The sequence below is a fragment of the Sciurus vulgaris genome, assembly GCF_902686455.1.
Source record: "Sciurus vulgaris genome assembly, chromosome: 1".
Taxonomy (NCBI): domain Eukaryota; kingdom Metazoa; phylum Chordata; class Mammalia; order Rodentia; family Sciuridae; genus Sciurus; species Sciurus vulgaris.
The window spans coordinates 121,655,445-121,799,623 of record NC_136461.1 but is presented as its reverse complement, the minus strand read 5'-3'; the positions used below and the strand labels follow the sequence as shown (position 1 = coordinate 121,799,623).

Genomic DNA, 144,179 nt, shown 5'->3' with positions numbered 1-144,179 from the left:
AACAGCAAAGTGATATAAAGCCTGCAGAGAGATGAGCAATCCTCGAGACACAGGCAGAAAAAAGTCCCAGCAAGACAGGAAGCTGGCTGGTTCCTGATGCGTAAACTAGACGGCACAAGCAGCACTGCTGGTCTCGGAGCCTGTTTCTGCCCTGGCATCTGCGAGCAACTGCCGGGCTCAGGGCCAAACCTCCTTCCTTCATCCCCCTAGCTGATGGATACCAAGGGGCTCCTCTCCTTGAGCCTCCTGCTAGTTCTGTCCCTGGCTGTTGAGCTGAGTTATGCAACAGGTAAGTGTTGGTCTGTTTGAGAGTTTGGGTTCTGTGGTTGGCTGCCAGGGATAAGCATAACTTCATGGATGGAGAGAAGACACAGGGGCTGAGGACTGTGGTTTAGCTACCTTTTCCTTAGGGACTGGCTCTGAGTTTCAACTGCCTCTTTCGAAGAGGAAGGAACAATATGAGTTCCTGGGCTCTTGAGTTCCAAGGCTCAATGCCACCAATCCTAGTTTCCTCTGAAGCTCTAAGCCCAAGGCACCTGTTGGATTCTTAACCACCCTCTGGGAGTGAGAGGCTCAGGTTGAAGTTCTGGTTGAATGTTTGATTTTTGTATGGGTATCTTTCTGGCAAAGACCCAGGCTAGTAGGACTGAGCTGGAGAGCTGAAGTTCTGGGAGAATATCTGTCCTACATCCCTGTACTGGAAGGGGACCCTCACATGTACAACAGACAAATCAATATATGGTCTGGTGAAAACAAGGTCTGTAGTGGGAAGAGAGAGTAGAAGTGAAAAATCCCAGGCCTTTGGCTGAGAACAGATAGTGACTGCAGTGTGGTCATACTGGTGGCTACTTCTTGGAAGAGAAAGCCCCAAGGTGACAAGAGAGGGGGAGAAGTCAGGATTTCTGGAGTCTAGGACTGGTTACAGAATGTGGGAAATACAAATCAGGAACCTCAGAGTTAAAGTCAAAGCAGTTTCTGCAGTAGGGTAGGGGTGGGCAGCAGAATTTTCGGAGCTGGGCTCTTTTCCCATCTTTCTGGTTCTCTTACTGCCAAGGCAAGCTATTGTTTTCTGTTTAGTAGAACCAGGGTTATGAGACAAGATATTTGAGAAAGTAAAAGGCAAGAAGTGGATATTGATCTGACTGTGTGAGCCGGTTGAGAGGCTCCCTCTGGTTACATGCCTTGGGACTTTGGTTAGATTGTGGGAGGCAGCCTGGAGTGGAGGTGGCATTCGGGAAGCGGGAAAGTCCTGAGGCCCAGGGTGTTTCAGGCTTGGGGTTTTCAAGACCGCAAATCCATTATGGACTTTTCCAGGAAAAGCCCCAATACATGTCAGGGATGTGGGGGTGCCATGCATGGGATCTATCTCGTCAGGCTCTCAGATGAAGAAGCCCTTGCTCAGTTCTGTTTTCATACCTTCCCTGAGAATCAGCAGGCCCATGTCTCTTCTTTCCTGACGACTAGGAGGGGATGAACTGGGCCACTTTGAGTGGTAAGCAGGAGAGGCAAGTCTTCCTTGTTACACCCTGTTTGGAATCCCATAATTTTGGGCATAATTTTTGGTGACCATGAGGAGCAATGGGGCTAAATTATGGGATAAATTTTTATATCACTATTTTTGCTTGATTCCTGATCAGTCTTGCCCATGATAGCTGCTCCACTTAAGGCTTTGGAGGTCACTGGAAGTCATTTCCCAGATGGTGGCTACTCCTTCCTTGCATTCCATTTTCTGAAATATGTTCAAAAAATTTTTTGGTGTTTTTATTTTTAAATACACACCCTTTTGTGAAACCCCAATAGAACCCAGATGGAAATGGTGTGCAAATGGGACAGGTCAGTCATGACAGATTTGCTTGACCAAGAAACTGGTTTGTTCTAAAATCAGTACCCACTCCCTTTCCCATTTCTATTCAGCTCAATTTCCAGTTTCCAGTCAGAATTATAAAAATTGAAAAAGTCCACATGTTCCCTTCCCCCCAACGAAGTGAATTTTCCATTTTCTCCATAGATTCTTTTAAAAATAGACCTTTTAAAGAGCAGTTTTAGGTTCATAGCAAAATTGAGTGGAAGTTATAGGGTTCCCATGTCCCCCTGCCCCCATGTATGCATAGCATCCCATGACCAACATCACCCACTACAATAGTACATGTGTCATGATTGATGAATCTACCCAATGAGATTTTTTATTTCTCCATGTTGGTCCTCCCCACTCCTTTCACATACATGAGGTGAGAGGTGAGGTACAAGAACCTGTGAGGAACAAGTCTAGAACTTACCCCACTTGTATGTTCACTGGCCCATTCTATCTCAAGATGTTGATAGAGGCACTGGTAGTTCTCAAAAGCTTCAGTACTGCATGATTTTCTCCCCTTCGCTATTTCCAGAATTGGGATAGAAATCAGAACATCAGGGCTCTTTTGTTTTATCTGTAAATTGACTTTGGATGATTCCATTCAGCAACAATCTATCAAGGACATGTGATATGGTAGGCACTGTGCAAGGTGTAGGGAGGCCAAAGGAACAACCAGAGTCTTTTCTCAGCCCCTGACAGCGTCTGGTATGTAAGACCTGTTCATAGATGTGTGTCGAATGAATTATAGTATTATTGCATATTTGCTAAATACTGGGCACCTTCTGAGTGCTTTGAGTATATCAGTCATTTTTTAATTCTCACATCAACCTATGAGATTTCTATTATTATTGTTATCATTACAACTTCATAAGTGAGGAAAGAGAGGCACAGGGTAGTTGAGAAATTTCTCTGTGCTTACATAGGCTAACTCGAGGTCTTGATAAATGAAATTGAATAATAAGCCTTAGTTTGGGGAGTGGGAGGAAAGCTAAAATTTGTATTCAGATCCCATGATAAAAATTAGATGGCATGGAGAAAATATTTGATCTGAAATTTGGACAGTGGATAGAAGTTTTTTTTCATTCTGCAGGTTTTCATTTAACTTTTCTGTGCACTAATTTGTGCATCTGTAAAATTTCAACAATACAAAAGGGCATAGAATGGACTAACCTCCTTTCCATACCCCTTGCTAGAGACAACTGCTATTATCAGTTTCTTGTGTGTTTTTCAAATATATAGATTTGGTAGGTTGGATTTTTATGGAACTTGAAAAAAAGAATTCCAGATGGAGGTGCAAATGTAAAACTAAAGGGTTTGGTTGTTTGGGGAAATGGCAAGCTGCCTGCTATACCTAGGGTTCACAGCTAAGGTACCTCCATCTCCTCAACTGGCAAGTGGGGACAAGGGTCTCCATCATTTCCTCCATACACTACCTATTAAGGATGTTACAGAGATAAAGCATGCTGATTATGAAGAAAGGAGAACTTAGAGTCTGTGTTGTCATTTGTTCATTCATTCACTCTATTCCATTTTATTCTTTTGCCTGGGCAATAAGGATTCTCTGAGCTTCTGTTATGTCCTGGGGGTGGGGGGTGGGGGAGGGGTTAAACAGACACAGCCCCTACTCTTTGAGGTTTGTAATTGGTAAGAATGACAGACGTTAAAACAGGTGAAAACCTGAAGAGTTGTCTGAAGAAGAGATGCTAAGTGCATCTGAAGCATGTGACAGGAAAATATAACCTAACTAGGAGTCAGGAAGTCTTGCCTGAGGAAGACAGATTGAGTGGAGACCTGAAGCACAGAAGGAGGTAGGCAGCTAACAAAGTGGGTGATGGGCTTTCAGGCCACGGAATGGTAAAGGCTACAAGTCTGAGACAGACCCAGCACTGCCAGGCACCATGGGTCAGGCCTGTAAACCCAACTCAGGAGCCTGAGCCAGAAGGATTCTAAATTCAAGGCCAGCCTGGGCAATTTAGTGAGCACCTGTCTCAAAATAAAAAAATAAAAAGGTCTGGGAATATAGCTCACTGGTAAAGTATCCCTGGAATCAATCCTCTGTATCAAAAACAAACAAATAAAACCTCTTGCATCAAGGATTAGGAATAGGCTCCTACTGATAATTGTTTGAAAAGTAATCTTAGATAATTTATCTTTTCTTTCTGGGTCAAAACTTACCATAAGAACTGTGAGGTCATGAGTCCTGTCTCTTCTCCACCCCTCCCCCGCAACGCCTCTATCACCAAATGCTGTAGGAAGATGTTAAAAGCACATGTGAGCTATCTGGGCCAGCCCTCCCTTCCCCCACAGAGTTATCATTAGGTAGAATCCCATCTTGTGAAATGGTTACTAAATCCTACAGATTTAGGCTGGCATTCATGGGTCCATGTGAATCACTGTACTTTTGAAGTAGAATTACCCATGAAGGAAAGTGAGTTGGTGTTAACAACCGTAAATGTTTCCTCCCAGACCCTTGTAGCAAACAGGGACTGACTGAATCACAGACCCACTGGAAAACACTCATCAGGCAAGAGGGTGTTCCAGGAGCAGGGATTCCACTTGAAGGGCTTTATGAACCACTTTAAAGCCCCACTTATTTTTCCACTTGTACTTGGGTGGGGATGATCTCAAGCACCCCCACCGGACCTGGCCACTCACAGGTGCAGAGTTGTGTCATTGTTCTTTATGTGGGTTGTGAGGTGATAGGGTCTCTTCTTGGTGAAGTTCTGGTTCCATTTCCCACGTGTGTAAGCCACTCAGCCCGTCCTTGTCATCTGTATCTTCCTTTGCCTTTTCCTCCTCCCCTTCTTTGTTTTCCCTTTCATTCTTTTACTTCTCTTTCCTTTTGTTTCCTTCGCTTTTTTTTTTTCCCCCTTTCCTTTTCTTGCCCTTCCTCTTTTCTGTTTTGGTTATTTCCTACTTCATCTTACACCTCTTCCTTTTCTTTCTCCCCACCAATTCTACATTCTGAAAGCAACCATAGTTCAATGAGTCCACAGAGTTGGGTGGGGGGAAGGGGTGCATAGGAGACATTTGGGAGTGTGAAGGGTGATGGTTTTAGACTGACAATAATTCTTATTCCTTTTTTGTCCGTATCAAAATTGGTCTAAAAAAATCAATGTATGAAATCGACCAAAGCATATTGTGTATGTACAAATATGTGACAATGAATTCTACTATACATTATACATTAGAATTGTACATTATTCTACTATGTATAATTATAATTCACTAAGAAGTTCTTAAAAATCAACAGTATGATAGCAATTCTTAATTTAAAAAAATCTCAGATTCCTTTGAGAGATAGTATATATAAAAGTACTCCTAGAAAGATGTATATATACTTATCTATACAACTTTTTGTACACAAATTCAGGGGATCCATACTTGTAGGAATTACTCTCAACTATCAGAAAAGAGAGCACTTTCTCAGGTACTATTCTACAGTTGAGATGTGTGACTACCAGAGAAGACTGTTCAGAAAATGTGTGACCACATTCCTAAGTGTGGCCACATGCTTCATAAAGTATCCATAGAAACAACAACCTAACAATAACTTTCTTCATCTAATCCAGCAAAGGGGTAAGCCCTGTTTCACAGATGAGTATATTAGCAATATGTAAAAGAACAAATTCCAAATCGCCTTTCTAGAACAATTATGCATCTAAACCGTGCTAATTCTGATTTCAGCCCAGGTGGCCCACCATTTCTTTTTTCACAATCACTGATGTCTAGTGATATTAGCTGGGCCCTTTGCCAGACAGTATGGCAATTTCCGGGCATGGTACCAAGAATATTTTGACCAGTTTGCCCAATTTTCTCACAGCTCATCTTAACCACAGTCGATTGTGGAGGGGTCTCTTCTAGGTAGGCACATTACTGAAGAAGACAGTTTAATTTTATCAACTACAGAATCTATGCTCTCTCTGAGTCATGGGCTTCTTTTATGAACACTAGCCTATAGCTAAACTCAGTTATATACATGTTAGGTGAAGCTAATTAAGAGATTAGTCAGGCAATGCGGTTTTAAGCATTCATAAATTGAACAGACATTTATTAAAAGTCTACTATGTGCCAGTCACTGTTGTAGGTCATAGGGCCAAAATAGTGACAGAATGAATGAAGTTCTTGCTCTGAACAGAGTTGCATTTAAGAGGAGGAGACAAAAAAATGAAACAAACATATATATATATATATATATATATATATGATAACATCGAGTAGTAATAAGAGCAATGAGAGGGCTGTTTTTGATACATGGTCAGAGAAGATCATTTATTCAGTAGAAACCTAAGAGAGCCAGGCATGGTAATGAACTCTATAATCCCATTAATTCAGGAGGCTGAGGCAGGAAGATCACAAGTTTGAGGCTAGCCTGAGTAACTTAGCGAGATCCTATCTCAAAACAAAAAATGAAAAGGGTCCTGGATGTAGCTCAGTGGTAAAATCTACAGTACCAAAACACACATCTTAAAAAAAAAGTGAGGGAATGAACTATCCAGCACATAGGGAAGAGATGTCCAGAGAGAAACAGCATTAAGAATGTTCTTGGCAAGTTTAAGAAACAGCCAGTAGCCAGTATCGTCATAGTGCAATGAGTATAAGACCGAGGTAAGGAAATGGAAACAGGGAGTACCAGGGGACCAGGTATGCAGTCTTTGAAACTGTTTCAATCAAGGACTGTGAACTTTATTCTATGAGTGTCAGAAAGCTCTGGAAGTTTGAAAGAAAGAAATGAAATGGGCATGCTGTCAACTGTAGAGATGAGTTGGAAGATAATGGCAATTCATAGTCTGTGATGATGGTGGTAAGAATGGAGGAGGTATGAAGCACTCAGATGTCGGACTTATTTTGAAGTTAGAGTAAATAGGATTTTTTTTTTTGGGGGGGGGGGTTGGGGATCGAACCCAGGGCCTTATGCTTACAAGGCAAGCACTCTATCAACTGAGCTATCTCCCCAGCCTCTAGGATTTTTTGTTAAACAGAATGTGGAGTGTGAGAGAAAAAAAGGAATCAAGGATCATTCCAATGTTTTATCTGAGAAATTGGGTGAATTACAGTGTTTGCAGAAGAAGCTATGGAATAGGGAGGACATGTGCTATGTTTTAGTTGCCTTCAGACTGATCTGTGTAGGTAGTGAAGAGCATAGTGAAGGTTTTGGCTGGGAGAGGTAACTCTGCAAGCCTTGCAGAAATATGCCAAACCAGGCAGCTGAATGAGAAATTGGATGAGTGTAGATATGGAAGTCTGAGATCTGAGCCCTGGGATACTCCAAAATTTAGAAATCTAGATGAGCAGAAGATTCCCACCAAGGAAATTGAGAAGGATAAACCAATGAAATAGAAGAGAAGTCATAGAAAGTGGTGGTCAAGGGACCAAATGAGATACTGTTTTCAAGAAAGGAGCTATGAACTCTTTCAAGTACTCCTGAGAAGCAAGAAAGATAACAATGGAAAATTGATTTGGTTTTGTGCAGTTGACAGTGACCTTGACAAAGGTGGTTCCAGTGAGTAGTAGGGAAGAACACCTTTTTGGAGCAGATAGAGGGGGAAATGGGTTAGGAAATGGGAAGGGAAAGTATAAACATGCAATAAAGGACTTCTGTAAAGGAAAAGAGAGGAATGAGGAAATGGTTGGGCCCGGACAGGCGATTAGAGGAGTGAGTTTTAAGATGAGGGAAATTACATGTTTGCATGTTGTCCATTGGTGGAAATAACTCAGGAGATAAAGGATAATGCAAGGTGTGGGGGCAATTGCAGAGAAAAAGCCTTCACATAAGCGAGAGCTCTGTAGGGAAGGCCTTCATCAGGAAAGCAGGTCATCCATCCAGGTGGGAAGGTTGATTTGGGGTGCTAATAAATGGAAGTACTTTTTTGTTGTTGTTGTTCTATTCTTTTTCCTCAGTGAAGTGGAAAACAAGGTCATCAGCTGAGAAAGGAGGGAGAAAGACAGTTTGTGGGTTTGAGCAGAGAGGAGGTGTTAAATAATCAGCAGTAGGATCCCTCACAGTGGTTTCAAAGGTTTTTGGGTTTTGGCATGTGTGTGCATGTGTGTGTGTGTGTGTGTGTGTGTGTGTGTGTGTGTGTGTGTGTGTTTCCTTTTGTTGTTGGCTCAGCTTTTTTGAAAAAGAGAATAAAATAATATCTCTCTCCTCAGCTTTATTAATTATCTCAGGGATTTTTGGAGAGTTAAGATTTCAGTGTGAACTATGAACTCACCATCTCCCTAGTTCTGAGTCTCTCAGATTTTTCTTTCTTCCTTGTCAATTGACCTGATGCTTCTATACCCTGGTTCTGTGGGTTCATGAGCTCAGACCCACTTTCAATTGCTGCCATCTTTCATCCTACCTACACAATGCACTAGGAACCCTGGTAGAGAAATTAACAGACCTGGATTCTAGTCCCGACTCTGTCACTTGCTCATGTGACTTCAGGGAAGTCATTTACCTTATTTCTGCTTTAAGTACCTTGACTGTAGTCTGAATTGATAGCTGTTAGTCAATACAATGCTATTATAAGTCATTTTAAGACTTCCATTGAGCCAGGCGCAATGGTGCATACATGTAATCCTAGCAACTGGGGAGGCTGTGGCAGGAGGATCACAAATCTGAGGCCATTCTCAGCAATTTAGTGAGACCTTCTCTCAAAATGAAAATGGAAAGGGATGGAGATGTAGCTCAGTGGTAGTGTGCCCCTGGGTTCAATTCTCATTACCAAAACAAAAAACAAAAAAATTCCACAGAATTTTTGAAATATTAAGAGAGTACAGTGGGGTTCCTCATGACAGTCCTTGTAGACCAGTAAAGACCTTGCAACCCCAGGGATACCTCAAGAGAAGTGGAGAGAACCTCAGCCTGTCATTCCTGATCCACAACATGATGTAATTCTCAACAACCCTCATCTAAGGGAATCTCTTCTCCCTTCCACAGGTGGGGGCATGATGAACTGCCCAAAGATTCTCTGGCGGTTGGGAAGTGATGTGCTGCTGCCCCTGTCAAGTGAACGAATAAATAAAAGCATGAACAAAAGCATTCACATTCTTGTCACCACAGCCAAATCACGGGAAAGCAGCGTCAAGAGGAAAATAGTATCTTTCGATCCATCTGAAAAGGGCTCTCCAAGGTTCCTGGAGGATGGCTATCAGTTTCATCTGGAAAACCTGAGCCTCGGGATCTTGGGAAGCAAGAACGACAGTGAGGGATGGTACTTTATGAGCCTGGAGGAAAATGTTTCAGTCCAGCACTTTTGTGTGCAGCTGAAGCTTTATGGTAATGATGGGAACTTCCCCATTCCACGCTGGAGGGCAAGAATTTGGGGAAGGGTATTCAGAATTTTGAGCAACTTGAAAGATCATCTAGTCCAAGGGATATTTAAACTGTGCTTCATGAAAGTGCTTTTAGAGGTTGACAACTCTTTTTTCCTCCAAATTGTTCATTGGTGGTTGCTGATTGGATTAGCCACCTTCCACTGCCTGTGGACCGGAGAGGCTGGAGCCTTAAGACTCTTGGTTTGCAAATAAGATTTTATTTAAAGAAAGAATTTTTACTGATTTTTAAAAAGTTTGAATATCACTGATCAAACCCGAAGTCTCTTTCATCAGTGAGGATACTGAAATCCAGAGAAGTGGTTTGCACATGCTTACACACTTTTGTGTAGGTGACTCACTGCAGCATGGGTTCTTGATAAAGAGAGCTGAAATTCCACCCACATTGTGCTCTCTAAGGCTTGTGCCCTGGACTAGGATCACAACTACATGGTGGAAGAAGCACTTGGTTTTTTGTTGTTTTTTTTTTTTTTTTTAAATTAAAGTTCTGGTTTTAATGTCACTTAGTTGCACAATTTGAACTAGAACTTAGGTCCACCTGAATCCAAGGCAAGGGGATTTTTGAGCCTCTTTAACTACCAACCCCTCTTGAATGTACCCAAAGTTTGTGTCTCTTAGAACCAGAGGCTCACCTGAATTCCCAAGAATTTCAACAGCCATCTGGGGCTTTCCTGCTTCTTTAAAGTGATTTCCTTATCTCTGAGGATGGGTCAGGGTGCTCCACCTACCCAGCATTTCTTTGAAATCCTCAGGTATTTAGAGAAAGGACAGCAGTACCCTCTCCAACACTGCCTCCCACCCCAGACTCCAGTCTTCCCTTAAAAACAGGGCATGCAGAATTCCCAGAGCCCTCTACCAGGTACCAAGGAGTCCTGGTCATTCCAAGAGTGACTCTGCAGCAAGGTTCCTGTGAGCATGGAAGCCACACAAAATGCATTTTTCTAAAAACAGTGTATATATCATGTATTCTGTCTTTTTGTTTCTATGTCTCCTACCTTTGGCCCATCTTGTGACTGAATTCTCACTTTGGAAATGTGGTCTGTGTGCCCATGGCTTTCTCCTCAAGTCAAAGAAAGAGTGTGGATTTTGGAGACAAGACCAGGTTCCCTCTTAGCTTACCTTGGCCTCCTAGAAGCTGTGCAATATTATATAAGACATCTCATTTCTCTGGGACTTAGTTTTCTCATCTATAAAATTGAAACAATTGTAACTCAAGTTATATATGTGTACATATGTATATATATACATGTGTGTGTGTATATATATATATTTTTTTCCTTCTTCACAGAACCTCAGGTTGTTCCACGGAGCAACATCCCCAGTCTTTTTTATTTTTTAAATTGAGACAGTCTTGTTAGGTTGCTGAGGCTGATCTCAAACTTTCAATCCTCCTGCCTCAGCCTCCCAAGTCACTGGAATTAAGGGTATGTGCCACCACACCTGGCACTTGAGTTTCAATTGTTGAAAAGATTAAAGAGCATCATGGGTGTGAAACTACAGAACTGTTTTTGTCTTATAGTAGTTATAAATAAATAATACTTTTCCTTTTGCCTTGGCTATTTCATGGCATTAGCGTGGGGTAGACTGATGGGCCTAGAACTGTGATTGAGAACCTATCCCTACCTTAGACATACAAAAACACTTGCCCCACCGCCCCACCACCCACTGCCTTAGGAAATGAAATCCTACCACTAAAACTTGTGCTTTTATATCTAGGAGGTCATCCTTATATTAAAACCCATGAGTGATTAGTTGATGGCAAACTCCTATAGACTACAGGAGACTATCTCAGACCAAGAATATCAGGAAGAGCCAGACATGGTGGTACGCTCCTGTGATCCCAGTGATTCAGGAGGCTGAGGCAGGAGGATGCACGTTCAAGGCCAGTATCAGCAACTTAGCAAGACTCTGTCTCAAAAAATAAATTAATTAAAAAGGCTGGGAATGTAGTTCAATGGTAAAGCACTTCTGGGTTCAATCCCCAGTAAAAGAAAGAAAGAGACAGAGAGACAAAAAAATTTAACACCAGAAAGGGCAAGTGAAGTCCTAACAGTATTGGCTCAGGAGAACTAAAACACAAATTCTTTTCCATTCTATCTCAAGAGAGATAGTGTGAAACAATTGTTGCCCACTAGAGATAAATCACATTGAAGTCCCATGAGGGAGGGGAAAAATGTCATTAGGCTATTTTGTCTTAACAAAAATGACACAAGAGAATTCCAAGGGTTTCACTTTAGTGATGGCTCCCTTTTCCCTCCTCCTCCTGACAGAGCAGGTCTCCACTCCAGAAATTAAAGTGCTAAACACAACCCAGGAGAATGACAATGGGACCTGCAGCTTGACAGTCGCCTGCACAGTGGAGAAGGGGGACCATGTGACATACACCTGGAATGAGAAAGCAGGCACCCACCTTCTGAGCCCAGCCAACAGCTCCCACCTCCTGTACCTCACCCTTGGTCCCCAGCATGCTGACGATATCTACATCTGCACTGCAAGCAACCCTGTCAGCAACCGTTCCCAGGCCTTCAGTCCAGGGCACAGGTGTGGTTTTAAGTCCTCAGGTGAGTATGTTGGTGGCAGCTAGGGTGCCACATTAATGAGTATGGGCTCAGTCCCTAACTGGGCCAATTGCTCTGCTTCCACAGCCAAGGTCTTCCCCTTGGCAACAATGTTTTATATTTTCTTTATAACTTGCAAAATTCTCCTATGTGCATTCAGTGAACAAGCTATCGTGTTAACCAGGGTGATGCTATTACCACAGTTGAGGAAACGAATGAGATAAGATGGAGCCAGATTGAGAACACAGGTCTCTGACATGTGATCCTTTCTCTCTGCCTCCTGCCCTGGGTTCAACCTACAAGGATGGTTTAGGGAGTGCAGGTGGCAGGTCCAATTCCCAAGTCCATGTCCTCCTACACCATCGATAAGTGTTTATTGATCACCTATGCTATAGGAAAGTGGGAATAGATATATGATCTCTGCTCTTTAGCAATGCATTGTAAAGATCAGAAATGAAACATTTACTCAAATAATGAAACACGGGTATATTAAAAGTCCTCCTTTTATGGAAAGAATGATGAATCTCACAGCAGGTCAGAAGACCACGGGAATCAGAAAGAAATGGGACTAACTAGGATCTGGACTGTGAAATTTGGGGACTAATGATAAATTGTATAGCAATGTATTATTGGCTAAACACTTTCATCTGTTTAAACTCTTCAGACCCTTACAATAATCTTGTCAGATAGGTGTTAGTTGAAGATCATAGCATTTAAGTACCCACCTCAAGTTTCTTCAACCTGGAGATAGTGGAGTTAGCACCTAAACATAGATCTTTTGAGGGATCTTTTTGTAGAAAAAAAAATTATCTTAGTTCTGTTGGAAGAGAGAACTGATTAAGTACATCTAACCCCTTAGGAGCAGGATACACTGTCACTTCCCATCAAAGATTCTGCATCCCTGCCTCAGAGAGTTTCAGGGACTGAAGGACCAAAGTACTGGGTCAGTGAGACATTGCTTATCCCCTGACATTCTCTTCTCTGCATTCACTGGGGAGAAACAAGAGCCCTTTCAAAGAGACATCTGCCCACAGTAGACTTGCTCGATATAGAGGTTTTTCCCAGATGACCAGTGATAGGGAAAACAATCTAGTTAGGGATGCCCTCAGCATAGCACTTCCTGAAACAGAGACTCCCCTGGAGTAGTCTCAGATGAATTACTGGAAAAAGACTTGATGCTGTTCGATATGCACCTGAGAGTTCTTTGGCAAACCCAGTAAACTGGATGTTGCCTCTCCCAGCCATTTCATGACTGGTGTCAACCATCTGTCCACCTGTTAGATGTATCTGGATGCTTGCATACAAACCATATTCAGAGGCTATTCTCCCAGTCCACATCTCTCTCCCTTATCACAGCTATTTAGAAGACACTTGCAGGACCAAGCACAGCATTGCAAAATAGGAACTTTATAGAGCATGTTCCCAGAGGGCCTTGATGCTGTCCTTCCTACTTACAAGGGTAAATTATTCAACCTCTCTGAGACTTAGATTCTTCATCTATAAATACTAACAACTAACGGGTCTTAATTGTTTACTATCTTCACAGCAATCTGATAATATATGTAGTATACATATGCTCACTTCACAAAACTTAAAAAGGTGAAGTGAGATCACACACAGAAGTGAAGGACCTGGGCTGTCTGATCCTGGAGTCCTCACAGGTAATAGTGGAAGAGAGGAAGAGAGCATGCACTTAAAATGCCATATATGCCCTATGTTCATAGGGACATAATTAAAAGATAGTTTTTCCTTGGTTGTGAGGAAGAAGTAGCCATTACCCCAGCACAGGCCTGTTATAACAGTCTAATAAAAGGGAAAGTACCCTGCCCTACCCACCCCCAAAATGCTTCTCAATGTGTTTTAGCAGTAATTTAACGAAATGGACCAGGCATGGTAGTGCCACCTGTAATCCTAGCTACTGGGGGTGGGGGAGAGCAGCACCAAGGCAAGAGGATCACATGTTAAAGACCAGCCCTGGCAACTTAGCAAGACCCTGTCTCAGAATAAAAAAAATATAAAACGTTGAGGATGTAGCTCAGAGGTGGATGTCCTCTGGGTTCAATCCCTAATACTGAAAAAAACAAAAAACAAAAAAAATTATGAACTGGTAAGGTACCATTCAGAGGTGATAGTCTGTGATTCAGTTTGTATGTATGTCCACAAGAACTATTAATAAAGGGTTGCAAAGGTGTCTTGTTTTGCTGGGGCTTCCATAGCAAAGGGTCACATATTGGATTAGATGGTTTAAAATATTGAAATTTATTGTCTCATAGTTCTGGAGGCTATAAGTTCAAGATCATGGTGTTGGTAGGTGTGGTTTCTTCTGAGGCCTCTGTCCTCAGCTTGCAGAAGTCCACCTTCTCACCCTGTGCATGCAAGGTCTTTCCTTTGGGCATATGCATCCTGTTGTCTCTTTGTGTATTCAGATTCCTTTTATAGGGACACTCATCAAATTAGACTAGAGCCCACACTAATAGCCTCATTGAAACTTAATCTCCTCTGTAAAACCTTATTCCCAAATACAATCACATTCTGAATTACTGAGCTTAAAGCTTCCACATGTGAGATGAGTGGGGCGAGAAGCACAATTAAACCCACACCACTGCTCTAATGGACATGTCTTTTTAACTTGATTGTCTCTGTAAAACCCTGTCTCCAAACAAAGTTACATTCTAAGAACTTCAACATATGAATTTGAGGGTAATACAGTTCAACCTATAACCCAAGTAGATTTCCTCCTCACCCCACCTCCAGAGATGGGGCAGCACACCACATCCAAACCAGGTCACACAGCTGGTTTGCCACATGCTTTTCCCACCACACCAGGTTGCCTACATTACTGAAAACAGTTTTCTTAGTACACCAATTTGTGTTTGCAAATGAATAGTACTAATTTTTTGAAAACACTGTGCTTAGTTTAACAAAGCTTTCCTTGAGGTTTCTATGTTCCAACATTGTGCAAGGTGCTGAGCACACAAAGATTAAAAAAAGAAAAAATGATCCTTAGCTTTAAGGAAGGAGATAGTTCAGTAAATAAATGATTATCCTAGATTACATTGTGTGATAGGTACAAAACAGAAGCATGTACAAGGCAACAAAGAGGAAGGAATGGATAACACCATCTCAAGGGATCAGAGAGCACAGCACAGAAGACATGAGACAAAATGGGTTTTGAAAAATAAATTACCAAGCAGTCAAAAGACAATCCAGGCAGAGGGAAAAGCAGAAACATCAGGGTCTTGTTGTATATTTTGCTGTAGGTGATGGAATTTAATAGCGTTTTATATAGAGGAATAGCCATCAATTTTGGATTTCAAAGAGAAAATTCAGTAGAATAGACTGGGGAAAAGAATACCATGCTAAGGGAAATAAGCCAAACCCAAGAGACCAAAGGCCAAATGTTTTCTCTGATATGCAGATGCTAATTCACAATAAGGGGGGAGATAGGGAAGAAAAGAGTTACTTTATATTAGGTAGGGGGGAGGAAAGAGAGGGGAAGGAGTATGGGGGAAGGAAGGATAATAGAGTGAAAGAAATATTATTTCTTCATGTACACATATGACTACATGACCCATATGATCCTACAATATGTATAATCAGAAAAACGAGAGATTATACTCCATTTATGTAATATCTATCAAAATGTATAAATGCATTCTACTGTCATGTACAACTAATTAGAACAAATTTTTTAAATTTTTTTAAAAAAGAAGAGGCAGAGGAAAGAGGGACTAGTTATGGGGGAAGGGAGACATTATGGCAGTAATCCTTCACAAGATAATCAGGCCAGGACCAGAACAGTGACTGTCGACTTAACAAAGTCTTTTTCAAAGTGTGAAATTCTATCCTAGGGATTAAATGGTGGGGTCTATGGGTTTATTAGAGGTTGTCTTCCAATAAATCAAGATCCTGACCCTAAGACATTTTCCACTTTCATTAATGAAAAATTCGAAGTTTTTAATGATGCCATGAGACCAAATGTGACTTGATGTCAGCACCATCTTTAGACAGGACTCAGTTAAACTAAACCATGCAAGAACATGTTTGTACCCTGAAGAAAATATTAAAATGACATTTATCCATGATCTTAGTCATACATCCAAACATCCTTATTCCAATTTGCTACTTTAGTGATTTATACTAAGAAACACTTTAATGTCTATCATAATGAGTCTTCTTTATTACAAAGTCTAAATCCTTGGGTGCTACAAGATCCTTTGTCAAGGTCATGTGAAGCATGTTGAGGTGACTCCATAGTGGACAGCGTGTGACTTACTGCTGTCTTTAATTGCCATGTTTTGAAATAGTTCTATCTGTGCTAGGATGCTTGATATAAAACCTTAAACAATCCAACTAAAATGGAATGTCCCTAGATATTCATCTTGAAAGGGAGAACTTTTTCAGGAGATTAGCAAAAAAGCTGACTCAGCAATTCTGATTAACTCAGTAGAAGAAAGGACAGACACTTGCCAGTGAGTTTTAGAGGGTCCCCCTTTAAGCCAATTTTTTTTTCCTCATACTGGGGATTGAACCCAGGGGAGCTTAACCACTGAGCCACATTCCCAGCCCCCCCCCCTTTTTTTAAAAATATTTTAATAGAGACAGGGTCTTGCTAAGTTGCTAAGTGCCTCACTAAATTGCTGAGACTGGCTTTGAACTCAGGATTCTCCTGCCTCAGCCTCCTGAGCCATTGGGATTACAGGCCTGCACCACCTCACCCAGTGGGAGCTCCCATTTTCACAGAGTGAAGGAGATGTTCCACGCCCAGGTGCAAATCCCTCTCCATGGTCATCCTAATCCAGCAAGCCTGACAACAATGATGGAAGAATGGAACCTGGCATTCTCATGGGCTAGAGCCTTGTCACATGGTCACGCGTGCTACAAGGAATGCTGGAAAGTAGAGTCCATGGCTGGTCAGTCATGTGCCTGGATGACACTTGTATTGCCGTGAAAGAATGGGAGAAATACCCCTGCAGGCACAACTACTCTGTTTATACAATCTGCGTGGGATAGGCAGGTGTAAGGGATTTTTCCAAAAGGTGTGGATTCTGCAAAAATGCTTACTTGGATGATCCAGACCTTAAATTCATATATAGTTCATGAGCATCCTTTCCCCACCCTGATTCTGAGAGGAAACCGCCACCAATAAGAAGGTAGCTCTTGAAGGTAGTTGACTTCTTCAAGGAGATGGGTTCCACGTTGGCGGCCTTGCTGACAGAACCACATGAAAGGCAGGAAAGAGATCCGGTACTCTCAGACCGTTACGTGAGCATCTCGGCATCTCTGAGGTGAACTAGATTTGTTTCTCAGATTCTTTTTTGTTATCTTCCTTTAAAAATATGGTTTGGAGACTTGAGGAGAAAGAAAAGCTTTTGTGTTTCTGTGCCAACAGACTTTTAGAGATTTAAAAAAAAAGGCGGGGGGGTGGGAGCCTCTGACACTTTCCTTGGCTATATACCAACTCATCTCATTTAAACCACAGCTAATGGAGAGAGGATCACGGGGTGGAGACCCATGCAAAGTACACTTCATAAATGGCATAGGAGTTCTTGGTCAACCTGCTCAGCTACTTCTAAAAGGTTCCAGGGGAAAAGTTCCAAACCTCTGGTTCAAGAACATTCATGTGGTCAGATGAGGTGGTGCACACCTGGAATTCCAGCTACCTGGAAACTGAAGCAAGAGGATTGCAAGTTCAAGGTCAGTCTGGGCGACTCAGCAAGCAACTTAGCTTAGAGTCTCAAAACAAAATATCAAAAGGGTCAGGAGTGTAGCTCAGTAGAAGAGCACCCTTGTGTTCAACCCCCAGTATGAAAAAAATAAGAAATTCATGTAGTATTTCTTTGTGGATGATGATAGGCTTGTGGACTCAAAGACAACTTTTATCTGATTTCTGAGAATCGCCATCCTGAGAGTCCTCATTATATTACTGAGCACAAAGAGGGAAAGCTGGGGCTTTGGGGAGCACAAGTAGCATGTTCAGAATACAGATCTACACTTTCCTTCTAGCTCCATTTTTTTAAATTATAAAACATATGCCTCAGTAGGCCATGCTCCTTCCCTTCAACTCTAACCTTGGGTCATTCAGAAGGTAACCCTGCGTTCCCTCGAAGACTTTCTTATTTATTTATTTATTTATTTATTTATTTATTTATTTATTTATTTATTTATTTATTTAAACTAGGGATTGAACCCAGGGGCACTTTATCACCGAGCTACATCCCTAGCCCCGCCACCCTTTCTAATTTTGAGACAAGATTGCCCTAAGTTGCTAGTGTTGGCCTTGAACTTGGAATCATTTTGCTTCAGCCACGTTAGTCACCGGAATTACAGGTGTGTACAGTAGCACACACCTGTAAAATATTTAGCATTCTGATAATGCTTTTTTTATTTATTTTTTATTTTTTACAGACTGCATTTTGATTCATTGTACACAAATGGGGTACATCATTTTGTTTCTATAGTTGTGCATGATGTAGATTCATACCATTCATGTAATCATACATGTACATAGAGTAATGAGGTCTGTCTCATTCCACCATTTTTCATATCCTCCCTCTCATTTCCTTCTACATAAAGTTCCTCCATTCTTTTCTCACTCCCCACCCAACTACCCCCATTATACATCATCATCCACTTATCAGGGAAAACATTCATCCTTTGGGTTTTTGGAATTGGCTTATTTCCCTTAGCATAATATTCTACAATTCCATCCACTTATTTGCAAATGCCATAACATTATTCACTCTGATAATTCTTAACAAAAGGTTACATTAATCTTTTTCTAGATTCATTCATATGACCTTTAACATAAATTAAGTACATATAGTACACATAGAGTATTCCCTGTCCTATGTTGTATCAGAATCAGGAATGCAAATAAAGAACAAGATACAGGGGCGACTTTTATGAAATTTCAGTCTCAGTGGAGATTTCTATACTTCACTTGATTGTTTTTTTTGGTTTGGTTTTTTTTTTTTTTTTTTTTTTTTTTTTGGTACTGGGGATTGAACCCAGGGGTTCTTTACCACTGAGCTATATCCCCAGTCCTACGTTTTTTAAATATTTGAGACAGCATCTCACTAATTTGCTTAGGGCCTCATTAATTACTGAGGCTGGGCTCTATCTTTTGATCCTCCTGCCTCTGTCTCCTGAATTGCCAGGATTAGAGGAGTGTGCCACTGCTCAGGCCCACACTGAAAAATTGTATTGTATTAAAGAAACCCTATTAGAATTCCTCTTTGGAAGGTAACACTATTTATTTAGGATAGTACTGTAATAAGTGCGAGGAGGTAAAAAGTGAGAACGCCAATAAATCCAGGTGAAGGTTGGAGTCTGTATAGGAAAAAAGGGGAGGATATCACTCATTCAGAAATAGTAACAAGGTAAAGGTGTGGTTCATATTAGAATCTCCTCCTTGTGAGCCTTAAATCTTTAGTAGAGAATTTAAACCCACAAAACTTCTGAGGTAAGATTTTTCGTTTTTGTTTGTTGTGGAAACTGATGTAGGGACTGAACCTTGCACCCAAAACTGCACAGAGCAGAACAAGTGGAACTATAGGAGCAAAGGCTTATAGGACCATGAAGAAATGGTTCTCAGAAATTATGGACAGCCTGATCTCAACAAGCTAGAAAAGCAATATTTTGCCACACTTGTGATTTTTGCTAAGAGCATAGAGTCCCTAAGGTTTAGCTTCCATATAAATATCATAATTAGAGAATAGCACCTAATGGTGGGCACCAAGTGCAGAAATACTTTGACCTGTTATACAGTTAGAGAAAACAAGTCACAAGCAAAGGATGAGATGGAACTGAGGTATTTGTGGACATCAGTGAGGAGACTCCTTTGGATTTGAGATCAAACCCATCTTTCCATCCTACCAATCAACCAACAAGAATTTACTTAGGACTTGTTAGTGTGTGTGTGTGTGTGTGTGTGTGTGTGCGCGCGCGCGCACTTTGTTGGCAGAACCCAGGGACACTCTATCACTGAGCTACATCTGCAGCCCTTTTTGTTTTGAGACAGGATCTCATGAAATTGCCTAAGCCTGTCTCATCCTCCTGAATCTCTCTCTCTTTCTCTCTTTTTCGTTACTGGGGATTGAACCCAGGGGCACTTAGCCACTGGGTCACAAACCAAACCCTTTTTGTATTTTATTTTGTGATACAGTGTCACTAAGTTTCTGAGGCTGACTTTGAAATTGCAATCCTCCTGCCTCAGCCTCCTGAGCGGCTGGTATTACAGACATGTACCACTGTGCCCAGCCGGAGTCTCTTGATTACAGGTACATACCACCATGCCTGGTTTTGAGGACCTATTATGTACCAAGTACTGAGAAAATTGCAGAATAAGTACTGCATAAGAACCTAATGGCTAGTCAGGGAATTGGAGATTGCAGAAGTAGTTGATATTTAGTAAAAAGGTGACAAAATCCAGGTATCACTTGGCATATTCCAGACCACTGTCGTGGTTCATCAGAACAATTCTGCAAACCCAATATCATTATTATCATTTTACAGATGAGGACACTGAGGCCCCAGAGGCTAGAACAGCCTATATGAGGCACAGAACTATGAAGTGGTACACAAAGAATTTGAATCCATCTGTCTGGCTCCAAACGCCATCACTGAAAATGGTCTCTATGGAAAAGATAATGTTGCCAAAACACAGGTTCTATGATGTATGACATAAACCACAGATGCTGAAGGAGCCCAATGCAAAGGGAAGAATGAAGGGAGGTGGGTGGGTGGCCAGGAAAGGAGATACAGAGGATGTAAGACTGGTCAGAGCATCAAGGCTGGGCAGGCATGGTAGCCAGCTGAAGGTGTGTCAGGAAGGAGAATATGGAGTGCCTTATGGGATCAGGAATAGGAACCTGTTACATGGAGGATGGTGAAGGGGCAGATTGACTGGAGACTCAAGAGGTTTCCCAGGCATCAGAGTCTGCCTCCGCTTTTCTAGTGGGGATCCCATCTCCAGAAGCTAACTCAAAAACTACAAAATCTGCAGTTCTCATCTCACCCCATTCTGCCACCAGTTTTTTCTGGGGCTCTAAGTACACTTGTCTGAGCCTGTTTCCCCAACATAAAATTGATGACATAAACACTGTATGTACTTCTTTCAGTTTTGTTTTTAAAGCCTTTGATTCTGTAAATTAAATCCCCAAATATATTCATATTTATATCCAAAGTCAGGAGAAAAATTAGTTTATGAACTGTCTTTCAAGACCATGGTCAGATCGTCTTTCAGATCTGGTTTGAATGCCAGAGGCTGGTCATTTTTTGCAATAGAACAAAAGTAGCAGATTGATTTTGTCCTCGTGAGATCCTGGAAAAGACAGAGAGAGCTAGTATTTGAGCCTGGGTAATTTGTCTATTGCTGTTGGTTTATGTGAGTAGGAGGGTGGCAGAACTGACAGCAGGAGGCACCAGGGGAGAGGAGAAAGGCCGACTTGACTGATGCCTGTTGCAATTTGTCATCTGTTATTTTCCAGTTTTAGAAGCATCACCCTGTTGGTTGTTCTTGTTTTTTAATCTCAAATGAAATTTAGGAGAAATATTAATATTTAAAATAATATAAGTGGTTCAGGTGTTGGTTCTCAAATTAACTGCTGTTTTAGAAGTTCCCAAAATACATAAAACAGAAAAAGAAAGAGGAAATAGTCTCGAAATATCAAGTACTACTATAACAATTTGCTGGCTCAGTTCCATGGGCCGATGAAAGAAGCTTGGAACACTGGCTCTGCTTCTTATCTTAGTATGGGGAAGGTTTCTCTGTGGATCTCTGGTGTTGACAGCATAAGCCCGGAACCAAGGATACCCTCTCTCTGACACATACACACCTCCCAGCACTGAGGATTCTCAGTCACCATAAACCAGTCAGCGTGGCCTTTCAGAGTAGAACAGCTCACTGGACACCTTTGGCATCAGCAGTGATTTCAAATTTCTTGCTTTACACAAAATCAGAAGTCTTTTTATAACTTCTGCTTACTCCTTAACTTTTTGATCAAATCATATGCCTATTGAAGTTGGTATTTGGAAGGGTTCAAATATGTTTAATTTGGGGAAGGGAATCTGTAACCAAGGTTTTCACAAAGTCAGTTCAATGAGATACTTGATAAATGAAAAGCCTAGGAAGAAAAAAATCTTTTCAAACCCAGAAGGAAAGTTCTGGGTAACTATTGGCTGAAGCCCCTATTGGAACTTGGTGGGATGCCTCTTATCAATTCAATGAGATCTCAGTTTATTTTTTTTTTCCTAAGTTGTTCTTTTTTTTTTTTTTTTTATTGTAAACAAATGGGATACATGTTGTTTCTCTGTTTGTACATGGAGTAAAGGCATACCATTTGTGTAATCATAAATTTACATAGGGTAATGTTGTTTGATTCATTCTGTTATTTTTTTCCCTTCCCCTCCACCCCTCCCACCCCTCTTTTCCCTCTATACAGTCCTTCCTTCCTCCATTCTTGCCCCCCTCCCAGCCCCATTGTGTCATCATCCGCTTTTCTATCAACATCTGAATTGTGTGTGTAATGACTTAGTTCCTTTGAAACCCACCTATTCATTTCTTTCTGTTTCTTCCCAACAGATCCCTCACAGGTTCAATGAAAAGCAGACTTGTTGCACAATCATCCTTAAAAGTCACCCTTATCCATTCACAGTGACACCTCATGTTATGCTATTCAGAAGTTTAATGCTATTACTTGGAAGCATATTGCTTTAGATCAACCCCCACTGTTCATTACCCTGGTGTAACTCCCTCAGGGAGTCCCTCTGACTCCCCAAGAAGTCTGTCTTTAGCATGAAGCCATATTTCTACTCTAGAACAATCTCTAGTTCTTGAGGTTCTCCATGCCTGCATCCTTATCCATAAAATGGGAATAATGAGAGTACCTACCTTGTAGGATTATTGTGAGAATTAAATACATCAGTACACAAGGCACACTAGCCCAACATCTGACCTGTTGTAAGCACTTAATAATTGCCTATTATTATTTTATTGAGCTATATGTCTTGTCTACCGGGGCAAGAGGTCTCATTCATTTTTTTCCAAAGTGTTGCTCCTGTTTCAAAAGGAGTAGGTCAAGTGGCTAATGGAAAGAAAGTTATAAAAACTGACTCTGATTTTGGGCCTGGCTGAGCCTTGCTAATTTTAAACATGACAGTAACTGAGAGGAAAAACTACCTGCTTTTCTTTCAGTTCAGGTCTGGTGAGTTCAACATAGTTATTTGCATTAAAAGACAATAATAGTACTATTATGTTTATTTTTAAAAAAGAAGAGCAGATTTTTTTTCTCCCAGTGTCTCATGAGAATAATGTGTGTGTATGTGTGTGTGGGGGGGGGATGGGATTAGCATGCTGAACCACCATCTTCTCTTTTACCCAAAATGGATATGAGACACATTAAAAATTTAAAAATAAAAATGGGGCAGAGATACTGAGAGATAAAGATAAGTTTAATTTTAGATATAGGATAGTTGAACTGGAAATGAAGTCTTTTAATAGAAGAATATCTATGGAAATTAGGAATATGAAAGTCAAGTATAGTGAATGAAATTAAGGTAAGAAAACAGGGAAATCTTCAGTGGCCTAAAGCTGATCTCCAAAACCAAGTAAACAAAGCGGGGTATGGTGGCAACCCCTGTAATCCCAGGGAGGCAGGAGGATCACAAGTTTGAGGCCAGTCTTACTAACTTAGCAAGGCCAAAAGCAACTTAGTGAGACCTTGTCTCAAAATAATAAATAGTAGTTCAGTGATAAAATGCCCATGGGTTCAATCCCAGTACAAACAAACAAACAAACAAACAAACAAAAAAAAAAAAACACGAAAATGAATAAATACCTCCTCAGGGAAAGGAGGTGGAAAGAGAACAGGAGGCCCAGTTTTCCCACAGGGTCATAGGATGTTTTAAACTTGCAATGCTTTTTTTTTTTTTTTTTTTTTTAATTTATTTTTATTGTAAACAAATGGGATACATGTTTCTCTGTGGTATGCCTTGCAATGCTTTTGAGATTGCCCTTTTGACTTTTTCTTCAGGATCAAGACAATGGGGACTGTATGCTGGACTGTTGCTAGGGGGCATTGTGGGTGTCATCATGGTTCTCGAAGTGGTAATACTACTGTTGAGAAGAAGAGGTAGGTGTCTGGACAATACAGAGATTCTTGCTAGACTCTCAGGTGAGCAGAGGCCCTCTCCCCACAAGCAGGGACTTGCTCTCACCACTGCAGCCTTCTGTGTGGAGTCACTTTTGAAAATTACTAAATAAACATATCCTGGAAACTTGCTCAGTTCAATCTAATTCAACATGTCTTGATCCTCTATACCAACCTATGGGAATAATAGAGAAAAGAGCCACAGGTGTCTAACGTGAAATATTATGCAGACAATTTCAATTCAGCACTACAGTGGAGGTATGTTCCTGGACATATGCTGAAGGGGGTCCAGAAGAGAGACTTAACAGTATTCTTTAGGGAGGAGAATTCAGAGAATTCTTGGATCACCTACAAAATTTCTCCTAGTATAAACCAGGCACAGTGGCTCACACCTATAATTCCAGTGACTCAGAGACTGAAACAGGAAGATCCCAAGTTCAAAGTCAATCTGGGCCCTGTCTCAAAATTAAAAAAAAAAAAAAAAAAAAGTGAATGGCTGGGGATATAGCTCTGTGGTAGAGTGCCCCTGGGTTCAATCCCCAGTACCAAAAAAAAAAAAAAAGAAAAAAGAAAAAAAGGAAAAGGAAAAAAAGGTTCCCAGGATAGACTGAAACCAGTAAAGCTCAATTATTTTTCTATAGTTTAAGTGTTAACAGGTATTATCTCCTGGCCACTCCTCCAAATTATCTTATGACTCAATATCTCAGAGCAATGTGCTTCCCTAGGCCACACTATCACCAACCCTCACTAGAACCAGAATGTTCTGCCCTGAGACCAGGACAGATGCCCTGACTGGCCTTCCCATACTCATGTCACCAGTGCAGCCAGTGATTAATCTCATTCTTAAGCAGATCAATGCTATCTACATAACAACCTTCTTAGAAAAGCCCTTACCTCAGCAACTTGATATTGGTTTTGCTTATATAAGAAAATCTAGATCACAGCACATCTGCCTACTTTTGTCTTATTTCCTCCATCTAAGACTTGGGAGGTGGTGGGGGAGGGTTGGGTGATTCAGATAGAAATTCTGTTGAGAACCTAAGGGTATGGGGGTGGGGCAACCACATGTGGCTTCCATTATAAGGAAACAGTGAGATACTGGTGATGAGAAAACCCAGAAGAACTCACCCACATTAACCTAGCTAGCAAAGATGCTGGGATTCAGACTCATACTTTCCTCAACTACATTCTGTTCCTTACATGCTTGAGCTCTGAAGGAAATAATACTTTTCAGCCTACCACAATTCCTTACCATTTCTGTCAACATACACACCCATCCTCAACTCCAGTCACCATTTATTCCTTGTAAACACGAAACTCAACTTCAAACTAGTGTCCAAACTAGTGCTTTACCCTCCACAAAACATTGCAGCTTCTAATAGTATCATCTAATGGTATTGTCTCCAGAATGCAGTCTAATTCTGAAGAGTGTCAAATTGCCTCTGATAATTTCATCTCCAGGAAAACACAATGGCTACCAACATAGACTTTGGCTTTAGACAAACTTATATTCAAATGTGGACTTTGCTACTGATGAGCAGTATAACCCACAAATGACTCATCACTCATCTGCAAAGTGGGGTTAATATTATGTACTTCATGGTATTGTGGCTATTGGTAAGTCAATATACAGGAAATATTGAACACAGTGGCTTCTGTGAGTGATAGATACATATGTAGACACATATATACATATGTACATTCACACATAGATAAATCTCTTGATGTAGGTGAGTTAAAACATTAGTGTTTAAGTCCATTGACAGCTAAGGGTTGCACTGGAAACATCTAAAAGTAGTTCTTCGAGAGCTGGGGATGTAGCTCAGTGGTGGAGCACTTACTTAGCATCTATGAGGCCCTGGGTTCAATCCCCAGCAACACACACACACACACACACACACACACACACACACACAAATAGTACTTAGAGCAAGATTAAAGTACTTGAAGTCATGGTAACATAAGATACCTTACTGCTTCAGGTAAGAGCTGAAAAGGACATTTTATGGTGGTGGTAAGGGAAGAGACTCATTGAGATGACTCTGGTTTGTCCAATGTCACATAGCTAATGACTAGCATGAGATGCCTTAATTCTAAGACTAAGACCTCTTTTATGAGAATCAAGACCTCGCTGTTTGAACCAAAGTTGAGCTGGCTCCTGAAAACCAGTCTTGTATTGGGGGAAAAATATCAGAGACTAAATTATATTGAGCCAGTGGTCTTTTTGAGTCAGTTGCAATTTTTCCACCTGTTTAACTATTTAGGATGATACTGTACAGTTCAAAATTTCATCCTGCACTGACCTGGAAGATTGAAAGTCTTTGAGAACTGGAATCTTTTCTCTACTTGTATCCCCTAGGATATAGCACTTGGGACAGTGTTAGGCAGCCATATCTAATAATGCAAACACTCATGTATTTGAACCAAAAGGATATATTTCACAGATCTGCCTTGCATCCCTCTGCTACCTCCAACTGCTTCTGGTCACCCCTGAGCTCTACTCTCTATTTTATTCTCTCATTCTCTGACCATAACAGCCTGTGGCTGCCCATCATTTCCTTCCCCAAAATCATACCATCATGCAGCACATTCCACCATGTTCACTACATATATAATGGGACTTTCCCCTCCCAAATAAAAGTATACCTCTCCTCTGAGCCAATCTCTCAGACATGCTTGCTAAGAGGATAAAGTCAGTATGGTTAAAAATAAGTTTACCTGAAAGAGTATGATTTCCTCTGGGCCAAGTCCCTTTATTACCTCTACCTGAACTTTGTAATAAAACCCTAAGAGTCATCTGTGCTTCAGGTACTTTCCCACCATTCTCAATGCTGCCTGATGTATGCAAAAGATAAGCAATGTGCCAGTGAATAAGACAGGCACAGTGGCACCTGCCTGCAATTCCAGCAACTCAGAAGGCTAATGCAGGAGGATCACAAGTTCAAGGCCAGTCTGGGAAACTTAGCAAGACTCAGTCTCAAAAGAGAAAAATTACAAGGGCTGAGGATATAACTCAGTGGTACGGTACTCCTGGATTCAGTCCTTAGTACTGCAAAACAAAAAAACAAACAAAAACCCAAATAGATCTACTTTCTTAGCATGAAAAAAATTTTATACTTTTAAGTAAAAACGTTAAGTTACAGAGAAAATATGTATAAGATGATACCCTTTGTGTAAAAAAAAACAAACAAAAATCTGTATAAATATAGCAAATGTCCAGAACTGCACTGTTCAATAGTCACATGTAGTTAGTAATACTTATGTATTTATTTATCTTGTACTTTTTGAGACAGGGGCTCACTATGTTGCCTAGACTGACCTGGACCTCACTCCTGGGCTCAAGCAATCCTCTGCCTCAGTCTCCTGAGTGCTGAGACTACAGGAGCATGCCATCTCACCCAGTTAATTTAATTCGAATTAAATAAGATGTAAAATGCAGTTTCCCCATTGCATTAGTCATAGTTCAAGTGCTCAATGGTCACTTGTGGCTGCTGCCTGTATTAGACTGTGCAATTATGGAGTGTTTCCATCATCCCAGAAAGTATTGTATTGCATAGAGCTCGTCTAGAAGGACATACATCAAACCTTTAAAAGTGGTTACTTCTGGGACTGAAACTGGGTTGATTAGGGAGAGGAAGTTATACTTTTTACTTTATGCAATTCCTATGAATTACTCATAATTTTAAAAGAAAACTTCCTAAATTGGCTAAAAAATAAAATATTTTGCAACTGCTTAATTTACAGAGACCCTAGGTCCTGAGCAAACTTTCCAGATGGAAAGAATAGAATGACACTGCAATTTTATTTTCCAAATAGTCCCAGGTGGACCATCCTCCTATACTACCACATACATACATACACCAAGAGATCAGCAAGCTGTCAGTGAAGCAGCATCTACCAGATAGAGAAAACGAAAGAGGAATAAATAAACCTGCCCTGACATCAAAGAACTTAGAATCCTATTAGAAGACCAGATATGCACATAAATGATAGAGATTAAAATAATTGAATGGCACATCAATGAGGTCTATACTGAACACGTATTGGGCCTTTACTATGTGCCGGGTCCTGTTCTTAGCATTTTACAAGATTATATCATAATTACCACAATAGCCCCATGAGGCAGGTATTTCAAATTTCATTTCACAGGTAGGAAACAGGCCTAGAGAGATCAAAAAACTAACCCAACATCATATGACAAATGTTTGGAGGCTTGGGACTTGGTACCTTGTTCTCATGGTAGCCTTGGGAAAGGTGAGTTTGGGAAGTAAAGACCAGACAGGTCTGAGCAGGGCTGGGGACCAGAGGGAAATAACCACTCTGGTTTCTTTTCCCCCAGGTAAAACAAACCATTACCAGCCAGCAACGGAAGAAAAAAGCCTTACTATCTATGCCCAAGTCCAGAAAGCAGGTGTAAGTTCTCTACTTTCCTTGGGATGGACCTGCCATGTTCCCCACAGGATTCCTGGCCAGTCCACATTGCATGTTGACATTCATGGTGCTGCATGGGTTCTAGAGCAGATGAAATTAGGGAAAGAGAAGTCAAAAATAGGAGCTGTCCTAGAGATCACTAAACCAGTGTCACATGGGACTGTTCATTATTTGAAATAATGGGAAACAGTTGGTAATCTTCTGGTCATCTATTTCTTCCTAAGAAAAAAATGAGCAAGTTGTGAACATGTGACGCATGACTCCTTCCAGTTCTGGCCTTCTGGGAGTGTATAGTTCTAATACCGAACTCTCCTTTACTGGGGAAAAAGGTGCAGGTTTGAGAGGAGGAGAGAGGATGGTTTGGAAAAGCTATTGTGTGACATGTTGGTCTGACCCAAGTTTAGGAAGAGTGCAAAAGGGACAAGGAAGGGAGGATCTTGAGGATTCTGGCTAGAGTGTGTTTGAGGTGGAAGATGATACAAAGACTGGAGATGGAAGAAAGAAAAACCAATAGTGTGATCACTGGATGAAGAAGAGAGTGATGGAAAAGTTGAGACATGATGGAATTTGAGAAGCAGATATTACTGGAAATAAGAGAGAGGGAGGTTGAAAGGACTGTGGAGCTATTGAGCTATTGTAGCTTTTCAGACATGAAATCAATTCTGGGTGATTTATAGGCTGAAAGCAAGACATTTGGGGTAGGAGTGAGGCAAATTCTGGAGTAAAGTATATGAAGATAGACAACTTTGACTAGTACTTTGGAAAATTGCATCAAATGACAATAAATTCATTTCTGAAGACCAGAAGATAGATTCTTGGACAGACCTCTTATTTCTGCTATCTCCTGGTGATCTGGAGGCTTTATCACATAACTCATAGTCCCCTGCTGAAAAACAAACCTCCATTTAAATATACATAAGTCCCAAGAGTAACCACCTTATCTCTTGCTTTTACACATGTCCATCTTCACAGGTCCATCTTCACCATGTGTTTTCCCTAACTACTAGCAATCCTTTTTTTTTTTTTTTTTTTTTTTTTTTTTTAACTTTTTTAAGTGGTAGACGGACACAATACCTTTATTCTATTTATTTATTTTTATGTGGTGCTGAGGATGGAACCCAGGCCCTCACACATGCTAGGCAAGTGCTCCCCCACGGAGTATAGTCCCAGCCCCTAGCTTTCTTTTTACTGTGAAACATGGCATACATACAAAAAAAAAGTGTACAATACATAAATGTCAGCTTAGCAAATGCCCTTAAATGTCCCCTTGACAGCTGGAAAAATAGTCTCCTCATCTTGTCTTTCTTCATGAGGTTTTGGCTATTCTTTTCCCATTATGCTTTCATGTGTATTTTAGAATCAGTTTATTTATTTGATACTGGGAATTGAACCCAGGGGTGCTTAACCATTGAGCCACATCCCCAGATCTTTTTTATTTTTTATTTTGAGACAGGGTTTTACTAAGTCGCTTAGGGCCTCACTAAGTTGCTGGGGCTGACTTTGATCTTGTGATTCTCTTGCCCCAGCCTCCCAAATTGCTGGGATTACAGGTGTGTGTCACTGCACCTGGTCCATCAGCTTCTTAAGTACTACCAAAAAAAAAAAAAAAAAAAAACCTACTAGAATTGCATGGAATCCACCTTCCTATTTGGAAATGGCATCTTTCTGTATTGATCTGTCTAATATCATAAAACCAAGACTCAGATACCCAGATCAAGAAATAGGAAGAACATTACCAGTACCTCTAGAAGACCTCCCTCTCTCCTGTCCCAAGATAACCACCAGCCTGACTTCTAGAAATATGGTTTAATTTTTTTTCTTTTTTAGCTTTATAGATAATCCTCAATTATTTTTCCTCTCTTACATCTGGTTTCTTTTGCTCAATATTCCCTTTAAACTAAGATATAATGCATTCATTTTCATAGCTTTATAGACTCTCAAGGTTTAAATGTACTAAAGTTTTTTATCCAATTAATTATAGATAAATAGCATTTGGGTTATGTAGAGTTGGAAGGCATGAAAATCACAGCTATGGACATTCATACACTTGTGTTCTGGTTGATATGTGCTCATATTTTTGTCAGGCATATATCTAAAAGTAGAATTGCTAAATGATGGAGTGTACATATTCTCAAATTGATTGGATAAGGCCAAATTGATCTTCAGAGTGGGTGTGCCAATTTATTTATCTATACATGAATTTCAGTTGCTACCCATGCTAAGAAAAACTCCTTATAACCAGTCTTAAATTTTAGACATACTGTTGGATGTGTCTTTTATGGTTTTATTTTCCATTTCTTTGATTATTAAGGAAGTTAAACAACTTTTTATGTTTATTGACCATATTTAAAACCTTCTTTCTTAAAGTGACTATCGAATCTCTTTCCTTTACCTTTGCTTGTTTTAGGCTTTTAAAATCAATTAATATAGCTTTAATTTAATATTTTGGATATGAGCCCTTTGGCAGCTATACCAGTAGCATCTGTGGCTTGCTTTTAAAATTTCTCAGATATATCTATTGGTAAAGAGAAGTTCTTAATTTCAGTGTAGAACAATTTAGTAATATCTTCCCTTATAATTAACACTTTCTGTGTCCAGAGAAATCTTTCTTGATTCCCAAGTAATGAAAAGATGGCTTCTTTTTCACATTTATATTTTCTATATACCTCAAAATGACTTTTGGAGTTTAGTGTAAAAGGGATCAAGTTTTATTCTTTTCCATGTGAATATCCCATTAATTGTTTACTGAAAAGATTGTACTTGCCCCTCTGCTGTGCTGTCTTTATCATAACTCAGGGGTCCATATATGGGTGATTCTATTTTAATGTGCTACAGACTACCCTGTGGATGTATTTGTTTATACTTGCACCTACCATCTTGATTTTAGATGTACTATAAATTTTGACATCTGGTAAAATGAATCTTCCCACTTGTTCTTTTCCTTCAAGAGTTCTTGACCATTTTTATACTTATTTCAAAATCAGTTGTTAAACCCTCCCTCCCCAGGTCCTGCTAGAATTTTAATTAGGATTGCACAGACCCGTTTGAGGATGAACTACATCTTTATTGTAGTGAGTCTTTTAATTCACAAAAATTAATCATTTCCTCCTTTCCTTAAATCTTTGATTTCTCTAAATGATATTTTATAGTTTTCTGAGTAAGAGAACTTTACATCCTTAATAATTTATTACTTGGCATTTGATATTTTGGAATACTTTCATCCACATATCTTTTTCAAAAAAGGCTTAGTTTCTAGTTATTTATCATCAGCATATAAAAATACAATTGAGCTTTGTATATTTACCCTATATCTCACATTGCTAAATTCATTTGTAAGTTCTATAGATGTTTCAGTTTTCTCTGTACAAAACTGCATCACTTATAAAGTTATTTTATTTACAAATCACAGAACTTCTTGTCCTTTCTATTGTCCTATTTTACTTGCTGAGATGTGCCACATGATGGTGAATGGAAGTGGTAAGAGTGACATCCTTGTGTGATTCCAAATTCAAAAGGAAAGTTTTGCTGGGCACAGTGGTGCACACCTATAATCCTAGCAGCTTGGGAGGCTCAGGCAAGAGGACTGCAAGTTCAAAGCCAGCCTCAGCAACTTAGCTTAGTCCCTAAGCAATTTAGCAAGACCCTATCTCAAAATAAAAAAGACTGGGTTGTGGCTCAGTGGTTAAGTACCCCTGAGTTCAATCCCTGATATGGGGGGAAAAAAAAAAAAAAAAACTTTCAATAGCTCACAATTAAGTATGATTTTTGGTGAAGGTTTTCAGCAGTGGTTCTTTTACCATATTAAGAATAGTGTCAGTTAAGGATAAAACTCCAGTGCTACAGAGCACCTGTCTAGCAAGTGGAAGACCCTGGGCTCAACCCCAGCACTGGAAAAAAACAAAAAAAGACTACTCTATTTCTGTTTCACTAAGACACCTTATCACAAATTGATGTTGAATTTTATAAAAACTCTCTGCTTCTGTTGAGATAATCATATGGTTATTATTGTTGTTTTCATTTATTTGATGTTATAGTGTGCTAATTTGCAAAAGTCAAACCCGCTTTGCATTCCTGGAATGGAAGCAATTTAGTTTGGTTCTTTTAAAATATTGCTGGATATTATAGGTTAATATTTTGTTAACTCTTTTTTCCCACTATATTTCTGAGTGAAATTGGCCTATAAGTCTCCTTTCTTTTTTTGGTGGGGGGTGGGGTGTGGCCAGGGATTGAACTCAGTGGCACTTAACCACTGAGCCACATCCCCAGTCCTTTTTTATATTTTATTTAGAGATAGGGTCTCACTGAGTCGCTTAGGGCCTCGACAAATTGCTGAGGCTGACCTTGAACTTGCGATTCTTCTGCCTCAGCCTCCCAAGCTGCTGGGATTACAGGCGTGAGCCACCACGTCTGGCAAGTCTCCTTTCTTGTAATGCTGTTATGAAGTTTTTGATGTCAGGATAATGCTAACCACACAAAATGAGTTGGAGTGTGTGTGTTTCCTAGGGGTGCCATAATAAATCACCACAAACTTGGTGCTTAAAACAACAGAATATTCTCTAACAGTTCTGCAAGCCAGAAGTCTAAAATCAAGGTGACATGTTGGCAGGACCCACTCTGAATACTCTCAGGGAGAAACCTCTTTACCTCTTTTGGCATCTGGTGGCCCCAGGCAATGTCTGGGATCTGCTGGATAGTAGCTTCATTGCTACAATTTCCCCATCTTCACACAAATTTCCCCTCTCTGTGCCTCTGTGTTTTCTCCTTTTCCATCTTCGAAGGACACTCATCAGTAGATATAGGACACACCCTAATCCAGTGTGACCTCACTTTGAAGTTCTTCCCTTAATTACATTTGCAAAGACCTTTATTCCAAACAGTCACATTCCAAGACTTTGGGTGAACATATTTTTTGAGGGTCACAATTCAATTCACTACAGGGTATATTTTATTTTAGTGAGTCTCTGGAAATGTTTAGGTAGGATTGATCTTCTTTCTCTCCTTAAATATTTAGTAGAATTTACTCGTGAAGGTCTCTAAACCTGGAGTTTCTTTGGTGGAGGATTTTTAAAATTTTTACATTTATTATTCCATTTTCTCCTTTATTAACTTTAGCAATTACATAACACTTTTTCTGTACTCTTAGTGGCTATCCTAGAAATTATAAATGCATCCCTGACTTACTGAAGTCTAATACTTACTCCCTTTATATTTGATAGTCCTTTTTAATAGTTCGATCCCATTATAAGTTTGCCTCTTGATTTATGTTTTTTGCCAGTATTTTAATTTTATTTTAATTTATTTTAATTTTATTTTAATTTTAATGCATATTTTAAACATACAAGACATAATTTTTGAGACTTATCAATGTATACATGATATGTCCGTAGACTTACCCACATCCTTACGTTTCCTTTGTTTATATTTGTAATGTTTATATTTTATCATTATAAAGGACATAACATAGACAATTACTCAAAATAACATTTCTTTTTATTTGTAATTGCTTTTCAATAACCTTACAAAAACATAATTGCCTGGAAAATTATTTAAGCAATGTTTACTGTCTTTTGGGAACTCTCCTAGGATTTATCAGGGCTACTTCCCTAAGTAATTAATTCCAGGGGACACCTAGGAGGATTTGAAAATAATGCTCCTGAGGTTACTTGATATGATGCTCCCTGGAGATGTGCAAATCAGTGACCCTACCATAAGACACTGAGTTACAAAAATGTTCTAGTATGTTTCAAATAATTCCCTGTGCCTAGATAAAAATCCTAAAGGGAAATCTAACAACATGGATAGTTCCAATAGGGCTGTGGGTGATTTTTCAAATACGTCTTCCTTCTTTCTAAAACCTTCCTAGTTAAATGTTAAACACATAAGTTATTTACCTCCCCTCTGCCCTTAATCATTACTGAAGTTCTTGAAGACAGAAAGACAGGCAGGGCTTACATCTATGGATGAAGGCCACTAAATACATTGTTTTCATTTTCTCCTCATCCATCTCAAAGCTTTCAGAAATTCTTCCTTAAATTCAAAATTTCTCTTAAATGTACTAAGAATTATATGAAAATTGAAAGTCATCTATTTGAACAAATCTAATCGTTGCTTGAATCATATTCTATAGTACTTCCAATGTGTTGGCCAACTCCTTTTATATTGAAAGATAGTCTATGAATAAGCAGCTTCAGCATCTCCTGGAAACTTATTAGACATGCAGAGTCTCAGGCCCCACCCCAGATCCTCTGAAATAGAACCAACCTTCTAAGATTCCAAGGTAATTCCCATGCACAATGCAAGTGTGGGAAACCCTGGTCTAGCCCACGCCAAAGCACTTCCAACAAAGAAGAATGCACTGCCTCCCAAGGCTCATCGTCCCACATTTCAGCATCTTTTACTGTTAGAAAAATCTTCCTTATATTGAACTAAAATATTTCCTCTAAACCCAAGGGACTCTACTAACAAATCTAATTCCTCCTCTACATGGCAATCCATCAAGTATGTGTAGAGAAAGATAATGTCCCATGTGAGTCTTCTTTCCTCCCGTAAACTTTTCTAGTTCCTTCACTCTTCCCTTAGATGTCAAGATTTCAAGTTCTCTCCCATTAAAAACATGTGCTATGGTTTCAAGTCTTGCTGTATATTCAGAGAAAGTAGGGGCAGCATTGGACCATCACCGGTGTCCCCAAAGTGTGCTTAGTAATGACTTCCCTACCATAAGTTATGCCATTCCCATCTCACAGGGATAGAATCTCAATTTATTCCTACACTGACTTGTCCTGGTATTGTGGATTTTACTTTATTTATTTATTGGTGTATTATAATTATACATAATAGTGGGATTCATTGTCACATATTTGTATGTGCACATAATTTGGTCAATTTCATTCCACTGAGGTATTGTGGATTTTAATTCATTCAGCATTATATCAATGCAGTACCGTGATGCATGCTTGTAATCCTAGCAACGGGTGGCTGAGGGAAGAGGATTGCAAGTTTGAGGCCAGCCTCAGAATTTTAGCAAGACCTGTCAAAATAAAAACCAAAGAGGGTGGGGATATAGCTCAGTGGCAAAGTGCCCCTGGGTTCAATCCTCACTACTGGAAAAAAATTTAATTCCAACAAAGGCCAACTAAAGTTTTTGTTATGTGTGTGTGTGTGTGTGTGTGTGTGTGTTTAATGTTTCCAGCATGGTTTTGTGAAGTATGCAAATAAATAGGCTACTTCTCAAGGAACTTGCAGTGTGTTTGGAAAACAACCATAAATATATCAGTATCTTAAATATAACATTCAGTTGCAGAATATGTATATTAAACTTTGAATAACTGAGGAATTTAGGTAAAGGATAGGTCATTATAAGTTGAGAAAACCAAAGAAGAATAGTGATAGAAAGAACATGCTCTTTAAATTAAAGACCTTGGTGGGTCTGGTGCAGTGATCCCAGACTGTTAATCCCAGTGACTTGGAAGGCTGAGACAGGAGGATCACAGGTTAGAGGCCAGCTTCAGTAACTTGGTGAGACCATTCCAAAACAAAAAATTACAATGGGGGTGTAACTCAGTTTCAAAGCAAATTCAATTCCTGGTGGGAAAAAAAAAAAAAAAAAAAAACCTTGGTAGAACTTCTGGTTTTGATACTTCATGCATGTGTGTATTAAGAAAGTAGTTGATCTTTTTGAGCTTTACTTGCTTTATTAATATTTGGCTTAGAAAGTTGTTGTGAGGCAAATGAGAAGACATATGTTAGGCTGAGGAATAGCAGGGGCAGCCGCGTGGGATGGAACAAACTCTGCATGTGACAGACTAAATCGTATTAAGATTGAATTCCCTTCAGCTGCCCTGTAAGAGCCACACCCATTTCAGTTCACTATGGGGAAGACCTTCAGAAGACATCTGGGTAGTGCTAAGGAAATGAAAATCCCTTGGGAGATTGCGAGTTCCCTGATGTCACTTGGGGAGTTCACTGCCTAAAGAATTGGGTTCCAGGGAAGTTGGAAAGAGAATTCCCACCTAGAAAGGAGGGTGGACCAACTGACTCTAAGAAACTTTTAAATCTGAACTACTTGAATTTGTGCTCCTCCGTGAGGAGAGTTGTATGGGAACTGACTCTCTGCCCAGCTAATCTGCTTTCTTTGCTTCTTTTGCAGACTCTTCAGAAGAAACCTGTCCCCCTGCCAGCTGAGGACCCCTGCACCACCATTTACGTGGCTGCCACAGAGCCAGTCCCAGAGCCTGCCCAGGTAAGGTATCCTCTGTGCCTCTTCACTGCAGAGAGGGAATGGGTAGAGAGGGGAAGGGCAGGAAGCTTGTTTTTGGTTTTTTTTGTAGTGATGAAATGGAACAGGTTGATGAGTCCTGAGCTTGGAAAGTAGTCCATAGAAAGCAGTCAGCCAGGGACAGTGGTAACCTTGGTTTTAGGGTTTCCATGAAACTCCTTGTTCCTTCTTATAATATGAGCTGTGGCTTACTCCTCACTGGCTAGTGTTTTTCTGAGAGTGGTGTAAAGACCACAGCAGAACCAGCATACTTGTTAAAAATAAAGATTCCCAGGACATCCCACCTAGAGCTCTGTTAGATCAGAACATCTATGGTGATTACTCAGGATCCTAAACATTAAAAGACAAACGTACCTAGGTGATTCTGGTGCACACTTAAGTTTAGAGGTTGGAGTTTGGGTACAGGAGTTCTCAACTCCACCTGCAAAACAGAATTACCAGGAGAGCCTTGTAAAACTGTTTATGCAGTACCCCCCATGAATATGCACCATTACATGTTAATCAAGAATGAAATTTAATAAAAAACTATAATCATAACAATGCTCATGCCTAGACATTGAGTGCCCCATTTAATCAGAGTATTTAGGAGTGAAGCTCTGCATAGGCTTTAAGCCCAGAAGAGAATATAACACAAAACTGGCAATGACCACTGCAAGGTCAGCATGGACTATGTTCACTTCTGGCAGGAATCTCTCCTTCACTAGATGAACAGAAAGAAATTCTGAACTGAAATCTTGGCTCCAGTGGGACTCTACTAAAGCATTATAAGAGAGAGACCAGAATTATAGAGGCACAAAGGCACAAAAATTTCTACATTTATCTCTCTTCTTCAAAGCTCTCCCTGCACACACACCCAAATGTGCCTGGGGAGGTGGCCTGTTTCAAACAGACCTTCCTCTTAGGATCTATTCTCAGTGCACTGTCAAATCCAAGAGGGAAGTAAAAATATAAACCTGACTTAAAAGGTTTTAAAAAGAGAACATAGTTTTTTTAATGAAGGTAGCTTGGAGAAGAAAAACAGTATGTTATATTCACATTTTACAGCAAAACCTCCAAAATTGCCCCTTCCCTTCTCTTTCTGTGACTCTCCTTATCCTCTGTGGGGTCAGTCTTTGCCCATAGTGCTCTTCTCCCCTCCACCCTTCTCTCCTGCTGGAACCACTTTTCCCATCTCGGTTTGGGTCTTGCTGTGCCCTTCTTATTATTTATTTTTTTATTTTTGGTACCAAAAATTGAACCCAGGGGCATTTAACCACTTAGCCACATTCCTAGTCCCCCCTGTTTTTTAAATTTTGAGACATGGTCTCACTAAATTACTGAGGCTAGCTTTGAACTTGTGATGCTCCTGCCTCAGCCTCCTGAGCTGCTGGGACTACAGATGAGTACCCCCACATCCGAGTTGCTAGCCCTTTTTAAAGTTCACTAATTTAATACTTTCTGGGCTACTCCAAATTGTGACCCATGCCTGCAAATGGTGTTCCTTACAAGGGAAGAGAAGAGGGCAGAGAGAAAGACAGGGCACTGGGTGTCAGTCCTCAGATGACTGGGGACAGATCTCCCACCTCTCTGATGATATGCTTATGCTTGGAAAGGACCTGTAGCTCTATTTATAGGTGGAGCAGTGGTTTGGGACCCATGTGCTGCCTTCAGCAATGCCCTGTCTGTGACGACCCTGAGAAAATTGCTGTGCTGCATGATCTCCTCATCCCTTTTCCTTTTTTCTAAGCAGTGTTGTTTCCAGTCATAGCCCATAAAACTAGTACCCCCTTCCTCCATTCACAGACTCCTGCTTTGCCCACAGGAATCAAATCCCATCACAGTCTATGCCAGTGTGACACTTCCAGAGAGCTGACACCACGGACCCAGTAAAGAGATAATCCGGAGGAAAATAGAAGTACCAAAGACGAAACACTGCACTCAGGCCCTGAGTTCTCTGTGACAGACACTGTGCACATCTGTATGCTTTGCAGATCAACTGCCTAGTGACATATCTTCACACATGCCTGTGAAATGGACAAGGAAGTGAGGCTTCCCAGGTGTTTAGCCTGCTCTGCAGCCAGCACAGACTCAGAATGGAGAGCTACTTGATACAGTTTTCCAGCTTTGTGGTGTAGCAGACAAAATGGATAACTTGAGTCCAGACTTCTCACTCTTCACTGGGATGGATACTAAAATCCAAAAACAGAAAACCAGGACATCTAGTGCCTATTGCAAACAGCTGACGAACAGCCCCAACATCTGGAAAAGTTTACACTTTGGCTGTCCTGGGAACTGATCCAGATCACCCACCAACCTGATCAAGGGTCTATGCCTCTGTTTCTCTCTCTGAATGAAGAGTGAATTCTTTATTATATATAAAACACTCTGAGACTATTCTATAAAAGAAGCTAAGAGGATTGATATTTTATTTGTAAAATCCAGAAGCTAAAAAGTCAATAAACTGAAAGAGTGACTTTAAGGTCTGTGAGCTTTCAACAGTAGAATAGAAACCATCTAAGGTTTTCAAAAGTATAGTTTTGCACAAACAACATTTTTTTTTTTCCAAAGTGTCAAGTGTTTAGTGATTCCATTACAAAGTCATTTGAGATACTCAGAGGAACTGATCTCAAGGAGATATTTCACTTCCTAAAATGATTTTTTTTTCCTACTAGGAATGGAAACAGGAGCAATTTACCACTGAGCTAACTGAGCTTCATCCCCACCCCTTTTTTATGTTTTATTTTCAGACAGAATGTCCCTAAGTTGCTTAGGGCCTTGCTAAGTTGCTGAGGCTGGTCTCAAACTTGCCATCCCTTAGTTTCCCAACCTGCTGGAATTACAGGTATATGCCACCATGCCTGGCTCTAAAATGATTTTTATTTCATTTTATTTTTGGCAAGGTACTGGGAATTGAACTCAGGGGCACTCGACCACTGAGCTACATTCCAGCCCTTTTTCGTATTTTATTTAGAGATAAAGTCTCACTGAATTGCTTAGCGCCTTGCTGTTGCTGAGGCTGACTTTGAACTCAAGATCCTCCTGCCTCAGCCTCCCGAGCTGCTGGGATTACGGGTTTGGGTCACCAGGCCCAGTTTCTAAGATGATTTTCAAATTTTCGTTCTCTGTTTACTCTCTCGAGTGACAAACTGGGAACCTCACTTAAGACTCTGCTTTCTGAACTCATTTTACATCCCAGGCCTCATTTGAAATTGCAGATCAGTGTTTCGACCAGGCATACCTCTCTTCTTGCTAAATTTACCTTCAAGTAGAAAATTAAATTATTTTGACTTACAAGTTTCAAATAACTGAATGCTCAATCATTTAAATTCCTGGCTGCAAGCACAATGAGCCTCTTTCAGTAAACTCCTGGTTTCTTCCTATTCTCTACTTTTAGGAAGGCAATCTTTCAACTTAAGGTCTTCTGTTTCTTGTGGGTTCTTGTACAACCTTGATAAATAATTTAAGAAATAAATAAATAATCAACTATTGTATCATTGTATAACAAGGAGCACCAACTTCCCAGCAAAAAATTCTTTGTGAAGTCTTCATATCTGACCTTCTCTATTCAGCCAATTTACATTTTTGGATCTAGTGCTCGGTGCATCCCATTTCCTTGCACCAACGTCTGCAATAGTTTCTTAGTTGTAATCAACACGAACTGACTTTATATTTTTTGTAGAAAAGGAACCTATTGAAAATATATCGGTTGGTTCAAATAACTGCTAGGAGACTCTTCAAAACTATGTTTGAAAGTGAGAAGGAAAAAAGAGTAGGACCGTAGCCAAAATTATAAAGCCCCAGTCAGCTGTGGTGATGCACACCTGTAATCCCAACAATTCAGGAGGCCAAGGCAGGAGAATCTCAAATTCAAGGCCAACCTGAGCAACTGAGAGACCCTGTCTCAAAGTAAAAAGTAAAAAGGACTGGGGATGTAGTTCAGTGGTAAAGCACCCCTGGGTTCATTCCCAGGACCAAACAAAACAAAACAGAACGAGTCCAGGGATGACAACCCTGGGCACCAGTTTCATGGCCCAGTGTTCCCAGCACTAGACATTGGACTTCAGGACTCAGAAACTCAGTATTATTGTTACTACTGTGCTACATGTCACCAAATGAATGCTTCAGAGTCCCTTCTTCATCTTTTCATTTCTAGCTAATTCAAAGTTTGAGACTTAGAGTGGCCAGTCCTAGTCATACACCCATGTCCTACCTCCAAGGGAGGCCAAGAATTGGATAGTTGACATTTTCCACTTTTGTAGTGGTTGATGGACTCTGCCTTTTATGAGTCAGGGAATTCCTAAATAGAAGAAGGAACAGTCAGGAATTGGACAGGCAAAAAACAAACAGAAATGTTCACTACATTATCCATATAACTTCAGGCTCAGCCAGGCACAGTGGCACACACCTGTAATCCCACCTACTCAGGAGGCTGGGGCAGGAAGATTGCAAGTTCAAGGCCAACCTCAACAATTTAGCAAGAGCCTCAACAATTTAGTGAGACCCTCAGCAACTTAGTGGAAGCCTGTATCAAAATAAAATAAGGAAAAGTTCTGGGAGTATAGCTCAGTGGTACCCCGTACAGCCAAAACAAAACAAATAAGCAAAACTCCTCAGGCTCATTAGCTGTCTATTCTGAAAACTCGAGCTACTAATGGGAATTTGTAAACCCTGGGATAAAGAGCACCTCTGCTACAACTAAGATTGCTCTAGAAGCTCAGCTCCCAACACTTGGGTTTCTCCTGTGACTGAATTCTACTGAAAGTGGGGAAGAGAAACAATCCCCCCACTTCCTGAATCACTAGGCTCTGGACATCACTAGGGAGGGAGATTGTCTTAGAGGGAGTCTTTGGGGTCATGCATGCAACCATGCTCTCTATTATGCCCTGCAACCCCAGGCCTGGGTTGTGGGAAGAAAAGTAGATAACCAACCCCTTCCCCTTTTTGTCACTCTCCAGGCTTCTCCACACATATTGCAAGTGAGCTGGAGCTAACATTTCCTCAGACTTAAAAGAACAAAGCTGTGACTCTCAAGTCAGGTTTCCCCGTGTTTCTCCTCTAATGTTGTTTTCTTTTGACCGAGCATATCTGAATTCTGGAGAAGTCAGGCGGAACAGACCCATTCTCGGTTTGAAGAGACTTATGTTCTGAAATACAACTGGGTGGAGCCCCAGGCTTCCTCAGGAGTCACACAGCTAAGATGTGATGATTACAGGGTACATGCATGTGCTGGCCAGGAAGCCACTGGAAGTTTATTCTCCTCTTGATGTTTACATTTCTACTTTTTGGAAATGAATAAAATATAGCAAATCTGCCAAGGAATTTGTACTTTTGTCTTGTGTTTCCTGGAGGATTTATACCATGGCTAGGGCTGGACATGTTTTACAATCCAGGAATCCATAGCTTTGGTTATGGAACCCTGAAGGCGGCTGCCTCAATCAAATGAGCTGTGAGGTTTTCCATTTCCTAGCAGGGGGACGAGGGCTAGCTCACTGCCCCATTCACCAGAGCTCAGGAACCACCCTCCCCACGCAGTAGAGAACTGTGTCCAAAGAGTGATTAATTTTTGTCACTGTCAGAGTAATCCCCTTCTCTGGAACTGCCTCAAATTCCCCCTTTGTAGAAATCTAGAGCAGATTTCTAAATTACAGCACAACTGACATTTTGTCATGAGGGTTACTCTGTGGATTGTAGGATGTTTAGCAGCATCCTTGGCCTTTACCCACTAGATGCCGGTAATACATCCCTGTCCTTGATCATGACAATCAAAATTGCCTCCATGGGCTAAGATTGTAACTCAGTGGTAGGAGGCTTGTTTAGCATGTGTGATGCCCTGGGTTCAATCCCCAGCACTGAAAAAATAAAAATTGTCTCCAGACATTTGAAAATGTTCCTTTTGTGGCCAAAACCTTTTCAATTTGAAAACCACTGATCTAGAGATGTGCTGGTCTCCTAGTAAGCTCTGACTACACTTTTATTTACTAAGAAGTCGATCTGTCAAAAATCATATTTTGAGAAGAATGCAGGAACTTTGGATTACATAGAGAGAAATGAGTGAGGGGAAGGCACGGTGGGGGTGAAAGATGGTAGAATGGGACAGACATCATTACCCTATGTACATGTATGATTACACAAATGGTTTGTGAATTTACATCATGCACAATCATACAAGCAAAAAGTTGACCCCATTTGTGTATGATGACTCAAAATGCAGTTTGTAAAAATTTTTTAAATAAATAATTTTTTTTTAAAAAATCATACTTCGATCGTGGACACCTGGCCACTTAAGCATGGTCCACATCTGCCAATTTTTTCAAGGTTACCTAAATACTAGAATTACCCAGGCAGCTTTTTAAAAATATGGATACAACTGGAGAATAACATGCTAAGTGAAATAAGCTGCACTCAGAAAAGCAAGGCTCAGACATTTTCTTTCAAATGCGGAAGCTAGAGGTGGGGGAATTAAAAAAAAAAAAAAGTGATCTCACAAAAATAAAAGGGAGACCAATAGATAGAGGAAGGGGATCAAGAAGCAGGGAGAAGGGGTGGGCATGAGGAAGTACTAGAGAAAGACGTCTACCAAATGATGCAAGGCCCATGTATGAATATACCACAATGAAGCCCGTGAATATATGGGAATGTATATGTAATTTTAATTCATTGATTAAAATCATAATAATATTAGCATAGAAGTGAATCAGGGATGGGGGGAGGAGGGAATGTTCTGGGAAAGGAAATTGATCAAATTTATGTTGTGTGCAGGTATAAATATGGCATCATGAATCATACTATTATGTATAACTACAATAAGAAAACTAAACATACTTTTACTGTGAAATCAATGTCACCTCAATGCCCAAGATGAGTTCCACCCAATGGCCACAAGAGGGTAGTGTGGCAATACAGTCCGCCCTACCCCAGTGTCCCCACCAACTCCTCCTTTGCATCTGACTGGCAGAAGCTGTGACTAGATTCTCATTAGCTCATGACATTCACAGGCTGGGAGAGAGTGGTCCCCTCCTCTCAGAGACAGGGAAGCCCAACATGAATTGATGACAGGTTCTGACTACAGTCAACTGCAATAAGTTTATTTCACAGAAGACTCCTGGCTCTTTTAAATGATTCACTCATTCAAAAATAGTTATTAAGTTCCTACTAAGCGTTAGAGTTTGACCCCCAGTGAGAGCTAAGAATAACGCAGATAATTAAAATACATTCATGTGTTGCTTAACAGTGAGGACACATTCCAAGAAATGTGCCATTGAGAAATTTCATTATTGTGCAACCATCACAGAATTGCAAACCTAGATGGTGTAGTCTACTACATGTCGAGGCTCTATGTGTCATATATATTATGTTATGTATATATCATATATCTACAATTTACATATATATATGTAGCTCATTATTCCTAGGCTCATGAAAAACAAAACAACAGACTAAATCAAGCACAGGAGAAAATGATGCAAGAGCTGTAATAAACATGAGATGCATGAGGCTGCTGTTGGTAACATACATACTGCTTTATGCTAAACTTCTTTTTTAATAAGTAGAAGGTACACACTTTAAAACAATAATAACACTTATAGTATAGTAAATACATAAGCCAGCAAAATAGTTGTTCATTATCATTATCAAGTATTATGTGCTGAGCCTGGTGCACATCTGTAAGCCCAGTGACTCAGGAGGTTGAGGCAGGAGGATCACAAGTTAGAGGCCAGCCTCAGTAACTTAGTGAGACCCTGTCTCCATATAAATAATAAAAGGGTTGGGGATGTAGCTCAGTGGTAAATCAACCTTGAATTCAATCCCTAGTACTATAATAATAATAATAAATAAAAGTATACATAAATAAATAAAAGTTAAAGTTTGGAACCAGTGGCACACACCTGTAATCCCACCTACTCAGGAGGCTGAGACAGGAGGATCACAGTCAACCTGGGCAATTTAGATTCTGTCTCGAAATTAAAAGGACTGGGAATGTAGTTTAGTGGTAAATCACCCCTGAATTCAATTCCAGTACCACACACATATACAAGTATTATGTACGGTACATACTTGTATTACTATACTTTCATATGACTGGTGGCAGAGCAAGTTTGTACAATCACCTCCACAAACATGTGAATGATGTGCTGTACTACTACAGTCTCATGAGGTGATCGGGTTTTTTCAGCTCCATTATACTCTTGTGGGACTACTGTCATGTATGCTATCCATTGTTGACTGAAACCTCATTATGTAATACATAACTGTAGTAGAAGTTGATCACTATGTGATCTGCTAGGACCCATTGGAAAATAAAAGGAGATGCTATTATTAATTACACTGGTCCAGGCACCTGTAATCACAGCAAAAATGGAGGCTGAGGTGGGAGGATTGAAAGTTCGAGGCCAACCTCAGCAACTTAGTGAGAGCCTTTCTCAAAATAAAAAAGGTCTGGGACTATAGCTCAGTGGTAAAGCACCCCTGGGTTCAATTCCCAGTACCACACACACACACACACACACACAATAACAATAATTACACTGGGACAGTGGTTAGGATTGACAGAGCAAGTGAGGGGTCTTTGGAAAGCATGTAGGAGGTGCATGCAACTTAGACTTGGAAATAAGGTGGGTAAGTTTATTTTAGGTAAAAAGTTTGAAGTGACAATGGAAATGAGGTAAAAATTTTCCATGAAGTAGCCAAAGATGAGACACTGTGGTTCAGAATAAAAATAAATAAATAAACAAAACAAAGATATGATCATTATCTTATTAAAGCCACACTTGGAAGGTGAAATTAGGAGGATGAAAAAAAAATGTAGACCACTGATAATGTAAAACCCACATTTAAAAGGCAGAAGAATTTAAAACACTGCCAAGGATGTGAATAGGATCTCTTAGTGTCACAAAAGGCAAGAGAAGAGATTCCAAGGAGACAAAACAGTCACTTTATGCCAAGTCTGTAGACATACTCCTCTAATCCCAGTGACTCAGAAGGCTGAGGCAGGAGGATTTGCAAGTTTAAGGCCAGCCCGAACAATTCATGAGACCTGGTTACAATTTTTTTTAGTACTAGGAATTGAGCCCCGGATACTCCACTAAGCTCCATCCCCAGCCTTTTTTATTTTGAGGCAGTTCTCACTAAATTGCTTAGGGCCTCACTTAGTTGCTGAGCCTAGCCTCAAATTTGCAATCCTGCCTCAGCCTCCAGAGCATCTGGGATTACAGGTGTGTGCCACCATAGCAAGTCAGCTAGGTATTCTAATTCCATCCAACTGTTAACGCTGTCTACCTGGAGATAGCATCAGATCCCATAGATTGAGAACACAGGCTCACGCCCCCATGCACAATGCAGATGCTAATCAAAAGCCTTGGGTTGTTTTACCTGGGCTTTTGACCAGCTGGTTATTTACCATAATTCTCACAACCCCTTCCTTGGGTTCACTTAATTTGCTTGAGCAGCTCAATCAAGAAAACACATTTATCAGTTTATTATAAAGAATTTTATATACCAGGCATGGTGGCTTAAGCCTGTGGCTTGAGAGGCTAAGGCAGGAGGATTATAAGTTCAAGGCCAACCTGGTCAATTTATCAAGATCCTGTATTAAAATAAAACATAAATAAATAAAAAGAACTGGGAGTGGTGTGGAAAAGACTGAGGAAGTAGCTCAGGGGTAGAGTATCTCTGCACCTAATCCATAGTACTGCAAAATCATAATGATATTGTAAAGGATACAAATGAAGAGATGCATGGGTCAAGGTATGGGGGAAGGGGTGTGGAACTTCCATGTCCTCTCTGGGTGCACTACTCGCCAGGAACCGTCACATTTAGCTATCTGGAAGCTCTCCAAATCCTTTCTTTGGATTTTTATGGAGATCTCACTGCATAGGCATGCTTGAAGCATGTACGACCATGTTGAAATGCAATTGAACAAAAAGAGTAACGTCTACTGCTGATAAACTTGGTGAGGAAACCCAGCAAGACCTGTCTATTCAGATTCTTCTTGGTCTGTCTGTGTAGCATTCCTTCCTCCTGGGTGTAAGGCAGGACCCTTCTGAAAGGGAAGTCCTATGATCTATTATCAGATAAGGTGGGTCAGAGAATTTCTTTATGGCCAACAATTCCAAGGTAGGGGAAGATTATATTTTCAGTTTCTCTGGCCTGTCTTTGGGAGAAAAAGGAGCAAGGTAAAGAAGGGCAGGGAAAGGTCATAGAGAGAGAGAGACATTGCTTTCTGTGGTCTGCTTCTAAGGATTTTAAGTACTCCAACGTTATTCTAGTCCCTTAAGAAATACCAAGGGCAATGGGAGTAATGAGTCAGGATTCATGGATACAAACCAAAAAATACACATATCTCACCTGCACTAGTTTCATTTTGGAGCTGCATAAAATAAAATCAAATACTTATTTAATGTTAAAATTCTTCAAACATTTAAAAACATTGTTTCCAAGCTGAGTGCAGTGGTGCATGCCTGTAATCCCAGTGACTCAGGAAGTCGAGGCAGGAGGATCGCAAGTGTGAGGCCAGACTCAGTAACTTAGCAAGACCCTGTCCTAAAATAAAAAACAGAAAGGAATTTTAAAGGAAGGAAGGAAGGAAGGAAGGAAGGAAGGAAGGAAGGAAGGAAGGAAGGAAGGAAGGAAGGAAGGAAGGGAGGGAGGGAGGGAGGGAGGGAGGGAGGGAGGGAGGGAGGGAGGGGGGGGGAGGGAGGGAGGGAGGGAGGGAGGGAGGGACAAGCTGGGGATGCAGAATAGTGGTAAAGTGCTCAGTCTGGGCTCAATGCCCAGTGCTCACCCACCCCCACAAAGGTCTGCATAGTGATAAAGGGAAGATGGAGAACAACAGTAGCAGGCTAAAAATGAGATCATATTTTAAGAGATATAGCCTGGAACACATAGACAAACAGTAGGAATTCTAGAGTTCTCTACAATCTAACCCTAACTCCTGTTGACATCTTTTTCGAGTGGAGTCATTTCTGCCTGAGTGACCTTCATGGCCTCTCCCCAGCCCACCTCTCACTCCACCTCAGGGGAGGAGGAAGGCATAAACCATTTGTTGAGCTTGGGAAAACAGCCGAGCAGGTCCAAGTCAGTTCCTGCTGAGCCCTCCTTCTTAGAGTCAGCCTGTGCATAGGGTATACATATTAAATCACATTTGCCCAACAGATTCGGGTTTTTGTTGTCGTTGCTGTTTTGTTTTGTTGGTACCAGGGATTTAACCCAGGGATGTTTAACCTCTGAGTCACATCCCCAACCCTTTTTATTTTTTATTTTGAGACAAAGTCTCACTAAATTGCTTAGGACCTTGCTAAATTGCTGAGGCTGGCCTCCAACTTGTGATCCTCCTGTCTCAGCCTTCAGAACCCTGGGATTATAGGCATGTACCACTGTGCCAGGTCCACATGACAATTTTTTTCGTATCTGAAAATAACTGTCATTACTATGTGACCTGTGACCATGGATTTTGTGTCTTCACTAGTTAAAATGTCACGAGAGATGAACCAGATGATTTCTAATGTTTCCTTCTCCCTTAAAATTCTATTGTCTGTCTTCTTTTCTTCAACCATCCATCATATGCCCAGGTCCCTTACATGCCCCTTCCACCATTGCAACTGTCCTCTAAACACAATCCTGTTTGTCAATATCTCTCAAAAGTTGCTGCTCCAAACTAACTTGTGTGCTTCATATGTAAAATATGCCAAAGCAGAAGAGAGCAGGACTGTTCTCGTCTACCATAATGTAATCAGAGAAGTTCCTGCAGAGGGAACCTTGGCTCAAGACAAGTAGGATCCTTAACACGACAGAAAAGAAATTTAGCACGTGCCAGTGAGACACACAGACTTATCTAGGAAAACAGATGTACATTCAAGGGAGAATGCTGACCGTCTTGAGAGTGAGAAGCTTTTTTAGGAAAGCAAGAAATACACATTCAATGGAGAATGGAGGCCAGGTCCAGAGGGAAAGACAATGATCTCTTGGTCTGGGGTGTTAACACTGACAGCGGGACATTTGCCAGGTGCTGGAGTAGAGGAGAAGCCAGGGAAGAGTGATGAAGTTTCCAGTCAGTTTTTCTCACTCTTGGCATAATGTCCTCATGTTACATTTTTGAGGGCCAAGGACACTGGTTGAGGCACGAACCAAGGATGTGAGATAAGGTATGGACTGGGATACTCATGAATTCTTGTTTCACATTTCAAAGGTTCATAGCCCTGTGTACCAACAGTTCAAAGAGTATTTCCATTTGAGACTCAGTGTATCTGTCTTTTCCAATATCCCCAAATTCTTATCTCAATATGAGCAGGATATAATATTTTTGGATATTTTTGTTGTTCTAATTAGTTACACATGACAGTAGAATGCATTTTGATATATCATACATAAATGGAGTGTGAATACTTTAGAATTACACAGGTCATGTAATCAAATATGCACACAGGGTAATAATGTCTGATTCATTCTGCCTCCAACCCCTGTATCCCCTCCCCTTCCTTCACTCCCTTCTGTCTAATCCAAAGTACATCTATTCTTCCATAGTCCCCCACTTATTATGAATTAGCATCCACATACCAAAGGAAACATTCAGCCTTTGGTTCTTTGGGATTGGCTTATTCCACTTAACTTAAAATTCTCCAGCTCCATCTATTTACAAGCAAATGTCATAATTTTATTCTTCTTTAAAACTGAGTAATATTCCATATACATATAAGCCACAATTTCTTTATCCACTCATCTGTTGAAGGGCACCTAGGTTGGTTCCATAGTTTAGCCATTGTGATTTGAGCTGATAAAAACATTGATGTGGCTATATCACTGTTGTATGCTGATTTTAAGTCCTTTATGTATATGCCAATGAGTGGATAACTGGTCAAATGGTGGTTCCATTCCAAGTTTTCAGAGAAATCTCTATACTGCTTTCCAGAGTGGCTGCACCAATTGAAGTATTACCAGCATTGTATGAGTATACCTTTTCCCCCACATCTTTGCCAACATTTATTGTTGCTTGTACTCTTGATAATTGCCATTTGGACTGGAGTGAGATGAAATCTTAGAGTAGTGTTGATTTGCATTTCTCTAATTGCTAGAGATGTTGAACAGTTTTTCATATATTTGTAGATCAATTATATTTCTTCTTCCGTGAAGTGTCTGATCAGTTCCTTAGCCCATTTATCGATTGGGTTATTTGGGGTTTTGTTGTTGTTGTTATTGTTGTTTGGCATTAAGTTTTTTGAATTCTTTATATATCCTGGAGATTAATGCTCTATCTGAGGTACATGTGGTAAAGATTTTCTCCCATTCTGTAGACTCTCTCTTCACGTTATTGACTGTTTCCTTTCCTATGAAGAAGCTTTTAAGTTTGATTCCATCCCATTTATGGATTCTTGATTTTATTTCTTGTGCATTGGGAGTCTTATCAATTCCTAAGCCAACACGATGGAGATTTGGGCTACTTTTTCTTCTATTAGGCACAGGTCTCTGTTTTAGTGGCTAAGTCATTGATCCACTTTGAGTAGAGTTTTGTGCACGGTGAGAGATAGGGATCTAATATGATTTTGCTACATATTAGATTTCCAGTTTTCCCAGCACCATTTGTTGAAGAAGCTATCTTTTCTCCATTGTATGTTTTTGGTACCTTTGTCTAGTATGAGATAATTGTGTTTATGTGGGTTTGTATTCTGTACCATTGGTCTATGTATCTGTTTTGGTGCCAATACCATGCTATTTTTGTTACTGTTGCTCTGTAGTATAATTTAAGATCTGGTATTGTGATGCCTCCTGCCTCACTCTTCTTGCTAAGGATTGCCTTGGCTATTCTGGGTCTCTTATTTTCCAGATGAATTTCATGATTGCATTTTCTATTTCTATGAAGAATGTCATTGGGATTTTAATAGGAGTTGCATTCAATCTGCATAACACTTTTGATAGTATGGCCATTTTGACAATGTTAACTCTGCCTATCGAAAAACATGGGAGATCTTTCCATCTTCTAAGATTTTCTTTAATTGCTTTCTTTAGTGTTCTGTAGTTTTCATTGTAGAGGTCTTTCACCTCTTTTGTTAGATTGATGCCTAAATATTTTTTGAGGCTTCTGTTAATGGGATGGTTTTCCTAATTTCTCTTGCAGTGAATTCATCACTGATGTATAGGAATGTGTTTGATTTACAGGTGTTAATTTTATATCCTGCTACTTTGCTGAATACACTTATGAGTTCTAGATGTTTTCTGGTGGAATTTTTTGAATCTTCTAATCATGTCATCAGCAAATAGGGATAGTTTGGGTTCTTCTTTTCCTATTTGTATCCCTTTAATTTTTAATTTCTTTCCTCTATCTAATTGCTCTGGCCTAGAGTTTCAAGAACAATGTTGAATAAAAGTAGTGAAAGAGTGTATCCTTGTTCTCTTCCATTTTTTAGAGGGAATGCTTTCAAATTTTTTTCCATTTAGAATGATGTTGGTCTTGTTTTTAGCATTATATAGCGTTTACAATGTTGAGGTATGTTCCACTATCCCTAGTTTTTCTAGTGTTTTGAGCCTGAAGGGGTGCTGTATTTTGTCAAATACTTTGCATCTATTGAGATGATTATGTCATTCTTGACTTTAAGTCTATTTATGTATTGATTTCCGTACATTGAACCAACCTTGCATCCTGGGATGAACCCCACCTGATAATGGGACACTATCTTTTTAATACAATTTTGTATGCAATTTGCCAGAATTGTTTGAGAATTTTGCATCTATGTTCATTAGGTATATTTGTCTGAAGTTTTCTTTCCTTGATGTGTCTTTGTTTGCTTTTGGTGTCAGAGTGATACTAGCTTCGTAGAATTTGTTTGGAAGGGTTCCCTTCTTTTCTATTTCCTGGAATAATTTGAGGAGTATTGGTATTAATTCTTCTTTGAAGGTCTTGTAGAACTCAGTTGAGAATCCATCTGGTCTTGGGCTTTTCTTAATTGGTAGGCTTTTAATGGCATCTTGTATGTCATTGCTTGAAATCGATCTGTTTAAAGAGAACAGAAGTGATATAGGATGTGATTATTATGAGGAAGGAGGAGAGAAATAGAAGTAAAAATTGAAGGAAAAGTGAAAGAAAGAACAATAGAGAGTGGCTATTTGTGGAAGAAAAGAGGCAAACAGGAAAAGAAAAAAAAATATATATATATATAAAGTAAAAAGTTTTAAAAAATGAAAAATAAAGATAGAAGAATACAAAACAAAGCTTAAAATATACTAATCAAACATTTTAGTTTGCAAAAAAAATCCATAAAAAATAACTGGCTTCAAAAATGCTAGAAATGAGAAAAAAACAAATGAGTATGTGTAAATGTCCATGTACCATTAAGGTCACAATTAAACCAAGAAAAAAATGTTTAAAACTAGAAAATAAAATAAATCTTGATGAATTGTTAAAATATTCTTTCCGTTGGAGTTGAAAAGTTTCTCAGCTTCTCTCGGCAGTTATAGGTGGAGTCATCTGGAGTATCATGCTCCACTCTCTGGATTGCGGAGTGAGAAAGTTAACCAGGTCATTTGGTCTGGAGATTTTAAATCAGTGCATTTCCAGGGCCCAGTTCTTGCTGGTTCACACTAGAAGGCTATACCCCAGGGATCTCCCCTGGGTTCCACTCATGTGTGAGGGGAGCCAATTCTTAGCCCTCTACATCATCTGCAGACCCCATGTTTCCTGGTCTTGGGTTCAGTCTTCAAACAATGTCTCCCAGAGTCTGCCCACCCCCCCACCCCTCCACCAATGTTGGACGCCGGCAATGAGCCCCCCCCCCCCACCATGGACAGACCTGCACTGGGGCCCCCAGCTGCTCCCACACTGAGGTCTGTGGCCAGTAGCTGAGCCTGCCCGCCTGACCCCTACTGCTGAGGGACATTGCACCTGCCTCTGTGCTGACTCAGCGCACCCTCTGGGGCTCCCCATCTCCTTTGGAGGCTGGTGCAGGCATTCCGAATTATTCACGAGGGCGTGGCCATCATCATTGGAAAGGTGGCTCTCTTCCTGAGACACCTATAGGAGACTGGAGGCCCTTCCACAGGTACCTCTATTTACTCACTTACTTCCTACACCCTTCTCCATCCTCTTCGTTCACAACTAGAAATACTGTAAATAGTAATCAAACTGATCCTGTTCATTACAAAAATGTTAAAGTCTTTACAGGGGCTACCTGGTTCAGGGCTGCATTTTCTCTGTATTGGGTGCTACTGGTATTGATCTCCCCTTCAAAGGAGAGGTAGTGGAAAACTGCAGGGTCATAATAAGCCTGCAGGGGGGGAACTTCAGTTTCTCTGATCTTCACTGCTAGAGGGGAATATACAGAAACAATATGAAAAAAAACAGGGGAAGAAAGTGTCCCTAACAAACCAAGATGCTATTGTGATAGACTCCAATGACAGCATGGTGATAGAAATGACAGAAAAAGAGTTTAGAATCCGCATAATTAAAATGATCCATGAAGCAAAAGATGAGATAAGAGAGCAAATGCGGGCAATGCATGACTATTCCAATAAACAGTTAAAAAAGCAAATGCAAGAAGCAAAAGAACACTTCAATAAAGAGACAGAGATTCTGAAAAAAAAAAAAAAAACAGAAATACGTGAAATGAAAGAAATGAGAAACCAAATTAAAAACTCAATAGAAAGCATCATCAACAGAATAGACCTCATGGAAGACAGAATCTCAGACAATGAAGACAAAATATTCAATCTTGGAAATAAAATTGAACAAAATGAGAAGATATTAAGAAGCCATGAACAAAACCTCCAAAAATTATGGGATATCATGAAAAGGCCAAATTTAAGAATTATTGGGAATGAGGAAGGCATAGAGATACAAACCAAAGGCATGAACAACCTGTTCAATGAAATAATATCAGAAAATTTCCCAAACCTGAAAAATTAAATGGAAAATCAAATACAAGAGGCTTACAGAACACCAGGTGCACAAAATTAGAACAGATCCACACCAAGACACATTATAATGAAAATACCTCACTTACAAAATAAAGATAGAATTTTTTTGTCATGACAAAATTTTATTTATGAGTACAATCAACAGAGAGTGCAGACTTGAAATTATAATTTAAAACTTGTAGAGATGTGTGTGTATGTATGAGTGTGTGTGTGTGTGTGTGTGTGTGTGTGTGTGTATGCCTTTAAGGCATTTCCTAAATCGCTTTTGTTTTTTGTTTTTTTTATTACTTTTATTTATCTTTTAATTTTTTACAGACTGCATTGTGATTCATTGTACACAAATGGGGTACATCATTTTGTTTCTATGGTTGTACACAATATAGATTCGTACCATTCATGTAATCATACATGTACATAGGGTAAGGATGTCTGACTCATTCCACCATTTTTCACACTCTCCTCCCTCTCATTTCCTTCTACATAATCCAAAGATCCCCCATTCTTCTCTCACTCTCCACCCCTCCAACCCATTATATATCATCCTCCACTTCTCAGGGAAAACATTCGGCCTTTGGTTTTTGGGCTTGGCTTATTTCACTTAGCATGATATTCTCCAATTTCATCAATTTATTTGCAAATGACATAATATTATTCTTCTTTATGGCTGAATAGTATTCCATTGTGCATGTATACAAGAATGTCTTTATCCATTCATCTGTTGAAAGGCATCTAGGTTGGTTCCACAATCTAGCTATTGTGAACTGAGCTGCTATAAACATTGATGTAGCTGTGTTACTGTAGTTTGCTGATTTAAAGTCCTTTGGGTATAAACCAAGGAGTGGGATAACTGGGTCAAAAGGTGGGTCCATTCCAAGTTTTCTGAGGATTCTCCATACTGCTTTCCAGAGTGACTGCACCAATATGCAACTCCACCAGCAATGTAAAGTGTGCCATTTTCCCCACATCCATGCCAACATCTATTCTTGCTTGTGTTCTTCATAATAGCCATTCTAATTGGAGTAAGATGAAATCTTAGAGTTGTTTTAATTTGCATTTCTCTAATTACTAAAGATGTTGAACACTTTTTCATATATTTATTAATTGCCTGTGTGTCTTCTTCTGTAAAGTGTCTGTCCAGTTCCTTGGCCCATTTATTGATTGGGTTCTTTGTATTTTTGGTGTAAAGTTTTGTAAGTTCTTTATAAATTTTGGAGATAAGTGCTCTATCTGAAGTGTGTGTGGAAAAGATTTTCTCCCACTCTGTAGGCTCTCTCTTCACATTCTTGATGGTATCCATTGCTGAGAAAAAGCTTTTTAGTTTGAGTCCATCCCGTTTATTGATTCTTGCTTTGATTTCTTGTGCTTCGGGAGTCTTGTTGAGGAAGCCTGATCCTAAGCCAACATAATGAAGATTCGGGCCACTTTGTCTTCTATTAGGTGCAGGTCTCTGGTCTGATTCCTATGTCCTTGATCCATTTTGAGTTGAGTTTTGTGCAGGGTGAGAGAAAGAGGTTTAATTTCATTTTACTGCATATGGATTTCCAGTTTTGCCAGCACCATTTGTTGAACAGACTCTCTTTTCTCCATTGTATGTTTTTGGCTCCTTTGTCTAGTGTGAGGTGACTGTATTTATGTGGTTTTGTCTCTATGTCTTCTATTCTGTACCATTGGTCTGCCTGTCTATGTTGGTGCCAATACCATGCTGTTTTTGTTACTATTGCTCTGTAGTATAGTTTAATGTCTGGAATTGTGATACCTCCTGTTTCACTTTTTCTACTCAGGATTGTTTTGGCTATTTGAGGTCTCTTGTTCTTCCAGATGAAGTTCATGATTGCTTTCTCTATTTCTATGAGGAATGTCATTAGGATTTTAATTGGAATTGCATTGAATCTGTATAGTGCCTTTGGTAGAATGGCCATTTTGACAATGTTAATTCTGCCTATCCAAGAACGTGGGAGATCTTTCCATCTTCGAAGGTTTTCTTCAATTTCTTTCTTTAATGTTCTGTAGTTTTCATTATAGAGGTCTTTCACCTCTTTTGTTAGATTAATTCCCAAGTATTTTATTTTTGGGGGGCTACTGTGTGTGAATGGAGTGGTTTTCCTAATTTCTCTTTCAGAGGATTCATCATTTATGAATAGGAATGCATTAGATTTACGTGTATTGATTTTATATCCTGCTACTTTGCTGAATACATTTACTAGTTCTAGAAGTTTTCTAGTGGAGTTTTTTGGATCTTCTAAATATAGGATCAGGTCATCAGCAAATAGTGACAGCTTTAGTTCTTCTTTTCCTATTTGTATCCCTTTAATTTTTTTGGTCTGTCTAATTGCTCTGTCAAGTGTTTCAAGGACGATGTTGAAAGGAAGTGGTGAAAGAGGGCATCCCTGGAAATCCATATGCAGTAAAATGAAATTAAACCTCTTTCTCTCACCCTGCACAAAACTCAACTCAAAATGGATCAAGGACATAGGAATCAGACCAGAGACCTGCACCTAATAGAAGACAAAGTGGCCCGAATCTTCATTATGTTGGCTTAGGATCAGGCTTCCTCAACAAGACTCCCGAAGCACAAGAAATCAAAGCAAGAATCAATAAACGGGATGGACTCAAACTAAAAAGCTTTTTCTCAGCAATGGATACCATCAAGAATGTGAAGAGAGAGCCTACAGAGTGGGAGAAAATCTTTTCCACACACACTTCAGATAGAGCACTTATCTCCAAAATTTATAAAGAACTTACAAAACTTTACACCAAAAATACAAAGAACCCAATCAATAAATGGGCCAAGGAACTGGACAGACACTTTACAGAAGAAGACACACAGGCAATTAATAAATATATGAAAAAGTGTTCAACATCTTTAGTAATTAGAGAAATGCAAATTAAAACAACTCTAAGATTTCATCTTACTCCAATTAGAATGGCTATTATGAAGAACACAAGCAAGAATAGATGTTGGCATGGATGTGGGGAAAATGGCACACTTTACATTGCTGGTGGAGTTGCATATTGGTGCAGTCACTCTGGAAAGCAGTATGGAGAATCCTCAGAAAACTTGGAATGGACCCACCTTTTGACCCAGTTATCCCACTCCTTGGTTTATACCCAAAGGACTTTAAATCAGCAAACTACAGTAACACAGCTACATCAATGTTTATAGCAGCTCAGTTCACAATAGCTAGATTGTGGAACCAACCTAGATGCCTTTCAACAGATGAATGGATAAAGACATTCTTGTATACATGCACAATGGAATACTATTCAGCCATAAAGAAGAATAATATTATGTCATTTGCAAATAAATTGATGAAATTGGAGAATATCATGCTAAGTGAAATAAGCCAAGCCCAAAAACCAAAGGCCGAATGTTTTCCCTGAGAAGTGGAGGATGATATATAATGGGTTGGAGGGGTGGAGAGTGAGAGAAGAATGGGGGATCTTTGGATTATGTAGAAGGAAATGAGAGGGAGGAGAGTGTGAAAAATGGTGGAATGAGTCAGACATCCTTACCCTATGTACATGTATGATTACATGAATGGTACGAATCTATATTGTGTACAACCATAGAAACAAAATGATGTACCCCATTTGTGTTCAATGAATCACAATGCAGTCTGTAAAAAATTAAAAGATAAGTTTAAAAAATGTTCATCAGGGGAAAAAAATTAATAAAGCAAAAATCATTCTAAAAAAAAAATCTCTCCAGCCCTTCCCTCCTGAGTTCCCGGCCAGAGGGGTTCTTCTGAGTTCTCTCTCCACCAGTCCTGCAAGCATCTGGGTTTGAGGGGGAGAGTTAGAGCTGGGTGGGTTTTCATGACCGATTGTTCCCTTGTAAACCTCTCTCCATGTCTGATTTTCTCCTGGTCACTTTAGCACAATTTGTCATGCTATATTTTGGACCAAACAGGTTTGCCAGGAACCAGCTCCCTCCACTGCTGACCCCTCACCACTGCTGCAGAAGGGTCCCCTCCTTTGTCCTCCACACATCACCTGGAGAGATGGCAGCTTCTTCCCCCACACATGGATATTGCACAGCACTTCTTCCAGGTTGGTCTGGCAATGTCCTTGATCTCTAAACACTCTGTACCTGACAGGCTTCAGGCCTTCAAACAATGCAGGTTCCTTTAATTCCCTTATCCCTCCACTTTGCTCATGGAGGGACCACTCTGGTGCTTCTGGCCCAGCCAGGGCAGTGGCTACCCCACTGGGAAATTTTTCCTTATTTTATTATATCCAACCTCCTGGGTCTCTGATCTGCTTTGAATGTTCAGTTTTAAATTCCAGTAAAGTGCCCCACTTTTTTTTGTTTACCCACTTTGTGGACAAGCTGCCTGTCTGTCTTCTTGGTTTCACACCACAGAGCAGCCAGGGAAGTGACCTCCTCTATTCTGCCATCTTGTAAACCCCTACTTTTAGGTTTTAAATTAGACATCTGCTTCACCAATATGAATAAATATATTCCTAAACATTGGTCCAGGTAGACTATCTCTTTGATCTCATTTAATTTTATTCCATTTTCCTCCTTCAGCCTTTATTCCTTTTCCTCTTTCTGCTCTGCACCTCCGTGTCCCTGAATATGTCCCGTTCTGGCTTATCTAATGTGTACCCTTGAGTTCATTGCCTACATATTTATTTACTTGTGTATTTATTTACTCATGTATTTATATATGGACATCAAGTTAGGCTAAGTAGACATCTCATTCAGCTTCTTGGCATTTTATTTTTGTTTGCTTTTGTTGTTTAGTATTGTGTGTGTGTGTGTGTGTGTGTGTGTGTGTGTGTGTGTGTGTGTGTTTAGGTCTATGCTAATGTATGTTGCTTTAGTTCTTCAATTTTTCTGAATACTGGATAGTGCTATATCCTCCAAATATGCTACATTTCATTTCTCTACTTCCTAGTTGATAGATATTTTGGTTTCTCTAACTCTTATTATTAACAATGCTGTAATGAACACTTTTAGACATTTTTATGTCTCTCTTTGTGTCCCTGGAAGTTGTTCTTTGGTGGTCCCCAGGAGTGGAATTACTATGTGATAAATTATGCAAATAGGCCAGGCATGGTGGCTCATTCCTGTAATCCCAGCAACTCCAGAGGCTGAGGCAGGAGGATCTAAAGTTTGAAACCAGCCTCAGCAACTTAGTAAGAGCCTGTCTCAAAATAAAAAAAAAATTTTAAATGGCTGGGGATATAGCTCAGTGATAGAGTGTCCCTGGGTTCAATCCCCAACACCCCCACCAAATAGGCAAATATTTAACTCCCATAATGTGTATAGCTGTTCTCCAAAATTTATACTCCCTACTTCCTTGTTGGCACTTGATATTACAGTATCTGATAATTTTTTTTTTTTGCCAATCAAATGTGTGATATTGAACACTTTTTTTTTTCATTTTCATCTATCTGCTCCCTAATGAGGGATACTGTATTTCTTCAATGCTTATTTGTGTTCCAGTTTTCATTTCTATGAATTATTATTGATTGATTTTTTCCACCAGATAATCTATTCTATTCTTTAGAATATGCAGGTTTTTCCTATATGTTTGGGGCAGCAAATCTTAACTCTTTTAAATTTGCACAGGGTGTCTTTCACTAAGCAGAAACCTAATTTAATATAAACATAAATTTTCACATAGTTATTTGGGCTTTTCATATATTGTTTTTAAAAATCCTCAATCTCAAGGTTATAAACATTCTATTACATCATCATCTAACAGTTTTAGTATGTCCAACAGATTTTTTCAACAGATTCAAATTTTCTGTTCAAGTGCTCTTTTTATCTTATTGTAAGAATCTTTTTTCTATTTTCTCCAAAATATTAATCATAACTATTTCAAAAGTTTTGTATTCTAATCCATACCAATAAATCTGCTTCTTATGTCTGTCTGTCACTGCCCCCCCCCCCTCTCCTTTCTTCCTTTCTTCTTTTCTCCCCCCTCCCATCCCTACTGGTGTTGGGGATGGAACCCAGGGCCTCCTGCATGCCAGGCAAGTGATCTACTACTGAATTACACCCCAGCCTCTTTTTTTCTATTATCAATTATACTTATTTGTATGGTAATTTTAAATTTAATGTTATACTGCATGTATAAGAACTAAAGAGGCTGCAAATTATGGTCTTGTCCACCAGAAAGGGTTCCCTTGTTTTTGTGTTAGGCATGTATGGTAAGAGACTGATCACTTCAGTGCAATTAGGGATTCTGTTTGGTTGGGCTGGGTTTCAATTCAGAGAAGACTTCATCTACTTCTGCTTCACCCTGTGCCTTGGGTGTGGTCCTACTGGGCCTTTGGTTTAGATATTATCAAGTGTTATCTCCTTAGATCTGAAAGACACGTTTGATGAAGCGCTTCCTTTCAGAATTACCCAACCCAGCTCTTCAATCTTCTATCCCATATATCTTCAATCTGGCAAAAGAATAAAAGAGAAACCACCATGCTAGGTCTCTCTCACAGCATTGCAGGATCAAGAGAAAATTTACTCTTTTAGAACTGTTAAATGAAAGCCAGAAGCATTGGCACATATGTACAATCCCAGCTACTCAGGTGGCTGAAGAAGAAGGATCCCAAGTTCAAGAACAGCCAAGGCAACTTAGGAAAGCCCTGTCTTAAAATAAAAGTAAAAAGGGTTAGGAATATAGCTCATTGGCAGAGGCCTCTGGGTTTAATTCCCAGCATGGAGGATAAGGACTGTCAAATAAAAGTGATAGGACCAGACTAAAAATTTTAAAATACAGTCACTTATATTAAAGTTCCATGTCACCAAATGGAAACTAAATTGTTATCTGATCTAAGAAATCAGAAGAGAGAGATAAGAGCCAAATAGACCAGTTTCAATTGACATATAAAATTCCCTTTGCTTTGATTCTCACATAAAAAAAATAGTGAGCTGATGTTAACCAATGAGTTCTCTTTCTATTATCTCCATGATCCCGCCTTATAAGGAAAGTAATTTCAAAATCAATGCAAAACACCAATCTGCTCTTTGTTCTTTTTCTTTTCCTGCTTTCTTCTGCCCTTCTCTCTAAGCTCTTCTGCTCAGCTCTTTGGAACACTTACTCTGTTTTGTGGAACGAAATGTTGTTGGAATCAAGCATAATAAATAAAGCCAATTAAGATCTTTACACTAAATTTGTTGCAATTTTGTCTTTTGACAGTTTTATGTCAGTCCTGCTCCTTTGCCTAACATGCAGAGTCCGGGGACAGAAGCCTGATTCTGGGGATATCAGGTCTGGTCACCTGCTGCCTCCAGAGTCCAGATAGCAAAGAGAAATAATGGTGAAGCAAGAAAGGAATTTATCTTCACTTCAGTATTGAGACAGTTAGGGACCATCACAGGCCTGTCATTACTTAAATTTGGCACAAACTTTTTTCCTTTCTTCCTTCCCTTCTGCATTTTTCAACAATCTTACTGCGAGGACCAGGACAACCATAAGACCAGGTGCACCAAAAATTCAGAATATTGGTGCCAAGATGTCTCCAAGAACAAACTAAATAATTTTAATAAATTAAATACTGATCCATATCTTTCTTAATGATAAAGTTCCTCAGAAAAAATACCACACTCATGAGCAGTGAGAAATAGTAGATCCTGTTCCAACCCAAAGGATCAATAGAAAGCTGATTCTTTCCTTTATTCAAGGAACAGCCTGGTCCCTCCTCAATCAGTGCTGTCTCCCTCCAGCTGAAGTCCCAGTGAACACCCTGCCTCTATATGCTCACAATATCCAGTGCCATCTCACTTCTATCCTTTCCATGCCAGAAGATTCTGTCCCTGGTACAGCATGACCAAACTGGGAAGACAGGCTAGAAAGTTATCTTCCCTGTACTGACAATGATTTTAGGATTACACAGAGGAAGAACAAAACAGGGAGCCAAGAGGCATGCTCTCACATAGCAATTTTAGCCAGACTGGTGTCCTACCTGTGTTTGTTAGAAGCCTGGCTCTAAGTCCTGCTGATGTCAGGGCTTGGGTGAGTAGGGGGTCAGTTTCTGCTGCTAGCACAAGATGAAGCCGGGAAGGGAAAAAACAACTTAAATAGAACAGGTAAAAATCATTGCCTCACAAGAATGGAGGAAGAAGGGACTGTATAGAGGGAAAAGAGGGGTGGGAGTGGGGAAGGAAAAAATAACAGAATGAATCAAACACCACTACCCTATAAATGTATGATTACACAAATGGTATGCCTCTACTTCATGTGCAGAGAAACAAGTTTTACCCCATTTGTTTACAGTTTAAAAAAATTTAAAAATTAAAAATAAGTAAATAAATAAAAATCATGGAATCAGTCAGAACAAAGATTGGTGCTTCTTTCCCAGTTTTAAAGGAGCCCTTGTTAAACATGCACTCCTAGACCCTAGCAAATGTCCTATGGAGAAAATCAGCATGTGTTAGAGACCACTTCAGGCTTCTAATTTTCTCTCTAATCTTTCACAGTCAAAAAATCTTTCTTATCCTTCCCTTCTCTGCCTGAGCTAAGCATGATATACAGTTTGAGTCTGGAATCAGGCAACCTCCTTCTTCCTACACCCAACAAAGAGAAAAAAGTGGTGATTGTCAGCTCACCCTCAAAAGGTTCTACTTCTCTGAAAAAAAAATAATTTTTTCAGTACTGGGAATTGAACCAAGGGGTACTCTACTGCCAATAGGTCTCACTAAGTTGCTGAGGTTGGCCTCAAACTTGCACTCCTCCTGCCTCAGCCTCCCAGTTAGTTGGGATTATACACAACCATGCCCAGCCTTTCTGGAATTCTAGATCATGGTGTCCCCTTGTTTCCACAGCTCTTGGATGGTTTAAAAAATAATTATCTTTTAATTTATCTGGCTTTTAAAAAGTTTGTTACAGCAGAAGCATTGATCAACCTTCCACAGACTGCTAACATTCCTCTTGGAAGTAAAAGGCCTATGCTTTGCAAGAGTTTGACTTATGTGCAAAGAATCCTCAAATCAAATTCTCATATTTCTTTGAACATATTTTTGTTCTGTACCAAACTTCAATACAAATTAACAAGACTTGCTACTTTTTAGCATTTAAGTTTGACAAAATAAGCAAAAGGATAATAATTTGATATAACATTTGACAAATATTGTGTCATGAAAGTATTTATGTAAGAAAGGTATTTAGAATGGGAATACTACCAAGAAATCTGAAATATTTGGGTTAAATGTTTACATTTGTTTAAAAATGCTTACATGTTTTTTATGATTATTTAGAATTCAGAATGCTATGGTCTGAATGGTGTGTCCCCCCGCCCAAATTCATATGTTGAATTCCTAATCCCCAAAATGACCCAATTAGGAGGTAGGACCTTTGGGAGATGGTTAAGTCAAGAGGGAAGAGTCCTCATGATTTGTGCTCTTACAAAAGAAATCTTGGAGAGCTGAATTTTGTCTTCCAATGTATAGATGCAGTGAAAAGAGAACTTTTGTGAAGTGAGCCCTCACTAGACCCTGAATCTGCCAGGAACTTGACCTTGGACTTCCTGGCCTCCAGAATTGCGAGATAACTCATAATCCAGCTGATGGTATTTTGCTATAAAAGAATCTTTGGAAAAACTAGAGTAAGATACAGAGCATCCCATGTAGCATAATTTTCCCTGAGCTTATTGGTACCTCAGCACCTAGAAAGAGATTAGTATCTCAATTAAAAATACTAAATCTATAAAGAAGAGCCATTTAAAGATGACAATAATTTTAAATACCATAATATGCAAATTCAAACAAGTTTACAGGTAATTTATAAAGAATTATCAAATGAAGTTTAGTTAAAAAATATAGTCTTTAGAAAAAATTCCAGTGACATAATATTAAGAATAGATACAACTTAAAAATTGATAAAACTCTGCTACTGTGTACCAGAAATGACTATTTTGTTATTTCTGATGATTAGGTGACCAATTATCTAAATATACCGATATATGTTTATACCTTAAGATAATGTATAAATAATAATAAATAAAATTTTATTTTACCTCAATAGAGAGGTGTTATTTTTAGAAAAAAATTATTTTTAAAAATCTTAATAAAACTATTTTACAAACATTATCATAATAAAAAAATCAAATTTTTACCCAACATATTGGTATTTTAAGACATTAAGTAATTCCATTAGTTTAGTGTCCTTTTTAATCTCAAAAATCTCCTCGTATACACAATAAACTATATGTTTACAGAATTGACTGAGTTCACAATGTGGAGATGGCTGATGAACTCAACAGGAGTCTTCATGGACTCAAGAGCTATACTGGAAAGATCTGAAGTAAGAGAATAATGGAGTATGGAATTGACAATATGTTCATTTTTTCAATTTGGTCTGCTTTTTTCTTTTTTTGGTCGTGCTGGACATGGAACCCAGAGCCTCAGACATGCCAGGTACATGCTCTACCACTGAGCTACATCCAGCTCTAGGGTTCTTTTCAACGAAAGCAAAAAAAACGAGATAGTATAGAGTGGTGGATATAAGGTCAGGAGACAATATTTTGCCAATTAGATTATAAAGTATAGCTGTGTGTTTGTGTTGCTATCCAACAATAAGGCAGAAATTGGTGATGCAGGATAGAGGGAAAGGGCAGAGTCCAAAATACAAAGGGAAGGCTGATTTTTTTACTCAGAGCCACCATATTGTCCCTTTGAGTAGACTTGTTTATTCTGCTTAATTCCCGTATTATTCCTTCTTTATTTGTCTTTTATGTAAGCACAAATAGTAACATAAATAGAAAAATTATTCCTTGTACATAGTCACAAAATTTCACTAGTTTTTCATCTGTATCTGTCTCTAATACTAGGTCACTGGAATTTTTAAGAATGTATTCTTTTAATGTTGATCTTATTAATTCTCATATCTATTCTTCAAAACAAGTTTTTAAAAAGAGAACTGAAAAAAAGGAAGGGAGAAAAATGAGGGGGGAAATGAGTTTTATTTAAAAATTAGGTGTTTCCTGATGGATTAAGTGCTAAAAATTGATTTTGAGCAAATAGGGATTGTGTGCATGTGTGTGTGTGCTCAAGCATGCATACACTGGAAGCTTGCTTTTCTCAGTTTTCTCCAAGTAACTGGAGAGAAATACTAGTGAGTCTTAACCGATGTTTCGTGCTCTTTACTTTTCAACAGTTAAAAACACAAGTTACTTTTACCATCCAAAAATAGATTTCCACATGTTGATATAAAAACAATTGGTTCCTTCAACTCAGGTTTCATGCTGAGAAGATCAAAATTGTTGCAGAATTTCCCCATCCCACACCGATATTTATCATGTTAGGTTACCCACAGAGGCTGCTGTTGATGGTGTTTTGAAGCCGCTAGAAAAACATCATCTATTAGATAAACAGCCTCTAAGCTCATGGTCCTACCCACTGGGTATCTAGGATGATTTCATAAGGAAACAGAATTTTTTAACTTTTATTTTGGGACATTCAGAATCCAAGCACACAATTAGAAATTCTGATAAGAAAGCCCATGTTAGAGATCCATCTAGTTTTGGCTTAAATTCTCCTGTCCATTGAGAAATGACTGAGATTATGTGGGGGAAAATTCTCATGTAGAATTGAAGACTGCTTTCCGGATGCATCTTCCATGATGCTTGTTCTGCCTTATAGAGACACCTGGATTCCAGACTATAGCATTTCCCATACGTGACCATGGTTATCACACTGGCCCATCTGCCTTAATCCCTACCCTCGCACCAGGTTTCCTCTTCCAAGCTAATCAATTCTAATTCCTTTGACAGTTTCTCCTGTGGAAGTGTTTAACATAGTCTCAGAAACTGAGCTACATCCCCAATCCCTTTGTAAATTTTGAGATCTCACTAAATTGCCCAGGCTGTCCTCAAATTTGTGTTCCTCTGCCTCAGCCTCCTGAGTTGCTGGATTGCAGGCGACCCCCACCATACCCAGCCTCATGTAATCTCCAAAACAAAGTACAGGCTTGAATGAGGAAACCAAGACTCAGAAAAATTAACAAATATGATTAGGGAGACACAGCCAAGTGTAGGGGCAGAATCCTTCACATTTTCTTCCATGCCTCCATCTACTAGCATATCTCCATCTTATAAATTTTCCTTGTTTCTTATCAAAATCATGGTTTTCTTGTTTTGTTCCTGTCCTGACATTTTTATTATAAAGCTCAAGGAAATGGCTGCAGAAGTTAAGTGTTTTTAGAATCTTTCCATGCTATTTGACTCACTGGTTACTCAGAAACTAACTTTATAAAAACAAAACAAAAACCTGCATATACTCTTTCATTTATCTTTTAATTAATTGTGGAATTAAAAATGTTTCCACACGTCTTATTCAAACCCTTCCTTGTTTGAATTTCATGACATCACCTCTCCTGTTTTCCTTCCACCACTTAAGCAATGCTTTGTTTGTTTCCTTTTCTTCTCATCATAGTTGTTTCCCATAGGACTTTATTCTTTTGTTGTGTTTTTAATGTACATTCAACGTACAATATAGAGAGTTCTCCAATATGGAATGAGATATTTGTGAATCAAGAAGCAAGTGCAGGGCAGGGGTTGTAGCTCAGTGGTACAGTGCTTGCTTAGCACATGTGAGGCACTGGGTTCAATCCTCAGCACCACAGAAAAATAAATAAAATAAAGGTATTGTGTCCATCTATAACTGAGAGAAAAAAAAAAAAAGCAGGTACAACTGGAAGCTAAGAGAAGACTTGGAAATGAAAGCATACTACCAAAATGTAAACCCAAGCAAATAACTACAAAGCATTAAGGGCATGTCCCAAAGCCCCTGTTTAGAAGACATTCCAAAGGGAGTCCATAGGAACTCTCCAGAATGCAAAGCAAGAAGACAGAAGTGGGAGGTGGCTTCACGTGGAAAGCCATTCATGACTAGCAGAATCAGGCTTGGCTGAGCATGGGACATGGAAGTCTGACTTCCAAAAACTGGCAGTCAGGAGAGACTGTTTCAGATAGCCTGAGGTACATGACTTCTGTACAGAGTGGCTCACTGCCTGAGAAAATGCTAATCCCACTGGGATGACCCGCTAAAGCAAATGGCGTCCTTACCTCCTCCCCATTCTGTTCTTCACAGAAGCAGCTCCTCCTGGTCCCCCTTTACCTGTACAACTATAAATAAAGGGTAGGTGGGCTCCTCCATCAGTGTTAGAAGCCAGATTTTAGCATGGCTCCATCCTTTATGCCCCTTTTGATTTAAAAAGATAATTGCCTTCTGTGTTTATTAAATAAGTTTCTTAGTGATTAATCTACAGCTGGCACATCCCTCCAACAGAAACCCTTTCCCTTGCTCATGCTGGATGTGGAAGTAACCCTACAGCTTCAGATAGTTTAGAAGGAATTTCAGGGAGAGCAAGAGGCCACAAAAGAAACAATAATCAAAGAAATAGAAGAAAATTTCCCTTTGCCAAAGAAACACTGGAACCATCAGACTGAAAGTACACCCTGATACCACACAGGAATAGATAAAGAAAACACATCCTGATACACATCCTGGTAAAATCCTGCGTTCCTAGATAATGGCAAAATCCCAAATGTTTCTAGACAGAAAAGCTAAAGAATAAGAATCAAGCTAGAACATGTTTTTGTTGGCAAATCTAAATGCAAGGAAAAAAGATGTGTCCCATGGAAAGTTAGCTAGCTAAGTTATTATTTTTGCAAGAGAGCAAAATGAAGACATTTGCAGATATTTATGGATTCAATGTATACCATTCACATATTTGTTTGTTTTTTTGTTTGTTTGTTTTGATTGTGCTGGGGATTGAACCCAAGGGTGTCCTGCCACTGAGTTACATATACACTGGCCCTTTTTATTTAATTCTATAAACTTTAAGACAGCATCTTGCTAGGTTACCCAAGCTGGCCTAGGACTTGAGATTCTCATGCCTCAGCCTACCAAGTAGCTGGGATTATAGGTTTGTGCCACTGCCCCCAGCTGTTTTAATTATATGTTAAAAAATTTATGCAGGAGAAAATAATTTACTCAAGGGTGCCCCCCACATATTCTGTGATCTTATTTCTCTTTCTTCACCTAAAATAATTTTCCTTTTTTCTGAACATATACAGTGAAGGAGTATACTTGAATATATAGTTTACTGTTTCTATTCATAACAATGTGATTGTGTCAAAATTTAAAAATGACACAATGACTACATATACACATGTGTGTGTGTGTGTGTGTGTGTGTGTGTGTGTGTGTGTGTATATATATATATATATATATATAAAGTTTATATATATATATAAACTTTCCCTCCTCTACGTTGTTCTGCTCAGGTATTTTGGTCACAGCGATGAAAAGCTGACTAAAACACTATCTAAAACAAATTTACAAATATCCCCCAAAATAGATCAAGGATTTCCAAAATGGAGAAGTTATGGAACTCAAGATATACTGGTGAGAAAAGAAACTAATAGTAAATTCCAATAACTGTTGAAAAGGAAGTTGTTCGTCTGATGGATTTCTAAGGAGAGAGTCTAAAAAGAGAATTTTTTTTTAAGTAACAAAAAAATAACGTTTCAGCTTATTTCAAGAAAATGAGGAAACAAAAATAAATAACTAGTGCTAGGAAGTAGGGGCATCAATACTAATTAATTCTTATTACTGACAGAAAAATACAAATTCGTGTGTGTTTCTTAGAATGTAATACATAATCACTAATAGCAATGATTAATTTCAAGATTTTGGCTTAGTCTGCATTATGTATGACATGTGTCTTGGCAATAGAAACACTGACTTCTGGCACCCAATGGCACTTGGTAACTCTACCAGAAACAAATCAGAAGAATGTGTTGCAGAGCTGGGCATGATGGCATATGCCTGTAATCCCAGCAATACGGGAGGCTGAGGAAGGAGGATCACAAATTCGAGGCCAGCCAGCCTGGACAATTGAGCATGACTCTGTCTCAAAATAAAAAATAAAAAGGACTGAGGATGTAGCTCAGTAGCAGAGCACCCTTGGGTTCAATACCTAGAACCCAAAACAACAACAACAAATACAACAAATACTGCAATGAGCTGGACAAGTGACACCATTATGAAAATGTTACATGACCAGGTTAACGGGAATTAAAAAAAAAAAAAATGACCAGCCTTCTGACAAATTCCACCTGGATTTCAAATTTTGCTTCACAAATATAAATACTATGGAATTGGGTACACAAAGTTTTGTTATCATTACATATTGTAAGCAGATTGAGTGCACTTTTTAATCACTATGCATTCTCTCACCCAAGCCACCAGACAAAGTATAAGAAGGAGCTTCAGGAGTTGGAGGCTTGCTGATTCCAGATGTCTTGACTACCTGACATGAGTTTGAGAACTTGAAATGACTAGAGGATGCACCATGCCACAAGGAGTGGGGTCACCAATTGCTTAAACTGTCTTGCATTCAGCTCAGTGCTAGAGCATTTGGCCAGCCTGCACAAAGCCTTGGTTTCAATTTGCAGCACCACAATTTTTTTTAACTTAAAAAATTAAAAGGAAATACTTTGTAATTATTTTCTTTTATAATTTCAGGTCTTACATTAATATTGGGAGTATGACATTTGGGGGTTATTCAGTCAAATCCACATGCTTACAAGAAAAATTGAACAATATATTGTAAATTGAGTTTCAGGTACCAAAGTTTGCTCTGTACTTAAGGGAACAGGCACAGGAGAAAGCTTTTGGCTTAAATATGTATATTTTTTCCTACATTTATATACATCACAAAACAATCACCACAATAAAAATAATGAGCATATTCATCAAAGTCAAAAGTTTTCTTGTGCCCTTTGTGATTTCAGCAGCCACTTACCTTGTCCCCCCTCCAACCAGGGAACTGCTGACTTGCACCCTGTTCCTATACATAAGTTTTCATTTTCTAAATGTTTTTTTATAGCTGCCCATAGTGGGGCACACATGTAATCTCAGCTACTTGGGAGGCTGAGGCAAGAGGATTCCAAGTTTGAGGCCAAAATGGGCAACTTAGTTGGACCCTGTCTCAAAATTTGAAAGAAAAAAAGGGGGGGAAGCGTTGGATTGTTTTCTCCTGATTATGAATCATATTTTCTTTCTTTTTGATCATTCTTATAATTTCTATTATGTTGCAATAACTAGTATAAAAGAAATATTATATATTCAAATATAATGGGTTTGCTTTGCTTTGCTTTCCTGGTAATGTAAGCCCTTTCCTCTGTGTGACAGTTTGAATAAGAAGGTCGTCACTAATATCTCCCTAAGAGTTAAATTGAGGGTTTTCAAGATGGTGGACTAGAGGGTGGCTGCATTTCATGTTGCTCCAGGACTCAGGATTCAAAAAAGGAGATACTGAGAGACTTGGGACCAACTCAAAGCAGCCCGGTGAGTCTCTCCCGTTGGGGAGGCGTCCCAGATGGGGTGGTAGTACCGGAATGCAGGGAACTTTGTGAAGTAGAGTTGCCCGGTGAGACGCCCTCCCCCCGTTGGAGCAGTGAACTCGGACAACTGGGAGCATCGTAGAGGAGGCCGCTCAGCACAGCGCTTGGACTCGGAGCAACCACTGGGGCTCTGGGTGGCGGCCCAGAGAAGGGGCTGCAAGGAGAGCTGTTTGGACTCAGAGCAACCACTCCTGAACACCGGGGCCTGCCCTGAGGAGGAGGAGGAGGAGGAGGAGGAGCGCGGCAGGTCGTTTGGACTCCGAGTGACTGCACCAGAGCTACAGGCAGTTGCCAGAGGAGGAGCTGCGTGGCGAGCTGTTTGGACTCAGAGCAACAACTCCTGAACGCAGGGGCCTGCCTGGAGGAGGAGGAGCGTGGCCACTTGGATTCAGAGTGACTATACCAGAGCTACGGGCGGTTGCTGGAGGAGGAGCTGCGTGGGGAGCTGTTTGGACTCAAAGTGACCGTTCCTGAACACCAGGGCCTGCCAGGAGGAGGAGGAGGAGGAGGAGGAGGAGGAGGAGGAGGAGGAGGAGGAGGAGCGCAGCGGGTGGCTTGGAATCGCAGTGACTGCGATGGAGCTCCAGGCGGTGGCTCAGAGGAGGAGGCGAGTGGTGAGTTGTTTGGACTCAAAGTGGCCACTCCTGAACACCGGGGGGCTGCCTGGAGGAGGACTGTGGTGGGTTGCTTGGTCTCAGTGGCCCCACCAGAGCTCCGGGCGGCTGACCCGAGGAGGTGTGCAGCGGGTCACGTAGACTCAGAGCAACTCAGAGCGACCGCTCCTGAACACCTGGGGGCTACCTGGAGGAGGAGGAGGAACAGGGCGGGTCACTTGGACTCGGAGTGACTGCCCAGGGCTACGGGCGGTTGGCAGGAGGAGGAGGCACGCAGTGAGTTGCTTGGACTCCTAGCGACCGCACCGGAACACCGGGTGGCTGTCTGGAGGAAGAGGTGTGCGGCAGGTCATTGGGACTCGGAGCGATTGTACGGGGCTCCAGGTGGCTGCACAGAGGAGGGACCACATAGCCAGGCGATTAGGTGCAGAGCAGGGTCCCAGGACCTAGGAGGCTCCTTGGTGGAAGAGCCGCACAGAGACACGCTTAGGGGCGGAGAGAAGGTTCCAGGACTGCAGGCAGATTCTCTGAGGAGAGGCAGCCTAAGGAGACTTGTCTGCAAAGGGTGAGGCTCCCAGGCCCAGGAGGTAGGTCTGGGCCCCTGGGAACATTGCAGAGGAAGGCAGCCCAGCCCAGGTGGTAGCTGTAGATTGAGGGGAACCTCTAGGAGGGGAACTGACCAGTGAGACCTCCCCACCAGGTGAGTCTTCCCTGCCGGGTGAGGTTTTCCCACAAGGACGGTAAAACCAGAGACACAAGACCAAACAGGACTTGCCTCAGCCCGCAGCCTAGATCCCCTTTGGATGACCATTGGTCAACAAGTGGAGGCACCTCTGCCCACTAGAAGGGAATATACCCCACCTGAAGGCTACCACCCCTAGAGAGGCAGCTTCCTTGTGGAGCACCGCGCTATCAACTTCCTCCAAGACTTCAGCCTACTGAAGGCTAAGAGGGGATATACTAGAAATCTCCAGGGACATTATAAGTCAATAGGGAAATCTGCAATATCTTAGCAGTCCACTGATACCTGAACAATATGAGAAAACAAGGGGAAAAAATGCCCCAAACAAATCTAGATGTTACATCAATAAAACCCAATGACAGCATGGCAGAAGAAATGACAGAAAAGGAGTTCAGAATGTACATAATTAAAATGATCAGGGAAGCAAACAATGAGATGAAAGAGCAAATGCAGGCACTGAATGATGAGATGAAAGAGCAAATGCAGGCATTGAATGATCGCACCAATCAACAGTTAAAAGAGCAAATACAGGAAGCAAAAGATCAGTTCAATAAAGAGTTACAGATATTGAAAAAAAAAAACAGAAATCCTTGAAATGAATGAAACAATAAACCAAATTAAGAACTCCATAGAAAGCATATCCAATAGGATAGAACACCTGGAAGACAGAACCTCAAACATTGAAGACAAAATATTTAACCTTGAAACCAAAGTTGACCAAACAGAGAAGATGGTAAGAAATCATGAACAGAATCTACAAGAACTATGGGATATCATGAAAAGGCCAAATTTAAGAATTATCGGGATTGAGGAAGGCTTAGAGAAACAAACCAAAGGAATGAACAATCTATTCAATGAAATAATATCAGAAAATTTCCCAAACCCGAAGAATGAAATGGAAAATCAAGTTCAAGAGGCTTATAGGACTCCAAATACACAAAATTACAACAACCCACACCAAGGCACATTATAATGAAAATACCTAACATACAAAATAAAGAAAGAATTTTAAAGGCTATGAGAGAAAAGAACCAAATTACATTCAGGGGGAAACCAATATGGATATCAGCAGATTTTTAAATCCAGACTCTAAAAGCTAGAAGGGCATGGAACAACATTTTTCAAGCCCTGAAAGAAAATGGATGCCAACCAAGAATTTTATATCCAGCAAAACTTACCTGCAAATTTGACGATGAAATAAAATCCTTCCATGATAAACAAAAGCTAAAAGAATTTACAAAAAGAAAGCCAGCATTACAGAACATTCTCAGCAAAATATTCCATGAGGAAGAGATGAAAAACAAAGAAGCAAATCAGCAAAGGGAGGAATTATCCTAAAGGAATTGTCAAATAAAGGAGGAACCAAGTCGTGTCAAATAAATAAATAAATAAATAAATAAATAAATAAATAAATAAATAAAATTTAAAAAATGAACCAAATGACCAGGAAACCAAATCATATCTCAATAATAACCCTGAATGTTAATGGCCTCAATTCATCAATCAAAAGATATAGACTGGCAGATTGAATTAAAAAGAAAGGTCCAACAATATGTTGCCTGCAAGAGACTCATCTCATAGAAAAAGATACCCGTAGACTAAAGGTGAAAGGATGGGGAAAAATACACCATGCACATGGACTCAGCAAAAAAGCTGGAGTATCCATCCTCATTTCAGATAATGTGGACTTCAAGCCAAAACTAGTCAGAAGGGATAAAGAAGGACATTTCATACTGCTTAAGGGAAGCATAAATCAGCAAGACATAACAATCATAAACATCTGTGCCCCAAACAGTGGCTCATTCATGTATGTCAAACAAATCCTTTTCAATTTCAGAAACCAAATAGACCATAACACAATAATACTAGGTGATTTTAACACGCCTCTCTCACCACTGGACAGATCTTCCAAACAAAAATTGAACAAAGAAACCATAGATCTCAATAACACAATCAATAATTTAGACTTAACGGACATTTATAGAATATACCATCCAACCAAGAGCGAATACACTTTCTTCTCAGCAGCACATGGATCCTTCTCTAAAATAGACCATATATTATGCCACAAAGCTAATGTTAGCAAATACAAGAAGATAGAGACACTACTTTGTATTCTATCAGATCATAATGGATTGAAGTTAGAAATAAATGAAAGAGTAAAAAACAGAAACTATTCCAACATCTGGAGATTAAACAATATGCTATTATATGATGAATGGATAACAGAAGATATTAGGAAGGAAATTAAAAAATTCTTAGAGGTAAATGAGAACAAAGAAACATCATATCAAAATCTCTGGGACACTATGAAAGCAGTACTTAGAGGGAAATTTATTTCATGGAGTGCATTTAATAAAAGAAGTAAAACTCAACAAATAAATGACCTAACACTACAGCTCAAAGCCCTAGAAAAAGAAGAACAGAACAGCACCAAAAGTAGTAGAAGACAGGAAATAGTTAAACTCAGAGCTGAAATCAACGAAATTGAAACAAAAGAAACAATACAAAAAATTGACAAAATAAATAGTTGGTTCTTTGAAAAAATAAACAAAATTGATAAACCTTTAGCCACACTAACAAAGAGAAGACGAGAGAAAACCCAAATCACTAAAATTCGGAATGAACAAGGAAATATCACAACAGACAGGATTGAAATACAAAACATAATTAGAAGCTATTTTGAAAATCTACACTCCAACAAAATAGAAAATTTTGAAGACATCAACAGGTTTCTAGAGACATATGAATTGCCTAAACTGAACATGGAGGACGTACACAATTTACATAGACCAATTTCAAGTAATGAAATAGAAGAGGTCATCAAAAGCCTACCAACAAAGAAAAGTCCGGGACCAGATGGGTTCTCAGCCGAGTTCTACAAAACCTTTAAAGAAGAGCTCATTCCAATACTTCTCAAAGTATTCCATAAAATAGAAGAGGAGGGAACCCTCCCAAACTCATTCTATGAAGCCAATATCACACTGATACCTAAACCAGACAGAGACACATCGAAGAAAGAAAATTTCAGACCAATATCCTTAATGAACATCGATGCAAAAATTCTCAACAAAATTTTAGCAAATCGCATACAAAAACATATTAAAAAGATAGTGCACCACAATCAAGTGGGTTTTATTCCAGGGATGCAAGGTTGATTCAACATCCGGAAATCAATAAATGTCATTCACCATATCAATAGACTTAAAGTCAAGAATCACACGATTATTTCAATAGATGCAGAAAAAGCATTTGATAAAATACAGCATCCCTTCATGCTCAAAACACTGGAAAAAATAGGGATAGTGGGAACATTCCTTAACATTGTAAAGGCCATTTATGCTAAGCCCATGGCTAATATCAATCTAAATGGTGAAAAACTGAAAGCATTCCCCCTAAAAACTGGAACAAGGCAGGGATGCCCTCTTTCACACCACTTCTATTCAATATCGTCCTTGAAACTCTAGCCAGAGCAATTAGACAGACCAAAGAAATTAAAGGGATACAAATAGGAAAAGAAGAACTCAAACTATCTCTATTTGCTGATGATATGATTATATACTTAGAGGAACCAGGAAATCCACCAGAAAACTTTTAGAACTCATAAATGAATTCAGTAAAGTAGCAGGATATAAGATCAATACACATAAATCTAATGCATTTTTATACATAAGTGATGAATCTTTGGAAAGAACAATCAGGAAAATCACCCCATTCACAATAGCCTCGAAAAAAATAAAATACTTGGGAATCAATCTCACAAAAGAGGTGAAAGACCTCTACAATGAGAACTACAGAACACTAAAGAAAAAAAATTAAAGAAAACTTTAGAAGATGGAAAGATCTCCCATGTTCTTGGATAGACAGAATTAATATTGTCAAAATGGCCATACTACCTAAAGTGCTATTCAGATTCAATGTGATTCCAATTGAAATCCCAATGAAGTACCTTACAGAAACAGAGCAAGCAATTATGAAATTCATCTGGAAGAATAAGAAACCCAGAATAACTAAAGCAATCCTTAGCAAGAAGAGTGAAGCAGGGGGTATCACAATACCAGATCTTCAACTCTATTACAAAGCAATAGTAACAAAAACAGTATGATATTGGTACCAAAATAGAAAGGTATATCAATGGTACAGAATAGAGGACACGAACACAAACCCAAATAAATACAATTTTCTTATACTAGACAAAGGGGCCAAAAATATGCAATGGAGAAAAGATAGCCTCTTCAACAAATGGTGCTGGGAGAATTGGAAATCCATATGCAACAGAATAAAACTAAACCCATATCTCTCACCATGCAGGAAACTAAACTCAAAATGGATTAAGGACCTTGGAATCAGACCAGAGACCCTGCAAATTATAGAAGAAAAAGTAGGTCCAGATCTTCAACATGTCAGCTTAGGAGCAGACTTCCTCAACAGGACTCCCATAGCACAAGAAATAAAAGCAAGAATCAATAACTGGTATAGATTTAAACTAAAAAGCTTTCTCTCAGCAAAGGAAACTATCAGCAATGCGAAGAAAGAGCCTACAGAGTGGGAGAAAATCTTTGCCAATCATACTTCAGATAGAGCACTAATCTCCAGAATCTATAAAGAACTCAAAAAACTCTACACCAAGAATGCAAATAATCCAATCGAAAAATGGGCTAAGGAAATGAATAGACACTTCACAGAAGAAGATCAACAAATATATGGGAAAATGTTCAACATCTCTAGTAATAAGAGAAATGCAAATCAAAACCACCCTAAGATTCCATCTCACCCCAATTAGAATGGCGATTATCAAAAATACAAGCAACAACAGGTGTTGGCGAGGATGTGGGGAGAAAGGTACACTCATACATTGCTGGTGGGGCTGCAAATTAGTGCAGCCACTCTGGAAAGCAGTGTGGAGATTCCTTAGAAAACTTGGAATGGAACCACCGTTTGACCCAGCTATCCCACTCCTCGGCCTATACCCAAAGGGCTTAAAATCAGCATACTACAGAGATACAGCCACATCAATGTTCATAGTTGCTCAATTCGCAATAGCCAGATTGTGGAACCAACCTAGATGTCCTTCAATTGATGAATGGATAAAGAAGCTATGGTATACATATACAATGGAATATTACTCAGCCATAAAGAATGATAAAATTATGGCATTTGCAGGCAAATGGATGAAATTGGAGAATATCATGCTAAGTGAGATAAGTCAATCTCAAAAAACCAAAGGTCGAATGATATCGCTAATAAGTGGGTGAGGACACATAATGGGGGGAGGGAGGGGATAGTGTTAGTGTTAGAGTTAGGGTTAGGGAGGGGGGCAAGAATGGAGGAAGGAAGGACTGTATAGAGGGGAAAGAGGGGTGGGAGGGGTGAGGGAAGGGAAAATTAACAGAATGAATCAAACAACAATACCCTATGTAAATTTATGATTACACAAATGGTATGCCTTTACGCCATGTACAAACAGAGAAACAACATGTATCCCATTTGTTTATACTAAAAAAAAAAGAATAGGAAAAAAAAAAGTTAAATTGAATTACATCTGCTGTTGGCCTAATCCTAAACTCCTTCATCACCACTGCCTTTTTTTTTGCTTATATTTGGATTAAAACCTCATGATCCAATTATTATAAAATATGTGCTACTATACAATTTGTCTCTGCTTCCCAGTCCCTTCTTGGTGCCACTTTCTCAGCAAAATTCTGGATGGGGATAGGAATTGTTGGACAATGAATTATTGAATGCAAATTGAGGACTCTTCCAGATTCTATTCTGTCCTACCAGAGCATCTGTCATCTGAGCTTCATCTAATATATCCTTCTTTTGCAAGGTCTTTGAGAATGATGGACTCTCTTTTATTGGTCTGTAGCCCAGTCCAGAATCTTGCCCCAAGTCTGGGGGATACTTGGTTTTCTACTCATCTACAAAGGGCTCATTTCTCTCTGGAACTTAGACCTTCAAGGCTTTCTTGCATACAGAGAAAAGTATGATTTTTTTTTTGTTTTATTCATGTTTTCTTGTTGTTTCCATGGATCTGAAGGATTTTCCTATCCTTATCAAGACAAAGACATGTGGCCATGTTACTTGGAATAAGATAAACATGACCACTCTAACAAATTCTACTTATATTTCAAATTTTTGCCTCATGAATATAAATAGCATGGGGTTGGGTACAAAAAGTTTTGTGATTGTTACATATTGTAAAAAGATTTTTATCACTATGCATTCTCTCACCGGTCACACTCTGCTGTCTACCAAAGCATGTCTCTCTGTACCTTCTGTCCCTTGTCCCCATGAGTTTCAGTCTTTACAATGTAACACTTGCTTGCTTTTATCCCAATTCATTAGCTTATTTAACCTTGAGAAAAATTACTTCCTCTCTTTTGAGACTTAATTTCCCCATCTGCAAAACAGATGAGATAGTCTAAAAATCCCTTTCAGGTTTAATTTTATCAAATATTTATATTATATTACTAAGCAGGATAATCAATCATAGTATTTTATAAGTATAATATGTATAATATAATTATTCACAGCTATATTACATATTACTATACAATATTCTAATGTATACTTTATAAGTTAATTATATACTATTAAAATTATATATCATTGATATACTAAAGAACAATTATATTAATGTAATACACTAATGGTTGTAATATATACTTAATTCTATTATTTTATTTACATAACTATAATCATATAATATCAATTCCACCATTTATTAAACTGCTATCCTGTGTCAAGACATTCTTCCTCTTCCCTCTACCCTACCATCTTTTGTCTAATAATGCCAACTCATCTGCTGGTCTGTCTCAACTTGGTTGTCAGTTCCTTTAGAAAGCCTTCTCCAAATCACCCTAGCCTGAGTTAGATGTTCCTGCTCTCACAGTTCCCTGTAGTTCTCCCAAGTGCAACACATATCACACTTTATTGAAATTTTCTATGTAATTGTTGACCCCTCCAAAAAGAGTATAAACTCCATGGAAAGCAAGCAATTAATTATTTATTGCTCTTGATATTGCCAGCATCCAGAATAGTGCCTGGCACATATCAGGCACTCAATAAATGTTTGTTGAATAAATAATTCATTAATGCTAGGCAGTTTATGCTTTATCATCAGAGAACACTAGCATAGTAATACAAACACCAATGCCTCCTAAATCAGTTAACTCACACTTCCTCTTTTAAACGTGGCTATAAAAAGAAGCAAGACACAAGAAAACTCAAGTGAAACAGAAGAGCGTCCTTCTTGTCTGCAGAAGATAAGACCCCAGAAGAAGATGGCCCAGTGCCTCCTGTGGATTTTGCTCCTTTTCCTACAAACCTGTGAGTTCTGACCCCTGCTGAACCCCCACTATTCCTACTTTTCCATAAAATTGTAGAAATTGCTTTTAGGTAAGAAACTAAAGTGTCCCTTTGATCTTTTTTCAACAGAACACCCTCAGTTTCAGTATAACTTGAATTCAAAAGAAACCAAACTAGTTGGGGGGGGGGGCGGATTTAAGCTCACACCTAAATGTTTCTCAACTGTAGAGTTAATATTTCTGAGTTTTGTCTGTGCTGTCTCCAAACATCTAAGAAAAAACCCTCTTCTGTGAAGAGTCCTCATTTGGTGTAGACTCACCCACAAAACCCAGTGAAAAGACAGATCATCCAAAACCTTGAGCAAATTAAAAGCAATTTCTTTTTGGCATTAGAATGTTATGTGGTTTTTGAGAGAGAGATGATCTTCCTGATCATATTTCATTGCTCTATCAGATTAGAATGTTGCATGATTTCTCACTGTAAAAAAATCTCATCTCCATAAGCTCCTTTTATTTTAAAAGCACATGCAGGATTAGTACTCTGCTTTTTAGTCTCTGAAAACTCTAAAATAAATGGAGTAAAGATGATGATACCTGCCTCGTTTCTGTGCAAGTAAATAAAAAAAAAGAGGTGCAGAACTTGAGTTATAAGCCTTGTTTTCCTCTCTTATGCCTTAAATTAATATTAGTTATTATTAATACCCAAAAAAAGTAGGTAACATTAACAAAAGCCTCAGAGTACTTTTTACTGCACATATAATCATCTTAGATCCAAACAACTGCCTGTTCTTATAAAAATTGACTATGTTTGAAATTCCTAAGTATACTTCTAGTATCTCTTACCAGCTCTGAATATGCTCTAGCAAATCCCTAGCATTAGTGAGAACCACGGAAACCTGGTGGGTTAGGACTTTGTGAAAAAGTAGAATCAATGCACTCTCTGGTTTCCTTGACCAGAGTGTGGCTCCCTTAATTTTAATTTTATGGAAATTACAACCGCTAGACAGGCCTATCATTTGCAGCCTTTGCTGATCACCCTAGCACAGGAGACAGAAAATGCAAGAAGATGGCGAAAGGAATCGAATCTAGGGCTGTCCTTAATCTCTCAGAGAAGTGATAGATGGAGTGGCATTTGATATCACTTAATTTAAAAAGTATTCTATAATTTTAATGCCTACTTCTTATGTTATTCATATTAAGACCTCTGCAATAGGTGAGATGGAAATTATTAATTTCATTATGTGAAAAAAGAAGAGTAAACCAAGATTCAGAGGTTAAAAAATTCACCTGAAGTTTCACTTCTTGAAAGTGGTAAAACTAGAAATGGATATTGATTCTTGTAATCAAGGCTATAGCCCTTTCTGCTCCATCTGATCTCCTCACTAAGTGGTCAAATCCTCATTCTTCAAAGGGGTAATACCTGCTAATATATCAGGCCGCCCTAGGATATACATTTCTCTTCTACTGAAACTGAAGTCAAAGGTGTCTAATCATCTAGTAGCAAGTCACTTACTCATTACTTTTGATCCTGGAAAAGTTAATCAACCTCTCAAACTGTTGTTTCAACTTCAAAATTGGGGAACTATTAACACAATAGGATTATGTTGAAAATCAAAATAATAATTTGCAATATGTGGTGTAGAAACCAAATATAGTACATGCTTAACAAATATTAACTAATGCTATTTTTGTTTTTTTCACAGTTTTTTTTTTTAATTCTTGTTGTTGTTTTGGTATCAGGGATTGAACCCAGGGCCCTTTACCTCTGAGCTATATCCTCAGCCATTTTTATATTTTATTTTGAGAAAGGGTCTCAGTTACTTAGGGCCTTGCTAAGTTGCTAAGGCTGGCTTTGAACTTGAGAGTCTCCTGCCTCAGCCCATACCCCACACCCTACCCAAGTTGCTGAGATCACAGACAGGCACCTCTGCATCTGGCTTACACTGGTTTTTCATGCATTATTAGGAAGAGTCTTAGATTTATTGCACCAAGATCCTGGACAGGACTCTTTTGTTTGGGATGGTCCATGGAATATGAACATGCAAAAAAGTGGAATGAGTTTGAGCTTAGATGTGGGCTGTTGTTCTGAAAAAGAAACAAGGGGTGAGATATTCATGTCATTAGGGACCCCCGTGGTATGTATTTTATAGAATAAAGCCACAAGTATTTTCACACATCACTTACCTTGACTGAATGGATATGTTTGCCTTTTAAAGATTATTCCACAAACATTTTCATTTTCCTGAGTGCAAATATATGCCATAAAACCCCCCTGCTGCTGTCCTGGTAGAGGTGGTCCTTTATATTCGGTATTGGGCTTAGGAGGCCACACTGATTTTATACACTTCCCTAGAATTCAGAGCAGTTGTGAAGCAGCTGAGAAGATGTGGAGAGATGAAGGTAGAAATCCCCCATTTCCCCCTGAAATCACTGCCATAGGGAAAGTCTGAGTGTGTGAACCTATGACGGCTCCATGTTGGAAAGGTTTCATTGAATAATCAAGACTCACAGTCTTGTGCTGTGAGCACACCTTTCTCATCATGACTCTGGGAACACTGTGACTCTGACTTGTCCCTCCACGTATCCTACTATCCACGTATCACCCTCTGGGAGTAGAAGATGGAAGAGTCCATCATTTTTGCTCCTTGCCCATTCCCTCTATAAGTTCTCTCTCACACTCTCTTTTCTCCTCCCACTTCTTACATCTACTTCTTCAACCCTTTCCCTTGCTCCTTTCTCCTATCTCCCATCAATAATAGTAATAACAAACCATGTGTGGAACATTCACTGCTCATCTGACAATACTCTACCTAGTCAATGGTTACTGTTTTGTTTAATCCTCACAATACCCACGAGATGGATACCATTACTACACCCATTTACAGATAAAAACATTGAAACACATTAAGTCAGAAGCCATTTAGCCAAAAAGTACAGGAAGTAGGATTTAAACCCCAGTTGTCCTTAAACGTTACCACCAAGCACTATCCTTGTGCTAAAGTGGAATGAAACACTGATCCAATTATGAATGGTTCATTTATTACCATTTATCAAAGAGCAATGGTTCATTTATTACCAGAAAGACAGGATTATTTAAGTTGAAGCTGCACTTCTCTCCTCCCCTACCAAAGAAGGATTGGTGGACAAGCCCTGTGCCAGTAATAGAAATTTTGGTAGACTAGCAAGGCAGGATATCTGAGGGAATAACCATCTCTTCAGACTGCTCAAAGACCATTTATTATTAGCTTCTTCAAAACAAACAAAAGACCATAGAGCCTTTCAGTTGAAACTTAAAAACCCAAGAAGTGACGGGACCAACCTGGATATCTGTCCAGGGATAAACAGACCCCAACCATCATTCTGGGGGTCAGAGACAGGATTCAGGCCTACTGAAGGGCACTGACAAGAGCCAAACTGCCACTAGTCTGAAGTCCTTGCAGGAAGAAGCCTTCAAGATAAAGACAAGACCTCAATTCTAGAAAGAGATTTGAGCAGATGACTACCATGGACCCTCAGAAAGATCTCAAACACAGAAGCTTAATAACACTAGACTCCAGGGATAGAATAGAGGCCCATCTTGCCAGTCCAGTACGCTGAAGCAGCCCTGGAGATCAAGCTGGCCACTGACAGGGCAGAGAGTGCCTTCAGAACAGGAGCAGGGCAGTCAGTGCCAGGCCATTCAGGTTCTCGAGTATTCCTGGATCAAACCTTTCTTATCTAGGCCCTTAGAGAGGGGTGAATCTGAAAGTTTGGGGCTAACTAGATTCACAAATGTAGAACCAGGAAAAAAAGAAATGTGAGCAATCAATTGAGAGGGCTGATATTGGTGGAACTGTGTAGGTAACCATACTGCATTTGTTACACTCAATGTTTTGAGTATGTGCTAATAGAGGGGATCAGGGGAAAAGCAACGGTTGGTCATGACCTCATCTCTGTTTTGAGATTTTGTACATGCATGTGTATGTTTGGTTTTGTTGGTTTTGAAGCAACTGATTAAAGTTGACCCAAATCTCAATAAAGATAATATAAAGGAAAAATCCCAAAGGAAAATAGGATACCATGGTATGAGAGTCCTTTTTCTCATAACCTTGTGACCAAGGACTTTCCATCATTCTTGAAAATGATGCAAAGTTTCTGCTGCCCAGCCATTTTGCTTCCTCTTTGCCTTCAGTGTCTCAACTTAGTGTGACTAGTTATAGTCCACTCTTGGCTTTTGGCTGCAATGTGGTTAAGCTGCCTCTGGTCACCCTTCCAGATCTACAATATGAAGGGAACTTCCACCCCCACTGTTGACTCTGGGAGGCAGTGGATGAAGAAAAGGGGAGGAAACTTAGTTACTGCCAAAAATAGAAGAAGAAATGCTTATTTGAAGGATCCAGAGAACACAAGAGGCAATGGTGTCTATCAAGCAACTGTGCAATCTTCCACAGTTCTACCCTTGCTTACTGTAAGACTCCTCTAACATCTCACAATACCCCAACACTTCTTTTTTCTCTCTGAGTTATTTTCTTTCTGAGTTTCTGGTTATTTTAATCTCCGTAACATGCTTATGAATTTTATATTACAAACACAGGGCATGCCAGGCACTGTTCTAAGAAGTATGCCAGTATTAATTCATTTAACCGTAACACTTCTATAATGTCGGTGCTACTGTCATCTTCATTTTAAAGCTGAGGTAACTGAGGCACAGGGAGGTTACTAACTGCACCTAGGGCTGATGACCAGTACCTGACAGAACCGAGATTCAAACCCAGGCAGCTGAGTTCGCAATGAATAGTCCTGTGCCTCACACAGGGGCAGGTAGAGGACACTTCTCAAGGCAGGACCCCTAGACTTAATTAAGTGACATTCAAGGACATTTGGCTAGTAGATACTAGATCCATAGGTGTTTCTTGATCCCTACTTCAAGACACTTACACTAACTTGGCTGCGGGTCTCCATTCTGCAGATCTATACCAAAAAAACTTGGGGTGGTGGTATGCAGAGTGAACCCAGGGGCACTCTATCGCTGAGCTACACCCCCAGCCTTTTTATTTGTTTATTTTGAGATGGGATATCACTAAATTGCTACTGAGTTGCTGATGCTTGGCCTCCAATTTGTAATCCTTCTGTCTTAGCCTCCCAAGTAGCTGGGATTACAGGTTTGTGCCACTGCACCCAGCTATACAAATTTTCTTTACAAACGGTATAGAATATTGGACTAGAAAGAAGTCAAAGTTGGCTCCTTCTTATTAATCAGTTTAAGGCTTGACCTTTCACACCAAGACCCAGAGGCCAGTGAAAAGTTCTTTCTTGCCCTCATTGTTTTTCTTTGGAGTTTTTCTGAGCTGTTTTCAAATTGCTGGACAATGGTAATTTGGTCAGTGGTAAGAAAAAAATGTATTCATTTTTTATTCATTTTTTCATGAACATTTGATAACCATCTACTAGTTTCTGGGGAAACAATAGTGAAGGAAACAATGATTCTGCATTCTTGATAATTACATTGTGGTAGGGTTGTGTATGAGGAGGTTGTATTGGGGAACTAAGGATCAATGGAATTTAATAATTTTCTCAAGATAATACTTCCATGTTCAAATATGCCTGTATTTGAAATGTGTACCCCTGATTTTTTGCTTCCTAGCCAGTCTGACCTTGGTATCCTCACTCTTAGTCTCACCTCCTATATTACAAGAGATGAAGGCCATCAAGAATAGCTGTCTTCCATTTTATCTTTTTTACTTTTGAAGTACTCTGTGTATTAAGCATCTTCTGTGCCCTCACAATAATTCTATGAGCCAGACATTATTATATCCTATCTTGTAGTCAAAAAAATGACCTGAACAAATGTCTGGGATTGAACTGAACACAGACCCACCTGGATCAAACTCATGGTGCCTTCCTGTCCTCAGGCAGCCTCTCTTCTATCCCCATCCCTGATGATGCCTCAGAAGACCCTGTCCTTCCACTCGTTCTTTCCCTTTACCATTCTACTTGAGAAGGTTTAGCCCTACTTTAAAAATCTTTAGCTTCCACTACCTACCTTTGAATGGTCTTACTTTTCTTACATTCTCGAAGGCCCTCAATAACCTAACAGAAATATATGGAAGCCATTTTCCATCTTCATCGCCCTAGAACACTCTGAATCATTAAACATTGGTAAGAATCCCCTTCTTAAGACTCTTTTTCATCCTGGGATCCATAATATTGTCCACTATTGATGTCACTCTTGCCACTGGTCTGTTTGATTTCTTTTGATAGTTCCTCTTCTATAAATGTGAACCCTGCTCACAAAATTCAGCCTAGAACTTCAGTCTTACTCTTCCCGAATGACTTTCCTTTCCTTTAATCACTCCCTGACTGTAAATGATTTCCAGACCACCTGAGTGACAGTTTGATGAAAAATAATAAAAGTTGCAAATAAGAATGGCTTAAGCAAGAAGAAAGTTTATTTCTTGCCTATGTAAAATGGCCAGAGTTGGCAGTTCAGAGTTGGTACACTAGTTCACAAAGACATCAGGTACCCAGGTTTTCTCTATTTTTTGCTCCACCATCCTCAGTACTTGGTTTTCTCTTTATGATCCATAACATCTGTCTGAGATCCAGCTAGTATGGTATTTCAGCCTGAAGAAGCAAGGAAGAGATGAAGAAAGCAAAGTCTCCTCTTCCTACAGACACGGGAGGCACTTACAACACTTTTACTATCATTCCGCTGGCCTGAACTTAGTGACATGACCACAGTCAGAAACCAGGGAAATGCAGTCTTTTCTTCTGGGTGGCCATATGCCCTTCAAAAATTTAGGGATTCTATCACTATGATATGGGAGAGAACAAATGTTGGGGGGAAAGCTAGCAGATTTGGCCACAGTTCTCCCCAATCCTGACAATACTTCAAGCCCATTCTACCTCCTTATCTTCCATCTTTCCAACTGCTTATTTTAGCTGCTCCACTATCATTCTCAAATTCAATATTTCTAACACCAAACTTATCTACCTCCTTTCACTTCTTCCCAGCATAAAATTCCCCATATAAACTAGTTTTCTACTACAAATTTTCCACTGACACAAAGTAGAGAAATTCAAAATACAACTGAATTCTATTAGATGTCTCTTTATTTCTTGTCTTGCTTTTTACTATCTCTCAAACCCAGTCTTTCCTTTCTGTCCCATTATCATTCCCTGGTTCACAACATGATACTAAATGAGACTAAATGGTCTCACGAGCCCAGGTTCTCTATTTTCATTTTCCTTACATCATTACTATATTACAATGACCTTAAAATATTAATTTTTATTCTCAAAAACTTTAATAGGTTCCCCTGCCTCTAGGATAGATCTGACTCAAGGCTGTGCCAGATCTAACCCTAATTTGTATCTCCAGCCTTACCTCTCTCTGCTGTTATGCAAATCTATACTCAGTCAACTGGCATCAAAAGTTCTGCTTCTAAACTTTTACTCAGAACCTGTGAACCTGAGATCCCATTCCTTTCTCTTCCATCTAATAAAATTCTATTTTCCCTTCTCAAGTTCTTCTGCCTCTGGAAGTTTTCTTTAACCAGTACAGCTCAACATGATCTCTCCCTTTGAATTCCTACTGAAATTACCTGCCTTTTCCATTAAATTAAAATTAAAATAAATTTATCACTTACCATCTTATAATGCAAATAAGAGTTACGTTCACCTTGTCTTATTTGCATAACAAGATATTAAATTTCAAAAAGAAGGGCAGAGAACCCGTCTTTGTCATAGATTAGCATCGTACATTTTATGGTAAGTCCTCAACACATTTTTGTAAGTGTGCAGAGGGCAGGGGATGGGACCCAGGGCCTTGTTGAGCAACTGCTCTACCACTGAGCCACACTCCCTACTCCTCTCTCAAGACATTTTTGTGCTACAAGTTCTCTCTGAAATTGGGTTTTGCTAAGTTGCCGTCCAGTAATAAATTAATGTTTGGATCCCTTTAGCACCTAGACAAATATTGAAATTGATCAATATGGAAATTCTTTTAAAACTTGAAGTATTTTGAGAGCAGAATGAAGTCCACCAAGAGTACCTAAAAACTGGGTGACACATGACTGTGTCAATTTGGAAGAGTGAAACAGGAAGTTCACACGTTCAAAGCCAACTTGGGCAATTTAGGAAGATCCTATCTCAAAGTAGAAAGGGTTGGGGATCAGCTTAGTGATAAAACACCCGTGAATACAATCCCCAGTACCAAAATATAAAAAAGAGTACCTAAAATCACCCCTCCAAGCTTTACTTGAATTATTCCTTAAGAATGTCTTTTAAAGGAGCCAGCCATGGTACTGCATGCCTGTAATACCAGCAATTCGAGAGACTAAGGCAGGAGGAGCACAAATTAGAGACCAGCCTCAGCAACTTAGCAAGGCTTGTTTCAGAATAAAAAATTGAAAGGACTAGGGATGTATCTCAGTGATATAGTGCCCCTAGGTTTAAAAAAAAATAAATAAAAGACTTTAAAAGGGCTCCTATGACCGTGGCATCACCAAGGACACCATAGGGATGGCCTATGGAAGCCCAAAAGGGCAGGTACAATTGATCCTTACCAATCCTCCATATAACCAACGCCAATTTTGCCTTGATGGTTAACAAAGCATGTCACCATTTGCTGCTAAGTAGATAGCATCAATATTTTTTTTTAATATTTTTTATTTTGATTCATTGAACACAATGTATATTCACACCATTCATGATATATTCATAGATATAGGGTAATACTGTTTCATTCTGTTTTTCCATTCATGTAATCATACATAGATATAGGGTAATACTGTTTCATTCTGTTTTCCCACCCCCTTTTCCTCTACACCCTCCAAAGTTCCTTCATTCTTCTCTCGCCCACCCCGCTACCCGCCAGCGTTATATATTGTCATGCACTTATCAGAGAAAACATTCAACCTTTGGTTTTTGGGGCTTGGCTTATTTCACTAAGCATGATATTTTCCAACTTCATCCATTTATCAGCAAATGCCATAATTTTATTGTTCTTTATGGCTGAGTAATATTCCATTGTGTACATATACACCACAGTTTCTTTATCCATTCATCAATTGAAGGGCATCCAGGTTGGTTCCACAATCTAGCAACTGTGAATTGAGCTGCTATGAACATTGATGTGACTGCATCACTGTAGTATGCTGATTTTAAGTCCTCTGGGTATAAACCAAGGAGTGGGATAGCTGGGTCAAATGGTGGGTCCATTCCAAGCTTTCTGAGGAATCTCCAAACTGCTTTCCAGAGTGGCTGCACCAATTTGCAACTCCACCAGCAGTGAATGAGTGTGCCTTTTTACCCACATCCACGCCAACACTTATTATTGCTTGTGTTCTTGATAATAGCCATTCTAATTGGAGTTAGATGAAATCTTAGGGTGGTTTTAATTTGCATTTCTCTAATTACCAGGGATGATGAGCACTTTTTCATATATTTGTTGATCACCCATATATCTTCTTCTGTGAAGTGTCTGCCCATTTCCTTAGCCCATTTATTAATTGGGTTCTTTGTATTTTGGGTGTAAAGTTTTTTTAAGTTCTTTATAAATTTTGGAGATGAGTGCTCTGTCTGAAGTGTGTGTGGAAAAGATTTTTTCCCACTCTGTAGGCTCTCTTTTCATATTGTTGATTGTTTCCTGTGCTGAGAAAAAAACTTTTTAGTTTGAATCTATCCCATTTATTTATTCTTGAGATAGCACCAATATTATAGTTATAACTTTCATCCTGGCTAAAGAAATAGACTCAGAAAAGTTTTGTCACTTTATTAAGGTCACCCAGTTCATAAATAGAAGTACTGGCACCTACATCTTCTGCCTCCCTGTCTTTCCACTACATGCTATGGTTTTGCAGCTACTTTCCTTAGAACACAATTGGGAGTGTTTAAAGGTGGCAGAATCTTTATCATATGACTGTGGACTCTGCCTTTTCTCACCAAGCAAGGGCTTGTCATCAACAACACCAGAAAGAGCAGCAGGACTTCCTCCAGCTTGGCCTACCCTCCACCCCCACAACTGATTGCCCTTTGATAACCCAGCATCACTTCCTGAATGACTTGCTACTGAGAGGAGACACACTCTTAAAACTGTACCACCCACCACCACTGTGGCTTCACAACTGCCCCAATGCTAAGAAGCTCTCAGTCTTAGCAAACTGCCTCCCCAGTGCTTGGGTTTGAGAACCCACAAGAACTACAAGTCTTAGGTCTTGTTCATTTTGTTTTACCTAACAGAGTGGAAGGACAGACACTTGGGCCTGATTTTTATAAAACCTTGATTGGCTCTGAAACTCATGGGATCCAATGCAAAATGAAAACACAAGGCCCTTTGTGCAAATAATGTTAGGAATTTTGAGGTAGAATAGCTGCAATAAACCAAGTTCAGGGTCCTTCTAGGCTCAGGCTCTATGCAACCGTGCAGATCCCATGCCAATAACTGGGTCATCCAAGGATTCAGACAGGGACACTCCAAGTGCCCCACTATCAGACCTCATCAACCCAGTAGAATGGTGTACCTGAGGAGAATTAAGGTTCAAAGATTTTGGCAAAATATGACTTCCACTACCAAAGGCAGCATTAACCAAAATTTCTGTCCCCTCAATGATTTGTACCTATTGCTCTTTCTGTTTGGCACGCACCGTTGTAGTTTTTCATCATTATTCTTTGAGCTGTGAGCCCCTCAGGGCTGCAATGATATCCTATTTAGTCCTATGTCCCTAAAACAGCATCTGGCACATGGTTTAGCACTTAAAAAAATATTTCTAAATTAATCACCCTACTTCCCTTCTATCTCTTCTCCCACCTCAGAGCCTGGTAACATCTCCTCTGTGCTTATCCTTCTTGTCTCGACTAAGTCAGCAGACCTTGCCTGGGATATTTCTCCTTAGGGAAGATCTTCCTTGACCCAAAAAGACAGAGGTTTCTATAAGCAGTCCTGGGACTTTTGTAGTACTTACTGAGCTGAAGGGCGAGGGTAACCATAGTGACTGCACCATCAGGTTAAGAAAGCCCCTTATTTCTGTGACACTTCCAAATGACTTGTATTCTCAATAGCCCTATTCTTGCCCTCTGTATGCCAAGTCCTACATAAACTTTAGGATCAGCCTGAACCCACTTATGGGGAAAACACATCCTGGACTTTGGAGCTTATATGTAAGCAGTATATATCAGAACAACCCAACTAGTTGCTTATGGTTGACACCCTTCTTGGTTGGTTTGTGCTGTCTTATCAGTTGTGAAGTACTTTGAGGGCTGGGAATGTAGCTCAGTGAAAGAGCACTAGTGTGCACAGGCCCTGCACCACAAAAATAAATGATTCCCAGCACGACAAAAAAAAATTAAAAAAAAAAAAAAACAACCTCAGAGAATAACATCATAATAAAAGGTGAGAAAATAATACATTATAATTATATAGCCTCTAATTTCATATATTCAATTAATTTCTCTTCACAAGGTGAGGAGAGGAGAAGAAAATAAACTTTTCATTTCTTCCATGTTACATTTAAGAGTAGATGCTTTTAGGTTTCGCTAGGAAATGTTCCCTGGATTCCTAAGACAGATCAAGTCCCCTTGCTGTTCTCCTTCAAAGCACATCATTGCATACTTTTTATCTGTCCCTTTGTCTGTGTGGTTAGCTGATCAACATTGGTAAGTTAAGCAGACACTGTAACTCTTTTTACTCAACATTGTATCCCCAGTTCCTTGTATCATGCTTAAGGTGTAGATGCCCAACAAACATTTGTATCATATATCAAATTAATAAATATCTGCCATAGTATCTGGAACAAAACTGATCCTGAATAAGGACATGCATTCATTCTTAAATGAATGAAGGACAAGATTATCTTTGTTTACTTCAAAATTTGGTCCAAGAAAGTCTAGACAACACATGAATGAGTTTCTGTGTCGAATTCATTCCACAAATATTTTCTAAGCACCCTCTATGCATCAGGTACTCTTCTAGAGACTGTGGATATAGAAGCGAACCAAAAAGACACCCCAAGAAAAATCATCAACTGGGGGAATAATTTCTTCAGAGGCTCTGAAGGACTCTCTGCCTGTATCTTCCATGAATAGAAGCAAAAACTGTGATCTGCTTTTGGCAAAGACCACAGTAAAAGAAAAAGCAGTGACCCAAGAGTCCATCAGCCCAGATACTCTAGGTCTTCTCCCAAGCTCTTCCACTAATTGGCAATATGATCTTGAAAAAGTACACTTGGTATTCTGGATCTCAGGGAGTTTTGTGGTCTTCATCTCTCAAATTGCCTTCTAGCTTTCAGAATCTGTTTACTAGGTAAATAGATTTTAATAAAATAGATCTCTCCAAATTCACTGAGAAGCTTAATTTTAAATGAGAATACTTAAGAAAATCTAGTAGTCATAACATATTAAATATACTAGAATAAAGTGCTAAAGACATCATCAAGAAACGGGTTGATCCCTGGAAGCTCCTCAGGAATATGTGAAGTTGAGAAAACAAGAAACTATATGGTGCCAAGAGTCAGATGGTCACAGTTTTCTGTTTGTCCTCAGGGCTAGAAGAAGCTGGAAATGATGCAACCTTGATTGTGGTGAATGGAATTCTGGGGGAGCGGGCTACTTTCCCCTTAAATATTCAAGAATCACAGCAACTCACCAGCATTGCGTGGACTTCTAAAACATCCGTTGCTTTTGTAAAGCCAGGAGACCCAGGAACACCACCCATGGTTACTGTAACCCACAGAAATTACTATGAACGAATAAAAGTCACAGATCAGAACTACAACCTGGTCATTAGTGATCTGAGGATGGAAGATGCAGGAGTCTACCGAGCAGACATCAACACAGAGACCAACACCATCTCCACCACCACCAAACGCTATCACCTTCAGGTCTACCGTAAGTTGTGGGAGGACGGTGGGCTTGATTCTTATTTTTGTTTTGCTGTCTAAAGGATACCTGACTGGGCCTTGTCATGCACTCCAGTAATTCCAGTTACTCTGGAGGCTGAGACAGGTAAATCCCAAGTTGGAAGCCAGCCTGGGCAAGTTAGACCCAGTCTTGAAATAAAAAGTAATAGTTCTGGGGACATAGCTCAGTGATAGAGCACTTGCTTAGCATGTGCAAAGTCCTAGGTTTAATTCCCAGTATTGTAAGTCATCATCACCATCACATGTAACTTCATGTAAACACTACCACAGTCAAAATATCTAAATGAGCCATCCCAGGATTCCCTCACACTTTAACTTCATGGACAACCCATAACCTCCCTTTTCCTCCCTCCTAAACTATTAACCCCTAGAAATGGCTAATTTGCTCATACTATATTTATGTTACTCCACAGATATTTCGTAGATGGACTCATGCAATGTGAATATATCCTTTTGAGACTTTTTTTTTTCTTTCAGCATAATTTCTTTGAGATTCATCTAAACTATTGCATATATCAATAATTTATGCTTTTTAATTGTTGAATAGTACTCCATGGTGCAAATATGGTAGTTCATTTAACCCTTTATCTACCAAAGGATGTTTTAATTGTTTTCACTTGGGGATTATTATGAATAAATCTGTTATGACAATTTGTATACAAGTTTTATTATGAGATAAATTTTCATTTCTGTGGATTAAATGCCTAAGAATGAAATTAGATACTATGTCCGTTTTTAATTTTAATAGAAACTGCCAAACCATTTTTACATTTTATGCATATCCATTGGGAATGTCCAAATTCTCCACATCCTCACCAGCATTTGGTGGTATCATTATTTTTTTTCATTTTGACCATTCTAATGGGTATGTAGTGATATTTCATTTAACTTGAATTTCTCTAATGATTTTTTTTTTTTTTTTTTTTTCGGTGCTGGGGATTTGAACCCAGGGCCTTGTGCTTGCAAGGCAAGCACTCTACCAACTGAGCTATATCCCCAGCCCCTCTAATAATTTTTTTTATTTTTTATTTTTTAATGTTTTTCCACATTTTTGTTGATGCCTTATAGTTGTACACAATGATGGGATTTATTGTTACATATTCATTCATGCACACAATATTCAAAGTTCTTTTTAAAGGTAAAATATTAGAACTATTTATTATCATTATAATTGACATAATGTGCTACACAATATTATTCAATATAGTCTCTGACCTAGCAATATCACCTGGAAGCTTTTTGAAAATGCAAATTCTCAGATCTCACTCCCAACATTTGGTGGTAAAGAGGAATCTGTTTCATATTTTGTCTGGATTATTCCTATGTAGCTAAAGTTTGAGAAGCAGTGATCTACACTCACCTTGTCCAATATGGTAACCACCAGCCACATGTAGTTCTTAAGCAGCTGAAATGTGATAAGTCCAAATTGAGATGGCTGTAAATGTAAAATACACAACAGATATTGAAGTGTTGGCACCAAAAAGAGAGTATGAAAATCTCATTAAAATTTTTCACATTGATTACAAGTGGAAATAATATTTTGGATAGTAGTTTAGATAAAATACATTATTAAAATTAATTTTACCTATTTATTTTCACTATTTTAATGTGGTTATTAAAAGCTTAAAATTAGCCAGGCATGGTGGTGCTCAGCTACAATACCAGCAGCTTGGGAGGTTGAAGCAGGAGGATGGTGAATTCAAAGACAGTCTCATCAAAAGCTAGGCAATAAACAACTTGATGAGATCCTGTCTCTAAATAAAATACAAAATAGGGCTCGGAATGTGACTCAGTGGTTGAGTGCCCCTGAGTAGTTCAATCCCAGGTACAAAAAAACAAAACAAAACAAAACAAAAAATACTTAAAATTATCCTTCACCTATCAAAGAACATTTTAGTTGTCCTTTAAAATATATATGTATATTAAAATATATATGTAGTGGCACACACCTGTAATCCCAGCAACTCAGGAGACTGAGGCAGGAGTATCATGAGTTCAAAGCCAGCCTCAGCCACAGCAAGGCACTAAGTTAACTCAGTGAGACGCTGTCTCTAATAAAATACAAAATAGGGCTGGGGATGTGGCTCAGTGGTTCAGTGCCTCTAAGTTCAATCCCCTGTACCCCCCAAAAAATAATGGGTGTTCTATCACCAAGCTACATCCCAGGCTTTTTTTTTATTTTGAGACAGGGATCTCACTAAGTTTCTCAGGTTAGCCTTGAACTTGCAATCCTCCCACCTCAGCTTCCCAACTCCTTGGGGTTACAGGGATTATAGGCATATGCCACAGCACCCAGTCATAATTTAATTTTTTATGATACATGTTTAACAATCATCTTGAAAATTTAACAACTGAGTCTCACAAGTTAGCATAAACCAGCCCCTGCTCATCATGCGTTCATGTATTTTCCTCTCATAGGTCGACTTGGAAAACCAAAAATTACACAGAGTTTCATGACATCTGTGAATAGTACCTGTAATGTCACACTGACATGTTCTGTGGAGAAAGAAGAAAAGAATGTGACATACAGCTGGAGTCCTCTGGGAGAAGTAGGCAATGTCCTTCAAGTCTTCCAGACTCCTCAGAACCAAGAGCTTACATACACGTGCATAGCCTGGAACCCTGTTAGCAATAGTTCTGACTCCATCTCTACCCAGCAGCTCTGTGCAGGTAACTGGCTCTTTCTTTCTTTCTGATGAGTCTCAGAAATCACTCTGATTGGTCTCATCCTCAGGGGAATGTACCTCCTTTATGCTGAACCTGGTCCCTGGGAACATCTCTTCCCAGTAAGCCCGCTAGGAACTGGCCAAAGCCTTTTTCAAGATGCTAAGCATTTCAGGGTGTTCTGAGCAAACCTGAGCATCCCTGATTCAATTCCTAATTTTTAATAGTAGAAGGTATAGTTTCCCTGGGAACTTTGGTATTCCCTGGAGAGCACCCCAATTTTTTTTTTCTCTTTCTTTCTTTCTTTCTTTCTTTCTTTCTTTCTTTCTTTCTTTCTTTCTTTCTTTCTTTCCTCCTTTTTGTGTTACTAGGGATTGGACCCAAAGGTGCTCTCCCACTGAGATACATCCCCATCCCTTTTCATTCTTTATTTTGAGACAGGATCTCTCTGTTGCCCAGGCTGGCCTCAAACTTGTAATCAGGAGGATCAGCCTCCTGAGTCACTGGGAGTACAGGTGTGCACCACGATGCCCAGCTGAGGGCACTCAATTTTGATAGTGGCCCTGAATGTGGACCAGCCTGCCAAGATTCTCATGCTTATTTCCTCAGAGTTCAGATTCACTGCAGCTTCCTTTTCCAGACACTGCAACGGCGGGTTCCTATACTCGCCACACTGGGCTGCTGAGCGGGCTAGCTGTGCTCTTTCTGCTTGTCCTCATTCCATCTTCAGTGTTTCTCCTCCGTCTGTGCAAGAGAGGACGAAGACAAGGTAGGATTCTCCAAGAAGGTAAAATGTGGAGATGCACCTTCTTTCCTCCAAAAACTGAAGTCATTTACCTAAGGTGGAGTGGAGAGGTCCTTTTTTCTAAACGTCCTATAATCCCCACCCACCACCTCACCACCTCCTAGGATGATAGCCCTGAGGACTGTACGATGTTACCCTGAGCGGTCCTCAGAATCTGTTCTTGGGCTCACCAGTATCTGATGAGCCTTGTACTTGGGTTTGAGTTTAACATTGTCTTTAACAAGCTATACTTCATTGTACTATATGTTCACTTACCTGACTCAGCACCCTCACTGGTGAAATGTTTGAGCTGCCGTCTCCAGGGTCACTTCCAATTTCATCATATTTTGATAATGATCTTTGGAAAGTCTATGAGGGACATGTAGTAATTTGTAAGAAAGAAGGCAGGCAGGCAGACAAGAAGAAAGGGAGTGGAGAAAAGAGAAGAAAGGGGAAGGAAAGGAGAGATAAAGGAAAAAAAGAAAGAAGGAAGGAAAAAAGAAGAAGAAAGGAAGGGGGAGGGAGGGAGGGAGGGAGGAAGGAAGGAAGGGAGGGAGGGAGGGAGAGAGGGAGGGAGGGAGGGAGGGAGGGAGGGAGGGAGGAAGACCTGATCTTAAATCTCTAAGAGGGATTACACTGCCCCTTAACCCCATGACCGTCCAAGATCTTCCTTTCTCACCAATCACAATAAACAATATGGAACCTCTGCTTCCATGATTCTAACTCTCTTTTGGTTCTGCTTCCTCAGGTTCTTACTTGACACCCTTCATTAAGAACTCTGGTATGTTCTCAACCATATGTTCCCTGAATAACAATTGAGAGGGATGGGAGTTCACAGCAGAGTGATTAAAACTAAGTATCTGTTTTGCAGTCTGGGGGTAAAGTCTCAGCTTGATCATATATCAGTTACCAGTTATTTTATCACTGTAAGCTTCAGTTTTCTCAGTTGTAAAATATTCATAATAATAATAGGGCTTGCTGCATATACTTATTAAGTGGAACGTATGAAATGCTTGGTCTGGTACATAGTAAATACTCAGTTAATGTCAGCTACTATAGTTATAATTGATGGGCATTTGAAGGTGTGGTACAGAGGAGGCACTCTAAGGGAAGGGAGATTGTGACATGCATCATGTCTTAAATAACCTCGTAAAAGGAAGAAATCACAGCCTGCTCAGGTCATAGGTGATCTGCAAGGTCCCTCAAGAGATATCTGTCTTCAATCCCTTACAGCCTCTTAGGGAAAGAGAAGGGCTATTTTTCTTTTCTTTTTTTTTTATGCTTTTTAAAACTTTATTTCAACATAACTATGCTTACAGAAATACACTCACATTGGTTAATAGAATGCAATTTAAGTTTAACTTATCCTACACAATTTCAACCAAAAACTTGGTACATGGTTTAAGATTTTAAAAAGAATTTGCAATCTGGCTTATTTTTATCTATTACAAATGTATATAAAAGATCCACCATCGAATGCTGCTAAAGAAAGCAGCAAGAACCTTGAGAAATATACCTTTGGTTTGCCTCAGAAAAATAACACGTATTGCACTGTAAAAGTTTATAAAATTGGTGCAACAAAACATTGTTGTAATGTTACAATGCCAGTTTAGAAAATTCAGTAACAAATGGATATAGAAGGGGTTGGAAGGGTGCCTATGTACACACGTGGTACTGTAAAAGCTATCTGATATAGTTTATATAGCATGTAGACTGTAAATCTACACAAAGATTCAGATAATTTCTTAAATCTGAATTAACACTATCAGCTCACTTCATCTGCTGAGGTCAACAATGAAACTCTGCACACTGGCTTTAAGTTTTTTTGATGTATGCAAAGTAAATTTTCTTCCCCAGTTTTTCAGTCCAGAAGTGACAGTATACTACAGGTATTCCTTCCATCATTAACATTCATGGGGTGACATGTGATGAGGTTAACTGGGGTTTTAATTTGTATCAGCACTCATGCAAATGGCCCCCCAAAGTCAATGACCACATGCCTTTGTAAATGACTAAGAAATAAAATGGCGAGAAGGGCTATTTTTCACATTTACAAGTGAGATATGAGACAGCACTCAGTCTGGGTACCTCACCAAATCTGGGGCAGGAGCTGAGACTGGACCAAATTCTGAAATGCTGGAGCTATGATACTGCTCAACTCAGACCCATTATTTGTGGATATGCTAGTGCCCTGGAATAGGACAACCCCAAATTCTGGCTCTCTCTTTTCAACCTGGTTCTAAAATGTCCTGTTAGTAACAAAGAAAAGGAGTTCACTGGGATGAATATCCCTTCTAGCACTTAAATGACTAAAAGTAGGTACTTATTTCTCCTGTGTTTGCTTTTCTGGGAACCTGGCACATAGGAGGAGCTTAATAAATGTTTCTTAACTCTGTGAACCAATCGAGCAAGCAAGAAACGTTTGTGGAGCATTTACTATGTGCATAACATCAAGGTGGTTACAGTAAGGTATGTACCAGAATAATGCAACACAGTGTACAACTAGAGAGAGTTAATAACGCTAAAGAAATAAGACCCCGACATGGAAAGTCAACTAGCCATGCAAGGACATCCCTGCTAAGTACAAGGACACTAAGGAAAACTCTGGGTGGAAGAGCTACCTTTGGCTGCCCACGCAGGGATTGAAGAGATCCTTTTTAGCCTAAGATATACTCTAGAGTAGAAAAGAGACCACACTGAACTCTGGGCGAGAAGCCACATGCCTCCTATTCCACATGCAAGTTTTGGAAAAAGGGAAGACTGTCCCAGGATCCTAAAGTCCATCTAAATAGGATGAAGCCATTTAACCTCTTATGGCTTTATTTCTTCATCATAAAAAAGAACATGGACTAGATAATCTCTAAAAACTCATCCACCATTCTGTTTTTATGTGACTCAGATGCTGTCTCGAAGAAAACAATATACACATACATCACAGTTTCAAGAGACACCCAACCAGCAGAGGCCAGAATCTACGATGAAATCCCCCAGTCCAAGGTGAGCTGATGCTATCATGGACATCCCACCATCACCACCACCAGGATATAGGCACCATTGCCCTTAGCTTGCTGTTGCCTGGAAAGCAGCCATGGCAAGTCTGAAGGGTTCAATCAGGAAACACTATGTCAGGGAAAAGATAGCATGAGTTTCTCTGTGAGGACATCCTGTAGAAGACCATGGTTTGAGGTCATGAGCATCTGCATGCAGGACTGGCCCTGAGTTAGATGAGAGTCGTGACTAAGTAGCACCCCCTAGAGGGGCCAAACAAGGAGCCTCTAGTGTGAAGGGAGGGCTGCTATAAGACATTGATATGGCAAACCAGTTGCTAGGGTGTCTCCAAGGGTACAGAACTGAGGGCCCCTTCAACTATACTGCCTGGTCTAGCAGCAGCAGGTTACTTTCTTCAGACTCTGACTCACTCTGTTTCTTACCTCTCTCTTACCTGCCTGTTCCTCCTTCACCCCCAACCTGGATCACCGTCTTCTGTGTTTCCACCAGCCTGCTGCCCTGAAATCTGAAAAGAGTGAAGGGGAAACTGAAGTCTTCCCAGTCACCCTAGCACTGTGCTTGGACTGATAGGGCTGCTGGATCCATAGAGCTGATGAAAAACTAAGACCCCGACTAAGCCAGACTCAGTCTGTCTGAACCATGCAACTCCCTCCTCTTAACTCCTGCAGATTTTTGCCCCAAAGCCCTCCCTAATTACCACCCACTCCCCTCATTCCCACCTGATCCAGATCTTCTCCGAAGTTGAAGGGAACCATATCTAAGGCCAGGGGAAGAGGCTACCTAGTAAAAGTGGGACCAGAGAAGGGTGACTGGTGAGGCAGAATTAGGAAATAAGATTCATAGAGAATTCACTGGGGGGATGATTGATGTTTTCCAGGAACTTCCCTCCAAGGAAGAGCCAGTGAACACGATTTATTCCACAGTGCAGTACCATGATAAGGTAAATCCTTTCTGATGTTTGATTTCTCTTTTCCTCTTTGTTGCAGCCATTTTAGTGTCCCCATCCATCAGTATGTAATTGAAAACCATAACTTCTCAAGCCCATGGGAAGGTTGTTTGCACCATTCTAAGTAACTAGCACTCAAGAGACACTAGTGATAACTAGATGACAGCAGTGGCTTTTCACTATGTACAGCTAAAAGTAGAATTATTGGGGTACAGAAAGAACTTGGACTCAACTAGGAACAAAGAATGCAGCTAGCTTGAGCCTGGATGTTGTCTCAAGCCCATAGTCAAAATCAATGCCAATTTTCCCCATTCCCTCTTACTGCACTTTTCTGAACTAAGAAGGTCCCCAGGGGGTCCCAGATGGAGTGGCTGGAGAAGAGGCAAAGAACTTGGCAAAGACAAGGCCCTGCTACCCCAGATTTCTGCAGCACTGGGGAAATCTAAGACACCCCACCTCCTGTGCCATTTGCTGAATTCTAAGTACCACATGGGACTGAAGTTCTCCAGCCACACCTTTCAGTTAACATAATTTCACATTTCCCTCTCATGCACAGATGGGGAAAACCAGCACACAGGACAGCAGACCTCCCAGGGAACTTCAGCCTATGAAATTGTGATCTAGCTGGAAGGTGGTGTTCTCCCTTTGGAAACTGAGTTACAATTTCTCATCGAGGCAGGTGCCCTAGATCTGGACCTTCTCTACACAACTCTTACTGGGAGATTGCAAATCATCACCTCCCAACAAGTAAGCAAAGCAGGAAACTCTGTTGCTGAGCATAGTTTGTACCAACAGACTCGCCCTTTTTGACTGGCTCCCATCTGGATGAATGACAACGCAGTTTTCCAAGTACAGTGCTTCCCAATCTTCTTCACATCATGGCACATGCAGAAAATAATATTTTCTTATGGCACTCCATGGTAAACAATCAAGGTTGCTCCTGCACATGACTGGAAGATTCTCTCAACTAGAGATAATAGTCCCGTGCAGCTGCTGTGGGAGAAGGGATCAATATTTTGCACACCTGTAACATGCCATAGCACACCAGCTAGAATGCTCTGCTCACACTCTGTATATGTGAAGAACCCTGGTGCATGACCTCCACCAGTTCCTAAATATCTTGAGCAAATTAGAAAAAGATACTCTTTCCTCGGGACAGATGCCCTCAAGTGCATGGCATGGTATTATCCCCACTTGCTCCTTTTCTTGGGAACCTACGTGCAGAGCACAACTGGCTCAAACAGCCCAAATATAGATGAGAATGTTGCGTGGAAAGCTGTCAGAGTTTTGGCTGTCAGTCATGAAGACACACTGTCCAAATGGAGTGTTAGAAAATGCTCCTTCTGTAGAAACTAGAATGTTGGAGCACTTTTCTTTGGGCTCTATTTCAAAAGTCTCGTAGGATTTTCTTTCTGGACAAGTTTTCCTTCTGTGTCACTCCAAGCAGTTTCAGCAAGAAGATGCCACACTCCACACTCGGTACCTCTACTCTCCAACAGAAATTAATCAGCTATGTTTCTTGCTCTTTGGGGAACTGGTTGTAAACCAGTCATGCCAACAAGAAACTTTGAAGGAAGCACTCATTCACTGGAGGAAACTTAAGAGTAATGGTGCAGATGATGAAACTGGATTTAGCCCAGTTCTTTATACTCAACTCAGAGGGGCAGGGGGTTCCAATTGAAGCTGAGTGCCATGCTCCAGGATCCCCACAAACACATGGCCAACTGACTAGCCTTGAGGAGGAATCACACACAGCTGAGCAGGACAGTTAGGTGATCGTGAGAGGATGGTTTGCCTTTTGTATCAGCAAGCCTAACTAAATCCCCCATCAACAATATTGGGCTGGGCAGCAAAAATAAGCTGACTTAGGTAGAATAAGGTTTTCCATCCCAGTGAATGAATCCATAGAACTTTCTAGCCCTGACTACCATTGATAGGGTGTCAAGGCCCAAAAATGAACATGATGTCTTGCCTTAGTCCAGCTGAAGAGATACATTCCACACAGACACTACAACCAAGTCCTGAACTACAGCTGCAAGTAGTGACATGAACTACAAGAGTCAGAAGAGCTAGTGGAGGAGGCGAGGCTGAAGCTGGGCCACAGAGGAAGGCAGAGGGAAGCATGGAAGTAGGGTAGATCCCTGGGTCTGTGGGGTGGACTGGGGACTTCTTGTAGGTTCATAGTCCCATGCCTATGCATAACAAAGTGCCTTGACCAGAATGTGTGTCCCTACCCCTGTCCACATACAGGTCCTCCAATGCCCACCTCAAAAGGTACTTGTTCTATGAAGCTTCCCCTGGTATCATCAGCTAAAATTAATCACAGCTCATTTTATTCTGACTATAGCATACATAATTATTTGGTTTCCTCACTACATGGCATACTACTTAAGGACAAGATCTATGACTTTTATTCATTGCTTTAATTCCCTCTGTATTCACCACCACCCAACATAATGACTATACCCTGTGTGCAAGCTATAAACGATATTGGATAGAATTGAAATGACCAGCTTGCTGGAACAGCATAGGTACACGTTGGAAGCAGAGATAGATCAATGCCAATAGACATAGTGGAACCAAATAATGGCAAGCATTAAACATAAGGATGCAGATACGAGCTATTGCCTTTGTGTAAGGGCATTTGGAGGAAAAACTTCCAAAGTCAGATAACTAAGAGGTCAGCTGAAATACTGAAGAGGCAGTGCCCTGCAGAGGGACATGAAAGAAAAAAATAATAACTTGGTTATAAAGGATGAAGAAGCTGATGAACAAGGTGAGTTTCTCCTCACCCTATAGGTAAGTTGAGGAATCATTTCTGAACACTCTCATTTTTGAACTTGCTTATTCTTCTTCCAGTGGGCTTATTAAGTCAAATTTCTAGTGTCCTAATGCCCTGGTGTGAAGAAAGAAAGAGATAAAGAGTCACTGGAAGCAAGAGTTCTTTAGACATTCCAGAAAAGCAAACCTGGGATGAATCCAGTGCACAGGAATTTTTAAGGTAGCCTTTGAGCTCATAACCATTCTTTCCTATGAATATTATGATTTATGAAAATGTAACTCCCTCCATAGCACTCAGTTCTTATTCTCCTGTAAAACAAGTGTAATTTTTTTTTCTCGTGCTTCATTCTCAGCTCCTTTATATATCCTACACACACACACACACACACACACACACACACACACACACACACACACACACATGCATATTGTTTTTTTCTTTTTTCTTTTTTCCCAGACAGAGTCTCACTAAATTGCCTAGGCTGACTTTGAACTTGTGATCCTCATGTCTCAGCCTCCTTAGTGAAATAAATGTTATATTAATTCCTCTTAATGGATTTTCAGAAGAGCTAGATTGTGACAACAGGTCTATAAAATTAAAATACTGTTTCAAAGGAACAGACAGATTTCCCAGTTTTTGAAAATATCATTAAAATTTGAAATCTCAGCCAGCGCCCTCTAGTGGGAAGTACTGGTAAGGCAAGACAGTCCCTCTGCCTGCAAACAGAGACTGAACTTCTGATGTTGTATCTCATGCTTCCCAGAAGAAAATGAAGCTGGTTTAAAATATTATTTTTTAAAAGACATCAATAGAACACTCTAAACTGCACTATCCAAAGAGCTTGAGTAGGCCACCTTGGAAACGGCATAAGTAGGAAGGAACCTGACTGGTCTGGACTGTGTCAAGAGAAAGCAGGTCTTAGGTTCCACTTGGAAAAAAGAAATTGCTGGACTATATTTTCTTTCAGATATATTCTTTTTTCTTCTGTTTGACTTTCCCCTGAATTTCCCTTGATTTTTATTATTTTCTCAAGAATAACTAGTGACTGTATCTCCTGGTTATAAAATGAAGTTTGGAAAACAAAGACACCAAGAGAAAACATATTAATGTGTTGTCAAAAACATGGACTCTAACATTGGAGTGCCTGGGTCTGAAGTCTTCTAACTCAGATGTATTTTATTATATGCAGTCCGTTCCTTCTGTTACAACCATACCACACTCTAATTATCCAATACTATACCTCTCAGTCTCACCAAGGAGACTGAGAGAACAGAGGCTCTATTTACATAATAATGAAAATGGAAATGGAACGTTCAATGAGGACCTGGAACTTAAGGGTTTACTTCGCATACTAACTGCTATGCTAGAAGCTTTGTCCTTGATTGTCAGTACTACAGTCCTATAAAATAGAAATTAATTCTTCCAGTTTGCTTAATGCTGAGGAGATAAATGCCTTAACAAAGTCAGGAAGCCAAAAAAAAAAAAAAGTCAGGAAGCCAAGTTGGATGCAAGACTTGATGCATTTAACTTTGCGATACTGCCTCCCTTTACCTGCTGTGGATTCCCAACCCCTGGAGCTTGGCCTCAGGTGTAACACACAGCTGGCACTTTGCTTGACACATAAGTAGATCACACATATCTGTGGAATGAATGTTTCCTATACTAATATTTTAAAGTTACTAAAAACAGCTCAAAGTAAATAAACTCGCATAGCAATTCCATTGTTACCTGGATAGTCACTCAAGATTTCTGTTGAAAGTGTCCATTAAATTAAAGTTTGGATGGAGCTCTCTGTCTGCATCTGCGCAGAGCTGGTTTCACAGCCAATAAAGGCATCTGGGTCACATGTACTTCTGATGAATTATTACAAAATGAAAGGAACAGTGTAAATTTCCACTACTAATAGCATAAGAATAACAATGAAAAAGTAAGAATTTGGGTAATTACACTGTACTATTTTGTGGTACTAAAGTAATAAATAGCTGTGTACATGCAGATTTTAATGAACACCGAAGTGTGAGGATCTTTTATGGGTTTTTTGTTTGGTTTTGTTGTTGTTTTTCAGTACTGGGGGTTGAACTCAGGGCCTTGTGCATGCTAGGCAAGTTCTCTATCACCCAACCATATCCCCAGCTCTTTTTATCTTATTCTGAGATAGGGTCTTGCTAAATCGTCTAGGCTGGCCTTACTCTTACCATCCTCCTGCCCCAACCTCCCCAGTAGCTGGCATTACAGGTGTGTACCACCACACCAGGCTTTCTTATGGTTTTTCAAAATATACTTAAAATGTTAAAACATTTTGACAAAAAAAACAACCATTAATAAGGATCGTGAGCTCAGATTTGAGGAAGCAAAGGATTAGTACATTCTCTGGAGACTTTAAGACTTTGAGAAGTTTAGTTTGAAAATTCATAGATGGATAACAATTATTAACTCTTGCTGGCTAGTGGTCCAGGAAATCATTTCTGAACAGCCATACTTATGTCTCTGGATTTAGGCCAGATCTTCTCTGTGACCTGAAAATAGTCATATCTTTACAAATGAGAAATTGAGATTTTTTCTTATGAGGTCTTATTGAAGGTAAATAATTACATAAGTTATCAGAGAAATTTTTAAATGTATATAAATCTTAAACCTTTCATTTACAATTAACTGTTCATGGGTCATCTCACTACAGATGTAGATCTCAAATTAAGGGTGTTCAAATTGAACTCATGGGTCTGTCTCTGACCTCCACAACTTGCTTCTTTTTGGTTCCCATATGCGAGTTAATGATCCACTGTAAACATAATCTCTAACATTTATTAAGTGCATATTATGTACCATTCCCTGTGCTATTTTACATATACTAACTTATTTAAATTTTCTTAAGAAACATTAAAACTCATCTACCTTCTGAAGTAGATATGAGCACCCTTTATTTCACAAATTAAGGAACTAAGTCACAGAAAAGCTAAGAACTCATCGTCAAACTCTTCTTTCTTCCTCTCACTCCAACTCCTTCTCTCACTGAATCAGTTATTAGGTCCTGTCAATTTCAGCTCCTCCATGTGGCTCCCCTCAGCAAGGTCCCTTCAACCTGCCCGATTCTCTAGCACACCCTCCGCCTGCATGTCTTCATCACGTGTTACCTAGGCTGCTACCACATAAAGAGCAATCTTTCTAAAACCCAGATCTTACTTCTTCATTTCCCCAGTAGAAAATTCTTCCTGTGTGATGAGACTCCTCAGAAATCTGACTGATCAGATCGTCCTCTTTTTTTGCTCCCTCGGCTCCGGCCACACAGAATGATCATGAGTCCATGAATCCACCAAATAATTTCTACCTCCCCTACTTGTGCCATGTCATGTTCCCCACCTGGAAGGCCTTTCTCTTCCTTCGGTCCCTGGCTCCTTCTTAACTTTAAGGGTCAGGTCAAGCACCACCTCTTTGTGTTGCCTTGCAAAAAAATTTCATATATAGCTCTCTCTCTGTTCGCACTGCTACAGCATCTAGTACTGAATGCATAGTGGTAGTACTTATCACACCGTATAGTAATTATATATATTACATAGCTGTGATTTTTCTTTTTTACTGGAGCTTGAACCCAGGGTTGCTCTACCATAGCTCTTTTTATTTTTAATTTTTTCATTTTTTTTTTAATTTTTTATTTTTACAGACTGCATTTTGATTCATTTTACACAAATGGGGTACACCATTTTGTTTCTATGGTTGTGCATGATGTAGATTCATACCATTTGTGTAATCATACATGTACATAGGGTAATGATGTTTGTCTCATTCCACCATTTTTCATATCCTTCTCCTTCTTATTTCCTTCTATGTAATCTGAAGTACCACCATTTTTCTCTCACCCCCTACCCCCTCCACACCCATAATATTTCATCATCCACTTATCAGAGAAAAATTTCGGTCTTTGTTTTTTTGGGATTGGCTTATTTCACTTAACATGATATTCTCCAATTCCATTCATTTATCTGCAAATGCCATAATATTATTCTTCTTTATGGCTGAATAATATTCCATTGTGTATATATAACACAGTTTCTTTTTTATTTTTGATTTTGAAATAAGATCTTGTTAAGTTACCCAGGTTGGCCTCAAATTTGTGATCCTCCTGCCTTAGTTTCCTGAGTCACTGGGATTATAGGTGTGCATCACCACAGTGGGCTAGCTGTGATATTTGCTTAACTGTTCATCATCTGGTCACATGTTTTAGGTCAGAGAAGTTTCTTCTCCTTTTTCAAGTTCCCAGTGCTTAATGAATCCCAGATCCCTTCCAAATCGATGCTTGTATTAGTTCACTAATATCAACATGAAGATTATGCTCACTGGTAACAAATGCCACTAAACCTTTCAGAAGTTAGGTGTCATGCTTGTAAATGGAATTTCCTATCCTCTCTACATATCAACATATTTTTCCCAAATTTGTAAACTTCAATTAAAAAGTATTGTCCATATATCTTATTTTGTAAGTGCTTAAGAAATGGGACTCCAGGCTCCATCCACTTTGGTGGGCAAACACAATAAACGTGGTTTTGTAATGCGTCTATTCTTTGTGTCCTACTTGTTTTTCAAGAAAAGTAATGAAGTCAGTAACTGAACAGCAAAGGAGATACTCAAGATGATATCAGCTCCATATGATCTAAAAACCAGGCCCTCAGGAGACACACAGAGACCGAGGGATTGAGGGTATAAGACAGAGAATGGGGCAAAAGATGGCTGAGGTGAGGAAGATAAGTGGAACCCTCCCTGGGAGGAGACTGAAAAGCTGGAGGCAGGGAGGACCCATACCAGAAAGGGCAAGAGGCCAGAGTGCAGCAGAGGAATATGGTTAGAAGTGAAGGAAGTTCTGCCCTGGATCAGCCTAGAGAGAAGGAAACTGGGCACTTAAATCATGTGCTGCATTTGGAGCCACATCATGGCAGAAGCTTAGTCTAACTGACCTTTTACTCACAGCGCCCACATGAGAGCGAATGCCTAATCAAGCTTAATAAACTTTGTTGAACTGAATTTGGACTACTGCCCAGACATTGGGAAAGGAAAACCACTTTTAGAGTCTGAGCTTAGGGAAATAGAGAGTTGTCACCCACAGTGCCACTTGGAAGAAAGGGATAAATTGAGGGAAATGAGTTGTGCTTTTCACAGAACCACAGTTTCAGGGCCTCGGAATGTTTTTTAAACCTGAACAAGAAGTGACTTGCTAAGAAATGGTATGGGAAATAGTAAATGGAAGTTTCTAGATCTGAAGAGGTATAAAAACAATACCTCCTTTCCTGTCTGCTTAACAAAGAAACCCCAGGTCCTCTGATCTGAGCCACTTTCTGAAGATATGTGTGGTCTCTCAGCTCCTCCAGTTGCATCCCTTCATCCTCTCCTGTGAGGCTGAAATTGACTGCTAACCCCAAAGAATTTCAGAGATCCACTTCTGTGAGCAGATATAGCAATCACATGAAATTTTACAGCACTGTTAATGTCCCCTGAGGTCTGACATTCCATTGCATTGAATCTTCACATTAGCTCTTGGACTTTCCCTCTCCCTGAGATACTTACCTCCCCTTCTTTGGTCTCATTGTACTTTATCTCTTTTCTTCACAGTAATTTTTGGAATTTGTCTTTAAATATTTCTTTCTGTGATTATTTCATTAATGTCTTTCTTTCTCCATTGGACTGTGAGCTCCATCAGGATCCAGACCATGTCTGATTTTTCCCATCAAATATATCTATTATATCTGAGGTTGTGCAAGTGACAGGTGAAGTGCTCCATGTATAATATTTTGATGAGAGAGTAGAAGATGGGGATCCAAGATGGCGGACTAGAGGGTGACTGCACCTCCCATTGCTCCAGAACCCAGGATTCAAGAAGGGAAGGCAATGAGAGACTTGGACTAACATAGAGCCGTGGGTGACTCTCTCCCACCAGGTGAAGCTCGGCCACAGGAGGAAGGCCAAGACAGGGGCAGCTTCTCGGAGCAGGGCAGGGCAGCTAGAGTCTTCCCCAAGCAACCCTGCTCCCTCCAGCGGCAGGCTCCTTCCACAGCCAGCTTCTCGGAGCAGGCTGCCCAGTGAGAGCTTTTCTGCACAGAGCCAGCCCCCAACCCTGGAACCAGTAGCGGGCTAGGGGCAGCTATCTTCAGAAGCATTGCATTATCAAGTTCCTCCAAGACTTCAGGCTACTGAAGGCTAGGAGGTGATATATTGGAAATCTACAGGAACACTATAAGCTAAAAGGAAATCTGCAATATCTCAGAGTCCCACTGACATCTGACCAATATGAGAAAACGAGGGAAGAAAATGTCCCAAACAAACCTAGATACTATATCAATAAAACCCAATGACAGCACAGTAGAAGAAATGTCAGAAAGGGAGTTCAGAATGTACATAATTAAAACAATCAGGGAAGCAAACGAGGAGATGAAAGAGCAAATGCAGGCATTAAATGATCACACCAATCAACAGTTAAAAGAACAAATACAGGAAGCAAGAGATCATTTCAATAAAGAGTTAGAGATACTAAAAAAAAAAAAAAAACCAGAAATCCTTGAAATGAAGGAAACAATAAACCAAGTTAAAAACTCCATAGAAAGAATAAACAACAGGATAGAACACCTGGAAGACAGAACCTCAGACACTGACGACAAAATATTTAATCTTGAAAACAAAATTGACCAAACAGAGAAGATGGTAAGAAATCATGAACAGAATCTACAAGAACTATGGGATACCATGAAAAGGCCAAATTAAAGAATTATCAGGACTGAGGAAGGCTTAGAGAAACAAACCAAAGGAATGAACAATCTTTTCAATGAAATAATATCAGATTTCCCAAATCTGAAGAATGAAATGGAAAACCAGATACAAGAGGCTTATAGGACTCCAAATATACAAAATTACAACAGACCCACACCAAGGCACATTATTATGAAAATACCTAACATACAAAATAAAGACAGAATTTTAAAGGTGGCAGGAGAAAAGAATCAAATTACATTCAGGGGGAAACCAATAAGAATATCAGCAGATTTTTCAATCCAGACCCTAAAAGCTAGAAGGGCATGGAACAACATTTACGAAGCCCTGAAAGAAAACAGATGCCAACCAAGAATCTTATACCCAGCAAAACTTACCTTCAAATTTGATGATGAAATAAAATTCTTCCATGATAAACAAAAGCTAAAAGAATTACAAAAAGAAAGCCAGCATTACAGAACATTCTCAGCAAAATATTCCGTGAGGAAGAGATGAAAAACAAAGAAGCAAATCAGAAAAGGGAGGAATTATCCTAAAGGAATTGTCAAATAAAGGAGGAGCCAAGTCATGTCAAAAAAATAAATAAATAAAATAAAATAAAATAAATGAACCAAATGACTGGGAATACAAATCATATCCAATAATTACTCTGAATGTTAATGGCCTGAAGTCATCAATCAAAAGACACAGACTGGCAGATTGGATTAAAAAGAAAAATCCAACAATATGTTGCTGCAACAGACTCATCTCATAGAAAGAGATACCCATAGACTAAAGGTCAAAGGATGGGGAAAAACATACCATGCACATGGACACAGCAAAAAAGCTGGAGTATCCATCCTCATTTCAGATAATGTGGACTTCAGGCCAAAACTAGTCAGAAGGGATAAAGAAGGACATTTCATACTGCTTAAGGGAAGCATAAATCAGCAAGACAAAACAATCATAAATATCTGTGCCCCGAACATTGGCTCATCCATGTACGTCAAACAAATCCTTGTCAATTCCAGAAATCAAATAGACCACAACACAATAATACTAGGCGATTTTAACACACCTCTCTCACCACTGGATAGATCTTCCAAACAAAAATTGAATAAAGAAACCATAGATCTCAATAACACAATCAACAATTTAGACTTAACAGACATATATAGAATATACCATACAACAAAGAACGAATACACTTTCTTCTCAGCAGCACATGAATCCTTCTCTAAAATAGACCATATTTTATGCCACAAAGCTACTGTTAGCAAATACAAGAAGATAGAGATACGACCTTGTACTCTATCAGATCATAATGGATTGAAACTAGAAATAAATGACAGAATAAAAACCAGAAACTTCTCCAATACCTGGAGATTAAATAATATGCTATTACATGACAAATGGATAACAGAAGACATCAGGAGGGAAATAAAAAATTCTTAGAAGTAAATGAGAACAAAGACACATCATATCAAAATTTCTGGGACACTATGAAAGCAGTACTTAGAGGAAGATTTATTTCATGGGGCGCATTCAAAAAAAGAAGTAAAAATCAACAAATAAACGACTTAACACTACGGCTCAAAGCCCTAGAAAAAGAAGAGCAGACCAACACCAAAAGTAGTAGAAGACAGGAAATAGTTAAAATCAGAGCCCAAATCAACAAAATTGAAACAAAAGAAACAATCGGAAAAATTAACAAAATAAATAGTTGGTTCTTTGAAAAAATAAACAAATTGATAAACCCTTAGCCGCACTAACAGAGAGAGGGACAAAACTTTAATTACTAAAATTCAGAATGAACACAGAAATATCACAACAGACACGAGTGAAATACAAAACATAATTAGAAGCTATTTTGAAAATCTATACTCCAACAAAACAGAAAACCTCAAAGACATCAACAAGTTTCTAGAAATATATGAATTACCTAAACTGAACCAGGAGGACACACACAACTTAAATAAATCAGTTTCTAGCAATGAAATAGAAGAGGTCATCAAAAGCCTACCAACAAAGAAAAGCCAGGACCAGATGGGTTCTCAGCCGAGTTCTACAAAACCTTTAAAGAAGAGCTCATTCCAATACTTCTCAAAGTATTCCATGAAATAGAAGAGGAGGGAACCCTCCCAAACTCATTCTATGAAGTCAATATCACCCTGATACCTAAACCAGACAGAGACTCATCAAGGAAAGAAAATTTCAGACCAATATCCTTAATGAACATCGACGCAAAAATTCTCAACAAAATTTTAGCAAATCGCATACAAAAATATATTAAAAAGATAGTGCGCCACAATCAAGTGGGTTTTATCCCAGGGATGCAAGATTGGTTCAACATCCGGGAATCAATAAATGTCATTCACCATATCAACAGACTAAAAGTTAAGAATCACATGATTATTTCAATAGATGCAGAAAAAGCATTCGATAAAATACAACATCCCTTCATGCTCAAAACACTAGAAAAAATTGGGGTAGTGGGATCATTCCTTAACATTGTGAAGGACATCTACGCTAAGCCCATGGCCAATATCATTCTAAATGGTGAAAAACTGAAAGCATTCCCCCTAAAAACTGGAACAAGGCAGGGATGCCCTCTTTCACCACTTCTATTCAACATCATACTTGAAACTCTAGCCAGAGCAATTAGACAAGCCAAAGAAATTAAAGGGATACGAATAGGAAAAGAAGAACTCAAACTATCCCTATTTGCTGATGATATGATTATATACTTAGAGGACCTGGAAATTCCACCAGAAAACTTTTAGAACTCATAAGTGAATTCAGTAAAGTAGCGGGATATAAGATCAATGCACATAAATCTAATGCATTTTTATACATAAGTGATGAATCTTCAGAAAGAGAAGTTAGGAAAACTACCCCATTCACAATAGCCTCGAAAAAAATAAAATACTTGGGAATCAATCTCACAAAAGAGGTGAAAGACCTCTACAATGAGAACTACAGAACACTAAAGAAAGAAATTAAAGAAAACCTTAGAAGATGGAAAGATCTCCCATGTTCTTGGATAGACAGAATTAATATTGTCAAAATGGCCATACTAACAAAAGTGCTATACAGATTCAATGCAACTCCAATTAAAATCCCAATGAAATAGATTTTTACAGAAATAGAGCAAGCAATTATGAAATTCATCTGGAAGAATATGAAACCCAGAATAGCTAAAGCAATCCTCAGTAGAAAGAGCGAAGCAGGGGGTATCGCAATACCAGATCTTCAACTCTACTACAAAGCAATAGTAACAAAAACGGCATGGTATTGGAATCAAAATAGACAGGTAGATCAGTGGTACAGAATAGAGGACATGGACACAAACTCAAATAAACACAATTTTCTCATACTAGACAAAGGGGCCAAAAATATGCAATGGAGAAAAGATAGCCTCTTCAACAAATGGTGCTGGGAAAACTGGAAAACCATATGCAACAGAATGAAATTAAACCCCTATCTCTCACCCTGCACAAAAATCAACTCAAAATGGATCAAGGACCTCGGAATCAGACCAGAGATCTGCATCTTATAGAAGAAAAAGTAGGTCCGAATCTTCAACTTGTTGGCTTAGGACCAGACTTCCTTAACAGGACTCCCATAGCACAAGAAATAAAAGCAAGAATCAATAACTGGGATAGATTCAAACTAAAAAGCTTTCTCTCAGCAAAGGAAACTATCAGTAATGTGAAAAGAGAGCCTACAGAGTGGGAGAAAATCTTTGCCAATCATACTACAGATAGAGCACTAATTTCCAGAATATATAAAGAACTCAAAAAACTCTACACCAAGAATGCAAATAATCCAATCAACAAATGGGCTAAGGAAATGAACAGACATTTCACAGAAAAAGATGTACAAGCAATCAACAGATATATGAAAAAATGTTCAACATCTCTAGTAGTAAGAGAAATGCAAATCAAAACTACCCCAAGATTCCATCTCACCTCAATTAGAATGGCAATTATCAAGAACACAAGCAATAATAGGTGTTGGCGAGGATGTGGGGAAAAAGGTACACTCATACATTGCTGGTGGGGTTGCAAATTAGTGCAGGCACTCTGGAAAGCAGTATGGAGATTCCTCAGAAAGCTTAGAATGGAACCACCATTTGACCCAGCTATCCCACTCCTTGACCTATACCCAAAAGACTTAAAATTAGCATACTACAGAGATACAGCCACATCAATGTTCATAGCTGCTCAATTCACCATAGCCACATTGTGGAACCAACCTAGATGTCCTTCAATTGATGAATGGATAAAGAAACTGTGGCATATATATATATATATATATATATATATATATATATACACACACACACACACACACACACAATGGAATATTACTCTGCCATGAAGAATGATAAAATTATGGCATTTGCAGGCAAATGGATGAAATTGGAGGATATCATGCTAAGTGAGATAAGCCAATCTCAAAAAACCAAAGGACGAATGATCTCTCTGAGAAGCAGATGATGACATATAATGGGGGGTGGGAGGGGTTAGCGTTAGGGTTAGGATTAGTTTTAGGGTTAGGGTTAGTGAGGGGGGTAGAGTGGAGGAAGGAAGGACTGTATAGAGGGAACAGAGGGGTGGGATGGGTGGGAGGAAGGGAAAAAATGGCAGAATGAATCAAACCACATTGCCCTGTGTAAATTTATGACTACACGAATGGTATGCCTTTACTCCATGTACAGAGAAACAAAATGTATCCCATTTGTCTACAATAAAATTTTTTTTAATATTTTGATGAATTATTGAAAATGCAACAGTTCATAAAGTCTTTAACAGCATTACCTGAAATATGACAATCCTTTAGTACATGTCTCAATGACAAAATCATTATATTTACTCCTAGAACATTCCCTTAATTGATGCTATAAAATCTTTGGTTGGAAATGCAGTACAAAAATACCGGTTTCATCACCTGTACAGAAAACACAGTTAAGAGGTAGAAAACACAGAAGCATTAATATAGCAGGCTTGAAACTGCTATTCTTTGAAAAGCAAACCCATAGGTTTGGTCCTCAGAAATTGAAATTTGAATGGATCCGACCATTCCCTGACAGGAGTAGCTCACACTGCATAAACTGTTTGCAGAACAATTTAGCATGTGCTGAATATCTGCTTGGACTCTGGAATTTTGGCATGTGCTAGGCAGAGGATGTCCACATGACTGCCTGTGGACAAAAGTTCTAGGCTCAGGCAAGCTTCCCTGGTAGGCCACATTTCAGATGTGTTGCCCAATGTGTTGTTGAATAAAATAAGCATATCTTGTGTGATTCCACTAACAGAGAATTCTTGGAAGCTTGTGCCTAGCTTCCTCTGGACTCTCCTCTATGTACCTTTTTACCTTTGCTGATTTTACTTTGCCTCCATTCACTGTAATAAATCATATGCACAAGGATTCTTATATGTTGAGCTCTATGAGTCTTTCTTTTGAATCCTTTATGAAAATGTTGCTAGAACTACTAAAAAACTTGCATTTACAAAATAGTTGATAAAAATATTCCTCTGGATTGTACAAAAAAGGGACACAGGGAGCACTAATAAGACGTGGTGAGTAATTTGACTTCCTTTTCTTCTGCTCCATCAGAAGCTGGGCTCTCTGTGTTTTTAGCCGATTTGCTGCAGGGAAAACTTTAGTTCCTTGGTTAGCCATGTTGACCTGTTTTCTCTTTGCTCCCCCTTTTCCTTCCTTCCTTCCTTCCCTCCTTTCTTCCTTCCTTCCTTCCCTCCTTTCTTTCTTTCTTTCTTTCTTTCCTTCTTTCTTTCTTTCTTTCTTTCTTCATTTTGGCACTTTTTTGTCTGAATATTTGTTCTTTCCCACTACATTTTTTGGGGAAGGGGGGCTTCATTTCCCATTTTGGAGGAGCAGCTTTATCTAACACCATCATTAATCATCCATCCTCTTGGGCTCTTCCTTCACTGTCCCTTTGACCAATGAAACCATCCTCTTGGGCAAGTTGGTGGTACAAGCTTCTGAAGCTGCCACTTCTCCCACTACCAGAGCTTCTGGGACATCTGGCAAGGGCGAGTGGGGACCTCAGGTCCTACTTCTCATAGGTTCTGTTGCCTTTCAACATAACCAGCTTGAGACCAAGCTTCTGGTACATAAAAATCTATAGGATACACCCAAGCCATATCCAACCTATAGGAGCCTAATATAAAAAAAAAAAAAAAGCCCAGATAATTGGTAAAAGACAACCCCAGTATAGAGCCAGTGTACAAAGATGGAGTGATGTTTCTTTTCTTGGGATTGGGGGCAGGGGTGGTTATTTGGAAATAATTCCAATTAAAAAAAAAATCCCACACATAAATGGAAAAATCATGGTGCACTTAAAGGAACAAAATAAATTGACAGAAACTGTCCCTAAGAAATGTATCAAACAACAACTGAAACCATGATGAAATATGATGAAAGGAAAACAAAAAGAACTTTTAAAAAGTCATGAATCAGAGTACTTCAGCAACACTACAAACTAATTGGACCTAACAGATATATACAGACTACTCCACTGAACAACAGCAAAACACACAATTTCTCAAGGGCACATTAGGCCACTGCATACATATTAATAAAATTTTAAGAATTAAAATTATAAATTGGGCATGGTGGCACACACCTGCAATTCCAGCAACTCAGAGACTAAAGCAGGAGGATCCCAAGTTCAAGGCCAGCCTCAGCAACTTAGTGAGGACCTGTCTCAAAATAAAAAATAAAAAGGACTAGGGATGCAGCTCAGTGGTAGAGCGCTGCTGGGTTCAAAAAAAAAAAAAAAAAAAAAAAAAAAAAAAAAAAAAAATCAGATCGTACCTCTAAGAGGAAGGAAGTCTTCCCTAAGAGGTACTTTCAATTTGTTGACTCACTCAGTGTCTCCAGTACGGGTCTCCTCCTCTGAAAGCATGTTCTGGCTGTTCCAATCTCTCCTACTTGTCTCCCGCAGTGCCTCAGGTAAATATTCCTGCGACCCCACGTTGTCATTAAGTGACTCCTTGCTTTCGTGCAGCCTGCTCAATTTAAATCATGTAGATACTGCTGTCTGGCTGACTGTACCCAAGAAGCAGGTAGGTTCACAATGGTGAACTATAAACTGCCACCTTCTCTCTGCATTGAATAATAAAGGTTGCAGATGATTTTAGGGGTAACAACTTCAAATGAATCTGCCTGTAAGGGATGTATTTTCTGGGGCTTTTGTGAAATGGGCTTTTGTGAGTTAAGACTATTTGGGGATTATGACCTACATGTTGTGCTGTGAAGAGAACTAAGATCAAGAAAATGAGTCCTCTACTGTTCAGCTACTATGTTACTGTGCAACTTCAGGTAAGTTAATTATACTTTATAGGCTTCACTATCCTCATCTAACTTATGAGTCCATGTAGTCTGAGTTTGGGGGATCTAAACAGAAATAGTTCTCTTACTTCTTGCCAAGTGCAATAATAATAATAATAATGATAATAATATGTAAGCTTCCCCTTCCTTTGATGCAAATCAGGAGTTAGCTAGCTAACCCTGCAATGCTTCATATGTCAGTAAGAAAGGACTTAATCAATGTAGACTTCTTATTGTTCCTAGCTGTCCATTACATAGAGAATCTGAAATTTCATATTATGCTTGGGAAACTACAAACAGTTCATTGTGACCAAAGTATAGTGTTCAGGAAGAGGAGACCAGACAAGAAAGCTGCCAGATAAAGCCCATAATAACTAATGTGATAAAAAGTTAGCATGGAGGAAGTAATTACTTTATTTCAGATACTGGACCAGAAGATGTATGTGTATCATGTTTAGAAGTCTCCTGACAATTCCATGAATTTATACTACTGATAGCCCCATTTTAACACAGAGGAACTGAGGATACGATCATTTAAATAATGCCCAAATTTCACTAGGCATCACATGGCAAGTTCTTGAATAATTCTGAGAAACTGACAGTCAGAGGAACCTGTCAGTAACACAAGAGAAAGCAAAGATGCCACAGATGTAGACTTTACTAAACTAATCAGCAATGAAGAGAAGAGAATCCATCAAGTCATCCAAGAATATTCATCAGGTATGTACTGAACACCTAGCACCATGCCAGTTTCTGGAGCTACATCATGATCAGTGTAGACAGGACTTCCTGCTCTTGTGGAATTGACATTTTGACAGGAAGACAGGTTATAAACAAGTAAAATAGTACATTGGATATTGATAAATGATAAAAATGAAAGAACTCAATTGGAGAAAGGACATTTAGAAATATGGTGGGGAGGGTGGTCACACTTCAAATAGGACAAACAAAGAAGGTGACAGTTTTGGGAACACGGAGAAGCCAACCAAGGAGAGGAAGGCAAGTTCAGTTTTGAACTTACTAATTTTAAGATGTCTGTAACATCCACAAGGAGATTTGCTGAAAGCAGCTAGAAATTTAGGACCAGGGATAGGGTTGTGGATGGAGACATGAGAGTTAACACCATAGAGATAGCAAGTGAAGCTAAGGGAAAAAGTAGAATGAGGACAGGAACCTTGAGAAATACATAGAAGATGCACAAAGAGAGGGAATTCTTTTATTCATTCAGGAGCCAGTTCCTAATCTGGGACCAGTGACTTGAGTTTTAACCTCCCTTTTCCCTCACCTGAAAAAACTGAACTCGCTGGGCCTGATGGCGCATGCCTGTAATCCCAGCAGCTCAGAAGGCTGAGGCAGGAGGATAGCAAATTCAAAGCCAGCCTCAGCAACTTGGAGAGACCCTGTCTCTAAATAAAATATGAAAAGTGCTGGGGATGTTCTCAGTGGTTAGGTGCCTCTGAGTTCAATCCCTAATACCAAACAAAAAAAGAAGGAAGGAAGGAAGGAAGGAAGGAAGGAAGGAAGGAAGGAAGGAAGGAAGGAAGGAAGGAAAAGAAAAAAAAGTTATTTGGAATGTCCTCCTATTAAAATTCCTCTCATTCTCCCCATTTCTGTGGATATTTCTAGTAACAACCCTATGAAATATGCACTTTCTCACAGATGAGAAAAGAAGGGACATAACATTTAAGTAACTAGCTTAGAGTGGGGGGCAGGGTAGAAAGGGAAGCACATTTGACTGGGCCTGCAGGAAACAGATGCAGATGCAGATGTTCCAGAGCCCAGCAAGAGAACAGTGGTTACAAGGGCTAGAATCCGGGGGCCTAGCTCCAGAAGCTGTGCCCACAGCTACCACCTTACACATGGTTACATATTCACACACATATATATAATTACAAGCATACACATGTATACATAATTACACAGCTTTGTGCTAGGAAGAAACTAAGCAATGCCCTGTGGTACAGGAAAACAGATGTGTTCTGGATTAGGTGATGAGGAAAGACTGTGAAACTTTTTGGAAGTAATATCTCCTCTGAGATTTGAAGTTGCTGAGGCTGGCCTCAAATCTGTGATTCCCCCTGCTTCAGCCTCCCAAGATACTGGGATCACAAGTGTTTGCCACTACGCCCAGAAAAAAAAAAGCTTTTAATTTTGATGAAGTACAATTTATCTGTTCTTTTTTTTTTCTTTTGTTGCTTGTGCTTTTGGTATTATATCTAAGAATTCATTGCCAAATCCACAATCATGAATATTTATTCCTACGTTTTCTTTGAAGAGTTTTATAGTTTTAACTCTTGTATTTAGGTGATTGATACATTTTGAGTTAATTTTTGCAAACTGTGAGAGGTAGGGTCTAACTTCATTTTTTGTAGTTGTCTCATACAATTTGTTGAAGAAATTATTCCTGGATTCTCAATTCTATTCCGTAAAGACATTTATATGTTTATTCTTATACCAGTACTCCACTGTTTTGATTACCATAGTTACATAAGTTTTGAAATTGGGAAGTGTAAGTCCTCCAATTTTATTTTTCTTTTACAATATTATTTTGGCTATTTGGGACTTTTTCAAATTCCATATGAATTTAGTAACTTTGGCAATTCCATGTGAATTTGAAGATTGACATTTTCACTTATGAAAAAGTCATTGCAATTTTGATACACAGATTGCATTGAATCTGTAGACTACTTTGGGCAGTATTGCCATCTTAATATTGTTTTCCAATCCATAAACATGGAATGTCTTTCCATTTATTTAGGTGTATTTTAATATCTCTCAGGAATACTTTTTTTGTTTTTAGTGTATACATCTTCTGGTTAAATTATTGCTAGGTACTTTATTCTTTCAATTACTATTGTAAGTGGAATTGTTTTCTTAGTTTCTTTTTTTTTTTTTTTTTTTTTTGTCCCATGAGGTCACTTTAAGAAGAGTCACTACTAAAGAACTTTTTTAGATTGTTCTTTGCAAGTGTGGAGGAATACAATTGATTTTTGATTTTGATCTTGAATCCTGCCACTTTGCCAAGTTCACTTATTAGCTCTGGTTAAATTTTGTGGATTCTTTAGAATTTTCTATTTGTCCATAAGGCCATACCATCTTTGCATTGAAATAGTTTTACTACTTCTTTTCCAATTGATATGACCGTTGTTTCTTTTGCTTGTCTAATTGCTCTGGCTAGAACTTTCAACGCAATGTTGTATAGAAGTAGTAAATGTGGGTATGGTTATCTGAGATAAATTTAACTTGATCATCATGTATAATCTCCATGATATATCATTGGATTCAGTTTGTTAGTATTTTGTTGAGGACTTCTGCATAAATCTTCATAAAGGATATTGGTCTGTAGTTTTCTTTTTTGCCTAATGTCTTTGGCCTTGGTATCAGGATTATTCTGGTCAAATAAAATGAGTTAGGAAGTATTTTTCTCCTCTTTTATTTTTGGGAGAATTAAAGAATGATTGTTGTTTTTGAAGAATTAGAATTCACTAGTGAAATCACCTGACTTTCTTTGTCAGGTTTTTAATTACTGATTTGATCTCTTTTCTTGTTATAAGGTTCTCTTAAGTTTCTATTTCTTCATGTGTCTGGTAGTTTGTGTGTTCCTAGGAGTTTTTCTATTTCATCTAGATTATCCAATTTGTTGGTATACAATTATCATAGTGTTCTTTTATAATCCTTTTTATTGATGGAAGCACTATAGTAATGTCCCTACTTTCATTTCTAAATTCAGTAATTTATCAATTTCTTTTTCTTCACCACTCTAGCAAAATTTATGATCTTCTCAAAGAACCAACTTTTGGTTTCATTATTTTCTCTGTTGTTTTCTGTTTTCTTTTGTGTTTATCTCTGTTATAGTATTTATTGTTTCTTTCCTTCTCATAGCTTTTGGTTTAGTTTGCTTTCCTTTTTCTAGTTTCTTCAGGTATTGAAGATTTGATTTCTTCTGGATTGATGATTTGAGATCTTTCTTCTTTTAATATAAACATTTACAGCTATAAATTTCCCTCTGAGCACTGTTTTTGCTGCATCCCATACATTTTGGTATGCTGTGTTTTCATTTCCTCTTATCTCAAGATATATTCTAATTCCCCTTGTGATTTCTTCTTTGATTCATTGGTTGTTTTAGACAATGTCACTTAACTTCTACACATTCATGAATTTTCCGATTTTCATTATGTTCTTGATTTCTAGTTTTATTCCATTTTGATCAGAGAAGACTATATTATTTGTCTTTTAAAATTTATTGAGTTTTGTTTTTTTTTTTTTTTTTTTTTGCAACCTAATATATGATCTATTCTGGAGAATGATCCATGGGTATTCATCTTCTTCCTGGACCTATCAGATCTACCTCTCTTATATTTTTAAAGATAATCTATGTGAAATATCTCAATCTTACTCCCCTTTTTACACTTAAATCTCTTGAGATCCTTAGCCTTATTCTTTTTTTTTTTTTATCATAACTGACATCTCTGCCTGAGCTCCTGAACCCCATCCTGGCTTCCTCTCAGAAACGGCACTATTCGTTCTAAATACTTCTTTCTACCATATCTTCAATATCCTCTGCCAGCCACTTCCCTCTGCTCCAGACTTACCCAGGACTCTGTCACTTAGACAAGTAACTTTCTTTTATCCTAACTCTATCTCAAGATCCTGTCCTGTTTCTCCTCCAGTTTGTTGGTATATCATTATATAGTGTTCTCTACTAAATCTCTGAACTACATGCTAAGTAAAAAGGCTCACTATATCCCTGGTTTCTATAGATAGGCCAGTCTTCTGGGTTAACAACTCCATAGCTTCTTTTGACTTTTTACTCTTTTCAGAATCAGATTAGTTCTACCTCCATCATCTTCTTCCTAAAACACTGTTTTGTTTTGTTTTTTTTTCATACCTTCCCACTTCTCAAAAATACTCCATGTTTCTTACTTGTTCCAAATTAACTCCCTATTGTTCAGGTGGACCCTTAAAACTCTCTGTATTCTAATCTTTTTTTTTTTTTTTTCCACCCTGGATTTTATTTGGTAGGTAGTTACAGTAGTGTTATTGAGCTGGCTCATGTACATGCAGTCAGCTGGGGCCCAGGGTGGCTCTCTGCAAAGCTGAGGTGCAAGCTAAGGAAGCCAGGCAGGTCAAGGGTCCTTTCTACCTTCTTAAGCCTCCGCCTGAGTTCTCATCAATGCTAACCTCCCTGGCATGATTAGGGACATTATCAGAGAAACATCTAATGGGGCACATCTGGCACATTCTCTTTGCTTTAGACACATCTATCCACCCACCCCAAAATTCAACTCTTGACCAGATATGAGACCTTTATAACTGGGATTTCTTGCAAGAAAGCTGACTTGGAAAAGTGGGGAGGTGGAAAGGAGCAATAAGAGGGACCCTGGCAAGCAGAATGGGTGCCTACAGTGAAGAACCCCAGAGCTAGGTACCTTGGGTCAGGAAGAAACCCGCACTGCAGGTCCTGCCCTTCTCCAGGAACCAAAAGCAAGGAACAGAGGCAACAGCAACCCCTTGTCACCGTGCTCACCTTCTGGCAGTCTCTAGATAATGATCTAAGGTAATAAGCTTACATTTATAATTAGAGGATAATTTGGAGAATTTACACTATTTACAAGGGCCACCCTACAAGGAGCAGGGAAGGTGAGAGACTCCTGGGCACAGAATAGAAACAGTTTGGGGAAGTCCTAACTCCTTATTACCATTGCTTTTGTCATTCCCACCCTTCAGCTCCTTGTAGAGTAGAGGAATCAGATTCTCTCAAGGAGCATAAGGTGGCACAAAGACCAGTTACCCTACTGCTTGCAAAGGACCCAGCAGCAGTTAAGGTGTGACTATTGCCTTGGCATAATCAGGCTGGGGGAGCTATGAGGAGCAGCATGGTCCCTGCCTGCTGTCCTCAGAGGGCTTGGGGTACACTGAGCCTTGGGACTGCCCAGCCACATGAATGCCTGGAATAGTGGACAGCTTGAACAGTAAGGCAAGGTCAAGTCCAGTCTCTACCGTAGTTCAGGAATGAACTGAGACCAGTTGATGTTGTCAGGGCCCAGTGGGTCCTCCTCCAGGCCAGGAAAGCTGATATCCAGCAGGATCTTGCTTAGGCTGTCATTCATTGTATCCAGAACCAGACCTTCAGTCAGAGAACGGTTGGCTGAAAGGCTGGGAACCTGTAGCTCTGGGAAACCTGGCTTGGGAATTTCCGGATCAGAGCGGGAAGAGCTGTTAAAGGGGTCAGAGGCAAGGTCAAAGAGTTCTGAATTGAGGAGCTCTCGGGGTGAGTCAAAGAGAGGAATGCTTTTCAGTGGTGTGGTGCTCAGATCCATCAGCCCCAGGGAGTCAGGCAGGGAGCCGAAGGCGCCCTGGGGGGTTCGTACTGGGCTGAAATCAAGACATTCTGCTTTGGCTGGGGGTGTGAGCCTCCAGGATTCAGGGGTTCTGGGGAGGATAGATTTGCTTGGGGTAGAGGAGATGGGCAGAGTCTCCTTAATGGGGGTCTTGAAAGGTCCTCCTTCCTGCTGGAGACAACCAAGGTGGGAGACAGGGTCTGTCAGGAGAGGGGCCTCAGTAGCTCGTCGGGATGTGCTGGGGCCCTCTGAGAAGACCAGCTAGGGCTCATCCAGACAGGGAGGCTGCAGGTGCTGTTTCCTTCGAGACCGGCTCATCTCTCTCTTCTCCCTTCGTTTAATCACGAGCATTTCTGAGACACATCGGGCTGGGGACTTAAGCCCACTGTAGGACTTCTTGGGCCTTGGGGTGGGAGAGCAGGAAGAATCCTCCCAGGAGTGAGACAGTTCCTCTTTGAATGATGGGCATGGGGAGGGCCACTCTTCCAAGGGAGGGCTCTCCACTTTAATGGGTCTTGCTAAATGTGGCATGTCCTCTGTAGGTTGGATTTCCTCCTCCTTGATGGACTGAACTGGAAGCAAAGGCAACAGCCCTTCTGCAAGCAGGGGTTTCTCCTCCTTCACTGGTCCCGCAGTGGGAAGAGGGGCTATGCCCTCATCAGCTAGTAGCAGCTTGGGGGCAATGCCGACTCGTTTGCTATGACGGGCAAGTTCTGAGCTCATGAGTGAAGCTGTCAGGGGCAATGGCACCTTCACTGAGGGCTGCAGCACCAGTGACTGGTTCACTGGGAACCGGATGGGCACCAGATATGAGCTGACCCGTGGTAGTAGAGGCTTCATCTTCCGCCGTGCACCCAGTGGGAGTTCAGTTTTGATGGTTACATTCCGGCGGAGCTCAGGATTGGATCGCTTCTGCTGCTTAAACACCTGGTCCAATGTCAAGTAGTGATTGGCACTGGGGTGAATGGTCCAAAAGGAGATCTTGCCATTGGCAGATGTCTCCCGAACAAACATGTCATGGAGGGAAAGGTTGTGGCGAATAGAATTCTTCCAGCCTGGCTTGGCAATATGCTTAAAATAGGGGAAGTGGTCCTCAATCCACGTATAGATATCTTTCAAGGTCATGCGCTTCCTCTCAGTGCTGTTGATGGCGAATTGTATCATTGCCATGTAAGAGTACGGTGGCCGCTGAGACACAGAGTCCTGCCAGGATGTTGATGTTCCTGAGGGCTCCTCCATCGGAACCTGACGCTGCTCCAGGTGACAATTCTCTTTTTCCTCCATCTCTTGCTTGATGCTACAGGAGCCCAGTCCATCAGAACTCATTTTTCCAAGCCACTGGATGTTAGTTAAGCTGTTGTCCAGAGTGCAGCCTGCTGTCTCACCACCAGCACAGCTCTCCAGTCTCTGCCCCACAGTGGGTCCAGGTGGTCTGAGAACATTTGCATCCCTAGTTGCAGGCTTTGGTCCCCAAGTCTCTGTAATTACTTCTGTCCTCTTGGAATCATTGCTGGTCTGGGACTGAGGCTGGGGTCCTAAAGGGTGAGTTGAAGCTCCCCCACAGCTGATAAGGATGAATTTGTTGGGCCCACTGCTGCCACTCTCCTTTCCTTTGGCGGTCAACGCTGTGATGATGCTTTGGATATCAGCATTGTTGGGGATGGCCACCACTTGTATGTTGGGCATGGTAGGGTGATTAATAATCTTGATCCCAGTTGGAAACTTGCCACCTCTTTGGAGGACTGTGCTTGACTAGGCTTCTCTTGGGCAGGGGGTCACTTAGGTTCCTCCTCTGGTGTTTCACGTGGGGCATCTTGAACAGGAAGGGGCAGCCTTCGCCTTTTGAGAATCAGTGGCTGCCGGGGGCTGGTTTTCATTATGAATCTGTGCTTTCACTCTCCATTGAGAATCACAAGAATGGACCCTCCAGATCCCAGCGCCGCCGCCTGTGACTTCTCCAACCTGGGGCCGGGCCAGGGCCCGGACACGGACTCGCGCCAGGCCGGCCGGGTCCCTGGCGGTGCGGGAGGGGTGGGAGCCCCGGGGAAGCCCGGGAGGGGAGGGGGTCCCGGGCCGGGGCCGGGGGGTGGGGTCCGGCACCGGAGCTTTCAGTTTGTTCCGCTGTTTGAAATTGGCGCCGGCTGTATTCTAATCTTAATCTATTTAGTTTCACTGAATCCCCTAGACCAGATTCTGGGAAAATAAAATGCTAAGACATTATTCATATTCCCAGAAACATATCAACCAATGGGTGAAATAGGGAAACAACTATATCTATTCAGCTACAAATGGTACTAAGTACTAGGAATACAGGGAAAATAAGCATAATATTTTCTCTCAAGTTTATGGAAAAGGGAGAAAATAATCTCATAATTACAACAAAGAGACAGAAATACAGACTAATAAATATGGTCTGCATGCCCTGATTTCTAAATTTTTACTCACTGAATTAGCATAGAACTGAGCAAATAATAGACTAAATGACTTGTTAAATAAACTATTGCAATCTATAAAAGCAAGGGCATTTAAAGGAGTATGCTATGCCAGAGAGGAACAGTTTCTGATGAGTAAGTACTTGACTAGATAAATCCCAATGTCTTTACTAAGAGGAATTTAGCTTAACATCCTGGACAGAAAACTCCCAAGAGGAGGGATAGAGATGTGTACATTCACTCCACAAATATTCACAACAGTGGAAAAGGCAGACAAGTCTTTGTGTATTAGTCAGATTTTCATCACTGTGATCAAAATACCTGACAAGAACAACTTAGAAGTGAAAAAGTTTATTTTGGCTCATGGTTTCAGAAGATTTAATCCATGGTTGACTAGCTCCAAGTCAGAAACATCACGGCAGAAGGATGCAGGGGGAAAAAGGTGATCAGCTCATGGCAGCCTGGGAAGAGAGAGAAAGAAAAAAAAAAAAAAAAGAAGGGGTCTGGGAAATAGATAAACACTTACAGGGCACCCACCCCAGTGTGCTACTTCCTCCAACTGGGTCCCACCTCCCAGTAGTCCATTCGGTTATCAATGGATTAATCCACTGATGAGGACAGAGCCCTCATAACCCAATCACTGCTTGAAGTCCCACCTTTGAACCTTGCATCAGACACTATGCTTCTAACACAAGAACTTTGGGGAACATTCTAGATTCAAACAATAAGACTTTGCCTCTATGAAGATTAAATCCCAGTGGAGAGGAGGAAGAAAAAACAATGAAGTATACTAAATGATAAGTACTATAGAGAAAAGTAAATCCAAAGGTAGCTGGGTATGGGTGGAGGTTGGTAGTGAGGAAAGCATGGTCACAGAAGGACTCTTGGACAGGGAACTTTTGCATTAAAGGCATCATGGAGGCAAAAGAGTGAGCTGTTTGTGTGTATGTGCACGTTTGTGTGTGCATGTGTGTGTGTATGAATGTTTTTGGTTCAAGATTTTGCTTGTGAAAAAAGAAATAAAAATAAATAAATAAATAAATGAATAAATAAATAAACCCCAAACTTATTTAAAAAAAAAAAAAAAGATTTAGCATGTGATATTCACCCATGTGATTCCCAGAGGTAAGAGGGGCGAAGAAGACAAATAACCATTTGTTAAACTACTGATGGGAAAGATGCAATACAGAGGGGAATCGATGGCAGAATGGAATCCATATGACAAATCAGGAAAGAAAAAAGAAGTGCGAGTTCCCGGAGAGTATCAAGATTCCAGGAGGTGACCCTCCCACACACCAAACACACATGCGCAAGCATGCACGCACACACATGAACATGCACACACATACACACTCAGCTCTTTTCTGAGAAGTAAGAGATCCCAAGAAGTCTGGTTATGGTTATTTATTCATTGACTCACACATTTCTGCAAATCCTAACACACATCAGGAACAGTACAAAGTGCTGTGTGCTGACTTACATGAATACCCAAGCATGATCAGTTAGACAAATAGAGGACTAGAAAATAGTGTGACAAGCATTAAGAATGGCAAAGAACACTAAGAAAACACCTTTAAGAATCAAGATCACTTCACCCTTTTTACTCAAATGTTAATGGTCTCTGAAACGGGCTTATAAGAATGTGTCTATTATGTGTTACTTTGAAATTATTATTGTTTTTATCAGATTTAGCCCTTCAATCACTGGGCTAAAATCTTTTTGAGAGCAGAAAAAAATACCTCTGTTGTCATGAAAATATTAAAAGTAGTTGAAGTCAGAAGACCTGGGTTTGAACGCTGATTATGCTATTCTTTAGTCATGTAACCCTGGGAAAGTTAGATAACTTCTGTGTCTTGGGTTTTATCTATAAGTAGAAATAATAATCTAATCCATTTGCCTCAAAGAATTGTTGTTGGCATCAAATGAAATAATGCATTGGGAAAAACTATGTATGCAGTAAATCCCTGTTATTAATTCTCTCAATTGTGCGAGCATACTGTGTGGACAGTCGGTAATCAGTAAATGTCCAACCGTAATTATACTTCATTAGCAAAGACTTGAAGTTTTTGGAGTCTGTGCCAGGGAGTTGATGTAGTTTCATGTCCCTCACCACCTGATGCCCAAGAAACTCAGGGACTGGGGTAACAAAGTATGAGTCATGGCCCAGGAATGACCAGCTAGTATAGAAGTAGGCACTGGGCCAGAATCATCTGCTGACTCACCAAGAATAACAGATGTTTTGCTGGAGGTGGAGCCACTGGGGCTATAATTATCTGTTGTGACACTCCTAACCCTTTCTCTCCCCATCATTTCTCTTGGCTTCTTTTTGAGAAAAATTTTAACAAATGGGAGGAGTTAGGGGAAAGGGCATAGGAATTGGAAGATTGCCATGGACAGTTTTACAACCCTTTCCTTCTATGTTTACAGGAAATACAGTTTCACAAGGCAGTTCTTCCTCATCGGTGGTGAATGGGATTCTGGGGGAGTCAGTAACTTTTCCCCTGAATTTTCCTGTGGATGAGAAAGTCAACATGATCAGCTGGACTTACAATGGAATAATCTTAGCAGTCATAAGCCTAAATGAATTAGGAAAGCCACAACTCCTGGTGCCCAATAAAAACGGGACAAAGCGACTAACCTTCACCCAGTCGTACTCCTTGCATCTCAGCAACCTGACGATGACAGACACAGGATTCTACAAAGCCCAGATCAACACAAAAAGCTCTCTTTTAATGTTTTCCAGTTACACCCTGAGGATCTTTAGTGAGTCTAAATGTTGGGTTTAATTTTATATGGACTAAAAAATATTAGATCTTCCAATCCTATTTGAATACAAGTGTGCATTATAGTCAAGTGGTAAAGAGGATGGCATTTGGGGTCAGAATGAGGTCCAGTGGTAAAGCAACTCAGTGACACTACACAGCCAAACGATGGCAGAGCTGAGAATAGCTCTCCACTCAGCGCCACCTCACTCTCCTTTATCTGATAAAAAGGCCCCCTTCAACCAGAAATGTAGTATAATTGATACATTACATGTATCTGGCATGTGACCCTCACAAATCTCCATGAGGCAGGTGCAACCCTTATGCCTTCAGTATAGACTTGGTCACAGGAACTTGCCTACAGTCACAGACACGGTATGTAACAGCACTTTCCACCTAACAAGACTGCCACAAAGGCTAGCCTGATCTAATAGTGTGATCTGTGCAGAACAGCTGTCTACCCAGGAAGTACTCTGTGAGGCTGAGCCAAGACAGAGAAAACTCTTTTCTGTCAATGTTATTTAATCTTTAACAATATTTTCCCTAGATGGTTCATGTTGATCATTAGGGAAAAAAATGCTTCCCCAAGATTAAACAGTGAAAATATCCTCAACATAGAATTAAGGAAAACTGTAATGAGGTAATTTATGATCTGTATCAGAAAAAAAAAATGTAGTAATCAGTTATATTCAAAGATACCATAAATAGCTTTAGAACCATCACTTACCAGAGATGTTTCACAAGGGGTTCAAGCATTAAGTTGGCCTCCAGACTAGACAACTTTGAAGACCACTGAGATTCTTTAATTCCTACCTACCAGAGATCCCATAAGGTCTAAAATTCATTTGGAGTCCTTTGGATTAAGAGATATGATCTAAAAAAAAAAAAACAAAAAATATTGTTAAAATGTCTCTATAAATGGGATGCTCATTAACATTTAGTGTGAAGCCCCTAGATATTTGATGAGTCTATCATGTTAGATTAGTCAAAGTCATGTCCTTGAAATAATATGACATGGAACAGGTAAAGATTACTGGGGGAGAAAGGATATTTGGGACAATTCTGAGCAGAAGATTCCAACGAAAGGGGCAAAGTGGTCCAAGACAGGGTATTCATTTTCTGAGACTGTTAAGGGCTAAAACAACAGAAATATATTCATGCTCTTTCAAAGTTCTGGAGACTGAAAGTCCAAAAGCCAGTTGTTGTCTGCAGTGCACTCCCTTTGTTGGCCCTTAGAAGACTCTGTTTTCTGTACCTCCAGCTTCTGATTGCATTCCTCAGTATTCCTTGGCTTGGGGCCACATCATTCCACTCTGTCTCTGTGGCGACATCACCTCTTCTTTTCTCTGTGATTTTGCCCCTTCTGTCTTCTCAAATATCCCTTTGCTTTACTCTTGTAAAGACGATTGTTATTGGATTTAGGGCCCACCCAGATAATCCAGGATAATCTTCCTATCTAACTTAATTCCTTTTGCAAAGACCCTTTCTCCAAATAAAGTAATATTCACAGGTTCTAGGAATTAGGACATGGATGTATCTTTAGGGGATCACCAAGCCTTTATAGACAGGATCACCCTCACTGATCATCAGGTGATCAAGGCAATACTAGGACCCTGAAGAGAAGTGAGACACATACAATGGAGAGCCCAAGAACAGACACCATGCCAACATTTGCTAAGACAATGTTCTGACACAGTTGAGACGCTAAGCATGAATTCTCCTGCAACAACCATACTCCTGGGACTCAATATCAATCCCTTTCAGGGCTTTTTTCCCTAAATGTTTTTTAAGTCCATATTATCTCTCCTTCAAAAGCCCACACACAAAAAGATGTGTAAGCTTCAGCAACTGGTTTTACAAGAGTGCAAAGGAATTTTTGAAATGTAATACGTAGATTTGTTTTTCAATATTGACCAATCTTCCCTATGCATGAGGATATAAGGGTGGCAAAGATTTGATGTTATAGGCCAATACCAATGAATCGGGAGTAACTGACTAGAGTTTAGTGTTAAGAAAGATGTCGAAGACATGTTAGGTTTACCTACTGAGTCAACGACATGGTCCATGTTGGCCATGAATAATGTACATGTACGTGTGTTCTTCTAGCCACTTAAATTGTAAACAAAATACACAAAGATCCCCACCCCCCTGACATTCTGAATAGGTAGTGGAGGCAGGTAATAAATAATACATATAATGTATGAACAAGTGATGAAGTATGTAAGAAAGTCATGAGTTCTATGGGGAAATAAAAAGGGAGATTAGAACAACATAAGGAGCATCAGAGTGCTGGGAAGTAGAAGTCTATTTTAAAGGGCATAATCAGAATACGCCCCACTGAAAACAGGATATACAAACCAAGGTCTGTTGGAGGTAAGAGAGTGAACCATTCAGATATCTGGAGGAAGAGCACACCTAGCAAGACTCCCCTGTGCCTGACGTGCTCATGGAACATCAAAGAGGCTGAACATCAAGGAGCAGAGTGAAAGAGGGAGTAATAGGAAATGAGATTGGAAAGGAAATAGGGGGCTGTATCAAGTAAGGCACCGAGAGTCATCATAAAGACTTTGGCTCCTATGGTCAATGAGATTGAGGGCCATTGGAGGGTTTTGCAAAGAATCAAGATGATTTGACTTTGTTTAAAGAATATCTTTGGTTACACTGTTGAGATCCACTGGACCATAAAGGAAGTCATTGAAATAATCCAGACAAGAATTGATGCTGGCTTGGACAAGTGTGGTAACAGTAGAGGTAGTGAGAAGAGATTAGATTCTGGACGTATTTTAAGGAAAAGTCACCAGAACTTTTTTATTTTAGTATGAGATAAAGAGATGAGTCGCAGATAGTTCCAGGGATTTTGTCCCCAGGGAATGAAACAATGCCATTTTTATCTCTAAGTGGGGGAAGGGTACAAATTGAGCAGATTTTAGAAAGAAAAACAGAAGTCCTTTTAGACATGCTGAGCTTGTGATATACTCATATCCAGGTGTAAATGTCAAATACCCAATTATATATTCATTATATGGGAAAAGGTAACAACATATTTTTGAAGTCAGCCATAACATTCATGCCAACTATTTGTCATCTCTGCGTTAGTCACTGTCTCTCTTAATGCTCATAATTACCTGAAAAGTAGATACGATTACCTGATTTTCCAGATAAGGAAACCAACACTTAGAGATATTAATAATTTCTCCATGGTCATGTGACCAGTAACCAATAAAATCATGATCCTACCCCAGGTTTTCCTGGCTTCAAATTCAACACCCTTTCTCTTCACCAGAACTCCATTCTGGCAGGTTATAAGTATATTTAGTTCCACAACTTCTCCGTTAAGTCCTCCCTCCTCCCAGTGCTGGGGATTGAACCCAGGGCCCTGTGTATGCTAAGAAAATGCTCTGCCACTGAGCATTATACCCCCAACCCTTCAGTTAATTAAGTTTAAAGCATTCCTCAGTCTTTTCTAACCAAAGAGTTGGACTTTCTGTTCTTTATTGGGTTACCTTTACTTCCATCCTCAGGTCAGGGCCTATTTTTGTCCTGCTCTCATGTCTCTATTGGTTCATAGTTACTTCTAGGCAATAGCTGTGTCTTCTAGGCAACACTTTCTAGTCTTTGGTCTCAGAAATTTCTGCATTTATATCAACTCAGAGGATGAGGAGAGGCCCTCGACATAGTGTCTAAATTATCTTTATGAGAAGTATTGTCCATAGATCAGAAGGTACCCCAGGGATTAAACTGGACCCAAGAAAGGTAGAGAGACCAGTCCCAAATTACCTAACTGGTCTCTCCCTTCCCATTTCTCTCACTGAAGTCTCTTTCATTTATCACTCCAGACCTTGCTACCATCAATTAGATAATACAAGCAGAGTAAACAGAGTATACAGGCCACAGCATACAGCAGAAGTGAAATACCAAAACATAAAGGTAATGAATAATTTTTAGAGCAGTCTGAACTGAGACATTCATTCTTAACCCAAGTCTTTTCTCTGTACACAGGACGACTGAGTAACTTACAAGTTACCCATCACATTCAACTATCTGGTAATAGCACCTGTGAGATCCACCTGACCTGCTCTGTGGAGAATCCAAATGATACTGTCTCATTTGGGTGGAAGTTCTCAGGAAACATCTCTCTAAGAGAACCAAACCTCACTATCTCCTGGGACCCCAAAATTTCCAGTGAACAGAAATATACCTGCATAGCTGAGAACCCTGTCAGCAATTTATCCTTCTCTGTCACTGCCCAGAGTCTCTGCACAGGTAACAGTCAGCCTCAGGTCTCTCTGAGAGCCTTGAGCAATTGTGGGGTGTACCATGTCCTCACATCCTACAAGATTCCCAAAACTGTGGCAGTGGGAGACAGTCAAACTGCCACTGGAGGTGGGGTGTAGTCAGCCTCTGGGGCTCTGTGCTTCTCGCTACCTCCACAGTCTCTCCTTCCTCCTTCCTCTTCTGCAAGCCCTCCTATGAGGGGGGACAAAAAAAAAGGACTCAGAAAGAACTGCTCTCTCCCCTTGTCTCTACCAGACTCCATCCTACCTTGCTGCCACTGGGATTTTCACTCTCCAGAAATCCTGCCAGAGCCCTAGAGCTCTTGGGTACAGAGGGACCCACCCAATCCCTGCAGGCAGCCAAGGAGAGGCCCAGTAGAGGCCCTGAGAAAAACACTTTGGGATTCACTCTCTGTGTATGAAGAAGTTCCACTTCTTTTTTTTCTTTTCAGGTGTTTTAACTAAAGAAAATCTATATGGGGTGAGCGCGTGGATTATAATTCTGGCTTCTTTGTTTCCACTTGCTATAGTCATCATTGTATGCAAACCTGTTTGGAAGAAAAGAACAGGCAGGTGTTCTTTCTTCCTACTTGTCTCTCCTCCAAGGTTGTAGATAAAGTTTGGGACCTCTGATTGCTAAGAATCTTTTATGGAAAACAAGTGAAGTGTGGGGAGGACACAAACCCTGGCTCAGCTACACTGGGATGACCCTCGGAATGTGACCAGCACCTGCTAATATCCTAAAGGAGGTGTCCTAGTGGGAGAAGCAGGACTCAGCCTCAGGGTCCACTTGCCACCTACCCTTCCTTTGGGGCCCCTTCCTCCACATCCTCTAGAGAGGCGCCCTGGGGGTAGGACATAAGAAGACCCTCTCTCAGACATTTCAATTTCCTCATTTATTTTTCAGGTTCCCTCCGTTTGCGTACTCAGCAAACCCAGCATCCTGGTGAGCACCCACACTCTTAACTACTGATCATAAAGCAGACAGGGAAAGATGAAAGAAGGAGGAAGGAGGCTGACAAGAAGTCAGAATATTACTACTCAGATGCACCCCATGGTACAAGAGATGACTCATAGTCATGAGACCTACAGGGTCCCTCACAAGCTTAAGAAGGATCTCACACAGTGAGATCAGAGTCACTCTCCTCCCTTCTGATGGAGAAATTTGTTGTAGTGAAAGGGCTGGTGGCCTGTCCATTTGCACCCAGAAAACCTCAGGCAGAGAAAAGATGATGGATCAAAGACTGAAAATCAAATTGCTTGTGAATCCATCACTGCTGTTTAGCAAGGGTTTGGACAGTGGATAGACACAGTTGAAAAAGAAAGTGTGATCTAGAGATGCAAATACAGGCTCTGAACTCAAATTGGCTTTGAGTCTTATTCCATGGGTAAGAGATGGGAGACATCAGTGCTTAGAAAAGAGCCTGAGGACTGGGGTCAGAAGACACTGATTCCAGTTCCTGTTCCATCACTTCCTGTGTGACTTTGCACAAATCGGTTGAGATTTTTGGGCCTGCAGTTCCTCAGCTCTAATATAATCAAATTCAACATAAGGGCCTGTGAAAGTTTAATAAATGTTTCCTGCATTATGCTCACAGCATCTCCAACTCTTCTGTAGATAGTGCTATTTAGTCATTCACATGAGAAGCCTGAGGGAATTTCTGAAGTGTAAGGGCACTTCCCACTCAAGAGATGTGGTCAGAAACAAACCACATGATTAAGAAGTTTTTGGTTCAACACAGAACTGTACAAGTGAGCCCTAAGGAAAGGGGAGACTTGGACAATTGCCTCTTTGGGGACAGAAAGTGCTCAGAAAAGGCAAGGTACTGAGAGAAGTAGTCCCAAAGTCCTTCTGCCACTGACAGTGCCTTTTTGTCTTAACAGCAGAGTCCTTGCAAAACATAGAGTACACTTCAGTCTCTCCAGGGAGCACTGTGTATGCTCAGGTCACTTATCCAAAACAGGTGAGTCCTTTTAGATTCATACTACATCACTGTCACTATTTTTTACAGGGATCACCCACAAATTTATCAGTCACAATCATCTGACTGCTGACATCCAATACTGAGGAGAGAAGGCAGCAACAGGGGCTACAAAGATAGCACAAGACCTTTCTAGGGTCTGCTGCTCCCACAGTGATCATGTATTCCTTCTTTGCTCTCCACTCTTCTCTGCTTGATGCCCCAGTAGGTTTTGTCCCTTCAGTATAATAAAAAGCTGCCTGAAAGAGTGAATTAGATTTTCTTTTCTGTTCTCCTATAGCCTAACATGACACTCAATTAATACTTGCTGACTGGATCAGAGTTCCACTGAGTTTGAGTGTATCCATGGAGACAGTTCCATAACAGGAGGCTTCTTACCCTAGATGTAGAGACATTAGGGGAGCAAAGATGTTGTCTCTCAAGAGGGGGAGAGGGGCAAGAATCTGCAACTCCTCCACAGCAGGGGAAACTAAACCCATGAGCAGCTGTCCTCTCCTCTGCCAACATAATAGGATGGTCTTGGTCAAGCATTATAAACTCCTGTCTCCACCACCCCTAAATAAAACATCTATATGTCACATTTCTAAATAACACTATACCTCCTGGGAGGCAAAAAATTTGCCATTCTTGAAATGACGGAAGCAATGACCCAGCTAGAAATCTTGAATTCCCCAAGCAAATCCTTCTCACCCACTGCCTTACAGGCATTTGTGAAGTAGGCTCCTTGAAGAGAAGGGACAAGAAGGAATACTCTTGCTTGTTCGATTGCCTTTCCAAATTCCTGTTCAAGGAAAACTGAATCACTGTCCAGAAAACCCGAAACTAACTTCCAGCTTTTTCTTTGGTTAAAAAAAATGTAGTTTTTGAGGGTTTAATAGTTCTCTAAATATTCCTTCATTAATTTAAAGTGTCATTAATTTATGAGCAGGTTCTTCAAGGGGACTGGGGACTTCTGCTGTTGCTATTGCACTGCATATTTCAGACAGAGCCTGTCTGATGACCAGGTGTTCCTAATCTACCAGTTCCTAACGCTTGAGAAGACCCCCAATGATGTGGTGACCAGGCAGTTATAATGACAGATAGAGACAAATGGATTAGGCAAAGTGGACTTCTCCAGTTATAACAAGTAAAAACCTGTGATAAGAAAATATAGTACAGTAATAATCTGGTATACAAGCTGGTTCTTATAAAATTGATGGAGGAGAGTAGAGTTGGATGCAGGATGAGAATGGTTCCCTCTCTTCACACAAGGCCATCTCTCTGTCTCTCTCTGGTTTTTGAGGGCCTCTGGTTTGCTCTTCAGTTTTGGTCTCAGGAAAAGTCATTAAAACTTTCCAGGTCTAAACTAGTGGGACTTGGTCTCCAGCACCTTTTGCTAAACACACTCCTTGGCCTTCCTCAAAAAGAACTTTGACATATTCCCTCTTTCATCACTTTGCTTCTCCCAAGAATATATTTATGCATGAACTTCTTTGTCTCCGTGTGAGCCAAATGTATGTGATTTTTTTTCCACAGGAAATGGGAATCCCAACATCTACAAAAAAGGACACAGTTACAATTTATTCCACAATTAATCATTCCAAGGAGGTAAACCCATGTTCCTATATTCTTATGCCTTTCCCCAGACCTATGATTTTGCAAATAAAGTACAAGGGCCATTTTACAGATGCCCAAAATAGCAGGAGGATCCAGAAAGTCTCAGGACATCCAAAATGTATTTGAGAAGTTATCTTGTATTAGGGTCATCACCCATAATTGAGTTTTCAAACTACTTGTTTCTTTTTTTAATTTAATCCTGCCTTATTCCATCAATATCCCTACTATCTGCCTATCAGGGGTCTCCCATCCCCTTCATATCTGTAGACATGGGGTGGAGTGGCTTCGGCTCTGGTCTGTATTAACATACTTTGTTTTTCTTTTTTTCCCCCAGACTAAGACCACTTCTCCCAGGGCAACTGCCCTTAACAACATTAAATAAATTGCTGAGGAACCTCAGAGAAATTCTGGGATAACACATCTCCTGATCCCATAGGAAAAGGACAAAAAGAGGAAACAGGTTTCTGACTTGCAACAGAATCTGAATATGTAAGATTATTACTTCCAATCCTTCAGACTTGATCTTGTTTAGCTACATCAAACACCTAAGGAGTAACATCATCTCCAGAATATGATCCAAATAATGCTTTCTAGTCTATTCCAGGACAAAACATTCTTCAGATAACATATCTGCACATTTGTGGGCAACAGGTTATAATTCAGCATAAAATCATTTCTCTCCTTTTAGAAAACAGCAGGATATGATTCATTTGTAAAGAGAATACAGAGCTGGTTATGTATGGACTTGAATGGACCCACAATTATATCCTGGCACATCAGTTACTAACTATACCTCCTGCGACATGTTACATAATCTCTTGGAGTTGTAGTGTCATAGACTGAAAAAAGAGGAGAATGGCAATATGTCCACTCCATTGTTCAACCAGGAATCTAAGTCCTCCCTGACTATGGCTTCTTTACCACCAGGCCTTTTGGACTCTACCTCCAAAATATATCTTGGACTCATCTGTTTCTCTCCAACTCTCCACCACCATCCTATATCCAACTATCACCACCTCCAACCTGGAATACCACAAGAACTTTTGAACAGCTCTCCTAATTTTGCTCTTGTTCCCCTCCAATCACTTCTCCACAAGATAGCTAAAGTAATGTTTCTTTTTTTCTTTTTTTGGTAGCAGGGATTGAACTCAGGGGCACTCAACCATGGAGTCACATCCTCAGTCCTATTTTGTGTTTTATTTAGAGACAGGGTCTCACTGAGTGCCTTGCTTTTGCTAAGGAGTAATGTTTCATAATATAAATCAGATCCTTCATTTGCCTGCTTGTAACCCTGTAGGCTTTCCATTTCACTCAGAATGAAGTACAGTCTCCATGGCCCTGTCTTGTTTGGTCCATTCCCAGACAGCAAGCACCACTCTCCCTCCATGCTTTCCCTGATGTTTAGCTCCTCTAGTAGAGGAAAAAGTTATCTGTATTACAATCATTCACATCTTCTCCAGGATCTTCTTCTTCCTCCTGTTCTTTAGGTCTTGGCTTAAACATGTCAACTTCTATGAGACCACTTTCTAAACCACCCTATCTAAAGTAAATCACCCTATTATTTTGTTCTACCTCCCTTGTCGTTTATTTACCAAATGCCATCAAATATTTATTTTATTTGTTTAATTTCTATTTCTCCCACTAAACCAAAAATTCTTTGAGGGCAGAGATGATGACTACTTTATTACACGTGTTCAATAAATATTTTTAATAAGTAAATGAATATGTAATTGGGTTTCGTGAGAATTAAGGCAATACAGTTGACTCTCTGTGTTCAGCCTCTCTGCATTCAACCAGTCACACATCAAAAAAAAATTTTTAAAGATTCCATCTGTACTAAACATATTCAGACTTTTTTGTCTTGTCATTGATTCCTTAATCAATTCAGTATAACAACATTGTGTTAGACATTTTAAGTAATTTAGAGATTATTTAAAGTACTCAAGAGGATGTGCATAGGTTATATACAAATACTACAGCAATTTATACAAGGAATGGGTATCTAGGATCCACAGCAGGTGCAGGAGCCAATCTCCCAGATACCAGGGGACGACTATTCACCTGAAGCTCTTAGCATGGTGCCTAGCTCACAAAATAACTTGAGAAATGTCAGTCATAACTGTTAGAGTTATTACTGATATTGTTGTTATTAAATTTCATTCTCCTGAACTCACAAAATCTCACAAACCTTCAGCACAATAAGGAGAAAGGACACTGTTTACCCTGCCCCCACATCATTTCTTGCCTTTGTTCAAGTTTTTGAATTCTATTCTATTCTTTTACCTCATGTGAAAAATAATGCTCCTCTTCTCCTGGGAAGTGTTCCCTGTTTTTGTTTGTTTGTTGGCTTGGGATATTTTTTGATATACTTTTTCTAGTGTGTCTTTTTTTTTCACGGATATAATATATATCGCTCATTGTGAATAATTCAAACATTCCATAATCTCAAATCCTCCATAATCCTCAAGATAATGGCTTCATATTAAAAAAAAAAAACTTTTATCCAAAATGCATTTTTTAAATTTGATTTTGTTTTTTGCTTTTTTGTGTTTTATTTTGCTTTGCTTAACATTCTATCTTAAACAACTTTCTGAAATCAAAATATGTAGTTCTGCAGCATTTTTTTTGCTTTTGATTGAGTTTAACCTTCAAAGAGTTAAGTCAAGTAGTGCTTTCAAATGTATATGACAAGTATATATTTTATTATTTCATATTCCCCACTCCCTTACTTCCCCTTCTGCACACACAGACACAAAACACATTATCTATTGATTTCCTGTTATATTTGTTTATGCTCATTCTTTTCCTGCTCCATCCTCCTAATGTAAATACAGATCGATTTTCCTTAAATACATACTCAGTGATTTATTATGACTATGCAAAATACTGTTGGTTACTGAACCAGGAAGTGACTATGATTACATTTCCTTTCTCATACAACCTTCAGTTTTTCTTGGAGTTGATAATTGCCTCATTTTTCTCATCGTTTTGTTTCCATTGAATATCTATCCTCCACAATCCCCACTGTAAGCAAAAATAACCTACACAGATTTGCACCATTATGAAAACACAAAAAACTGGGATTCCAAAAGAATCAGCAAACTTTCCTTTATTCTGCAGCAGAGTCAATCAAGCACTGGAGGGGCTTACTTTCTGGGTAGAAAAAATGCTGTTGGTTATGGAAGGAGTCTGAGTTTTATAGTTTACAATGAGGGTGGTTTAATTATTGGAGACTGAAGATGGTTTGGACAGTCAGGAAAGAAGTTGCAAAAAGCCCAAAACTCATTGTCACTGGGAAAAGCTCAGAACTTGGTGTTGACTGCTCGTCTTCTTCCTCTGGGACCCATTGTTACCCAGAGCTTCATTATTTACTTTTCTCCTTCCAGGATCCATCAGCAATGGGAAAGGGTAAAAGTCCAGGGCCCAGCAGTTCAGTATTTTCCTCCTCCCTTAGGACCCATTGGGGTTGGGAAGGGATAGTGGAGATGCTGGGGATCAAAACCCAGGAAGGGATGCAAGTTTGCTTTTTTCCCCTTGGGGTCCATTGTTACTGGCAGAGGATTAATGATTGCCTTCCTTTTCCCTCTTGTTTCAGTTTTGGGGACAGTTTTGGGAAGTTGTCATTTTTTCCTGTCCTGGGCTTTGTCATTTTCCATGTACTTCATCCACTAACTCTATAAAAATGATTCTCATGTAACTTTGAACCTTAGTTAAGTCTATTACATAATTTACCAGTCTTGTACTCTTCTAGAGATATCTCTTCTAGAGCACATGACTTCCTATTCCATCCTGGGCTGGCTACTTTTCAGTGCCTAAAGCACAGCAATCATCTTGGGACTTTCCTTGGTCACATCTTAGACAATCCTTTACCTATCTTCTCTGTGGGATACCCTAACTTTTAATTTTTTCTATGTATCTCTGAATTGTTTAAATAATAACAGTAAGAATGTTTTGTTCTGTGATTTTTAAACCAAATTCTCCTCAATTTTTAAAAGTAAGCTCAAAGTTGTAAACATCCCAGTATTGTCAGAGGGAACCCATCTACTGAAGGCCACGTAATAGAGACAAGCTTTTAAGACCCCCAAGTTTCAAATCATCCTCTCCCTCTTCCTTGCATTTCTCCTATACTCACTGGTGTTTCTTCCCTTAACCCCTGTATGACTATCTTTTATCCTGTTCACAGATCAATAAAACCATTATTAGCACTCTATCTACGCTCTTTCTTAGCTTTGCACTCTGCTGGGCCAATATCCAAACCAAAAGATTCCCGATACTCATCCTGATTCCCTAGTGGCTACACACAACCTATAAAGCCTGTCATAGAAAATCACAGAACCATATAGCACACCACAAAACCATTCCATTTCTCTTTGGCCCTTTGTTCCATTTAATGATACTTTTACTACCCTAGATATTCCAAACTTCTCCATGCTTTACATTTCCCCAAACATACCCACCTGTATATGTCAGCTTTTCTTCACTATGACAAAATACCTGAGAAAATCAACTTAGAAGAAGAACAATATCCTTTGATTCACATATTTAAGAGGTTTCAGTCCATGGTCAGCTGATGCCATTGTTTCTGGGCCTATGGTAAGGCAGTACATCATAGCAGAAGGGCATGGCAAAACAAATCACTCACTTCATGATGGTCAGAAACAGAAAGAGAAGGGACAGATCCCATAACACCACTCTATCACCTATGCAGTGGTTCTTAGCCCCATGGTTGTTCATTAAAATCACCTGGGGAGCTTTTGAAACCACCGGTGGCAGAGTCCAATCTCCAGAAATACTGATTTAATTGGTTCAGCCTGGGACTCAGGCAACAATATTTTCTAACTGCCAAAGTGATTCCAGGAGAAACATTCATTTTTGTATACATATTACAGGGAAGTAGTCTTTAAAAGGAAATAAATCTCAGTGAGAGTCTGTATTTATCCTTAAGAGACAACTGATGGCATCATTGTGGATTTAAGAAACTATAGTTGAAATATCTCCCCATCTTTTCCCACTCATATTTACAGGGTATTTTAACTTTTCATCTCTGTGACTAAAATACCTGACAAGATCTACTTAGACATGGAAAAGTTTATTTTGGGCTCATGATTTCAGAGGTTCAGTTCATGGTTGGACGACTCCATTTTTCTGGACCTGAGGTGAGGCAGAGTATCATGGCAGAAGGGTGTGGCAGTGGAAAGCTGCTCAGCTTATGTCAGCTTGGAAGGAGAGTGGGGAGGAGAGAGAAGGAGGGGGGAAGAGAGAGAGTAAGAGAGAGAGAGAGAGAATATGAGAAAAAGAGAAGAAGAGAAGCCAGGGACAAAATATAATCCCCAAGGGCCCATCCCCAGTCACCTGCCTCCTCCAGCTACACCCAACTTGCCTATAGTTACCACCCAGTAATCCACTCAAATTATTAATCCATCAAATGGATAAATCAAATGAATGAATCCACTGACTAAATTATAGCTCTCTTAATCTGATCATTTCACCTCTGAACATTACTGCATTGGGTATCATGTTTTTGATACATGAGCTTTTGGGCGGACACTTACATTCAAACAATAACATAGAGCATTGCCCATCTATCTACTTACCTCAGAGCCAGCAGATAAGGAGAGAGGAAAAAAATCCACGTCTGGTGACTACTGAGGAAAAGGGGCCAGGGACACAAGGATGGTAGCATTGTGCAATAGAGAGTGGAGATTAATGAATTAAAAAAATTCTCAGGGTGCATCTCAAGGATAGATCACTTTCCTAATACACACCATGCCCTGGGTTTGATACTCAGAACCACAAAAAAAAAAAAAAAAGGAAAGAAAGAAAGGAAGAATGGGGAAGGAAAAAAGGAAGGATTCCCCTGGCATACTTTTTAAAGTCACAACTAGCAGTTAGAGACCAGGGTCCTATCTACAAATATCTGGCTCCAATAGTGTTTTTTTCTTTAATCACTAACATTAAAAAATAGGACAATTGACCTAGAGATCCTAAATTCTTACTGCTTTTTAATACATGGGACCACATTCCTACAGGGCAGCAACTAACAGAAGAGCATTTGTCCTATTCTAAATGTGTCTTGTACTCTCTGTTTCACCCCTGAACTGGCCTGCCTACTTCCCTCACTTAAAATATCTGCCTGGTTCATAAAAATATTTAAATTTCCAACCTCTATCCGAAGCTGTGAATCTTCCCACCACCTGGCATTGGTTAAAGGAACATTATAGCTAGTCCCAAAATAACAATGTCTGATCCTCTATCCACTCCCCACATTTAAGATCCACTTAACCTCCCTTGGGATCCAGTGTATTTGTTGATATGAGGAAGAACACACAACTAGATGCAGAACACAGAGAGGGCAGCCCTGCTCCAGTGTTACTGAAGAGTAACACTGGATTTCGGTAACATCCTGTATTTCAAGGTGATGAGAAGAATGAGCAGAGAACTGAATTCTCAAATTGAGAGGGAGCAAGTCTGATCCTCTGATTTTCTTATTCCCAAAAGTTAGCAAAAAGATACTTTCTGTGGAAAGGAAGGAAGGAACATCATCACTCACCTCTTACTACCAGATCTGTAGAATGAAATGGCTATGCGCAAAACTTTTACTTCCTACACCTATACTCACTGCGCCTCTGAAGCTGCATTCTTAAAAGATACCACCACCTAGATGCAGAGGCCTTTCCTGTGCATTCTGCTGCTCTCTGCAGCATTTCACATTCCATTTCTTGAATTTCCCCTCCTCTTATTCTCATTAAATCACAATATCCTAGTCCTCTCCTTTCTTTCTGGCTCAGAAGAAGCTAAGTTTAGCTTCTTTTATGATTCTTGTCCCATAAGTAGATTTATTTTCCTAGATTCTGCTGAATGGACACTTCCTAGATGTCTCATAATCACCTTAAATTCTGCTTTTCTCTTTTCCTGTGTTCATTTCCATAGGCTAAATATGATTAAAGCTCTTAATGAACCAAAGAAAGGAGAACACCATTTCAAGGCCTCTCTCAGGATTTGCTCACAGTCCCAGTCAAAAGGAGAATTCGTGGCAATTTGGGACAAAGGGGAAAGTAACTTGAACACCTAACTTCTTAGGACGGAGACTTCGAAGTGCCAAGAGAAAGGATCCTGTCTATAGCACCGGGCAAAATGTGTAGTATGATAAGGTGCAGTTGATATTATCGTTTTATAGTGAGAGACCAAAAAGTACCAATTACACAACTAATCAAATGATTTTATATCTAAGAAGTAGTTATTTAGTTATTTTTTCATTTAGTAAACACTTAACTGCTATTGTGTGCCAGGTACTGAACACTGGGTATGTAACCTTGAACAAAATAGACCTGGATCAGTCCTCAGTGATCATGGGGATAACAGTGAACAAATATGCAGTAGCTAAATAGGCAAACACAAATAAATAGGTCATTGCTCCCTGTGTTAAGTGCTATGAAGAAGGACTTCAGAGATACTGACTGGGTCTTCGCACGTGCCACACCTGCCCATGCAGGGTCTTTCTGCTGGCTATTCTCTTTGTGGCGTTCTAATCCCCCAAGCCCTAGCATAACCCACTGATCTGCATCATTCATATACTCCTGGGTTAAAAAAAAAAAAAATCTTCTCAAAGATGCTTCCTCTAATGCTTCTACTTGACCTTATGCTCCACCTCCCTACCCCCACTCATTCTGTCCTGTTGCCCTTTCTTTTCTCACAGCACTGATCACTTTATTTCTATGGAAGTTTCTTACCTGGCTTCCCCACTCGACTTCAAGTTCCCCCACTGGATTCTAAATTCAATGAAAATACTGATTGTATCCATTTTCTTTACTCCTACATTCCCAGAACTCAGAATTATGCCTGATATAATATAGATATTACAAATTTCTGGTAAACAAATAAAGGAGCAATTAGAGGGTTTTTGTTGTTTTGCTTTGTTTTGTTTTGTTTTTGATCTGGTATGGATTCACAAAAACAGTGATTCTCAATCTAGAATATGCCTTCTTTGGGGAAGCCACGTTACTCAATCTCAGGACAGAATGTCAATATAGGGGGTTAGTACATAATATCCATCTTATCTTCCTCTGTACTTCACTGTACTGTAGCAATTAACATCCTACAAACTATAATTCTTAGACTTCCATGAAGCTAGAGAAATGCTGTCTGCCCTTTTTTTAACTTTTTGTAGTGTGTATGGATTTAAAGGAGGGAAAGAGTTGAATTTAATGAATGTTGGCATTTCCAAAATAGAACTCATATTTCAGAAATAGAATTCACAGGAATTGGGAACTTGAGTGCATATGGGAGATGAGAAATTGGGACTATGATAAGTCAAATGTGTCTTAGTGGTTGACTGGAATTCAAAAATGAAGAAAAGAAATTGGAAAAGAAGATAATTAATTCAGCCTCAAGTCAATTAAGCTACCTGAAGGTCATCTGAAGGCTGTTCAGTGCATGTGAGAAATATTAGACTAGCACAAAGACTAATCGGAGCTAGAAATAATGATTTGGAAGCCTTATGCATTTGGATGAAAGTCAAAGTCATGAGATTAGTGAGATCACCCAGAAAGTGTGTGTATAGTGAGAAGGGAGGACTTGTAGGGAACCCCAGAGCAGAAAAAGTCAAAATATGAAAAAAAAAAATGGGATTTACAGAGGAAGGAGAACCAACAGGTCCTAGGTCCATAACATTTAAAAAACATAGGTTTAAAAAAAATAGGTTGTGAAAGTGCAAGTGATGACAAATTCTGCAAAAAACATAAAATTTTACTAAGTGGGAGGTCATGTGTGACCATAGTTGAGCAATTTTAGCTTTGAATATCATGGTGCAAGGCTGTCCCACTATTTACTCTTCCTGTTTCAGTCATCTGCCATCCTCTGGCCATTTCCCCCAACTCCTTATAGAGTAAAGGTCCTGCCTACACTTACATTCTTTAACATCACTCCTTTATACTTCTAACCATCTAAATGATCCTTCTGTTAGTCCAGCTTTTCATATTCTTGACCTCCCCTCCAGTTATCTTTTCCTCCATTCCTTTCACTCCTTTAAGCCTTTCGGTCTTTCACCTATACGGTCATACCTTTATACCAAAGTCTACAACTCTTATATGATCTTAATTTCAAGCTTCCCACATACCACCTGTTATCTTT

At 39.7% G+C, this 144,179-nt stretch overlaps 3 protein-coding genes, 1 long non-coding RNA gene and 1 pseudogene across 8 annotated transcripts in view; 3 read left to right on the top strand and 2 right to left on the bottom strand.

Moving 5' to 3' along the window:
• Window positions 1-42,050, top strand: part of SLAMF1 (signaling lymphocytic activation molecule family member 1) — a 42,306-nt gene extending 256 nt beyond the window's left edge. The window contains exons 1-7 of one of the 3 annotated variants that reach the window (XM_079108429.1): window positions 1-289; window positions 8,778-9,116; window positions 11,443-11,733; window positions 23,766-23,864; window positions 28,222-28,295; window positions 36,460-36,552; window positions 38,371-42,049. The exon at window positions 1-289 is cut by the window's left edge and continues 256 nt beyond it. In XM_079108429.1, the coding sequence (XP_078964555.1) occupies window positions 214-289; window positions 8,778-9,116; window positions 11,443-11,733; window positions 23,766-23,864; window positions 28,222-28,295; window positions 36,460-36,552; window positions 38,371-38,457 (1,059 nt within the window). In that variant the 5' untranslated portion in view covers window positions 1-213 and the 3' untranslated portion in view covers window positions 38,458-42,049. Of the gene's footprint in view, window positions 290-3,603; window positions 3,661-8,777; window positions 9,117-11,442; window positions 11,734-23,765; window positions 23,865-28,221; window positions 28,296-36,459; window positions 36,553-38,370 lie in introns of those variants that run through there. The other 2 variants (XM_079108430.1, XM_079108431.1) reach the window with 2 other exon arrangements.
• Window positions 42,051-49,433: 7,383 nt separating this feature from the next.
• LOC306642981 lies at window positions 49,434-95,297 on the bottom strand. The gene is made up of 4 exons (XR_013758766.1): window positions 95,115-95,297; window positions 94,677-94,798; window positions 92,751-92,825; window positions 49,434-51,547 (listed from the first exon to the last, which is right to left on the bottom strand). It is a non-coding gene; the product is annotated as an uncharacterized lncRNA (long non-coding RNA).
• Window positions 78,388-102,026, top strand: CD84 (CD84 molecule). Its single transcript, XM_079108457.1, is given in 9 exon segments — window positions 78,388-78,516; window positions 91,014-91,358; window positions 93,809-94,060; window positions 94,695-94,823; window positions 95,587-95,619; window positions 97,738-97,835; window positions 98,725-98,787; window positions 99,350-99,385; window positions 99,388-102,026. Coding segments are annotated over 9 exon segments (1,032 nt in total). The 5' UTR covers window positions 78,388-78,470; the 3' UTR covers window positions 99,418-102,026.
• A 13,175-nt stretch (window positions 102,027-115,201) lies between these two features.
• On the top strand, window positions 115,202-135,477 carry SLAMF6 (SLAM family member 6). 2 transcript variants are annotated; one of them, XM_079108579.1, is made up of 8 exons: window positions 115,202-115,285; window positions 126,864-127,199; window positions 131,198-131,461; window positions 131,925-132,041; window positions 132,380-132,418; window positions 133,357-133,436; window positions 134,970-135,041; window positions 135,385-135,477. In XM_079108579.1, the coding sequence occupies exons 1-8, from the start codon at window positions 115,237-115,239 to the stop codon at window positions 135,430-135,432; spliced, it is 1,005 nt and encodes a 334-aa protein (XP_078964705.1). In that variant the 5' UTR covers window positions 115,202-115,236; the 3' UTR covers window positions 135,433-135,477. The 2 variants fall into 2 exon arrangements, with proteins under 2 accessions (XP_078964705.1, XP_078964706.1); XM_079108580.1 differs by lacking the exon at window positions 131,925-132,041.
• Window positions 120,673-124,004, bottom strand: LOC306666607 (forkhead box protein M1-like; annotated as a pseudogene). The gene has a single exon. The product of its transcript is annotated as a forkhead box protein M1-like (transcript).
• Window positions 135,478-144,179: the final 8,702 nt, after the last annotated feature.

Coding starts and splice junctions, on each gene's coding strand:
- SLAMF6 (XM_079108579.1), top strand. CDS start 115,237: ATGTTCTGGCTGTTCCAATCTCTCCTACTTGTCTCCCGCAGTGCCTCA. Junction 132,419..133,356: donor TCAGCAAACCCAGCATCCTG/GTGAGCACCCAC, acceptor TTGTCTTAACAG/CAGAGTCCTTGCAAAACATA. Junction 133,437..134,969: donor AGGTCACTTATCCAAAACAG/GTGAGTCCTTTT, acceptor TTTTTTCCACAG/GAAATGGGAATCCCAACATC.